The sequence below is a fragment of the Saimiri boliviensis genome, chromosome 7, assembly GCF_048565385.1.
Source record: "Saimiri boliviensis isolate mSaiBol1 chromosome 7, mSaiBol1.pri, whole genome shotgun sequence".
Classification (NCBI taxonomy): Eukaryota; Metazoa; Chordata; class Mammalia; order Primates; family Cebidae; genus Saimiri; species Saimiri boliviensis.
In genome coordinates this window covers 117,271,513-117,393,408 of record NC_133455.1, presented here as the reverse complement: position 1 = coordinate 117,393,408, position 121,896 = coordinate 117,271,513, and the positions used below count along the sequence as shown (strand labels likewise).

At 43.0% G+C, this 121,896-nt stretch overlaps 3 protein-coding genes across 9 annotated transcripts in view; all 3 read left to right on the top strand.

Annotated features, from left to right (window-relative positions):
• The first annotated feature begins 15,364 nt into the window (after positions 1-15,364).
• On the top strand, positions 15,365-20,451 carry CDKN1B (cyclin dependent kinase inhibitor 1B). The gene is made up of 3 exons (XM_003934529.3): positions 15,365-16,332; positions 16,847-16,976; positions 19,109-20,451. Exons 1-2 carry the CDS (start codon positions 15,858-15,860, stop codon positions 16,966-16,968), a joined length of 597 nt encoding a protein of 198 aa, XP_003934578.1. The 5' UTR covers positions 15,365-15,857; the 3' UTR covers positions 16,969-16,976; positions 19,109-20,451.
• Positions 20,452-22,578: 2,127 nt separating this feature from the next.
• On the top strand, positions 22,579-91,475 carry APOLD1 (apolipoprotein L domain containing 1). Of its 7 annotated transcripts, none has more exons than XM_074403269.1 (4): positions 22,579-22,773; positions 52,244-52,336; positions 63,146-63,256; positions 86,632-91,475. In XM_074403269.1, exons 3-4 carry the CDS (start codon positions 63,251-63,253, stop codon positions 87,373-87,375), a joined length of 750 nt encoding a protein of 249 aa, XP_074259370.1. In that variant the 5' UTR covers positions 22,579-22,773; positions 52,244-52,336; positions 63,146-63,250; the 3' UTR covers positions 87,376-91,475. The 7 variants fall into 7 exon arrangements, 5 of the variants coding, with proteins under 5 accessions (XP_074259370.1, XP_074259372.1, XP_074259371.1 ...); XM_074403270.1 differs by lacking the exon at positions 22,579-22,773 and adding an exon at positions 24,031-24,182; XM_074403271.1 differs by lacking the exon at positions 52,244-52,336.
• A 16,507-nt stretch (positions 91,476-107,982) lies between these two features.
• DDX47 (DEAD-box helicase 47) overlaps positions 107,983-121,896 on the top strand; it is a 16,990-nt gene continuing 3,076 nt past the window's right edge. Inside the window, exons 1-10 of the mRNA XM_010345104.2 lie at positions 107,983-108,104; positions 108,768-108,861; positions 116,122-116,310; positions 116,582-116,653; positions 116,861-116,979; positions 117,546-117,617; positions 118,106-118,222; positions 118,773-118,919; positions 119,448-119,585; positions 120,612-120,682. Coding sequence (XP_010343406.1) covers positions 108,018-108,104; positions 108,768-108,861; positions 116,122-116,310; positions 116,582-116,653; positions 116,861-116,979; positions 117,546-117,617; positions 118,106-118,222; positions 118,773-118,919; positions 119,448-119,585; positions 120,612-120,682 — 1,106 coding nt within the window. The 5' untranslated portion in view covers positions 107,983-108,017. The remainder of the gene's footprint in view (positions 108,105-108,767; positions 108,862-116,121; positions 116,311-116,581; positions 116,654-116,860; positions 116,980-117,545; positions 117,618-118,105; positions 118,223-118,772; positions 118,920-119,447; positions 119,586-120,611; positions 120,683-121,896) is intronic.

Sequence of the window (121,896 nt, the reverse complement as noted above, 5' to 3'; positions counted from 1 at the left end):
TGGAGTATTTTGGACAGTGTCCTTTCTATTCACCAAGTTAACATTTAGTTAATCGCCCCATTTGATTTACTCAATTACCTCTTTCTCCCAGCTAAAATTCATTGAGTTCTAAAGACCCATTTCAAAGACCAGGCCAGGTGGCTCATGCCTATAATTCTAGCGCTGTGGGAGGCCAAGGCAGGAGGACTGCTTGGCTCCAGGAGTTCGAGACCAGCCTGAGCAACATGGCGGAACCCTGTCTCTACAAAATACAAAAAATTTAGCTGGGTGTGGTGGTGAGTGCCTGTAGTCCTAGCTACTTAGGAGCTTGAGATAGCAGGATTGCTTGAGCCTGGAGAGGTCATGGCATAATCGTGCCGCTGCACTCTAGCCTGGTGACAGAGTGAAACCCTGTTTCAAAAAATAAGTAAATAAATAAATAAATAAATAAAGGCTACCTCTTATGTAAATCTTTTCCTGATCTCCCCTATAGAAACTTCATAGCATTTTGCTTGTATCATCTTTTTATAGAACACATATTTGGCCTTATGTTTATGTTATTGTCTGATTTTTGTATGTAGAATAATATTTTAAATTTGCATATGTAGAATAAAGCTCCCCTGACGGAAGACAGTGATTGTATTTTATTCCCTTTTCAAAATTCCTCTGATGACTAGCCTTACGGATTTTATAAATTAGGTATAGTGAAATATTTGTTGAATTTAATTGTGCTGTATCCTAAAATAATAGAATACTAATGGAATAATAGAATATTTCTAAAATATTAATAGAACAGTAGAATGATTCTATTAGCAATAGAATAATAGACTAGATATAATAGAATATTTCAAAAATTTAAAATATAAGTTGGTATTTGACTCACATCTCTAGCGCTTAAAAAAAGTGCAACAGGGCTGGGTGTGGTGGCTCACGCCTGTAATCCTAGCACTTTGGGAGGCCGAGGCAGGTGGATCACAAGGTCAGGAGTTCAAGACCAGACTGGCCAACATGGTGAAACCCCCGTCTCTACTAAAAAACAAAACAAAACAAAACAAAAATTATCTGGGTGTGGTGGCTGGTGCCTGTAATCCCAGCTACTTGGGAGGCTGAGGTAGGAGAATTGCTTGAACCAGGACCCGGGAGGCGGAGGTTGCAGTGAGCCGAGATCTTGCCACTGCACTCCAGCCTGGGTTACAGAGCGAGACTCCATCTCAAAAAAGAAAAAAAAAGTGCTACAGAACACTCTGTATAAAATAGTGTTATAAAGTCAGGCTAAACATGTTAGAGTACGTACTGGTGGGTTTTAAAAATATATATTTTAAGTAATTATGATTAATCCATAGTAAATATAGACCTGTGGTAAATCTAGATCCATAGAGTGGTGACTCATTTTAAAAGACCCTGGTTTTCTGGATCTCCCTTCTCCCTTTACTCAGTGCCTTTTTTTCTTCCTCTATTTTAAACTATGTTTTCCTTATTTCTCTGCCTTGATAATCACTCAAAACAAGAAATCAGTAAGGGATATCTAACTTTTAAATCAAAAACATCATAGTCACATTTTAAATCCTGAAAACCCAGCACTCCTCTTAAATAATGGTCATAATGAACTTAGTAATTATTAGCCTTGGCCCTCTAATTACACTATTCTACACCCCAGTGATAAAGGCATTAAAAAATAACAATTTAATTTTGTTCTGGTCTTTTCACTTGGATGTACAGTATACTGACATGAATCTCATCAGGACTGATAAACTGAACTTGGATAGAAGAGCTATTAGGATGATTTAGGTGCAAAAGATAATCTACCATTTAGGCAATCAGTATACAGTTTCCTTACATTTTCTATAATTTATTTCCTTTTTTTTGTATGATGTTCCTGTGCTTTTCCCACAGAGCTAGGAGCCCCACAAAAATAGAGACCATCTTATTTGCTTATTCGTCTCTACAACTCCAGCACTCAGCACAATGCCTGACACATTGTAGCTAATAAAGGATACATATTGAGTGAATGAAGTACACCTGGAATCAAGTAGCACATGTTCCAAATGAGCTTGGTTGGGGTCAGATTGCACTTATATTGGACATGGAAAGGCTCTATTACCTAATTTGAGCTTGCCTCTATGTCTGTGGCAGTGGTGGTTGGATAAGGTCTATTGGTTGTGAGACACAGTCTCACTTGTTACCACAAGTAATGTATGGAGTATGCGTGAGTGCGTGTTCATGTGTGTGACAGGAATCTTAGCCATAATGCCAAGTCCTAAGCACATGAAAAGCCAAACTATGGGACCCTGAAAGGTTTGCATGTAAATGGTAATCAAAGATTTCTAAGGTCTGGGAATTCTAGACATCTTTGCTATAGAAGCCTATGGCTCCTTGCTCCAGCACGTAGTGATTCTGCTGGCCCCTTACGCCTTCTCAATGCATCTGTCTGTTTTCTTCTTCCAGTACTTCCTAGTTCTTACTTTACTTCCTAGTTCTAATTCTTGGCTTAGCTTATAACCATTTTCTTTCTTTTGGGTAGAGCAGTCTATACCAGGCCTCATCATAAACCATAGTGCTGAGTCAGGAGCCCAAGCCAGTGCTTGGAGGTGGGGTACTTTCTCTTGGAAGGGGCTATAGGCTTTATAAGTTCCATGAATGCCATGTCTAAGATTCCTAATAACGCTCACTGGGAGCTATCTCTGAGATCTTCACTGGAACCAGGTGTACTTGCCAATCATATCTGCTGGGTGCTAATTACCTACTTTGCATTTATTTTGTTTAGAGCATTAGAATTAGCCTCATTGGAGGATACAAAAAAGATTAAAGACTATATAGATTCATGTCTGAATTCAATGTGATTAAATCATAGAGACAGTGTATGTGTTGGTGTGTATGTGGCGGGGGAAGCACTTTCTGAAAGAGCTATGTTTAGTGGGAAAGGATCAAATTTAGGTTGTTATCTTGACTTTGCAACCAATCGTGTGTGTGACTATAGAGAAGTCACCTTTTATCTTTTGTTCTACCTCACTTATTAAGGGTTGTAATACCTCTCTTGACTGTATAGAAAATTGTTAAAATACTATCATAAGGCTGGGTGTGGTGGCTCATACCTGTAATCCCAGCACTTTGGGAGGCTGAGGCAGGCGGATCACTTGTGGTCAGGAGTTTGAGGCCAGCCTGGCCAACACTGTGAAATCCTGTTTCTACTAAAAATACAAAACTAGCCAGGCGTGATAGTGCAGGCCTGTAATTCTTGCTACTCGGGAGGCTGAGGCAGGAGAATCACTTGAACCCAAGAGAAGGAGGTTACAGTGGGCCGAGATCGTGCCATTGCACTCTAGCCTGGGCAACAGTGAGACTCTGTCTCAGAAAACAAAAACAAAAACAGAAAAAATACTATCATAAAATAATTGTTAAATTCAGATTATTGTGTGGGTAATGTAGGAACATGATAAAAAATGTTTAATAAGTAGAATCTATGCAAATTTAGAGTTCAATTAAATTTGATGAGATTAAAACTCTTGTGTATGCATTTAGAAAAGTAGATTATAAATACGGTTGTGGTTCGGAATATTTGCAGGATTAGGGCTGACAGTTCAGGCCTTGTGCTGCCCTCCTGTGCTGTTTAAACAAAACAGCAGGTCAATTACATTCCTGCTTCATGAATGTTCCGAGATGTGGGAGGGTAGTCTGTCTCATTACTAACCCTCTTCTGTCCTCCTGTGGCCACAGGGCGCCTAACTTTTTTGGATGCTTCTGCTTCTTCAGTAAAGGAAGGGAAGGAAACTACTTGGAAACATTCTAGGTCAATCTAATCCTGAGTTAAGGAAAAAGGCAACTAATTGTAAACTGCATTTGACAATGGAGATATAATTGATTATATCAATTGTATATTATGGAGACTAATTGCCTATTCTTGTCAAGCCTATTCTTGACAAAAAGGCTTTTTGTCAAGAATAAATAGAAATTCATCTTATTGCCCTTTAAAAATGCTGGGAATGTATAAGAAAACCTTACATGGTTTATTTGAAAAATAAGATAGTATATTATGGTGGGAACAGAAGATGCTATTCTACAGTGATTTTCTAGGCAGAACATTAGCCAGTTGAAATGTGGGACTCACAAGAAAAGCTCATTCTTTGCTAAGTGTTTTAGCATACCCTGCAAAACTGGTTACTTTCAAAGATAAGGTCATTTGTCAGTATGGCAATTCTTTTTTTTTTTTTTTTTTTGAGACAGGATCTCATTCTGTTGCCCAGACTGGGGTGCAGTGGCATGTTTATGACTCACTGCCTTCAACTCGGGTTCAAGAGATCCTCCCACTTCAGTCTCCTCAGTAGCTGGGACTACAGGCACACACCACCACACACCCAGCTAATTTTTGTGTTTTTTGTAGACATGGGATTTCACCATGTTGCCCAGGCTGGTCTTGAACTCCTGGGCTCAAGTGATTCTTTCACCTCCACCTCCCAAAGTGCTGGGATTAGAAACATGAGCCACCAAACCTGACCAGTATGACAATTTTTTGATGATAGTTAAGAAAAGATATTGAAGGAAACAGTGTAAAAACCACGCAGTAAGAGTGGAGGAAGGCCGTCAATATGTGGCATGTTTTTAATATTCTTTCTTCCCCATCAGCCAGCCCTCACCCCTGGCCCCAACCTGACCTGTTGCCAGACTGGTTTCCTGATCAGAACCTGTCTACCCTTTGCTTAGAGTAGGAGTATGTGTGCATATTTTATTCATGTGGGTATAAGCATGCATACACATGACTTTCTCTTTTTAAACCACCCCAGTCAGGCTTTCACATCTTTACCGAAACTCCTCTTACAAGTCACAGCTCACTGCAGCCTCGACCTCCCTGGCCTCGTTAACCAAATGCAACAGTCAGTTTTCAGTGCTCATCTTACTTGACCTATCAGCAGCATTTGAATCATTTGACCATGCTCTCCTCCTTGGAACACTCTCTTTACTTGATCCCTGGGTCATCTGTCTCGGCTCTTCTCCACTCTACTAGGGCCTCCTTTCCTATCTCCTTTATTTAGATATTTCTCGTTGTGATTTCAAAAAGCTGTAGTACCCTAAGGCTTACTGCCTAAGTCTTTTCTATGTCTAAACCCACTCCCTTGGTGATCTTATCTACTCTCATGGCTTTAATATCATCTAAATGCCATGCATTTCAAAATGTGTGTCTCCGGAATAGACCCTTCTGCCGGATCCCTCATATATCCATCTGCTTACTTGACATCTCCATTTGGATGTCTGTGGACATCTCAAACTTAAGATGACCAAAGCAAAATTTGTTTATCTCTCAATCAACCCCATCTCAGCAACTGGTCACACCTTTTTTCAGTTGCTTGGAGTCATCATGAACTCTTTCTCACACACACAGACCATTCCCAAATCTTCAGCAAATCATATTGGCTGTATCTTCAAAAGACACATCTATCAACTCTCTACTTTTCCTTTCATGTACACTGCTACCACCCTGGTCTGAGGTCCACGACCCCTTATCTGGATTACTGCGTAGTCTGCTGTGATAAATGGTGTCCCTACTTCTCTCTTGCCTCTTTAAAATACTTCTTACTCAGCAGTCAAAGTGATAAAAGTTAGCCAAAGTCAGATAAAAAAACTCTCTGCTCAAGGATGATGTACCTCAATTGGCATAAAATCCAGCCTTTACCATGGCTTACAGAGTTTACATGATTGGGGTCTCTACTTCCTTCTTCTCTGACTTCATCTCCTACTCCCCAGCCCCCACTCACCATATTTCCAGCTTACTAGTTCCCTTATTGTTCCTCAACTATCCCAGGCACATTCCTACCTCAGAGCCTCTGGATTTGCTATTTCCTGTGCCTGCAACACAAAATTACATGGTCCCGTCCCTCATTCCATTCAGGATTCTACTCAAATATCACTTTATTGAAAAGTCCTTCCCTATTCATATAGCATGTGCCTTCATTACCCTCTGTACTCTTAACCAGTTGATTTGTCATGTTAGCACTTACAGCAACATGACCTATTATGCTTTTTTATTTGTGCATTGTCTGTCTTCCACACTTGAGTGTAAGCTCCGTTTCATGACAGCAGGGACTTTGGCTATCTTTGTTCTCTGCTGTGTCCTCAGAGAGTCTGGCATCTGGTGAGGGCTCATTAAAAATTTAATGAATGAAGAAATGAACAAATATTAATGTGGATAATTATTCAGAGAGTTGGTCAAGAACAGCAAGTGGGTAGTTTCCAGTTTTGTTTTACATGGAAGTTTGTATAAACTGAAGACTACGATCAGAATCAGGGGAAATGTTCTCCTTTATGTCTTCTCAATGTAAAACATAGAATGTACTTGAATATGGTGGATTGGTAGTAAATATGTTTATTGTTCCAAATTCCATATTTATGTATTTATTTTTTAGAGACAGGGTGTGCAGGGACACCATCATAGCTTACTGCAGGGTCAAACTCGTGGCCTCAAGTGATCCTCCCACCTTGGCCTCTTAAAGTGCTGGCATTATAGGCATGAGTCGCTGTGCCCAGCCCAAATTCCATATTTTAGTCATAGAAGTTGTCCACTTATGTTTCATCCATAGAAATTAAATTATATGTGTGATCATGAATCTAAGTTTTGCTATTTATTCTCTATTCTTTTTTTTTTTTTTTTTTTTTTTTTTGAGATGTGGCCTTGTTCTGTCACCCAGGCTGGAGTGCAGTACCGTGATCACAGATCACTGCAGCCTTGATCTCCCTGGCTCAAGCGATCCTCCCACCTCAGCCTCCTGAGTAGCTGAGACTGCAAGCATGTGCCACCGTGCCCAGCTAATTTTTAAATTTTTTGTAGAGATGGGGTCTTGCCATTTGCCCAGGCTGGTCTCAAATTTCTGGGCTCAAGCAATCCTCCCACCGCAGCCTATTTCCTGTTCTAATGATGCCGGCAATGCTGGTAAACTTTCATTTGTTCATTACATTTTACGTGGAAATGAAAATGTTCATCTCAGTAAAATGCCTGATGCATTTTTTTCCTTTAAATTCTGACCCCACTAGATTAGTTTTAAACCCTTCTTGAATCTAATTTTTTCAAAGATGCCATTTTTCCAGGCATTTGAGTCCCATTTTCCCCAGAGCCTGTGTTTAATGAATAGTGCATTCTAAGTAAATTAAACCAGTGAAGCCTTAGTGATAGAATCGCAAACTCACCAAGTCACTGAATCGTCTACAATGGATTCTGGACTCAGCTTAAGTAGAACTAATAAGTACACTAGTCCTAGTGCCTTCTCTGCTCTCTTTTGTGGCTTTGGAACGCTTAATTCTCTATTTCAGGGCTTCATCTGCAAGAGAGGATAATAGCATTTGCCTCACAGACCATTCCCAAACCACTCGGAAGGCTGAGGCAGGAGAATCACTTGAACCCGGGAGGCAGAGGTTGCAGTGAGCCGAGATCACGCCACTGCACTTCAGCCTGGGTGACAGACCGAGACTCCATCTCAAAAAATAAAATAAAATAAAATAAAATAAAGGCACTTTCAATCTCCAGTCTACATTACGTCATTAGTCTCTGCCTTACACCTCTTACACTTTGCTTATTGAAGTTTCTCAAACTTGATTCCAAATTTTCAGGAGAAAAAATTTGGCTAGCCAAGTTTAGGTCAAATAACCACCTTCTCTCCCCTTGACTGGTCAACTTTGGTAAGGGAATGGGAATAGGGTTTCATAATCTGCTGTCTTCCAGCAGAGGTTATTGGAACAGAGTCTGAGAAGAGAGTACAGGACAGTAGAGAAACAATGAGTGTTGGATACTTCAAGTGTGATGTATAAGAATTAAGAATATTGGGCCGGGCGCGGTGGCTCAAGCCTGTAATCCCAGCACTTTGGGAGGCCGAGGCGGGTGGATCACAAGGTCGAGAGATCGAGACCAACCTGGTCAACATGGTGAAACCCCGTCTCTACTAAAAATACAAAAAATTAGCTGGGCATGGTGGCGCGTGCCTGTAATCCCAGCTACTCAGGAGGCTGAGGCAGGAGAATTGCCTGAACCCAGGAGGCGGAGGTTGCGGTGAGCCGAGATCGCGCCATTGCACTCCAGCCTGGGTAACAAGAGCGAAACTCAGTCTCAAAAAAAAAAAAAAAAAAAAAAAAAAAAGAATTAAGAATATCACATGTGGCTGGGTGTGGTGGCTCATGCCTGTAATCCCAGCACTTTGGGAGGTCAAGGCTGGTGGATCACCTGAAGTCAGGAGTTCGAGACCAGCCTGGCTGCTATGGTGAAACCCTTTTTCTACTAAAAATACAAAAAATTAGCTGAGCATGGTGGTGTGCGCCTGTAATCCCAGCTACTTGGGAGGCTGAGGCAGGAGAATCACTTGAACCCATTCCATTACCTGAGTAATTGCTGATCTACTTAGGATCAGACCTGGCCATAATGATTAATAGCACATTTATAAATATGGATAGGTCTCAGAGACTCCCACCAATCATAACATCCCTTCATATTTTGTGTCAGATCCATGTCTCCAATATTGTCTCTTCTGCCCTCTTTTTATTTTCTTTAAAACAGTCTCCCTCTGTTGCCCAGGCTAGAGTGCAGTGGTGCAATCATAGCTCACTATAAAGTTGAACTCCTGGGCTGAAATGGTCCTTCTGTCTCAGCCTCCCAAGTAGCTGTGACTACAAGTGTGCAACACCGTGCCCAGCTGTATAAAAAATTTTTTTTTTGTAGAGACAGGGTCTTGCTATGTGGACCAGCCTGGTCTTGAATTCTTGGCCTCAACCAAACCTCTTGCCTCAACCTCTCAAAATATTGGGATTGCAGACATGAGCCACTGTTCCTGACCTTCTGTTGCCCTCTTAAGGGACATACCTTTCATTCTTTCTTTTCCCTGGGGATTAAGTTAATTTCAATGCTCATACTGACTGTAATAAACCAAATTATTCACCTTCCCTATTCCCTATCTCCCAAACTGTTCCCTGAGCATTAGTTAGGAGTGATTTGAATGCTATAAAAAATGGGCCAGGCTCGGTGGCTCATGCCTGTAATCCCAGCGCTTTGGAAGGTCGAGGTGGGTGGATCACAAGGTCAGGAGATTGAGACCATCCTGGTCAACACAGTGAAACCCCATCTCTACTAAAAATACAAAAATTAGCTGGGTGTGGTGGCGCACACCTATAATCCCAGCTACTTAGGAGGCTGAGGCAGGAGAATTACTTGAAACTGGGAGGTGGAGGTTGCAGCGAGCCGAGATCACGCCAACGCCAGCCTGGCAAGATAGCAAGACTTCATCTCCAAAAAAAAAAAAAAAAAAAAAGGACCCAAAATGTAGTAGTTCAACGAAATAAAAATTGATTTTTTCTCTCAAATCAGGTCAGGGACCCAAGTTGAAGGTAGCTCTGTCATCTTCAACATGTGGCTTCCAAGGCTGCTCTACTACTCTAGTATTCACCTTCCAGCCCATGAGAAGGAGGAATGAGAATGGCAGATTCTGAGGGAGTCACGCAGCAGGTTTTATGCACTAGGCCTGGAAGACACATATCACCTTTGCTTACACTTTATTGGCAAATACTTCATCGTAAGGACACACCTAATTGCAAAGGAGACTGGGAAATTTCATGTTGATAGTCAGTTGTATGCTCAGTTATAATTCTGACACTGGAAAAAAAGGCAACAATAGATTTTGATGGACTGGATCCATCAGTCCTTTGAGAGGCTGAGGCAGGAGGATAAACTTGAGCCCAGGAGTTCAAGGTTTATAGTCTCTCCTATATTCTCCTTCTCTGTTACCTCTCTTAGTTAATGGCATTATTCTCTCAAATACCCAAACTTGAGTCCTTAAATTCATCCTACCTTTCTCCATCTCTCCCAATCCTCTTATCTGTTCCAACTACATAAGTAACTCTGAATTTGTTCCTTGCTTTCCATTTCCTCTACAGCACGACTTAAATCCATTGTATCTGTTGCTTGAATAACTCATTAGCCTCCAAAATTAGCCCCCTGTGTCAGTCTCTCCAGGCTCATCATACCCATCCTTTATTCTGTCGTCAGATACTGCTTCTGAACACAAATATCTGGTTGTCCAAGACAGCTTGGGCCCCTGAACATGCACCTCCCCGCTCACAGTCAAGGCTGGAAGCACCGTATAGAAAGCATCTGCAGCTACGCCTTTGCGGCTCAGGAGATTATGGCAAACGACTGCCTCCTGCTTTCTGTGCAAAGCCCTGTCCTCTTGGGCTCAGGGTTCTCTGCCTCACACTTGAACACCACAGTGGGACGTCTGCCCAGCTTTTCATTTAGCCCCGTCCCCAGAAACTGCCTCTCATATCACCCTCAGCCCCGTCTTTAGCAGGTCACTCCATCTCTCAAATCCAAACTCCATAGCTCCAACCCAGGCCCAGGGCTCAGACTTGCTTTTGTTCAGGAGGAAAGTTTGGACACTGATCATCCTCTTTACCATAAGCTCCATCAGTTTGCAGCGCTTACTGAGCAACAGATTTTTTAGCATGCCATCCATGTTCAACCACTGTCTGATCCCATCCCCCCTTACCCCACTACCAATACAGCCTTATCATCATCATCTTGACATTTTCTTATTCTTCAAGATCTGACTCATATATCACCTTTTCCATGAGACCTTCCTCCTTCTCCTTGCTTTGTACTTCATAGCATCATGTTTTTCTATGTACTGCTTTCTATCTCTAGTTTATTTGAGCTGATGTCTTGCACTGTCACCCAGGCTGGACTGTGATGGCACGATCATAGCTCACTGCAGCCTCGACCTCTTGGGCTCAAGTGATCCTCGCACCTCAGCTTTCCAAGTTGCTAGGGCTACAGGTGCAGGCCACTAGGCCTGGTTCCTACCTCTAGTTTTTGTGCACATGGTATATACTCCCTAAAGGCAAGGACTGTGACTTAAACATTTATTTACTTCCCACGTTGTTGAGAATAATGCCTTGGACAATACCTTACATGTGATATTGATCACTGCTTAAAACCTCCTAATGCCCCAGAGGCTTACCATATCACCAGGTCAATGATAAAAGCCCTATCTACACCTACCTGGTCCGATGCTCTCTCATTTTTTTTTTTTTGAGACAGAGTCTCGTTCTGTCTCGCCCAAATCAGGTCAGGGACCCAGAGTCTCGCTCTGTGTTGCCCAGGCTGGAGTGCAGTGGCACCATCTGGGCTCACTGCAATCTCCACCTCCCAGGTTCAAGCAACTCTCCTGCCTCAGCCTCCCGAGTAGCTGGGATTACAGGCATCCACCACCATGTCCGGCTAATTTTTGTATTTTTAGTAGTGACATGGTTTTACCATGTTGCCCAGGCTGGTCTTGAACTCCTGACCTCAAGTGATCCACCTTCCTCGGACTTCCAAAGTGTTGGGATTACAGGCATGAGCAACAGCACCTGGCCCTGAAGTTCCTATTACCACTCCCCACTTGCTCGCCTTGTCCACGCCATGGGCCCCTCTGCTGTTTTGAACACATTAGGCAAGATCTCACTTCAGAGGCACTTGATTTGCTCTTCCCTTTACTGGGATGCTCTTTCCCCAGAGAGCTGCATGGCTGCTCTCTCATCTCTTCAGGGCTCTCTCGAAGGCCACTTTTTTTTCCCCCGAGACCGAGTCTCCCTCTGTCATCCAGGCTGGAGTGCAGTGGCAAGATCTTGGCTTACTGCAACCTCCACCTCCCAGGTTCAAGTGATTCTCCTGCCTCAGCCTCCTGAGTAGCTGGGATTACAGGCCTGAACTACCATGCCTGGGTAATTTTTGTATTTTTAGTAGAGGTGAGGTTTCACCATGTTGGCCAGGCTGGTCTTGAACTCCTGACATTAAGTGATCCACCCTCCTTTGCCTCCCAAAGTGCTGGGATTAGAGGTGTGAGCCACTGCACCTGGCCTCAAAGGCCACTTTCTCAATAAGGCCTTCCCTGACCACTTATTCACGTTGTGATCCTTGAAACATTCCCTTTCCCTCTCCCCAGTTTATTCTTTCTTCGTAGCATTTTTCACCTCCTTACACAGTATGTATTTCTTTTATGGGCTGTTCATTTTCTGTCTTCCCTCCCTCTTTTGGAACGTCAGCATCATTCTAGTTTAAATCTGTTTGTTTACCTCTGTATTCCCAGAGCCTAGGATAATGTCTGGCATCGAGGAGGCACTCAAATATTTTTTGAAAGAAAGAAGGAATAAGCAAATTAATAGAAGGTGCTCCGTAAATATTTGTGAAATTTAATTAAAAGTGTCAGAAAGAGACGACTGTGAAATTCCTAAACTCTAAAAATATGTGAGCGTAGAAGAATGGTGGAGTTGAGTGCTGCCTCATTATAAACATCCTCGAGGAAGGACTGAAACTGTGTGCTTGCAGTGGGAGGGGCCGCTGAGCAAGGAACCGTGAACCTTCTCAGAAACATTCGGGGCTGCACAACTCCCCGGTGAGAGCGCTGCATCTGGGAGCTGGAGATGCCGGAGGCTTGCCCATCCACCCACTCTTAACACTTGTCTGTGACACAGGTGTTTTTTCTTAAGTTGTTTTGGTCTTTGCCTCTCTCCTCAGATTGTGAAACATACAGAAATCTGGGATGGCTTATGGGACACTTCTCAGCTCTAAGTAGGAAAACAGCAGTGAAAATGGCAACCAAAACATCACGCAGGACTGGGGGTCTTGGGGAAACAGAGTGCACTTCAGAGCAGTGCAGCGTAGAGCTTTCTGTCTTCTACCAGGCTCCGCCTTTAACACTGTTTATCTGAAAATTTTCTCCCTGGCTTACTCACTTGCAGCTGCCCACTCCACAGGAGGATGGCGTTCTGATCTCCCCGCTCCCTCTTCCTTAGGGGACTCCATAGTATATTTTTTCACGCTTCGTGGCTACTACAGCAGACGCTTGCGTTCTCATTATTTGCTGTACAGATCTCCGGTGTCTTGACTGTAAACAAAACACTTTAGATCATTGCGAGGTCGTTGTAAGCAAAGCCTTTCTTTTGGCAGCCAGACCTCTTAAGGTGGCGTGACTGTGACTTGCTTACTTGTCGAGATTAACAAAAAAAGCGACAAAATGGTGCTCCTACATATTAGTTGAAAGATTCAGCATGTGAAGGGGATCGAAGTGTTAATTTTCTACTTTCATATAAGACATGAATTCCATGAGTAAAATAAAACTGCTGTGGCAAGGTGAAATACTCTAGAATGTGTCCATTTACATATATGTGGTAGTTTGGGTGTTTATGCATATGGATAGATGCACATATATAATACAGAGTTCCTGTACTGTCTAGCAATTGTTTTAAAATTTGGACAACTATCTAATTTCGGAGTAAGGTATAAATTATGGTAGTAAGGCCTACCCTAATCTTCTTGTCCCTTCTCTCCCGGTTTTCAGTCCAATAAATCGAGAGCATTGAAAGTAGAAAAAATAAAGAGAATGAGATCTCCTGCTTGATCCTAGGTGAATTCTTTTCTGTCGGTTAGGTAGAAGTCCTGACTTTAAAACTAGCTCTGGGCACAGCCTCCTTTACTGCTCTCTGGGTATCACCCCTGTTTTTCTAGAATCTGTATTTTAGTTGAACTAGTGGATGGTAATACCAAAGGCCTGTGACAGCTGCATTTAAATATCAGCGACCACAGGCCGCATCAAGGAAACATCTGCAGGCAACCCAGGGCCTGGGAGGGAGCCATTTTGAGTCACTTGTAAGACAGCAGGACCTGCAGACTGCAGCACAATCAAATCCAGACAAAACTCTGAACCAGTGAGGACCATCAGGAAGGAAAGGAACAGAAAATGAACCAACCGGAGTGGTAGGAGACCTGCAGCTAGTCCTGTATCCGTTACCAACCGAATGCATGTCCCTGGACAGGAAACCTCTCTGAGTCTCAATTTCCTCCGTGGTAAAAACGAGAGGGTTAAACCACAGGGTCTCGAAGGTCCCTTCCAGCTGTCACATTCTAGAGTGTATGAGATGAGGTAGGCACACAAAGTGGACAAACAAGATGTGGCTAGAAAACACGCTACACATGAAGTTCATCTGTAGCATAGGTGCATTAAGAAAATTATGCTGCTGTGTAATATTAGAACGGAAGGTTGGTTCCCAGTAAAATGCATTAACTTTGGCCCAAACCAAGATGATAGGTACTGGGCATGGGGGTAGGGAGAGCAGCTGAAGATCCACTGAGCTTTGTCTCAAGGCAGCCCTGCTCATCGTCCTACTTCACCTTCCACCACGGTGCTCAAGCCCACAATGAGAGAGATTTCCAGCTGCAAAAGGAAGCAGAGAAACGCTGGAATACCAGTATTGGACATTAGGACATGGTTTGGTGGTTTAAAAAATCATTTCATCATGTGGAGTTTGACCCCGAGGGGAGTATTTTCACCCTTCAGCCCTGTGAAAGTATTCACTAGCATCTGAATATTGTTCTGAGTTTGTTGGAGCAGTGAAATCTGGTGAAAGAAGGGTGGAGGAAGGAAGGAGCTGTTGTATTTGGCGGCTGGAATCAGGTAGAGGAAACTGCTACAATCCCGGGAAAGAACTGAAAAGTAGAAAGAGACAAGTTCCCACACGCAGCCAACGTCCATGGCCTTAACTGTGCTTGGGAAGCAAGAGCCTGGGCCAGGGGTGTAACCTCGTTTTTGAAAACCAAATGTGTCTGAGGCAGCTACAGATTAATGGACTTGAGAGACTACTCGAGTTTTTGTTTTTAATCTTGAGTTCCTTTCTTATTTTCATTGAAGGAGAGCTTGAGTTCATGATAAGTGCCTCGTCTACTCCTGGCTAATTTCTAAAAGAAAGACCTTTGCCTTGGCTTCTTCCCTAGGCCTCCTATCTCCCCAGGGATGGCAGAAACTTCTGGGTAAGGCTGAGCGAACCACTGCCCACCGCCTCCACCCACCCCCAGCTAAGGCAAACCGGCAAGGGCGGTGCCCAGCCCCCCCCCCCCCGCCCCAGCAAACGCTCCACGGCCTCCCCCACAAGCCGCGAGGTGGGGGTCACTGGGGAAGGCTGAGCTGGGGGCAGCTCGCAACTCCGGCTCTAAGCGAGCTGCTGGTGACCTTCGAGGTCCTCTGGTCTAGGCCCCCGGCTTCGCGGTCGAGGAGCGGGAGGTTGGGACTTAGGGGCCGCGGCGTGCCCGCCAGCGCAGCGCCGGGCCCCGAACCCCAGGCCCCGCCCTAGGTTCCCGGCCGTTTGGCTAGTTTGTTTGTCTTAATTTTAATTTCTCCGAGGCCAGCCAGAGCAGGTTTGTTGGCAGCAGTACACCTCCAGCAGTCACGCGACCAGCCAATCTCCCGGCGGCGCTCGGGGAGGCGGCGCGCTCGGGAACGCGGGGAGGAGGCGGAACCGCGCAGGGGCCACCTTAAGGCTGCGCTAGCCAGCCTCGGCGGGGCGGCTCCCGGCGCCGCAACCAATGGATCTCCTCCTCTGTTTAAATAGACTAGCCGTGTCAATCATTTTCTTCTTCGTCAGCCTCCCTTCCACCGCCATATTGGGCCACTAAAAAACGGGGCTCGTCTTTTCGGGGTGTTTTTCGCCCCCTCCCTTGTCCCCGCTTGCTCACGGCTCCGCGACTCCGACGCCCGCAAGGTTTGGAGAGCGGCTGGGTTCGCGGGACTCGCGGGCTTGCACCGCCCGGACTCGGACGGGCTTTGCCACCCCCTCCGCTTGCCTGGTCCCCTCCCCTCCCCGCCCTCCCACTCGCCAGTCCACTTGATCAGCGGAGACTCTCGGCGGCTGGGCAGGGGCTTCCCCGCAGCCCCTTCCCGCAGACCCTGCGCGCTCCTGTAGCTCGCCGTGGCTCGTCCGGGTCTGTGTCTTTTGGCTCCGAGGGCAGTCGCTGGGCTGCCGAGTGGGGTTCGGGCTGCGTAGGGGCGTTTTGTTTTGTTTTGAGAGTGCGAGAGAGGCGGCCGTACAGATCCGGGGGGAAGATGTCAAACGTGCGAATGTCTAACGGGAGTCCCAGCCTGGAGCGGATGGACTCCAGGCAGGCGGACCACCCCAAGCCCTCGGCCTGCAGAAACCTCTTCGGCCCGGTGGACCACGAAGAGTTAACCCGGGACTTGGAGAAGCACTGCAGAGACATGGAAGAGGCGAGCCAGCTCAAGTGGAATTTCGATTTTCAGAATCACAAGCCCCTGGAGGGCAAGTACGAGTGGCAAGAGGTGGAGAAGGGCAGCTTGCCTGAGTTCTACTACAGACCCCCGCGGCCCCCCAAAGGCGCCTGCAAGGTGCCGGCTCAGGAGAGCCAGGATGTCAGCGGGAGCCGCCCGGCGGCGCCTTTAATTGGGGCTCCGGCTAACTCTGAGGACACCCACTTGGTAGACCCAAAGACTGATCCGTCCGACAGCCAGACGGGGTTAGCGGAGCAGTGCGCAGGAATAAGGAAGCGACCTGCAGCTGACGGTAATGGCCCCTTCCCAACCGTAGATTGTCTGTTTCTGGGGCCCCGCTTTGCCTGCTGGAGGGTGTTAACCTCAGGTTGCTTTCCGGTGTATTCTGATTTAGCTTTGGAAGAGCGAACTTTATTGGTCTTAGGTTTCCAGTGCTTCCTGACCCACTGCATGTCTGTTTGTAACTTTTAAGTCAGAAACTGGAGATGGTAAGATCCGATAATTTCCCTAATTTAAGACATCGCGGTCCCTCCCACTAGCCAGCCTTAGGTATGTGACAAAGTTGGGATGTTTATCAATGGTCCGCCTCCTGGCTGGCGAGAGCGCTCTGGGGCGGAGAATACACTTTCTGTTTTTTGAAAACAACCTCATTTTATGCCCTTAAAGGCCGTTTGGGATGACGGATCCAGGATTGTGGGTGGAGGTAGTGGGTTTTTCATCCTCTAAATATCGGGCCAACTTCTGCCATCCATTGTTTTTTCTAATAAAGATTGTGTGTTCTTTTAAAAAATTTCCCCCACTCTTAGATTCTTCTACTCAAAACAAAAGAGCCAACAGAACAGAAGAAAATGTTTCAGACGGTTCCCCGAATGCCGGTTCTGTGGAGCAGACGCCCAAGAAGCCTGGCCTCAGAAGACATCAGACGTAAACAGCTCGGTGGGTTTGATCAGTAAAGGAGCACGCACTGGAAACCAGGGCCTTCAGAACTCACGATACCTGATCTTACTGTTTGCTGGCAGATTAAAAGCCTGTGGGGTTTTGTTTTGTTTATGCTTCGTGAGGTCAAAAAAGTAGCGATTGGAAAGGCTGGGAATCACTGTGGGCATACTGTAATTCTTCAAAGTTTCTTTGCCCGAAGATACTTTCTCTTGAAATAGCAGACCAGAGCAGCTACTGTAACCAAGACCCCATCGGGTAGGAAGGTCATTTTTCTGTGAGTCCCACTGAAACATATAACAATAGGTTCTTTCCCCATCTGAATAAGAATTGGGGTACTCCCTCAGTCCCACTTCATGAGAATTCATTTCCCGGAGGTTCAGCTTGAGTCAGTAACATTTTTGAGCCATACATGGAAAAATGGCAAATACAAATTAAGTTTAAATTTTGAGGGGAATATTTGGTAGAGATTGCTCACCTTTGGTGATGCAAGGGATTAGAGATGTGAATAGGGTGCTATGTTGTGTTCTACCTTTGACATTTTCATAGTCACTTTCTCTGTTCTAGAGAGTTTGTATAGAGAGTTTGTAGAGAGAAGGAATCAGTATTCACAAAAAGCAAAATGGAAAGATAAAAAAAATTACTAAAGTTTCTCAATTTCTGGGAACACTGAAGTTGCAAAGCAGAAGTTAAATTAACTCTGTCAGTAAGCAATCCATGAACACGTCAGCCAGTGTATGCTAATTGTGCTGTAACAGGGTGATTTCGATATTTGTAGGGGAAATGGGTAGTAAATATCAAGACTGGTGACCGTGGGTCAACCCAGCACAAAGGAAGTGGAGATTTTTCCGTACTCAAGAATCTGATCACCGTTTATAGCTAATTTGAATAATTCAGCCCCCAAATGTACATGGATTAGCTAGTCATAATTATCGAATTAACATACATATTAACAGTTTGCTAGTGTCTTATAGACCAAGACTGTGACCTCTTTCTTTTTTAAAGCACATACATAGCTTAGCATATGAGGTGATCTTAATAAATATTGATGTTAACTTATTAAATCCTCATTTATAAAAATTTTAACAGGGATTAAGGTGGGATTCAGGTTTGTTGTGTCTTTGAATCGTGTATTCGACTTCACTATACCTTATATTTTTCAGAGCTTATCCAAAACGGTACTATAGAACCTCTGTTTCATAGCACCAAATGAAGTGAAAAAATTAGGTGAAAATTTTCCCGAAGCAGCCTTAACACTCGCAGCTCCTGTTGGTTTGTGACTTGTAACCTAGCTCATCAGATGAGCCACGAGAATCAGACCTGGATTTTGATCTGGCCATGTTCTGACATGCAGAGAGGCATTTGTTAGTAATATTGCCAGTTCAAAGAATACTAGAAATATTAGTTAAGAACTTACTCAAAAGGATTCATGAGTAAATTCTGCGTAGGAATAAAAAAAATTTTGAAAATGATGTTAATAAAATTTTCTTCTGGAAGGCCTCTAATTTTTATTCCCAATCATTTTTTCAAATTTAGAAAATTTAATGTCACAGGAGTAGAGAAAAAAATTTTTAAAAAATTAATTTTTTAAATAAAAAATTTCTGAATAAGAAATTTGTCAATTTTTACCCTTAATTATTAGTTTCCTAATTTTCCTGTTTCTTTCCCACTTGTCTGTGACCTAGATTCTTTAGGGTTTCTCAACCTCTGCACTACTGACATTTTGGGCCGAGTAATTCTTTGTTGTAGGAGACTGCCTTGTGCGTTTTAGATTGTTTGGCAGTATCCCTGGCCTTTCCCACTAGATGCCAGCAGCATCTTCTCCCCCAGTGTGACAACCTAAAATGTCTCCAGACATTGCCAAATGTTCCCTGGGGCGCAAGGGCAACACTGCCCACTGTTAAGAACCACTGCTCTAGACAAAAGTACACAGCGTCGGAGAGGGAAAAAAACCCAGTTAAGAGAATATTAAGTGGAGATGAGTGTAGTCATCAGACTTGAGTACATACGTTTTTCCCCATCACTCAAGTTTATTTCCACACTAACATAGTGACAAAATAATTCCTGTAGTCTATTGGTAACATTACTCTAGTGGTTTTCCTCTAATTCTTCTGTCTTGTTTTCTTTTGCAGAATTAAGAATATGTTTCCTTGTTTATCAGATACATCACTGCTTGATGAAGCAAGGAAGATAGACATGAAAATTTTTAAAATACATATCGCTGACTTCATGGAATGGACATCCTGTAATAAGCACTGAGAAGCAACAACACAATAACACTAAAATTTTAGGCACTCTTAAATGATCTGCCTCTAAAAGCATTGGATGTAGCATTATGCAATTAGGTTTTTCCTTATTTGCTTCATTGTACTACCTGTGTATATAGTTTTTACCTTTTATGTAGCACATAAACTTTGGGGAAGGGAGGGTGGGGTGGGGCTGAGGAACTCACATGGAGGGGGGGTATGAAGAGCTTGCTTTGATTTACAGCAAGTAGATAAATATTTGACTTGTATGAAGAAAAGCAATTTTGGGGAAGGGTTTGCATTGTTTTCTTTAAAGATGTAATGTCCCTTTCAGACACGGCTGATAGTTCATATAAAAAATTGCCAAAATTTGAACACTGGCTAAAGATAATTGCTCTTTATTTTTATAGGAAGTTTATTCTCACTTGGTGATCTGGTGATCTCCTAAGTTATCTAAATTGTTAGATAGCTGTGTATGGCTTTTTAATAAAAGCAAAAAAAATCTACCCTGAGTGTCCTCCACAGCCTCTCTTAAAAGTTGGAATTTCACAGTTAATTATTTAGTGGACTGGTAATCACTCCAGGTGGTTTGGGGCAAAAATTCGAGGTGCTTGGGGGGAGTTCTGAATGTTCAGAATTGACCATCTGCGTTCATTCAATTTGTTGACAAAATTTCTTCATTTTCTTTTCATTTTGAGCTGTGTAAGCACAGTCAAAATAATTCTAAATCCCTTGATATTTTTAAAGATCTATAATTTCACATTAAAAAATGAAATAATTTTTAATTTAAAGCTTCCTACTCTGTCCATTTATCCAAAGGAAAGTGGTATTTTTAAAGAAAGGTTCCTGCAGAGAAAATCATACTTGTAGGATTAAGTGAAAAGGATACTACATCTTTAAACAGTATTTCTTTGCCTGTGTATGAAAAAACCATTTGAAGTGTACCTGTGTACATAACTCTGTAAAAACACTGAAAAATTATACTAACTTATTTATGTTAAAAGATTTTTTTTTTTTTTAATCTAGACAATATACAAGCCAAAGTGGCATGTTCTGTGCATTTGTAAATGCTGTACTGGGTAGACTAGGTTTTCTTCCTCTTTTGTTAAATAATATGGCTATGCTTAAAAGGTTGCATACTGAGCCAAGTATAATTTTTTGTAATGTGTGAAAAGGATGCCAATTATTGTTACACATTAAGCAATCAATAAAGAAAACTTCCATAGCTATTCATTGAGTCAAATTGTAATGTGCTTTAGCAAACGAGGTGTTTGACCTGGCATTCTAGTCATATTTACACAAATGTAAATGTGAAGTGGCAAATACCTAGGTAATTCAGGCCCACAACCCAGATGATGTTTTATGTAGTCCGAATGTAGTTAGCAGTGTTTTCCACTTAGCTCTGTGTGGGTGGAAAAAACTTTTGAAGGTGAAAATGGAAAAGCTACATTTTCATATGAATAAGATTGTCAAAGTCTGCGTTAGTGAAAATGTCTTCTAGGATATGAACATGTCAGAACCAAAAAATCCTTACATAAGTGTAGACTGATACACATTCGCAGGATTGAAAACGAAAGTAACATGGTGACTTCTCTATTTACACATGAGAAGTGTTATGAGGAATTAAAGCAATTGTTTGGACCATCTAATAGACAAATCTTGCTTAAAATATTCACACAGGGGCCCTTAAGAAATTGGTGTGTGCTCTACACTAGGTAGTTATTTATAAAATTTAACTGGTTGTCATAAAAATCATTTCAATTTCTAAATATCCTTGTTATAATCTACACAACTGAAAATTGGCTAATGTAAGTAATCAAATCTGAGGGTTTTGAATCTCCATATCCATACAGCAGATATATATTTTTTACGGAAGGAAAAAAGTAGAAAGCATTTTTAAAGTCAAATTACTAAGATGATTTCCTGTAATTCCACATTTAAAAAAATGCGTTTAAGGTGTAATAGCAAATTTTAGTTGTAGGACTTAGTAAGTGGGTAAATCGTAAAAAATCTGGATTTGGGTTAAATTGTTTGGCTCAGATATCTACATTTCCATTTATCGTACCCCCAAAGGAGCTCTCAAATAATAGTTTCAACAGTTTTTGACCCTAAGATTTTTTTTTTTTTTTTTTTTGAACAGGTTGGACTCCGGCCTCCTGGAAGGGAAATATAGGTCCTTTAGTGGCTGGTCCACATCCTTCAAGTAGCTATTATTTTAATGAAAGACCAAAGGTGTTTTGTGATTTTATTTAAAACTCGCATCCAAGAGTGTTTTTCAGAAACAGACTGAGGGAGCAAGAAAAACAATTCGAAATGGGGAGGAACAGTGGAGGGTCAGAAAATAATGAAAGTTCCTCTGAGTAAAAAAAAAAAGATAATTCAGAAAGTGCCTCTAACAGTGGAAAAAATATCGCCTGAATCGCTGCAGGCACCCCAGTCTCCTTTCGTAAAGAGGCATCTTTAAAGAGAATTTTGAGAGATTGCGTTTTAGGAATGCGGGCCAGGGAGAAGTGGATGCTCGCCGCGCCAGGCACGTTCACAGGAACGCAGCCTCGAGTCACCGTATCCTTCGTCCTTTACCCGCTTGTGTCAAGCTTCCAAAAGTGACCCACAGTTCAGCTCGTCCTTCCCCGCGACCAGGTCTGCTGGGGCCGCCGCGAGAGTCCCTTTGCGGGGATGCGGCCGCCGGCGCCCGCCACCCCTGGCCCGGCTACCCAGGCCACTGCGTCGTCGTCTCCCCAAACGGCCCCGCAGTCCCGCGCCTGCCCGCCGCGGCAATTGCAAGGTCGGGCTGGCTGGTGCCTCGGGACGAAAAGGCCATCAAGTCTTGCTCCCCATCTGTAACGTGCAGACCCCGCACTGCCCCAGTCGTCGCGCAGAGTTCCCGCGCCCGGGCGCCCGCAGGCCGCGCAGGGCGGCCGCGCCTCCGCCACACAGCTGGGCTGGGCGGTTTCTCAGAAACTTTCCTCCCTCATCCTCTCCTCTGCGCTGAGATAGCAGCGAAAGCCCCTACTCTCCGCAAACGGACGCTCCACCTGAGTAACCGGCCGCCTCCCGGGCCGTGGGGATATCAGAGCTAAGGGTAGCGCCGTCCCGAGTTCGCGGACCCTCGGGCGCGGCAGCCCGCTCCCACCCCTACCCCGGGCTCCAATGATCCGCAGCCCCGCGCATTTCGAAAGCCCGCCCGGCTCGACCGCGCCCGCGGAGGGCCACAGCGGCGCGCGGCCCGGACCCAGCGCCACTGACGCCCGCGGGGGTCCCCTGCGCCCTCACCCCCGCTCGGCAACGTCCCTCTATCGCATCCCCGGCTGCCCGGCGCGAGGTCCTGGGACGGGGGAAATGTGGACCTGGGGGCGTGCTTGGGGGACTTCGGGAACGTGGGCTTCACAGGCGGAGAGCGGGGCGAGCGGCCTCTCAGACTGGGATGCGCCCACCAACTCCGGCCTCACGGAGCGACTTTGGCGGAGGACGGGGGACGCTGCCTTCGCCATTTCATCTTCATTATCACAGCGCCCACACTTGCTCTTCTCAAGCTCTTCGCACTGAAAAAGGTGATTCTAAAGCTCGTCTAAGATCTCGGGTCTGGTGTTGAGAGTCTAAATTTCTTTTTAAAACTTGCGTGTCTTTCACCTGGGACACTCCCTACGCCCACCCACCCCCCTCTCCGCCAAAAGGGAGGTTTAAAAAAAAAAATCCTACGGGCGTAGCTGGGGGTGGGGAAGGGGCCCACAATCCCGCTGGAAAACTTCAACGGCCACCGGCTGGGCTGGGCTGGGGTCCGCCGCGGGCAGACCCCACGGAACCGAAAGTGCCGAGTTGACACGTAAGCCCCAGCCCCTCTGCCGCCGCCTGCGCGCCAGGCCTGTCACGCGTGGGGACACACGGCGGGCAGGCATCAGAGCGAGCAGTACAAAAAGAAATCAAGGAGTTGGGCGCGAAACCTCGACGCGCCTCCGAAGGAACGTTGAGAAAAGGAAGGGAGCAGGGCGCGCGGCCGGGGGATTGCATCATTGCGGCTCCCCTTACAGAAAACGGGCTCAGAGCCGCGGCGACCATCATGGCGCTAGGGCCGGGCCGCGTTCCCCGCGCTCCGGCCGCGGCCCTGGAGCCTAGGACTCGCATTTCGCAAACATTCTCGCCCTCTCCCGAGCGCCTGCCCCAGCCCCTCCTTTCCGCGTGTGTGTGTGTGCGTGTGTGTGTACGCGCGCGCGCGCGCGGGTGCGTGTGTGTGTGTGCGCGCGTATTTTGTGTAGGGGGACTTGCAGAGGATTTTTTTTCCTCTTTTTTCCCTCCCGTGCTGCTGGTTGTAAACTTGATTGGCATTGGCTGCGCCCACTGACCCCGAGCCGAGTCCGCTGAAGATTTAAGGTGGATCCGAGAGGCTGCAGTTTCAGGCGGAGTCTCGCGCTCCAGCTGGTTTGGGAGGAGGGGAAAAAAAAAAAAAAAAAAAAAAAAAAAAGCCCCGAACCGGGCGCCCGCCGCATTTTCCGAATCCCCCGCGGTCCCAGCCTCCGCGCCCGCCCGGCGCCCCCTCCCCGCCGCGCGCGCCGCGCGCCGCCTCCGCCCACCTCCTACTTCTTCCCCATTGGCCGGCGCGTGCAGTTTGAATTTTTTTTTTTTGGATGCTTGTTTTCTTGTAAAAAATACAGTCCCCCACAACGTGTGGCGAAACCTGCTTCGGCGGCCGGAGGTGGGGGTTTTGAACCGGTTTGTGGAGGCAGAAGGGAGGAGAATGGGCGGAGCTTCTGTTCCAAAATTTTCCCCTAAGTGCGGTTGACAGTGTGCAGGCAGGCGGGGGTGCGCGGGGTGGTCAGCGATCTGCAGCCTCGCAGGGGCAGAGATGTAACCGAACCGGTTCAAGGATATCCCGCGCGCCTTGTCACCGGGTGCGGGCCGGGGGTACTCAGAAGGCGTGCGGGCAGGAGCCTGGCGAGGATGCACCTTCCCCTGCCTTGGAAAGGTAGAATTGGGGAGTGCGGGAGGGTGAAGGTGGCCCGGAAAAGAAAGAACACCTCTTCGAAACCAAAAAAAAAAAAAAAAAAGAAAAAAAAAAAAAAAGAGAGAGAGAGAGAGGAAATAGAAATAGAGGAAAAATGTGTTATTTCAACCGCCACTCAGAACCCATCATAATTGAGCCAGTCGGTGTCATTTTTATTGAATTAAATTTTAAAAAAGCTTTCTGGTTTCCAGAGTGTTTTTGCGGAAGGAATATGTTAAAACGATCTCAAGATAGGAAATGAGACTTTTGAAGTGCCTTTGATTTCTGGGTCTGGAAATTCTTTGATGAAATATGTATACGTTAAGATTTAGGATAACTTTTTTTTTTTTTTTGGTAACACACGCCTAATAGAAATGACATTCTTTATGAGTTAGAACCCAATTATGTTTTACTTTGGGAAGATTTTTAAAGTTTGTAATAAGTCAAATGATTCTCCCAATCACTATGTCCACATTAGTGAAATTCTTTCTCCTTATTAGCAAAATTTGCATGGATATATAACCTTTTTCTTTCTGTCTGTTAGTCTTGCTGCAGTCTATTGGACGATTTTAACCAGATACTCAGCTCTATAGCCTTCTAACAGTTCCTAACTCAGTGGTGACATTTTTTAGTTCTTAACTTGCCCAGTCCTTCTTAGCCTAACAAACCTCTTAATTATTCAACCTAACTAAGGTCCATGAAAGGCCATAAACCAACCTGATTATGCCTTTAGCAAGGCTGTGTTTACTTTATCTCTAATCCCACATCATAAAGGTCTACTAGTCACTCCTGACTTCCAGGTACCCATCTATCCAGGGTGGACACTATAAGAAAACATGTGTGCCTTAATGGAAATAATTTTTTTGAGTTGAAGACAGGCTAGCCTCAGGAAGCAGTGAGCTCGCTATCTCTGGAGTGTGAGTCAACCACTAGTCTTGGATGACTCCTTGATAGAAACGTTGTAGACAAGATTCAAATATCAAATAGTATTTGGACTAGTGATTTCAAAGTCTATTTCAGACCCTTGAGAAACTGTATTTCTAACCTTGGCCTTTCTGGATTTCCACTAAAGTAAGCCATTTTCCTTGCTCATTAGCATCTTGTAGAGCTGTGTGGCTATTTGAGTGCTTGAACGTGGCTAGTCCAAATTGAAATGGGCTATGTGACATAAACACTACATTGCCAAGATTTAGTATGAAAAGAAAATGTTAAATATTTCATTAATTTTAATATGGGTTACATATTGAAATAATATTTTTGTTATACTGGGCTAAATGAAATATTAAAATACATTTCATCTGTTTCATTTTACTTTTTTAGTGTAGTTACTGGACAATTTACAGATGTAGCTCAAATTATATTTCTATTGGACATTACTGTTCAAGCTAACACTTGTGGTAATTTAAGGCTCCATCTTTAAGAGTGGCGACTATTAATACTGAGGAGTAGGTAGTAACTTCCAGCTGCCATCCTAACTTTTCAAATTCAATTGAGACACAAACTCAGCCTCTGAAAGCTTTATTATTTATTTATTTATTTCTTCTTCTTCTTCTTCTTCTTCTTCTTTTGAAACAGAGTTTCACTTTTGTTGCCTAGGATGGAGTGCAGTTACATGATTTCGGCTCAACACCGCCTCCACCTCTTAGGTTCAAGTGATTCTTCTGCCTCAGCCTCCCCAGTAGCTGGGGTTACAGGCATGCACCACCACGCCCAGCTAATTTTTTGTATTTTTAGTAGAGATGGGGTTTCTCCATGTTGGTCAGGCTGATCTCGAAATCCCTTCCTAAGGTGATCTGCCCACCTCGGCCTCCCAAAGTGCTGGGATTACAGGCATGAACCACCACGCCTGGCCTTTTTTTCTTTTTTTTTTTTTTCAAGACGGAGTCTCCCTCTCTTATCCAGGCTGGAGTGCAGTGGTGTGGTCATGACTCACTGCAAACTCCAACTCCTGGGCTCATGCAGTCCTCCCACCTCAGCCTCCAGAGTCACTGCAATTATGTGTGTGCTCTGAAACCATTTTTTTTTCTTTGTAGAGAGTCTTGCTATGTTGCCTAGGCTGGTCTTGAACTCCTGGCCTCAAATGATTCTTCTGCCTCAGCCTTCCAAAGTGCTGAGGTGACAGGCATGGGCCACTACACCTAGCATCTCTGAAACCTTTAAACAGAATTCTGCCAACATCTAACACCTATTGTTTAATCTTTAATTAATTAATTTATCTATTTTTCTTTCTTTCTTTCTTTTTTTTGAGACAGAGTCTCGCTCTGTTGCCCAGGCTGGAGTGCAGTGGTGCAATCTTGGCTTACTGCAACCTCTGCCTCTCAGGTTCCAGGTTCAAGCTCCTGCTCTAGCCTCCCAAGTAGCTGGGACTACAGGTGCCTGCCAGCACTCCCAGCTAGTTTTTGTATTTTTAGTTTCACCATATTGGCCAGGCTGGTGTCCAACTCCTAACCTTGTGATCTACCCGCGTTGGCCTCCCAAAGGGCTGTGATGACAGGCATGAGCCACTGCTGCCGCCCCCACCAGCCTATTTTTCTTTTAAAGACGGGTCTCACTCTGTCACCCAGTCTAGAGTGCAGTGGGCATGAGCATGGCTCACTGCAGCCTCAAGCTCCTGGGCTCAGGAGATCCTCTATTTCAGCCTCTGGAGTAGCTGGGACTACAGTTCTGTGCCACCATACCCAGCAGTTTTTTTTACTTTTGTAGAGATGGGGATCTTGCTGTGTTGACCAGGCTGGTATTGAACTCCTTACTTCCAGTGATCCTCACACCTCTTCCCAAAGTGATGGGATTGCAGGTGAGAGCCATGCAGCCCAGTCTGTTTAATCTTTAACACTTAATGTAGGGTTCAAGCCCAGACTATGGGAATATAGTATAGATATGTCTGATGAACTCATACTTAGTGATCACAGCTTTTCACATTATGGCAATAGGAAGACTGGAGGCTGGGCACAGTGGCTCACACCTGTAATCTGCATACTTTGGGAGGACAAGGCAGGTGGATAGCTTGAACTCAGGAGTTCCAGACCAGCCTGAGCAACATGGGGAAACCCTGTTTCTTAAAAACAAAAAACAAAAAAAAAAAATGTAGCCGGGTGTGGTGGTGCTGCCTGTGGTCCCAGCTACTAAGGAGGCTGAGGTGGGAGGATTGCTTGAGCCTGGAAGGCTGAGTTTGCAGTGAGCTGAGATCATGCTGCTGCATGCCAGGCAACAGTGAGGCCTTGTCTAAAAGAAAAAGATTGGAAAGTCCAATATGTTAGGAATGACTCTGGAAAAAAAAAATATTTAGGCCCCAAACAAAACCTGCACAGGCAGAGCCTCACTGCTACTCTTCAGTGGATGGGAAGATGGTGAGGAGACACAGCAGTGTGCTTATTCTAAGACTGAGTCTCTAGCAGAGGCCTGCACAAGTGAAAAGGTGTACCATGTTCTTGGATGGGAACACTCAGCATGACAAAGATGGCAATCCTCCCGAATTCATCTGCACCTCTTTAGACTGAATTCTGATAATAGGTTCTGATCATCCTATTTCATTCCTTTGTTCTAGCAGTCTGTTCACTCAGGATCATATTATAAGGACTGTAAATTTATAATATGTTTTAATTGCTGGTGGGACTGGTTCTCCACATCTCAATGGGTCACTTTACTTTTTTATTTTTTTTCTCCAGAATTTTCCTGTCTTCTTTTGCTTGTTATTTTTCCCATGTGGATTTACAATGAACTTGTCTAGTTTTAAATATAATTGTGTCAGGATTATAAAAAAATAAAATGGGATTCTTATTGCACGCATCAGGATAATTCCTGAAGAATCAAAGAGAATGAAGTAGAAAGAAATGAAACCATAGCCATGCAAGGAGAAACCTCAAAGGATTTTAAAAAATATAATCTCAGAGTTGGGGAAAGTATTTCTAAGTACAACAATAAACATAGAATTCAAAAGATGTAATTTTTTTTCTTTTTGGTAGAGACAGGCTCTCCCTATGTTGCCCAGGCTGGTCTTGAACTCCTGGCCTCAAGTGATCTTCCTGCCTTGGTCTCCAGAAATGTTGGGATTATCGATGTGAGCTACTGTGCTCAGCTGGAAGGATCTCTTGAGGCCAGGAATTTAAGACCAGCTTGGGCAACATAGTGAGATCTGTTTCTTTTCTTTTCTTTTCTTTTTTTTTTTGAGACAGAGTTTCGCTCTTGTTACCCAGGCTGGAGTGCAATGGCGCGATCTCGGCTCACCGCAACACCCGCCTCCTGGGTTCAGGCAATTCTCCTGCCTCAGCCTCCTGAGTAGCTGGGATTACAGGCACGTGCCACCATGCCCAGCTAATTTTTTGTATTTATAGTAGAGACGGGGTTTCACCATGTTGACCAGGATGGTCTCGATCTCTCGACCTTGTGATCCACCCGCCTCGGCCTCCCAAAGTGCTGGGATTACAAGCTTGAGCCACCGCGCCCGGCCTCTTTTTTTTTTTTTTTTTTTTTTTTTTTTTTTTAAGACGCCTTGCTCCATCACCCAGGCTGGAGTACAGTGGTGAGATCTTGGCAGTGAGACCTGTTTCTAAAAAATAAAAATAAATAGTTAAGCTATTCTGGTGGCTGAGGCAAGGGGATTGCTCTAGCCCAGGAGTTCGGGGCCGCAGCTGAAGCTACGATGAGCTATGATTTCACTACTGCACTACAGCCTAGCAGTTCTAAAAAAATAAAAAAAATAAAGCAATGGTTTAAACGGCAAGTTTTATCTTACTCGTATTTAACCACAATAAAAAAAATATACAATTACTAGAACATTTTTTTGTTTTATTTTGAGACCAGGTTTCACTCTGCCACCCAGGCTGGAGTGCAATGACTCACTGCAACCTGGACTTCCTGGGCTCACCTGATCCTCCTGCTTTAGCCTCCCAAGTAGCTAGGACAGCTGGTGCACACCACCATGCCCGGCTAACGTTCTGTGTGTGTGTGTGTGTGTGTGTGTGTGTGTGTGTGTGTGAGAGAGAGAGAGAGAGAGAGAGAGAGAGAGAGAGGGAGAGAGAGAGAGGGAGGGAGAAAGAGAGAGAGAGAGAGGTTCTTGCTATGTTGTCCAGGCTGGTATTGAACTCCTAGCCTCAAGTGATCTTCCTGCCTCAGCCTCCCAAAGTGCTGAAATTACAGACATGAGCCATCATTTCTGGCCCACCGGAAATTTTTTTTTTTTTTTTTTTTGAGGCAGAGTTTCTCTCTTGTTACCCAGGCTGGAGTGCAATGTCGCGATCTCGGCTCACCGCAAGCTCCGCCTCCTGGGTTCAAGCAATTCTCCTGCCTCAGCCCTCCCGAGTAGCTGGGACTACAGGCGTGCGCCACCATGCCCAGCTAATTTTTGTATTTTTAGTAGAGACGGGGTTTCACCATGTTGACCAGGATGGTCTCGATCTCTTCACCTCGTGATCCACCCGCCTCGGCCTCCCAAAGTGCTGGGATTACAGGCATGAGCCACCGCACCTGGCCTCCACTGGAAAATTTTAAAAGTTCATTCATGTTATGTCTAAAAGAGTCTCACACAGTGTACTGGGTTGCATTATTTGTGAGACGCTATAGCGGTTGAATTTCAGGCTCTGGAATCCGACTGCCTGATTTTGAGTCTAATTACTGAATAGCCATTTGCAAGTTACTTCAACCTTTTAAAGTTTTTATTTCTTTGTCTATATAATAAGGATGCTTGTAACTTTCATAGGGTTATTAAAAGCATTCAGTGAAATAATATATGTTCAGTATTTAGCCCAATACACGGTATATATTAATGACTATTACATATTTGTAAATAATCAAATTAACCCAGTCTTCTCCCAGTAACCACAGCCAATATGGTTAACCTCGTCAATATGTCTTATTATTTTAATTACTGCTGTTCTAACCATTAAGAAAAACAAATATTTTAAATTGGCATTTAATAAACAATTAGATATGTAAAAATGGTTTAAATGGTAAATTTTATGTATTTTTATCACAATAAAAATTTTGTAAGGAACCTTTTGAACTTAGTGTCACTTCTAATGATTTCTGAAAGGACTTGGTATAGGTTTATTTGCAGTAATAAATCAATAGCACATATATCCACATACATATGCAATGAAAAAGTTGGGAAAAATGTTTGCAAGCCATATATCAAAGGGTTAGTTTCTCCCATAAATAGAGTTTCTACAAATCAATGAAGAAAATACAAACCAGTAGAAAAATAATCAAAGGTTATGAACACAGTTACCAGAAAAGGAAATATGAAAAGCTCTTAAGAAATGAAAACATGCTAAATTGTAAACTATTAGGATATAAACCAAGTACAGAATATATAAATTTAGGTAAATTAAGACACTCAGATACAAAGACGGCCATTATTCTTTCTTGATGGTTTAACCTTTGCTTCCCTCCTTTCTATACAAGGGTGAGTGATATTTTTCCAGCTTCATTGGTGACCAAAGAAGCAAGGAGTGCATGTATGGAAGCCATGACCAACTTTCAGGTTCAGTGTAAAATCCCTCTCATCCAAATAATCTCATCTTTAGCTTAGTGGCATCTCCTTACTTTGTACAAAGAAATCCCTTGTATTGGCTGGGTAGGGTGGCTCACGCCTGTAATCCCAGCACTTTGTGGGGCCGAGGTGGGAGGATCATGAGGTCAAGAGATCGAGACCATTCTGGCCAACATGGCAAAACTCCATTTTTATTAAAATACAAAACTTAGCTGGCTGTGGTGGCACGTGCCTGTAGTTCCAGCTACTGGAGAGACTGAGGCAGGAAGATTGCTTGAACCTGGGAGGCGGAGGTTGCAGTGAGCTGAGATGGCACCACTGCACTCCAGCCTGGTGACAGAGTGAGAATCTATTTCAAAAAAAAAAAGAGAGAAAGAAGAAATCTCCTGAATCAGCCTTTTACAGCCTGCGCAACTGTAAGTGTGTGTGTGTAAGAGGCTGATTCTCTCAACACATCCCCACCGATTCCTGCTTTTGATTTTAATGGCTGTATGTTACTGGTAATACCAGTCTCTCCAAAAGCATCATCTTATTCTGGCTTTTCCTTAAAGCTCTCTATTCTCTTTTAAAAGCCTCACGAAGAGTTGATTACATGATAAACATAAATTGTCTAATTAGTAGAGATAAAGTATGTTATGCAATAAATGGTGTTAGGTTATAGCTAACCGTTTGGAGAAAAATGTCAAATCCCCCTTACAAACACACACTTTTTAAAATTTTATATACTGTGCGTTTCAAGTGAATGTATTTTTCTGCTGGTGCAGTGGCTCACACCTGTAATCCCAGCACTTTGGGAGGCTGAGGTGGGAGGATCACTTGAGGTCAGGCGTTCAAGACCACCCTGGCCAACATGGCAAAACGTTGTCTCTACTAAAAATACAAAAATTAACCAGGTGTGGTGGTGTATGCTTGTGATCCCAGCTACTCAGGAGGCTGAGACAGAAGAATCGCTTGAACCTGGGAGGCGGAGGTTACAGTAAGCAGAGATTGCACCACTGCACTTCACCCTGGGTAAAAGAGTGAGACTCTGTATTAAAAAAAAAAAAAAAAAAAGTACGCATTTTACTACAGATTTAATTTTGAGAAATAGTCAGATGTGTGACTAAAGATATATTTACCAGAGTAATCACTGTAATGTTACATATTAGATTTTAAAAAGAACAAAAAAGTGAACAACCAAATAAAAACCTTTAGATGTAGGATTACAGAATTGATTATGTGATTGAACAACTGTAATATATGCAAGCAGGGCACAAATTATAACCATTAAAACACCCTGCGTAGCTTTATATGTATTAATGGTTATATGTCTTGGCTGGCCATGGTAGCTCACGCCTGTAATCCCAGCACTTTGGGAGACCACGAGAGGCAGATCGATTAAGCCCAGGAGTTTGAGACCAGCCTGGGCAATATGGTGAAGCCCCATCTCTACAAAAAACACCCCAGCCCCAAAAGAAAATTAGCTGTGTTTGGTGGCGCAGGGCTGTAGTCCCCGATACTCAAAAGGTTGAAGTAGGAGGATCACCTAAGCCAGGAGGTGGGGGCTGCAGTGAGCCATGATCTCGCCACTGTACTCCAGCCAGGGTGGCAGAACAAGACCGTGTCTCAATAAAAAAAAAAAAAAAAAAAGTTATATGGCTTAATATTAAAGTTTCCATAACACATTATGGCCAAAAGCAGGCACAGAACAGTATAAAAGTATTTTTGTGAAAAAATTTAAAATTCACTTGCACATAGGCATACAATTGTCCTGGAAGGTTACCCATCAGATTAACATCTGTAGTTCCTACTTCTGAGGGCAGGATTATGAAGAGACTTTCCCTTAAACGTTTATGTACTGTTTGCATTTTTAACAGTAGATTTTAACAAGGAAAAAACTATAAAGGTATTTCAAAATTTTGTTTTTTTGAGACAGAGTCTTGTTCTGTCGCTCAGGCTGGAGTGCAGTGGCACGATCTTGGCTCACTGCAACCTCCGCCTCCGAGGTTCAAGCGATTCTCCTGCCTCAGCCTCCCGAGTAGCTGGACTTACAGATGCTTGCCACCATACCTAACTCATTTTTTGTATTTTTAGTAGAGATGGGTTTTCACCATGTTGGCCATACTGGTCTCAAACTCCTGACTTCAAGTGATCTGCCCGCCTCCAGACCTCCCAAAGTGTTAGGATTACAGGCGTGAGCCACCATGCCCAGCCTGTATTTCAAATTTGAAAAAGAATTATCATTACAATTTCTTGAGCGTAGAATCAGTTTCTGTTTACATCTCACATACGGTCATGCTCTTCTCAGACATTAGCAAAACACAAGGCATTTTTATAACAATTTCTCCTCCATTTTTATCTGTAACTTCAGATGCCATTAAATCTGTACATGAGTTATGAGAAGTGTGTGTATGCGTGTTTGTGTACAGTTTGGCTTCTGGAGCACATACATGAGGTATAAATATCATCTTCATTAACTCAAGGATGTCTTAACAAACCATGGAAAATTGAGATTATTCCATCTTTTTGCCATATGGGATTTTACTAGTAACATGATCCCAAATCTCACATTCCTTGATCTTTGGCACTTGGCACACTCAGGGAATCCGCCTGGGAATTCAACAGATCAACTCCCTGCCTTAGATTAGTTACTTAGGACATAGTGCTGGGAGCATTGTTTTATATTTTAAGTTAGCTGACTAATCTTTGGCTGTCCCTCTCCATGTGACTGACCTGGGTCAAATCTTAGGATCTCAGAATATTGGCTGTGGAAGATCACTGTATCCACTCTCTCTGTTTTACAGATGAGAATATTCTAATTCTTGATTTCCTGTAAAGTGGGGAAGTTAAACGAGATGATTTATAGGTTCCTCTGGCTTACAGCTCTGTGCTTCCTGTTTCCTAGTCAAGATCACACATTCCATCCCTGTGGATCAGGTTACTTTTCAGGGAAGCTAGAGTTTTGATTTTTGGCCACAAACCACATATTCAGAGGAGTCAAAAGAAGACGATTGTACGATAGCGTTGGCTGAGCAATGTACGTTTTATAATCTCACTAGAAAAGAGCACGTGAATGTGTAACCTGATGGTTGCTTAGCAGTGCCAGACATGGCTGCACCGTCGCGTCCACACTCAGGGAGTCTCTACCAAGGCCAGTCTCTGTGGGCTACAAGGTCACAAACAGGAGCACTGGCCTCCTGGAACTCCAGGCTGTTGGAGGAGACCACAAGGCGTCACAGCTGTAATTATTTCACGGAATTTAGGTGAATGTTGTGGAGGATGAGTGCCATGAAGGGACCTCAGAGCTTCTGCTTCATGCACAAGCAGTTTGGGTCTCAGACAAAGGTGACCAGCTGAGGAAGCAAGCAGGGGCTAAAATTGAAACTCCTTTCCCAAGCCAGCCTGTGTTTACTGAAAAGAAAAGGGCCTTCAAAATCCACTCCACACTCCCTTTAGCTGGGCAGCCACTTAGAGTCCCAGCTTTTTGGGAGGTTGAGGTGGAAAGATCCCTAGAGCCCAGTCTACCTCGGCAACGGACAAGATCCATCTCTAAAAAAAAATTTTTTTTTTAATGCGACACCATCCCCCTCACCAGCAGTGCCTTCCCCTGTGTTCCAGTGGCTGCCCTGTAGGATTCTGTAAGAGTCTGAAATAGGGGCCCTGACCTAGCTAGGGGCTAGGGAATCTCTCCTAAAGAAATGACTTTCAAGCTCAGACCTAGAAGCTGAGCGTGAGTTAACCAGTTGAAAGGAGGAAGGGAAGGAGAGTGATCCAAGCAGAACACAGTCCAAGGCTGCAAGTCAGAGAAGGGCTTTGAAAGAAGGTGCTTGTGGCTTGGGGGGCAGTGAGCCAAGGGCAGTAGGAACGAGTGCTGTGGCTGGAGTGATGGGCTTTTTAAGCCGCATTAGGAATTTCAGACTTTAAGAGCAATGGGAAGTCACTGGATAATTTAAAAGTGACTTGGCAGGTGCAGTGGCTGATGCCTGCAATCTCAGTGCTTTGGGAGGCCCAGGTGGATTGCTTGGGAAGCCAAAGAGGATCATTTGAGGTTAGGCATTCAAGACCTGCCTGGGCAATGTGAGACCTCATTTCTACAATAAATAAATAAATTAACTGGGCATGGTGGCAAGCACCTGTAGTCGTAGCTACTTGGGAAGCTGAGGCACGAGGATCGCTTGAGCCTAGGAATTCATGGTTTTAGTGAGCTGTAATTCACCACCGCCACTCAGGCCTGGGTGACAGAGTGAGATCCTGTCTCTAAAATAAAATAGGCTCATGCTTGTAATCTGAGCACTTTGGGAAGCTGAGGCAGGTGGATCCCTTGAACCCAGCCTGGGTGCCATGGCAAAATGCTATCTTTACTAAAAATACAGAAAACTAGCTGTGCATGATGGTGTGCACCTGTAGTGCAAACTGTTCGGGAGGCTGAGGTGGGAGGATCACCTGAGCCCAGGAGGTCGAGGCTATAATGAGCCATGATCACACCATTGCACTCCAGCCTGGGTGACAGACCAAGACGCTGTCTCAATAAAATAAAATAAAATAATCAAATAAAATGAGAGTGACTTGAGCAGCTTCAATTAAAAATAATTGTTTCCGGCCGGGCACGGTGGCTCAAGCCTGTAATCCCAGCACTTTGGGAGGCCAAGGCGGGTGGATCACGAGGTCAAGAGATCAAGACCATCCTGGTCAACATGGTGAAACCCCGTCTCTACTAAAAATACAAAAAAATTAGCTGGGCATGGTGGCGCGTGCCTGTAATCCCAGCTACTCAGGAGCCTGAGGCAGGAGAATTGCCTGAACCCAGGAGGTGGAGGTTGCGGTGAGCTGAGATCACGCCATTGCACTCCAGCCTGGGTAACAAGAGCGAAACTCCGTCTCAAAAAAAAAAAAAAAAAAAAAATTGTTTCCTCGTTTTATCAAATATTAGTTGAAATCCTTAGTCTTCCATTGGGGTCATTCCATAGGACATGGGAGGGAAAGTTCAAGGTTTTGCTTTCATAGTTCTCCATGATGCTGCTTAACATACACAATCTAATTTTCGAAAACCAAAATTCTGGTTTTATTTTGTTTTGTATTTTTAGTAGAGACAGTATTTCACCATGTTGGCCAGGCTGGTCTCAAACTCCTGACCTTGTTATCCACCTGGCTCAGCCTCCCAAGTGCTGGGATTATAGGCTTGAGCCACTGAACCCAGGCAAAACTCTGGTTTTATTAAGTAAGGAGGATGTAATGTGAAGTGCTTGGACCATTAGAGGGGATGTGGTCACAAGTGGTATATTTCAGGCTTTTGAGGGAGCACATTCAAGGAAGAGCCATGCCTCGTGTCAGCTTTAAAACTAGAGATCCAAAGAAGTAGACCTCGCCAGCCTCCTGCTCCACCCAGCTACCAGGCTTAGCTGGAGTTCCCTTTTCATTGTCATAATGAGTCAGTTGCCCATGCTGTTTTAGGGTCTGGCCCATGTTTTGCTCTTTGGCTGTGCAATTGATGTGAATCTTCTAAGGAAATGAATAGCTTAGAGGAATACTGAATCTTTTGCTTCAAGTAGGTCAGCATTTTTGTCTTTCATTTTTGCTAAGTGACTAGATTTAATATTCAAAGATGCTTTGGCCAAATGATTCATTATTTATTTGGCTTTAGAAAGAGACTTCAAAAGGATAATGGAAATAAACAACCCAGAGGAGTTTTTTTGGTCGTTTCTTCGTTTTCTGTTTTTTTAAATTGGAGATTAATAAAAGAGAGACCTCTGCTGGCTACAGTGGTATAACAACCTAGAATAGGCCAGTGACTCCACCGGAAGCTACAGTGGCTGTGACCGCCCCATTCGCTTTTACAGTTGTCAGCAAATTGATCACTACTTGTTCATTTCTTCAGCCATCAACACAGGTTCTTTTGGAGCTAAGCTAAGTGAGGTATACTTCCCAGTCCAATCACAGTTGTTTCTGTTTCAATCTTTAGTAAAAGTTTGAGTCATTTATATTTCTCGAACATAACAGCTCTGCCTATGAGCCCTAGCCAAAACTGAGACCCGAAATAACTCTTGCATCTTATCTTCTTTGTTTCCTTTCCCCTGTTTTGCCTTCACCTCTCCTCCTTCCCTTCTCCAGTAAAACAAAATAAAACAAATCTACACTTGAGAGAGTACTGCTGATAGAAAGCGAGAAGGAGGGAGCTGGGTGCTTATCTCTGGCATATCCTCAGCTGAGGATCCAGGCTGAGGGGCTCAGGGTTGGTGTTATCTACCTGAGCAGAGCTGTAGTTGCTATTGATGTCTTCTGACGGATTTGTTCAACCGTGGGAATGTGGCTGCACGATAGTGGAGTGAGATTCAGTGAATGCCTGAGAATGTGGAGGGTCGTTATCTAGGAAGAGGAAGGGTACTGAATGTCTCTTGAGATGTTTTGTTGGCAACAACAATAATGAGTGCCTACTATGTGCCAGGTTCTGGACTAAGTAAGCACCTTACATACCTTAATTCTGTTTCCTGTCTTTCTTCTCTCTTCACAGTCTTAAGAATATATTTCTATGAGAAAAACATTGATTATATGTAAAGAACTTACAACAAGGCCTGCATAAAGTTGTAGCTATGTGTGTGTTCACTATTTTATTATTATGTTTTTACTCTGGAATACGCCACCACTCCTACACATGAGGACAGATTCTCCTGTACTCACCAGAGCAAGCATTAATTTATTTATTTTTAAGACACATGGGGGCTCTCTCTATTGCCCAGGCTGGAGTGCAGTGGCATAATCATGGCTCACTGCAGCCTCAACCTCCTGGGCTCAGGTAATCCTCCTGCCTCAGCCTCCTGAGTAGCTGGGACTGCAGGTGCATGCCACCACGCCTGGCTAATTAAAAAAATTTTTTTTGAGAGCTGGGGTCTCACTATGTTGCCTTGGTTGGTCTTGAACTCCTTTGCTCAAGCAGTCTCCCACCTAAGCCTCCCAAATCCTTGGGATGACAAGCATGAACCACTGTACCTGATTAATTATGTAGATATTTACATATCTTAAAAGACTGTCCTTTTAAACTTTTATTATTATTATTATCATTTTTTTTTAATAGAGATGGGATTTCACCATGGCCAGGATGGTCTCAATTTTCTGACCTCATGATCCGCCTTCCTTGGCCTCCCAAAGTGCTGGGATTACAGGCGCGAGCCTCTGCGCCCGGCCAAAAGACTGTCCTTTTAATAATTTCAAATGATACTTTGTAGTTCCTAGTATGGTGTCCTGGGTATACTGTTGATATTTACTATAAAGTTTTCTGCATGATAAATTGCCCTGCTTCAGTAGTGCCACAGAATCAATTGATTCTTGTATCTGAAATTATTATTATTATTATTATTATTTTTTTTGAGAAGGAATTTCACTCTTGTTACCCAGGCTGGAGTGCAATGGCATGATCGCAGCTCACCGCAACCTCCGCCTCCCGGGTTCAGGCAATTCTCCTGCCTCAGCCTCCTGAGTAGCTGGGATTACAGGCACACACCACCATGCCCAGCTAATTTTTTATATTTTTAGTAGAGACGGGGTTTCACCATGTTGACCAGGATGGTCTCGATCTCTTGACCTCGTGATCCACCCGCCTCGGCCTCCCAAAGTGCTGGGATTACAGGCTTGAGCCACCGCGCCCGGCCTGTATCTGAAATTATTTAATGAATGCTGATGAAGTATGCTGGACTACGTTGGGTCCTGACAGCATTTGAAAAGAAGTTTGACATCTGCCTGTCTGTCCCCTCTTGGCTGCCTACAAGGTGTGTAAGATGGCTGCCATTTGAGGAGGCATCCTTTGTTCCTGAGGATAGAAGGTGCATTGTGGAGCAGAAAGATACAGGAACTATAGGCGATGCCACACCAACTCTGTGTCACTTATCTCCAGAATTCTTCTACAGAAAAGAAAAATACACTTTTATCTCATTTAAGCCACTAGGATTTCTGGGCTCTGTTACTAGCTGCCAAATGCAAATCTTAACTGATACAGCAGTCCTTGGGGATTTTTGAGCAAGGAACTGGCTGTAAAATTGGTGGCTCTGGAAGGGACAGATCTGGGGACAGGGGTGTTCTGGAGAGTACTAAGAGATAAAGTTGACTTGGCAGGTGGAGACAGATAGTAGGGGGAGACTGAATGGGGAGAATACACATCTTGCACAGGTCACTGATTTCTTTTTTCCCCCAGGACAACTCTGCTAAACTCCTGTTTTTACTTTGGTTATTTGAATAGGTGGTTATTGAGGAATTTGCATTCTGCTATCGTTACGTGGCCTGAAAGCCAGGGAAATTGAGAAGATGAGTGTTCTTTGTACCTTAAAAAGAAGCAGGCAAAAGCTGGACCGGGAACAGAGTATCAGTGTTACAGTAAAATGAAGTTACTATGTTTTCTGAACTCCTTGCAAGCATTTTCAAGGAAAGAAACTTTTGTTACAGGTGATTGTCTAATCAAGATGTATTTGAAATGTATCCTTTACTGGATAGCAACTGAAAATAATATTTAAAAAATAAATCTCAGAGTGAATTGTAAAGATAATTTCATAAGCTAAGAGTTTCTAAAAGGAGAAAAGCCTTTTAAATTAACTTTAACGTTCATGTAATCACATTGAGGAATGGCTTTTTTTTCTTAGTGAACTTTTTGTTTAAGGTTGGGTAAGTAATTTTATACTTTTAATTACATGGGTTTAAAAAATATGGTCCTATAGCTATAACTGAATATTAGAAGCTTGGGTACTTATGTTTCATCTTTCATTAAGGAGTATATTTCTCAGATCCTGCCAGATCTAACTTTTTGTTTGTTTGTTTTTTTGAGACAGTCTCACTCTGTCACCCATGCTGGAGTGCAGTGATGTGATCTCGGCTTACTGCAACCTTCGCCTCCCGGGTTCAAGTGATTCTCCAGCCTCAGCCTCCCAACTAGCTGGGACTACAGCCATGTCACGTGCCACCGCATCCGGCTAATTTTTGTATTTTTAGTAGAGATGGGGTTTCACCATGTTGGCCAGGCTGGTCTTGAACTCCTGACCTCAGATGATCTGCCTGCCTCGGCCTCCCAAGCTGCTGGGATTATAGGTGTGAGCCACTGCACCTGATTGTCAGATCCTTCTGTCAATGGACACCCTACTTTACTTCAGCCATGAGGTCCCAGTTGCCCCATTCAACATTTTTACCTCCCTTTTCTGCATTGTCCCAACCTTTAGAAAACCTGAACCCCAGTAGTTAACTGTCCTCTGAACTAGGTGAACTTAATATCGCAATCTCTCCGTTTCCCTAACAATGGGTTGGCAATTCTAAAGTTCCTTCCAAAACTGGTTGGACAGATAATTATAAGCCTTAATGCAATAATGAATTTCACGGACCCTCTAGGCAGTGACCTTCAACCTTCCCTCTACACAGGGAAGGGAATGTGCCCAGTATTACCTGAAAATTCTTACTAGGTTTTGCCTCAAAATCCAATATTTAGAATCATTTTTTATATTTTTCTCACTACAAACTGGAAACAATCTGCATGTTACTATTAAAACTGAGTTGGGGCTGGGCATGGTAACTCACACCTGTAATCCCAGCGCTTTGGGAGGCTGAGGCAGAAGGCTGTTGAGTATCACCTGAAAATTAAGGACACTTGACAATAGCAGAATGCAATTACTCAATAATCACATATTTCAACAGCCATGGTGAAGCAGGAATTTAGCAGAGGTGACCTGGAAAAAAAACCAAACCCATTAATTATGTCTCTCAAAGTCCTTGTACCTTTTTTGTACTTTGTACCAAAAAAAAAAAAAAAAAAAAAGAAAGAAAGAAAGAAAGAAAATTATATCCCCTACCTTTACCTCCCCATTTGGAAAAAATACCTTAGAATGCAAGAGACCGAACATTAGGTTGTAACCTGGACTATCAGTTGCAAACTTTCATACTTTTTCTACCAACTCAACTTATAAAAAGAAAAATTTTGGAGACAGAGTCTTGTTCTGTCACCCTGGCTGGAACTCAGTGGTACCATCACAGCTCACTACCATCTCAAACTCCTGGGTTCAAGTGATCCTCCCATTTCAGCCTCCCAAGTAGCTGAGCCTACAGGCATGTGCCACACCCAGCTAATTTAGAACATTTTTCTTTTTTTGTAGAGAGAAGTTCTTGTTATGTTGTCCAGGCTGGTCTTGAACTCCTGACCTCAAGCAGTACTTCTGCCTCAGCCTCCCAAAGTGCTGGAATTACAGGCATGAGCAACAATGCCCAGCCCCACCTCAATTTTTATTGTAACATATGGATTATCTCCAGTTTATAATGGGACAAACTATAAAAAATGATACCTAATTTTAGGTTTTGAGTTCTAGATCCCTGAAGTTCCTGGGTTGCATTTTGGCGTAGTCTGCACACAACAACAACAACAACAACAACAGCAGCAGCAAAATACAAATCAAACAAAACAAAATAAAGCACACAGTCTGTTAAGCAGAGAGATACTCTCTCTGTACAGTTAAATAAATAATAACAATAGCTAACATCTGTGGAGCCTCAGTGTGTGCCAAGCCACTCATCTACCTTATTTCCTTTAATCCTGATGCAAATTCTGAGAAGTAGCTGGAACAATGAGGAAACTCAGCCTTGGAGCTGTAGCTCAGTGTCACACGAGGCAGCTGAGTCTGGGCGCAAATTCAGGTCTTTGGGCTGTCCTGTCATTCTTATAAATAATCTCAACAGGAAGAAGTCCAACTGGCTCAGTGTGACACTCAATCCTGAATTATTCCCTTTCACTTTCTGCTCGATTAAAAGACCATATGGTAATTAAATATTTCTGGCCAGCAATGTCTTGCCATTTATTGAAAAATAATACCACAATATCTCTAGTAATTGTTTCATTAAAAACGAGAACAAAGCCCCAGCTATGTCTGGAATGGCTCTAAGAACACCATTTTGCTTCTCTGCACCTTAGCCTCTCCTGAGGGAAGACAGAAAGAATAAAATCATTTCGCGAGGTTGCTTTGGCAAAAAAAGAAAGAAAGAAAGAAAGAAAGAAAAAGAAACAATGGATACTACTTTATTAGGACTAGCAGCCACTTTTTATGGCAGGTTACGACTATCACAGGACATTTTAGGGTCAGGAAGCCTGTTTGCAAAGGACAAAGGGTGTTCACAGTTAGGAAAGCACGGAAGGTCCAAGGGAGAAGTTTTAAAATGAGCCTCTAAACCTCCTCTTATGCTCACCTCCAGACAGGTGTTTCTCAAAGGCCACCTTCTTCCAAGGTAGATAAGAAGGCCCTGGGCAAAGCTTTCTCTTTTTTTTGAGACAGGGTCTCATTCTGTCACCCAGGCTGGAGTTCAGTGGCACAATCTCAGCCCTCTGCAGCCTTGATATCCAGGGCTTAAGTGATCCTCTCACCTCAGCCTCCTGAGTAGCTAGGACTACAGGCATGTGACACCACACCCTAAGTTTTTGTGTTTTTTTGCAGAGATGGGATTTGCCATGTTGCCCTGGTCTCAAACTCTTGGGCTCAAGTGATCCTCCTGCCTCAGCCTCCCAAAGTGCTGGGATTCCAGGCATGAGTCACCGTGTCCCACCATGGACAAAGCTTTCTATTTGCCAATCTTAGTTGAGCTGATTTCCCACCTCCTATATAATTTGCCTGAAAGGGGAGACCCAGCTTACTTTGGAGGTAGGTGTAGGTATATAAGAGCCAAGTGTTGTTTGCCAATTCTGTTGAGTGAGGGATCTCATTAAAAGGTCATTTTCTTTGTGCAATCAAAGAACTCCTATGGAGCCCAGTAGGGTGTCACACACCTGTATTCCTAACTGCTAAGGAGGCTAATATGGAGAATCTCCTGAGCCCAGTCAATCACTGGTGCCAACCTGGGCAACATAGTGAGACCCCTCTCTTAAAAAAAAAAAAAAACAAACCTAGGGAAGTTTTCTCATTTATCTGCTTTTCAGTTCCTATTTTCAAATAAATTCTGTAAAGAACAATTAAACCCTCAGTCTTCTTTTCAGCTTTTCAGCCCCACTGTAGAGGCACAGAAGGGGCCATTTACTTTTCTGACGAAAATATACTCCTGGATGGAGGTGCACGTGAGTGTGGATCTGATTGACTGAAATCTAAGGCAGTCTTCCTCAGTGGGACGTCTCCATCAGCTAGGCCAGGACCAGCTTGTAGGTTGAGCCATTATTTTTGTGCCTAACCTCTCTAAGCTTATAAAGAAAACAACCTCACAAAGGTGTTGTCATGATTGACTGAAATAATATATCTGGAAGTGCTTTACAAATTTATTATGCTAATGTGTGAAAATGATGATTAATGGAAGTGCTACAAAATGCTAACTCTTATTAACAGCAGTACAAGTCAATGTTATGTCTAATTGGAGGAAGCTGGTTTATGTACTCAGGTGGTGTCTTTTCAATGTCTATCTTTTCCCTGCCCCCATCTCTTTTATGTTTTTGTTTGTTTGTTGTGTTGTTGTTGTTGCTGTTTTGAGATAACATCTCTCTTTGTTGCCAAGGCTGGAGTGCTGTGGTATAGACATGGTTCACTGTGGCCTTGATCTCCTGGGCTCAAGTGATCCTCCCACTTTAGCCTCCTGTGTAGCTGAAACCACAGATGGGCACCACCGAACCTGGCTAATTTTGTTTATTTTTTGTAAAGATGGAATCTCACTATGTTGCCCAGGCTGGTCTTGAACTCCTTGAGCTCAAGTGATTTTCTTCCCTTGGCCTCCCAAAGTGCTGGGATTACAGGCATGAGCAACCCTACTAGCTTGAATATCCTCTTTTTATAGTGGAGAAGACTGAGGTGAAGAGAGGTTATATAACTTGCTCAAGATGACACATGTTGACTGATGGAGCTTTTTGGATGAATGAAATAGAGTTATCTACTCATCAAAGCTACAGTAATCAAGAGAGTAGTATTTATTGAAAGGATAGACACATACATCAGTGGAACAGAATACAAAGTTCAGAAACAGACCTAACCATGTATTGTAAACTGATTTTTTAAAAAAACCACAAAACCAATTCAATATAGGAAGGATAGTTTTTTCAATAAATGGTGTTGGAGCAAATGGCAACCATATGCAAAAAATTTTAAAAAGAACCTCAACAGGTACCTTGCACATTTTACAAAAATCACCTCAAAATGAATCATAGACCTATTTGTGGCCTTGGATGAGGGAAAAAGTTCTTGGATAGAGTGTCAAAAGCATTATCCATAAGGAAAAAATAACTTATAAATTAGATTTTGTAAAAATTAAAAATTTTTGCTTGGTGAAAGACACTGTGTTTTTGAGATAGGGTCTTGCTCTGTCACCCAGGCTGGAGTGCAGTGGTGTGATCACAGCTTACTGTAGTCTTGACCTCCCAGGCACATGCAATCCTGTCACCTCAGCCTCCTGAGTAGGTGAGACTGTAGGTACATACCATCATACCCAGTTATTTTTTGCGTTTTTTGTAGGACAGGGTTTTGCCATGTTGCCCAGGCTGGTCTGGAACTTCTGAGCTCAAGTGATCAGCCCGCCTCGGCTTCCCAAAGTACTGGGATCACAGGCATGAGCCACTGCACCTGATTGTGAAAGATACTGTTAAGCTGGATGTGGTGGTGCACACCTGTAGTCCCAGAAACACAAGAGGCTGAGGCAAGAGAATTGCTCAAATCCAGGAGTTTGAGTCCAGCCTGGGCAACACAGAGAGACCATGACTCTAAAATAAAATAAAATGAATTTCAAAATGTTTAGGCTCATCCAAAGGTAGTAAGTTATCAATAGATTGTTCACAGTTATTGAACTCCCAGCCAGACGCTCATACCTGTAATCCCAGCACTTTGGGAGGCTCAAGTGGACAGACTGCCTGAGCTGAGGAGTTTGAGACCAACCTGGGCAATGTAGTGAAACCCTATCGCTACAAAAAATAGAAAAAAATTAGCTGTGCACGATGGTGCATGCCTGTAGTCCTAGCTGCTTGGGGTGTTGAGGTGGGAGGATCACTTGAACCCAGGAGGCTGAGGCTGCAGTGAGCCAAGATGGGACCACTCCACTCCAGCCTGGGTGACAGAGCGAGACCCTGTCTCCAAAACAAACAAATAAACAAAAGCCCACAGTTATTTATTTATTTTTTTGAGACAGAGTTTCACTCTTGTTACCCAGGCTGGAGTGCCATGACGCGATCTCGGCTCACCGCAACTTCCGCCTCCTGGGTTCAAGCAATTCTCCTGCCTCAGCCTCCTGAGTAGCTGGGACTACAGGCACACGCCACCATGCCCAGCTGATTTTTAGTATTTTTAGTAGAGACGGGGTTTCACCATGTTGACCAGGATGGTCTCGATCTGTTGACCTTGTGGTCCACCCGCCTCGGCCTCCCACAGTGCTGGGATTACAGGCTTGAGCCACCGAGCCCGGCCAAGCCACAGTTACTAAACTCCTTGTTCTACTGTTTCCCTTTTGCTCACTACTGCACTTGACTAGTCTTTCAAAAGTTTTTAAAAAAGAATGGAAAGACAAACCACAAACTAGGAGGAAATATTTGCAAATCACCTGATAAATAACTTGCATATATAATATGTAAGAACTTTCAAAACTCAACAGTAAGAAAACAAACAACCCAGGATCAGGTGTGGTGGCACATGCCTGTAATTACATCACTTTGGGAGGCCGAAGCAGGTAGATCACTTGAGGTCAGGAGTTCGAGACCAGCCTGGCCAACATGGTGAAACCCTATTTCTACTAAAAGTACAAAAATTAGCTGGGTGTGGTGACAGATGCCTGTAATGTCAGCTACTTAGGAGCCTAAGGCATGAGAATCGCTTAAACTTGAGAGGCAGAGGTTACAGCGAGCCGAGATCATGCCATTGCACTCCATCCAGCCTGGATGTCAGAGCCAGACTCTGTCTCAAAAGAAAAGAAAGACAAGACAAGAAAAGAAAACAACCGAAATTAAATTGGACAAATGATTTTGAACACTCTATGAGAGAATATACATGATGGCAAATAAGCACATGAAAATATGCTCAATGTCCTTAGTAAGTAGGGAATTGCAAACTAAAACCACAATGAGGTAATACCATGTATCTGTCAGAATGGCTAAAAACCCAAACCAAACCAAAGCAAAAAACTGACAACACCAAATGCCAGCAAGGATGTAGAACAACTGGAATTTTCATAACATTGATGATTAGAATGTAAAATGATACTGCCATTTAGGAAAACAGTTTGACAGCTTTTTATAAAAATAAACATCCATTTGCCATACGATCTGGTAATCTTAGGTATTTACCCAAGGCAAATGAAAACTTAAGTTTACACAACCTGCACATGAATGTTTATTGCAGCTTTATTCCTAATCACCAAACACTGGAAATCAGGGCTGGGTGCAGTGGCTCATGCCTGCATCCCAGCGCTTTGGGAGGTGGAGGCAGGCCAGTTATTTGAGTGTAGGAGTTTGAGACCAGCCTGGGAAACATGATGAACCCCTGTCTCTACAAAAAATACAAAAACTAGTTGGGTGTGGTGGCAGGCATCTGTAGTCCCAGTTACTTGGGGGGCTGAGGCAGGAGGATAACTTGAGCCTAGGAATTCAAAGCTGTAGTGAGCCATGATTGTGCAACTGCACTCCAGCCTGGGTAACAGTGCAAGACGCTGTCTAGAAAAAAAAGCCCGAACACAAACCCAAACCAAAATGAAAAAATTCTGGAAACTCAACTGTCCTTCAATAATTGAATGGATAAATAAACTGTGGTACATCCATACCATGGACTACTACTTAGCAAAGAAAAATGAAGAACTATTGATATATGCAACAATGTGGATGAATCTCAAAGGCATTTTTCTGCACAAAAGAGGCCAGATCCAAAAGTCTGCATGCTGTATAATTCCATTGATATGGCTTTCTGAGAAAGGCAAAAGTAAAGGCATGGAAACTAGATCAGTAGGGGCCAGGGGCCTGGAGTTAGGAGAGGGTTTTGATTACAAAGAGGCTGCACAGGGAATGACTTGGGCTGGTGTAACTCTTGTATCTTGATGGTGGTGATGGCAGCGTATTGCTGCTTCACATCCAAGTCAAGAGAAAAAATGCACACATTTTTCATGTCTAGGAAGCTAATAGTGAGAAATCTTATGCTTTCTGACTGAATTGAAATAATCATATCCATCAGCTGAACTTTTGAACCACAGGCTTTTAACAGAGCACCAGTTGGAAATTTCAGAGTCAGCAACAAGCCTAGATGCCTGGAAAATTCCATCACATACAAGGCATGGCAGGCAGAATAGCGGTGCCCTTCAAGATGTCCACATGCTGATCCCTGAAACCTGTGACTATGTTACCTTAAATAGCATAAGGGTCTTTGCAGGTGTGATGAATGTTATGCACCTTGAGATGAGGAGAGTAGCTTGGATTATCCAGGTGAGCCCAGTTTAACAAAATAAATCCTTAAAAGCAAAAGCAAAGAGCCTTTCCAGCTGTGGTCAGAGGGACAGGTGACTAGAGAAGATCGGTTTTCCCTTGTCCCTGCTTTGTTTTCTCCACAGCACTTCTCACTCTGTGGGAGGCACAAGAATGCCTCCTCCAAAGAGGTGCACATCCTAATCTCCGGAGCCTATGAATATGGTACGTCATATGGCAAAGGGGGATTAAGAGTGCAAATGGAATTGTTTGCTAATTTGCTGACTGTAAGATTGGGAGAGTGTCTTGGATTATCCAGGTGGACCCAATGTAATCACAAAGGTCCTGAATCTTGGAAGAGGAAAGCAGAAGAGGGGTTCAGAGTGATGTGAGGTCAGTCTTAGCCTGCTGTTGCTAGCTTTGAGGATGGAGGAACGGGGCTAGGAGCCCAGGAATGCAGCAGCCTCCAGAAGCTGGAAAAAGTAAGGAAAAGGATTCTCCTCCAGAGCCTCCAGAAACAAATGCAGCCTTGCTGACACCTTGCTTTTAGCCCAGTGAGACTCATGTTAGACTTCTGGTACTGCAAGATAGTAAACTGATGATGGTTGGGCGCAGTAGCTCATGCCTGTAATTCCAGCACTTTGGGAGGCTGAGGCTGGTGGATCATTTGAGGTCAAATTCCTGACCTCAAGTGATCCACCAGCCTCAGCCTCCCAAAGTGTTGGGACAGCCTGGGGAACATAGCAAGACCTCGTTTCTACTAATAAAAAATTAGCAAGGGGTGGTGTGCACCTGTGGTCCCAGCTACTCAGGAGGCTCAAGCAGGAGGATCTCTTGAGCCTAGTAGATTAAGGCTGCAGTGAGCTATGATGGCACCACTGTACTCCAACCTGAGCAACAGAGGGAGATCCTGTCTCAAAAAAAAAAAAAAAAAAAAAAAATTAAAAATAAATTGTATGGTGTTTCTAGCCACTAAGTTGGTAGTAATTTATTGCAGCAGCAGTAGGAAACTAACATATATAGAGACTGGATTCTGAAGTGTGAAAGGAAAATATTAAGAGTAGGGAAGTGGCTGGACATGGTGCTCATGCCTGTAATCCCAGCACTTTGGGAGGCCGAGTTGGGTGGATTGCCTGAGCTCACAAGTTCGAGACCAGCCTGGGCAACATGGCAAAACCCCATCTCTACAAAAAATATAAAAATTAGCTGGGTGGTCCCAGCTACTCGTGAGGCTGAAGTGAGAGGATTGCTTGAGCCTGGGAGGCAGAGGTTGTAGTGAACTGAGGTTGTGCCACTGCACTTCAGCCTGGGCAGCAGAGCCAGACCCTGTTTAAAAAAAAAATGGCTGGGTGTGGTGGCTCAGGCCTGTAATCCCAGCACTATGGGAGGCTGTCTCTACTAAAAATACAAAAACTAGCCGGGTGCGGTGGCTCAAGCCTGTAATCCCAGCACTTTGGGAGGCCGAGGCGGGTGGATCATGAGGTCGAGAGATCGAGACCATCCTGGTCAAAATGGTGAAACCCCGTCTCTACTAAAAATACAAAAAATTAGCTGGGCATGGTGGCACGTGCCTGTAATGCCAGCTACTCAGGAGGCTGAGGCAGGAGAATTGCTTGAACCCAGGAGGTGGAGGTTGTGGTGAGCCGAGATTGTGCCATTGCACTCCAGCCTGGGTAACAAGATCGAAACTCCGTCTCAAAAAAACAAAAAAAAAACAAAAAACAAAAAAAAAACAAAAATTAGCCAGGAGTGTGGTGGCATGCACCTGTAGTCCCACCTACTTGGGAGGCTGAGGCAGGAGAATCAGTCAAATGTGGGAGGCAGAGGTTGCAGTGAGCTGACATTGCACCACTACACTCCAGCCTGGGAGTCAGAATGAAACTCCATCTCAAAAAAATGAACAAACAAAAAAAGAACTGCTTGGTTCCTCACTTCTCAGCTCTTGACTCTAGGCAGGTGGTGTATTTGTCCACTTAAGAGATGGGAATTGGTCACTGCCACTGGGATCAGTTCTGATCTTGGCAGTACATTTCTGGGGTGCTCTGCCTCAGAACTTGGTTCATTGCCAATAAAGCTGCTTTCCTGTTGCCTGTGCTCCATGTTTGTCTAGCTCCTGGCCTCCTCCTGCCAGGCGATTTGGCCTCATTCTGAACCTGTTTTATGTAGAGCGTCTGTCTGCCTGACTCCATGGGGGCAGACCATGGAATAAGATCCATGTGCTGTGATCTGCTTTCCCTTCACCAGATGTCACCATGGACTTGTGTCTGCCTGGACCCCATACTTGCTTCACTCTGACAAAGCTTTTTCTTCCCTCTACTTCTTACCTGCTTGGAATTCATTGTTTTATGCCTGTGTGACAGAGGGAAAAATATATTAAAATGACGTACTGGCAATACCTCCCTTCTTGTCTAAAAAGTGAATAGTTTGGGTACTCGTCTCCTTACAGGGCCTTTGTTGAATTGAGCAGGTGATTGACTATGAGAATTAAAAGGCAGAGAGAAGACCATGTTGCTCTACCCAACACAAAATGAAGAGATATTTGAAACAGAATTTTACAAGGAGAAGATTGAAGAGAGCCGGATGCGGTAGCTCACGCCTGTAATCCCAGCACTTTGGGAGGTCGAGGCGGGTGGATCACCTGAAGTCAGGAGTTAGCAACCAGCCTGGCCAACATGGCATAACCCTGTCTCTACTGAAAATACAAAAATTATCCAGGTATGGTGGCAGGTACCTGTAATCCCAGCTGCTCAGGAAGCTAAGGCAGGAGAATCGCTTGAATCTGGGAGGTGGAAGTTGTGGAGAGCTGAGATTGTGCCACTGCACTCCAGCCTGGGCAACAGAGTGAGACTCTGTCTCAAACAACAACAACAACAACAACAACAACAACAACAACCAATTGAAGAGAAGACGAAGCAGAAATAAGTGAACTGTCAATTTTTGAGGAAAGAAAGAAACACAAAGAATATTTTAATGGAAAGTTTCCTATATTGCATGTAGTACAACATTCTCTTTGCCTAAGCATCCAGTACACATTAAATTTGTGGTAGATTGGGTGTACTAAGTGCTAAGATTGGCCTCAAGGCAAAAGCAGGATGACTCAAAATAGCACAGATAGTTTCAGGTGGGAAGGGAGAGGAAGAAGGGAAGCAAAAGGCAAGCAAGATGCAAGCTGATCTTGCCCACAGCAGGCCTCTCAGCCAGCATGCTTGCTCCATACTCAGGATTCTCTAGAAAGGCGGCAAGAAGAAGCTGCTCTCCAGAGTAGTCTGAGATAAGGCATCAAGAAGAGCGCATTTCCCATCGATGATAGACTGGACAGGGAAAATGTGGGAAAAGCCACTGTGGCATAGGAAAAAAATATGTTTATTTGGTATTGTGGGACCCTGTTACTAGGCGGAAGTTCACTTTCATTGCAGCACTGCAGTGCAGGCAGCTAAGGTTTAACGGGAACATGGAAATGTAAAGGTTTTGAATATCTGGGTGAGAAAGAACAGCTCCTCTCAAATACTCTGAGACAGACGAACAGTACTCAGAGGGAGATCTTCTCAGATACCTTAAGTGTGAGGTCCCACAGTGCTGAAATTAACCTGTGTCCAGGAGATTTCTACAAACTGGGTTTAAATTCACAAGCTGCAGATTTGTATTCTTGGCATCGATCAGCTGGCATTTTTTGGTGAGGCTGCAGTCTGCAACAGTCTTTGGCCACCCAAAGCACTGATTCTGGGTATACACGTCTGCTTGAGCTACTTGCTAGGAATTGACTCGTTTTATGAATATGGTTGGTATAGAGTCAGCGCTATGATCATTTTTACATGCTCTGTTAAATCTATAGACTCTTTAGAAAAAAGTACACCCCAGACTAGGCTGATACTGAGGCAGGACAATGGGGTCGGGAAACAGGAAAATGCTTTAGGCCATTTCACGCCAACTTCCTAGAACTAAATTGAAAGGAAAACCCAAACTTTCGACGCCTAAATAACAAAAGGACCGGAGGCAAACTCCCACCTTTTCTGCCCAGCAGATGGGCAATTGGCTGTCAGCAACCAATCAGACCGATTGCAGACAAGGTCTTCGTTTTTCATGGAGTGCAACTTTGTAACTTCACCTTAGCCTTTGACTGGTTGCTTTTTGCAGCCAATTAGATGTTTGCACAGGAGTGTGACCTTTGTAACTTCACTTCAGCCTCTGATTGGTGGGTTTCTGCAACCAATCAGACCAACTGCAGGACCCCACTTCATTTACATGAGGTGACCTCCAAGTAGCCTGTGGAAAACCTGTAGGGGTATTTGGACCCAAGAAAATTCTGTATCCGGGTTTTTGAGCCATTGTTCAGGCTGCTCCCACACTGTGCTGTGCACTTTCATTTTCAATAAATCCCTGCTTTCGTTCTTTCGTTGCTTCATTCTTTCTTTGCTTTGCTGGGCATTTTGTCTAATTATTTGTTCAAAACACCAAGAACTTGGACAACTTGCAGTCAAGACCCTCTACTGGTAACAATATTATCATTATTTTTTGACTTGGGGGCAGTGAAGGAAATGCCCCCATTCCAATGAAATACAGCATAAGCTGCACTTGGCAAAAGGTCCCTAACTCTACCCCCAGATTAAAATCCCCTCCAGTAGAGACAAACCATAATAAGAAATTGGGGAAGATACATTTTGGACTTCTTTGAATTTTAACCCACACACACAAGATAATTTTATTTTAAACTTCACTTTCTTTTACCTTTAATGTCTCATGATTTTGACTTACAAGGAGATGGAGTTCATTTCTTGGACAATAATTTCTCCCTAGAAACTTGATAAAGGGAGGAGATTTATGTTAAATGTGCTTTTTTCTCAGTATTACTGGCATTTTTTATAGAAGTTTTTTTTGTGCGTGTTATTGGAGTAGTATGCTTTTGTCATTTAATCTCATTGTTGATCCTCTGGTATGTGGATAATATGAGTACACAGAATAAAAATTAGTAATAGAAAAATGAATGGAGTTCAGCCTTGGATACAGAATAGCACTGAAGTTTTTTTGTTGTTGTTGTTTGTTTTTTTTTTTTTTTTGAGACAGGGTCTTACTCTGTCACCCAGGCTGGAGTGCAATGGCCTGATCATGGCTCACTGCAGCCTTGACCTCCCAGGCTCAGGTTATCCTCCCACCTCAGCCTTGCAAGTAGCTGGGACTACAGGCATGGGCCACCACACCTGGCTAATTTTTTTTTTCTTTTTTTGGTAGAGATGGGATTTTACCATGTTACCCTGGCTGTTCTCGAACTCCTGGGCTCAAGCAATCCACCTGCCTTAGCCTCCCAAATTGTTGGGATTACAGGTATGTGCCACCACATCTGGCCCCTGAACTATTAATGCATTATAGTGAACTATTTTGGAACTGCATGTGAGCAAAATAGCCACTGCCTACCAGGGTTCCAGGAAAGGTACAAAGTTGGGTGGTATGAGAGGGAAGGGTAACGTCACGAAGTAGGGGCATCCTCACAGGCTGCCAAGAAACTGTCCAGAGGATGTCAGCCACACCTCTGGCTGGCATAGCCTAAATGGTTAAACCAATGTCTTAAGAGAGCAAACATCAAGGGACTATTAGTGGGAAATGATTCTTTTTTGTTTGGAGACAGGTTCTTGCTCTGTTGCCCAGGCTAGATAGAGTGCAGTAGTGTAAATGTGGCTGACTACAACTTCTACCACCCGAGCTCAAGGGATCCTCTTGCCTTAGCCTCCCAAGTAGCTGGGACTACAGGAGTGCTCAACCATGCACCACTGATTTTTAAATTTTCAGTAGAGACAAGGCCTTGCTATGTCACCTAGGCTGGTCTCAAATCCCTGGCCTCAAATGATCCACCCATCTTGGCCTACCAAAGTGCTGGCATTATAGGGGTGAGCCAGTGAGCCCACATAGGAGTGATTCTTTACCAACCTTGATATTACTTTCTGTGATAGGCTGAATAATGGCCCCCCAAGTGTGTTCATATCCTCATTCTCAGAATCTGTGAGTATGTTATATGGAAAAAGGAACTTTGCAGATGTGATTAAGTTGAGGATCTTGAGATGGGGAAGTTAACTTGAATGTCCAATATAATCCCAATAGTCTTCATTAGAAAGACAGAGGAAGAGTTAGTAAAATAAGGCAATGTGATGGCAGAAACAGGTCGGAGTGATGAGCTTTGGAGATGGAGGAAGAAGCCACAAGTCACGAAATACGGGTGGCCGCTAGAAATTCAAAAAGTCAAGAAAATATTCTTGCCTCACAGACTTCAGAAGGAACCAGTCCCTCTGACACCTTGACTTTACCCCTAATGAAATGGATTTTGGACTTCTGACCCCAAGAACTATTGAGGATAAATGTGTTTTCTAAGCATCTGTGCTTGTGGTAATTTGTTACAGTGGCAAGAGGAGAACTTGATTTTGTTTATCTCCTGTGTTTTTGGAGAGCATAATTTAATCTGACTGGTACATTCTAGAACAACACACGGAGCCTGACTGGCTTAGTTTCCTTCTCTTTGTTCTGTGGGAGCCAGTCACCCCAAGAAAGCATGAGTTCTGCTTCTTGCAGGGCAGGATGCTACCCACATGATGAGAGGTGCCCCACTCAGTGCTGCTGGGCCTGGATGGCTAATTCAGTTCATGTAACTTTGTGGTTCAGTATTAGCATTTGGCTTTCATGTTAAGCTATCATCTCCAGTACTTTTAATCAGAATACAGTGATATTCTGGCCCCACAGACTGCTTCTTTGACTTATCTCTTTGTTCAATCCATTATCCTCAAATTCACCCTTTTGCCATGCCTGAGTGATAAGTCAAAGAAGAGTCTGCCTCCTAGGCTCACACAAATCTCCTGCCTCAGCCTCCAAGTAACTGGGACTACAGGTATATGCCACCACTCGTGGCTAATTTTTGTATTTTTAGTAGAGACGGGGTTTTGCCATGTTGGCTAGGCTGGTCTCTAATTCCTGACCTCCAGTAATCCACCCACGTGGGCACCCCAAAGTGCTGGGGTTACAGGCGTGAGTCACCATGCCTGGCCGAAATCTACCTTTAATATGAAGTTATTGGCTGAACGTGGTGGCTCAAGTCTGTAATCCCAGGACTTTGGAAGGCTGAGGTGGGGACATCACTTGAAGTCAGCACTTTAAGACCAGATGGGGCAACATAGGAAACCCTTGTCTCTCAAAAATAAAAAAAATAAAATAATAATAAAATAAAATCCAAGTATGGTGGCACACACCTGTGGTCCCAGCTACTTGGGAGGCTGAGTGTGGGAGGATCGCTTGAGCCTTGGAATTCAAGGCTACAGTTAGCCATGATCGGTCACTGCACTCCAGCCTGGGCAACAGAATGAGAGACCAGCTTGACCAACATAATGAAAACTCGTCTCTACTAAAAATACGAAAATTAGCCGGACGTCGTCGTATGTGCCTGTAATCCCAGCTACTCAGGAGGCTGAGGCAGGAGAATCACTTGAACCTGGGAGACAGAGGTTGCAGTGAGCTGAGATGGCACCACTGTACTCTAGCCTGGGCAACAGAGTGAGACCCTGTCTCAAAAAAAAAAAAAAACAACAAAAAATGAAGTTATTGTTATTAAAACAGTGTGATATGAGTGCAAGGATAGATAATTAAACCTTTGGAACAGAAAAGGGAGCTCAGAAATAGACCCACCTGTATATGAGAACTTGATTTATATAAAATCAACATTCCATATATGTAGGAAAAAATGCATTAGTCTATTAGTAGTGCTGAGAGGATTTGTTATATATAATGAGATCCCTAGCTCACTTCAAATACCAAAAACAAATTTCATAGAAGGATTCAAAATGAAAAGCAATTTTTAGAAAAAACTGGATAATATTTTTATGATCTTGTGTAGGGCAAAAGGAAGCCATATACCCTTTTTCAAGGATGTACACAGGAAAAAAAAAAAAAGAAAGAAAGAAAGAAAAGAAGTAAGCCCTATACCCAAGCCATAAAGGAAAACATTGATAATTACAGTTATATTAAGATGAGAAAATGTCTGCTTATTAAAAGGCATGTAATCCCAGCGTTTTAGGAGGCCAAGGCGGGCGGATCACGAGGTTAGGAGATGGAGACAATGCTGGCTAACACAGTGAAACCCCGTCTCTACTAAAAATACAAAAAAATAGCCAGGCATGGTAGTGGGTGCCTGTAGTCCCAGCTACTCAGAAGGCTGAGGCAGGAGAATTGCTTGAACCAGGGAAGCAGAGGTTGCAGTGAGCCAAGATCACGCCACTGCACTCCAGCCTAGGGGACAGAGCGAGACTCTGCCAAAAAAGGCATCATAAAAAGTGTGAAGTTACAATCTGAAAGAAGTTATTGGGGCCAGGCTCAGTGGCTCATGCCTGTAATCCCAGAGCTTTAGGAGGCCAAGGTGGGCAGATCATCTGAAGTCAGGAGTTCAAGACCAACCTGACCAACATGGATAAACCCTGTCTCTACTTAAAATACAAAATTAGCCGGGCTTGGTGGTACATGCTTGTAATCCCAGCTACTTGGGAGGCTGAGGCAGGAGAATTGCTTGAATCCGGGAGGCAGAGGTTGCGGTGAGCCAAGATTGCACCATTGCATTCCAGCCTGAGCAACAAGAGCAAAACTCCATTTCAAAAGAAAAAGGACAACAGAAAAAGATATTGGTAACAAATATAACCCACAAGAATTCGTATCCAGATTATATGAAGAACTCAAAACTGCAACATCAGCTGGGCTGGATGGCTCATACCTGTAATCCCAGGACTTTGGGAGGTTGAGGCACGTGGATCGCTTAAGCTGAGGAGTTCAAGATTAGCCTGGACATCATGGAGAAACTTCATCTCTACCAAAAATACAAAAAATTAGCTGGACGTGGTGGCACACGGCTGTGTCCCAGCTACTCTGGAGGCTGAGGTGGGAGGAGACAAAGAGGTGGAGGTTGCAGTGAGCTGAGATCACACCACTGCACTCCAGCCAGGGCAACAGAGTGAGACTCTGTCTCAAAACAAACAAACAAACAAACAAACAAACAAAAAACTCGACACCCAGAAAACTGCAACATCAATCCTTCTGGCCTGCTAGCCTGCTCTAGAAATTTCAGACTTGGCTGCCAGCACAATCATGTCGGCCAATTCCTTAAATTAAACCTTTCTCTCTATACATACATCTATATCCTATTGGTTCTGTTCCTCTGGAGAATCCTAACATAAGTCAGGAGAATGAAGCCTGGGAGCAACTGGGAAACTCTGAGTGGAGAGGGGTGAAAAGATTCATTGTCCGATGGAGGTGGACCCTTGGGTGAAGAATCATATTGAAGAATCCTCTGCCAGATGAAAAAGCCCAAGTGACTGCATGGATTTTGGTTTATGTTGTTGTGTTTTTAACCTTCTGTTAATGCCAGCGATCGATTTTTCCAGATTTCTCTTCTTTCAGTTCTTTTTCTAGAATAGCTGCTTTTTTACCGTAGAATACAGAATTAGACCCATTCGGGTTTTCAGCAGCACCCTCAGATCTGCTGCTCCCATGCCTCTTTATGAAGGCTGGCACCTTTAAGGATAATTCTAGGCCATCTTAATCTCTTTTAATTTGGTTAATCTTTTCAAGAATGTTTGCATTTTCCTTCAATTAGTTTGTTAAATGGTATAGTGAGTGCCTTTTCCTTTCTCTATGGATTTTTTTTTTGTATTTTAAAAAATTGTGGCAAACATAACAGATTTATTATTTTATTATTTAATCACTTTAAAGCAATTTCTCATTGTTGTGCAACCATTACCACTATCCATTTCCAGAATTAAAAAAGAAATATCATCCCAAACAAAGCTTGTACCCATTAAACACTAAATTCCTATTCTCTTCTCCTCTATCCCCTGGTAACCTCTATTCTACTTTCTGTCTCTATAAAGTTTTCTAGTCAAGGTACCTCATATAAGTGGAACCATACAATGTTTTTCCTTTCTACAGCTGCTCTTTTTTTTTTTTTTTTTTGAGATGGAGTCTCAATCTGTTGCCCAGGCTGGAGTGCAGTGCTGTGATCTTGGCTCACTGCTACCTCTGCCTCCCAGACTCAAGAGATTCTTCTGCCTCAGCCTCCTGAGTAGTAGCTGGGATTACAGGTGCCTGCAACAGTGCACAGCTAATTTCTGTATTTTTAGTAGAGACAGGGTTTCGCCATGTTGGCCAGGCTGGTCTTGAACTCCTGACCTCAGATGATCCACCCTCCTTGGCTTCCCAAAATGCTAGGATTACAGGCATGAGCCACTGCTCGGCCTACAGCTGCTTTTTAATCGAACAAAAACTTCTTCAAAATAAGAATTATAAAATACAATGGCATGGCCTGTAGTCCCAGCTACTTGGGAGGCTGAGGCAGGAGAATTGCTTGAACCCATGAGGTGGAGGTTGCAGTGAGCTGGGATCATGCCACTGGGGCAACAGAGTGAGACTCCATCTAAAAAAAGAATATATATATGTGCATATATATTATATTATATATGTATGTGCATATATATATACACACACATAGATACACATATAAACACACACACACACACACATTCAATAACTCTTGCCCATACCATCATCTCCAAAGATCAAAGATATTTGAAGATACTGGACTCAGGTTCATGTTTTCAGGCAACACAGCCATAATCTTGCAATTATCTCCAGGAACAGCTTGAAACTCAGTTCTGAGGGAGTCACAATCCTTTTGGTGAGCCCAAGTTCACCACAGACCTGCCTCTGGGGGTATATTGGCCCATTGAACCACAACAGCTCGCCCATATCATTCCACAATGTTCAGCCAACCCCACATGACACCAGGGACAGCAAGCTCAGGGCTCAGAGAAGCACATTGAAGAATCAGCCCTGTGCAGCTCCTTCTCACCCATGCTTTAAAAGTAATAATTTGGCCAGGCGTGGTGGCTCATGCCTGTAATTCTAGCACTTTGGGAGGCCAAAGCAGGCGGATCATGAGGTCAAGAGTTCGAGACCAGCCTGACCAATATGGTAAAAATCTGTCTCTACTAAAAATGCCAAAATTAGCCGGGCATGGTGGCACATGCCTGTAGTCCCAGCTACTTGGGAGGCTGAGGCAGAAGAATCACTTGAACCCAGGAGGTGGAGGTTGCAGTGAGCCGAGATGGCACCACTGCACTCCAGCCTGGGTGACAGAGCAAGACTCAGTCTCAAAAAAAAAAAAAAAGTAATATCTTATTTTGCTTAATTTTTAAACGGAAAAATAAAACACAGATTCATAAAACTATGAAACAAATTATTGTAAAGAGAACGTCTTTGTAACTACCAATCAGGTCAAGAAATGGAACCTTGTCAGTCACGCCCAAAACTCCTCTGTGTGTCCCATTCAGTCTCAACTCTATCTCCCCAAAGTAACAATTTTCTTGCTTTTTAAAAAAACTATTTTATCGAGAGGTAATTCACATAACATAGAATTCACTTATTTAAGGGGTACAATTCAATGGTTTTTGGCTTATTCACAGAGTTGTGCAACACTCTCCTGACTTTTATAGCATTTCCTTGTATCCACTGGTATCTGTAGTTTCAGGCATCCGCTGAAGGTCTTGAAACATATGGGGGAACTGCTGTAACTGGTCACATTTGAAGGATGGAAAACAACTAATTCAATATCTTAAAAACTGGTAAAGGGCCAGGCACAGTGGCTCATGCCTATAATCCCAGGTCTTTGGAAGGCCAAGACGGGTGGATCATGAGGTCAGGAGTTCGAGACCAGCCTGGCCAATATGGTGAAACCTTGTGTCTACTAAAAATACAAAAATTAGCTGGGCCTGGTGGTTGTGTGCCTGTAATCCCAGCTACTAGGGAGGCTGAGTCAGAATTGCTTGAACCCGGGAGGCAGAGGTTGCAGTGAGCTGAGATCACACCATTACACTCCAGCTTGGGCAACAGAGCAAGCCTCTGTCTCAGGAAAAACAAAACAAAACAAAAAAACCCAACCAACCAAACAAAAAACCCCACCGCCACCACCAACAAAAAAACCTGGTAAACAAAGGAACAGAGCCAGCATTTTCCCTGCCTTTCCTATTGAATGAACAGAAATGTTCGTGTATCCACCCATAAATGTGATGCCTTTTCTACCTCAACTAAGCACTTACGTATTTTGGCCTTAACTTTTGCAGTTTGAGATGCAACAGCAAAACTAGCACAATTTCTTTTTTCCTTCTTCACAGTTTCACAGATAGAGTCGTTCTTAGCCGCAGGTCTCAGCAATCTCAGCATATGATTTCTTTTCTGTCCGTATTAAGTTGAGAACCTTTACCTTTTCACTTAACGGGAACACTTTACAGCTTCTCTTTGGCATATATGAATTGCTGGCATCACTATTCTAGCACTTTCTGGCCATTAGGAATTAAAATAGGGTGACTTGAACACAAGCACTGCGATATCATCACAGCCAATCTGATAACCAAGAAGGTTACTAAGTGACTAATGGACAGGGAGCGCCTACAGTGTGGTTCAGCTGGACAAAGGGAGGATTCACATCCTGTGTGGGAGGGAGCAGGATGGCACGAGATTTCATCACGCTACTCAGAATGGCATGCAATTTAAAACTTTTGAATTGTTTATTTCTGGAATCATCCATTTAATATTTTCAGACTGTGGTTGACCGAATGTAACTGAAACCACGAAAAGTGAAACCATAGAGAAGGGGGAGCTGCTATAGCTGTTGGTTTTTAAACCATTATGAACACATGGGTTCAAATGCCTTTGAAGGGTTTCATTCCATTGTAATTATTATCCTTAATGAACTCAAGTTGTCCATCTTGGCCAAAATTGCCTCTTGTGTCCTTTTGGCAGAACTGTAGTTGTCTTTGTTAGCTTCCTTGCGATCTTGTATGACAAGATGCCATAAAGCATATCACTGACTTCTGGTAATTTAAATGATGTGATATTGATTTAGAAATAGACAAATGTGTTAATGGAAATAAGGAATGGGATAATTCATGAGGTTATGCAGTAGATATCTGTTGTTGTTGTTGTTGTTGCTGCCGGCATTTATTGCACTTTCTTCAAGGACAGTTTCACAAAATTTATTTTGAATATTACTCTTCATTCATTTAGCCTTATTAAAGTGTGTTGAAGGGACTGACCCCATCTGCAGCTCCAGTGGCTGCCTTGACCTGAGTATATCCAGTTACCCTGTTTGGAGTGACTAGTTTACAAATGGGCATGGCCAGAGTCAATGAAAGAAGAGACATTCAGTGAGACTTCTGGGAAAGACATTAGGATAATTGGCCTTCCATTTGGAGGAAGATGCTACACTTCTACTTCTTACCATTTGCAAATATTAATAGAAGTAGAATTAAAAACCTAGAAGAGTCTATGATTATTAGAAGATGCAGAAAAGCAAAAAGCCATATTGATAGATTGATAATTTGATTACATGCTGTTGGAACTATACACCACCATTAAAAAAAATCAAGACAAGCAACTCAATAGAAGTAAACATGTTATATACATAACAAAACATTTGGACCGGGTGCAGTGGCTCATACCTGTAATCCCAGCACTTTGGGAGGCCGAGGCAGGCGTCTCTACTAAAAATACAAAAAGTAGCCAGGTGTGGCGGCGGGTGCCTGTAATTCCAGCTACTCGGGAGGCTGAGGCAGGAGAAATCGCTTGAAACCAGAAGACAGAGGTTGCAGTGAGCTGAGATCGTGCCACTGCACTGCAGCCTGGGCAACAAGAGCAAAACTCTGTCTCAAAAAATAAAAATAAAAAAATAATAAAAATAAAAAATTGTGCTCAGGCCAGGTGCTGTGATTCATGCCTATAATTCCAGCACTTTCAGAGACCGAGGCAGGCGGATCACTTGAGCCTAGGAGTTTGAGACCAGCCTGGGCAATATGATGAAACCCCATCTTTATAAATGATACAAAAATTAACCACCATGCCCACAGTCTCAGTTACTTAGGAGGCTGAGATGGGAGGTTCACTTGAGCCTGGGAGGCAGAGCTGCAGTGAGCCATGATTGTGTCACTGCTCTCCAGCCTGGGTGACACAGTGAGACCATGTTTCAAAACAAACAAAAAACAACTTTTGTGTCCATACCACAATAAACCTTCTATATGTGGATAAGAAAAAAAGACAAATAAATAGAAATATGTGCAAAGGATATGGGTAGACAATTTACATATGAGGATATGAAAGAGCAACCCTCTCCCCAACATATGAAAGGTACTCAACCTCTCTAATAATCAGTAAAACGCATTTTAAAACTTGGTACATTGTAGGATATACCAAAGTTTAACCATTCCCCTACTGATGGAAACTTAGTTTATTTAAGAGTTATTATTGCTGGGCGCAGTGGCTCACACCTGTAATCACAGCACTTTGGGAGGCCCAGGTGGGCAGATCACCTGAGGTTGGGAGTTCAAGACCAGCCTGACCAACATGGAGAAACCCTGTCTCTACTAAAAATACAAAATTAGCCAGATATGGTGGCGAATGTCTGTAATCCCAGCTACTTGGGGGGCTGAGGCAGGAGAATCGCTTGAACCTGGGAGGCAGAGGCTGTGTGAGCGGAGATCATGCCATTGCACTCCAACCTGGGCAACAAGAGTGAAACTCCAGCTCAAAACAACAACAGCAACAATTTATTATTACATACGATGCTCACCGAAGATGTGTCTTGCCTCTTTGGAATGTATTCGTGCTTTTGAGATATTAAACCTTATAACCTAAACCTAGAATGTGATAGCAAACATCTTAGTGTCTGCATCCCAAATATAAGTTATATATTATGTGAACATACACTAAAATTTAACATCAGAATGTTCTTTGAATTGTATTTTCAATCATGTGCTTAATCTAATACACTTGGGAACTACTGGAACTTTTTCTGGTCAGATTAGTTCAAACAGTTGGAAATTGTTCTCTTTCCTTGAAATAAAGCTGATTGAAGGATTATGTTGTCTGAATAGCTGTAGGATTCAGAAACTCTTTATAAAGACATGCTTAATTTTAGGTTTAAAAATATCCATGATTTCTTATGGATTAATGGTCTAAACATGCATATTTGACTAAAGCCTTACTTTTTTATTTATCACGGCTATAGCTTGTTTGTTGTTCATTAGTTGTAAGTATGTTCCAGTGAGAGGAAATTGTTTAATCTCTACCCAGTAGGGAAAGAAAATATGTATCAAATTCAAAATATGTATGCCTTTTGTTCAAGCAATTTCAATTTGGGGAATCTTCCCTACAGAAATACTCATAAGCATATGCACATACCCATGTTCACACACAAGGATGTTCACTGCACCATTGTTTGTGACACATAATTCAGTCGAAAATATGATAAATATGATAAATGTCTGTCAACAAAGGAATAAATTAGTGAATCAGACCTGTCCCTAAAATGAGTGACAGCCACATGTATCACTTTGGTAAAATGTCTATATGAGAGAGTGCTGGCGGGGAACAGAATTCACCCCCAAATGGTCTGAATGAACATATATATATATATATATATATATATATATATGCTCTCTCTCTCTATATATATATATATACACACACACACACACATATACATATAAATATATATAGAGAGAGACAGAAAAATAGAGCGAGAGAGAGAGAGAGAGAGAGAGAGAGAGAGAGACAGGGTCTTACTCTGTCACCCAGGCCTAAGTGCAGTGGTGTGATCATAGCTCACTGCAACCTCCCAACTCCGGAGCTTAAGCAATCCTATTGCCCCAGCCTCCCAAGTAGCTGGGACTACAGGCGTGCACTACCATGCCTGGCTAATTTTTTGAATTTCTTTTTGTAGAGATGGGATCTTGCTATGTTGCCCAGGCTGCAAATGAAGATATTTTAAAGGAAGATTTACTTATAGGGGTTGGGTGGTGACAAGCAAGCAAGGGATGGTGAAGTGCCTAGATGGTGAAGTGGCAATGGTGGAAAGTGATTCCCCTTCTAGGGCCTCAGGTCAAAGGAGAGGGCATAGTATAATAGGAGCACATGAAATTTGGAATGGGGGAGGCAGGGCCACCCAGTGGAGCTATAGCCAAAGATGGATACAGCTACTGCAAAAGACAGAGCTGATGCAAGTAGAAAACAAGGAAGGAATATCCTGATTTTTTCCTTTTATTCTCTGATCTTTTACTGCAGAGACCTCTGCAGTGACCTCTGACTGGCTGAACCCAGTGGGCAGCATTTGGAGGGGAGCCTGAGTGACATGGTCCACCTGCCAGAGAGAAAGAACGAAAATGACCCATGAAGGTAAGGAATGACTAGCACGATGTTTGGGGGATATTTTGGTTTTGAAATAAATTAGGCTGGGCACCATAGCTCACATCTGTAATCCCAGCACTTTGGGAGGCTGAGGTGAGAGGATCTCTTGATCTCAGGAGTTCATGACCACCCTGGGCAATATAGTAAGACCCTGTCTCTAAAACAAAAATTTAAAAAGCCAGGTGTGGTGGTACATGTCTGTAGTCCCAGCTACTCTGGAGGCTGAGATGGGAGGATTGCTTGAGCCTAGGAGACAGAGGCTGCAATGAGTCATGACTGCACTCTAGCCTGGGTGACAGAGCAAGACCCTGTCTCAAGAAATGAAATATTATTTTTAATTGACAATAAAAGTTGCATATACTTATTGTGCACAGCATGGTGTTTAGATATATGTGTGCATTGTGAGATGGCCAAATCAAGCTAATTAACATATTCATTATCTCACGTATTTTTTTTTGTATGCAGTGAGAATTTAAATAAACTACCCTTTTAGCAATTCTTAAGTACAATTATCCTTCCATATCCAAGAAAAATTGGTTCAGGGGCCCCCTGTGAATTCCAGAATTTGGGGCATGTTCAAGTACCTTATAAAAAAAAGCACAGTATTTGCATATAACCTATGCACATATTCTAATATATAGTAGACATTTTGTATCAGTGGGTTCTGCATCTGTGGATTCATCCAACCAGAAATTGAAAATACTGGGGGAGAGGGGAGAGCAATACAACAATAAAAATAATACAAATAAAAAAACAATAAGGTATAATTATATAGGATTTGCATTGTATCAGGTATTATAAGTAATCTGGAGGTGATTTGCAGGATAGGGAGGATGGGCATAGGTTATATGCAAATGCTATACCATTTTATATAGGGACTTCAGCATCCTCAGGTTTCTGTATCTACAGGGGGTCCTGGAACCAATCCCCCACTTATATGAGGGGGATGTCTATACTTTAAATCATCTCTAGATTACTTACAATACCTGATATAAGTGTTAGAGAAATCGTTATTATACTGTCTTTTAAAAAATTATTTATTTCTTTATTATATTTATTAATTTTTTTTATAGAGACAGGGTTTCACCATGTTGGTCAGGCTGGTCTCAAACTCCTGACCTCAGGTGATTCACCTGTCTTGGCCTCCGAAATTGCTGGGATTACAAGCATGAGCCACCATGCCCAGCCTATACTGTCTTTTAAAGTTTGTATTGTTTTTAAGTATTTTTTCCCAAATATTTTTGATCTGAGATTGGCAGAATCATGGATGGAAGACCTGAGGATCCAGAGGACTGACTATATACAGTACGTTTAATTAATTAATTAACTAATTTATTTATTTATTTATTTATTTATTGAGACTGAGTTTCACTCTGTCACCCAGGCTGGAGTGCAGTAATGGGATCTTGGCTCACTGTAACCTCCACCTCCCAAGTTCAAGCAATTCTCATGTTTCAGCCTGCCGAGTGGCTGGGATTACAGGTGCCTGCCATCATGCCTGGCTAATTTTTGTATTTTTAGTAGAGACGGGGTTTCGCCATGTTGACCAGGGTGGTCTTGAACTCCTGGCTTCAGACTATCCTCCAGCCTCAGCCTCCCGAAGTGCTGGGATTACAGGTGTGAGCCACTGCACCTGGCTACAGTACATTGTTATTATGTATAGTCACCATGTTGTACAACAGATCTGTTCAATTTATTCCCCCAACTGGAATTGTATATGCTCTGACCAGTATCTTCCCAATTCTCCCCAACAATGTTTATGTTATGGTTTTTAAGTGGAAAAAAAGTTGCATAGCAATATATAATATGCTATTTTTGTAAAAGAAAACCGTAACCACACATTTGAAATGTACATGGTTGCATAATCATCAGCATTATGTATGAACACATAGCAAACTATAAGCTTCGGTATTACTCTAGAGGGTGAAAACATGAAGAAGTATTTTATTTCTAACTTTCTATATTTTAATTTTTATTATATATTTTTTATTTCTACTAAGTGTGGGCTTTATTGATTTCTCGGTGAGTACATTTCCAAGTGTGAAGGTACCCTTCCTGTAGTGTCTTACATACAGTACAGTGGGAATCTTCCTTATTTGGCAGTCACTCATACACCTTTATGTGTGTCTCACATAGTGTTCTTCTCCAGGTAGATGTGATTCTCCATGCCAGTGAAGAGTAAGGAAGACCACAGTATGGTATGGGGATAGAATAAACTCTGCTGGGCTAACAAATAAACCCAGAACTCTCAATGACTTAATGCAAGAAAGATTTGTTTCTTATTCATGCTGATGTTCCTGGTCTGAAAGTTCACCAGAGCAACTTTTTTCTAAGAGGCAGATTCAGGGATCAGGGCTTCTCCCTTCCTATGCATCTGCCATCTTGGAACCTTCATTTTCACCAGTGCAGAGGAAGAGAGAACAAGCCTGAGAAAGTGGGAGAGGTGGTTTATGCAAGGGAGTGCTGGGAAATATAGTCTTTCTGGTTCTGCAGGCTATATGAGAGGCATAGACCAGAATCTGCTTCTGATGAAGGCCTCAGAAGCCTCCAATCATGATGGAAGGTGAATGGGAACCAGAAAGGAAGGAATGAAAGATTTTCATTTTGAAAATTAGAAATGAGGTCTTGCTATGTTGCCCAGGCTAGACTCGAACTCTTGGAGTCAAGTGATCCTCCCATCCCAGCCTCCTGAGTAGCTGGAACTACTGCCTCATGTCACCACACTCAGCTCAATATATTTTTATATTATAGAAATTTGTTATAAGAATTGGCATTTTTTTGTGATTAAATGAATAAACTATATTTTGCTAAAAGAAAGCACTGTTACACTTAAGGCGAAGACAAAGGTAAGAAAAACTCCTAAATGGTTAATAAACATTTAATTCACTTAAGGGCACTGCAAAGAGGAAATATTTAGAAATCTACGTTAATTCCTTTAACATTAAAGCCAAAATGTAGGCTGGATATAATCCCAGCACTTTGGGAGGGTGAGCTGGGAGGATTGCTTGAGCCCAGGAATTCAAGACCAGCCTGGGCAACATGGTGAAACCACATGTCTACAAAAAATAAAAAATTAGCTAGGGGTGGTGGCACACACCTATAGTCCCAAATTCTCAGGAGGCTGAGGTATTAGGATCTCTTGAGCCTGGGAGGTAGAGGCTGCAGTGAGCCATGATTGTACCACTGTCTTCTAGTCTGAGCAACAGAGTGAAATGCTGTCTCAAAAACACCCAAGAAACAACAACAAAAAAATGTCAAAGTCAAAGAGTAGATCTTCTGTGCTCTATTGTTGGTAGGGTCTTCTGTTGCAAAGATCAGAAATCAAGTCACCCAAGGAATAAAAGGGAAGTTAAAGAAAAAAAGGAATTTACAAATGGCTCATAAAATGGAAGGATGGCAAGAAATAAAAGTTAGGACTCTGTGTTTGCCTCTCAGGCCCTTATCTCTTAATTTTCTCCAGGAAACAAACTTTCTCTGCTCTTGGGGAAACATGATGGGAAAATATGGCTGCCCCACAGATCCTGAGTTCCACATTTCAGTTCCAATCATTGAGAAGACTGCCTCAACTCTCTTTAAGTCCAAATTCTAAAATCTTGAAAGAATTTGATTAGCTGAATTTGGCTCAGATGTCCACCTTTAGTCCAGTTGGCTATAGTCAGTGTGCAGGATCATGTAATGTAGTAACAACATACTGGAATATTTTAAATGGCGATAAAGAGATGTTGTGAGGTTCAGGGTGGGGGCCATAAGTTCCCAAGCTGCCTATTACAGTTGCACAAAGGACAAAGGATATTATAGACTGATGAGTTAAAAATTACTTTTGCATTGCCCCCATAGCTAAAAAATTTTAAAAGATATTTCTGAGAAAGCCATAAAAAGGCAAGAGTAAAACACTGATATAAAATCAGCTGGGGCCAGGCTTTGTGACTCATGCCTGTAATCCCAGCACTTTGAGAGGCTGAAATGATCTGCCCGGATCACCTAAGGTCAGGAATTTGAGACCAGCCTGGCCAACATCGCAAAACCCCGTCTCTACTAAAAATACAAAAATTAGCTGGTTTTGGTGGCATGTGCCTGTAATCCCAGTTACTCAGAAGGTTAAGCTAGGAGAATCGCTTGAACCTAGGAGGCAGAGGTTGCAGTGAGCCAAGATTGCACTCCAGCCTGGGTGACAGAGTGAAACTGTCTCAAAAAATAAAACAAAACAAAAACAGAAAAAAAAAAAAAAAAAAAAAAAAAAACAGCTGTAAATCAGCTGGCATATACTATCAGAATACTAAATAAGAGTTGGCCTTCTGGGCCGGGTGCAGTGGCTCACGCCTGTAATCCCAGCAGTTTGGGAAGCCAAGGCAGGTGGATCACCTGAGGTCAGGAGTTCAAGACCAGCCTGACCAATATGGTAAACCCTGTCTCTACTAAAAATACAAAAATTAGCTGAGCGTGGAGGTGCATGCCTATAGTCCCAGCTACTTGGGAGGCTGAGGCAGGATAATTGCTTGAATCCAAGAGCTGGAGGTTGCAGTGTGCTGAGATTGAGATTGCACCACTATACTCCAGCCTGGGCGACAGAGTGAGACCCAGTCTCAAAATACATACATACATACATACGAGTTGGCCCTCTGTATTTGTGAGTTCTGCATTTGTGAATTGAACCAATCACTGATTGGAGTTATTTGGAAAAATTAAAAACAACAGTACAGTACTAAAAAATAATACACATAAAAAAACTGGCTGAGTGCAGTGGCTCACACCTGTAATCCCAGCACTTTGGGAGGCCATGGTGGGAAGATCCCTTGAGGTCAAGAGTTTGAAACTAGCCTGGCCAACAGGGCGGAAACCTGTCTCCACTAAAATTAGAAAAATTGGCCAGGTGTGGTGGCCCACGCTGGTAATTTCAGCTACTCTGGAGGCTGAAGCATATGAATTGCTTGAACACGGGAGGCGGAGGTTGCAGTGAGATCATGCCACTGCACTCCAGCCTGGGCTACAGAGGGAGACTATGTCTTAAAACAAAACAAAAACAAAAACAAAACAAAACAAAACTAGTATAACAACTATTTACATAGCACTTACATTGTGTTAGGTATTATATGGAATTTATAGATGATTTAAAGTATATGAAAGGAGGAGAGTAGGTTATGTGCAAATACTGTGCCATTTTATATAAGGAACTTGAACATCTGTGATTTTGGTGTCTGTGGGGAGTCCTCGAACCAATTTCCCATGGATGCTGAGGGACAACTGTACAAATGCTAAATGATTTAAAAGGCCACAGATAACTAGAAGTAAAAAATAGTTACTGGCTTGTAAAAAGGTAAGAATACCTTGTAATTGTACCACATTTTGTAGGTCTCACAGTGTTTTTACATTCCTTTTCTAATATAATAAAGAAAACCTTATAAAATCAATTGAGGCTGAATGCAGTGGCTCATGCCTGTAATCCCAGCACTTTGGGAGGCTGAGGCAGGAGGATCATTTGAGTCCAGGAGTTCGAGAAACCTAGGGAGGAAATGTAGGGAGTCCCCGTCTCTACAGAAAATAAAAATAATTAAAAAAAAAAAAATCAACCAAGTGTCATGCACCCGTAGTCCCAGCTACTCAGGAGGTTGAGTCAGGAAGATTGCTTGAGACCAGGAATTCGAGGTGGCAGTCAATGAATCACGCCACTGCAATCCAGTCTGGGCAACACAATGAGCCCTCATCTCTTAAATAAATAATAAATAAAGCAATTGAGTCTCAATAGGTCAAGTCACTTGCTCAAAGTCACACATGAACCACAGACTTGGGACTCAAGCTCCTTGTTTTCACTTTTCGTGCAGAGGTCTAACTTACAGAATCTGCCTCCCCGCTTTTTGAAAGGTAGGTTAAACTTTTTACAATTTTTATTCTTTATTTTATTTATTTAAAAATTTTTTTAGCATTGAAAGTAAGGCAGAAATGACTTTTAAAGTGTTACATTTTCAGGGAAAAAAAATGGATTAAGAATGTTAGTTTCCATTCTGGTATAGCTTAGAAGTCACCACTCCTGGCTGAGCACCATAGCTCATGCCTGTAATCCCAGCACTTTGGGAGGTTGAGGCAAAAGGATTACTTGAGCCCAGGAGTTCAAGACCACCTGGAGCAACACAGCAAAACTCCATCTTTACCAAATATACAAAAATTACCCAGTCGTGGTGTCACATGCCTGTAGTCCTAGCTACTTGGGAGACTGAAGTGGGAGGATCACTTGAGCCCAGGCAGTTAAGGCTGCAGTGAACCATGATGATACCACTGCACTCCAGCCTGGGCAACAGAGCAAGACCCTCATCTCAAAAAAAAAAAAAAAAAAAAAAAAGAAAAGAAAAGAAAGAAAGAAAAAGAAAAAAAGAAAATGTTAGAGATCAAAAACACTGCAATAGAAATGAAAATTGTCTCTGACATACTTAGTATACTAACCATGGCTGAGGAAAAATCTCTGTGTTTGAGAATATCTCAAGAAAAACCTCCCAAACTGAAAAACAAAGAGAAAAAAAGACTGAAAAAAAAAAAAAACCACAACAAACCAAACCAAAGCAACAACAACAACAACAGAAAAGAGTATCCAGGAACTGTAGGACAACTACAAAAAGTGTAAGTGTGTAATGAGAACACCAGAAGTAGAAGAAAGAGAATACAGAAGAAATATTTGAAACAATAATGACTGAGAGTTTCCCCAAACTAGTGTCAGACACCAAATCACAGATCCAGGAAGCTCAGAGTACATCAATAAGAATACATGTTTAAAAAAACAAAACTCTACACCTAGATATATCATACTTAAACTACAGAAAATTAAAGAAAAAATCCCTATAGAAACCAGAGGTGAAAAAAAATCTTATAGAAAAGAAAAGAATTACATCCAACTTCTTCTCAGACAGGAGGCAAGCAAGAAGAGAGTGGAGTAAAATACTTAATGTGTTAAGAGAAAAATATACCACCAACCTAGAATTCTGTATGCTGTGAAATCATCCTTTAAAAGTGGAAGAGAAATAAAGGTCTTCTCAGATAAACAAAAATTGGGGGAATTTATTGCCAGCAGACCTGCCTTGCAAGAAATAGTAAAAGAATTTATTTAGAAAAAAGAAGGAGTATATAGGTCAGAAACTCAGATATAAAGAAAAAAAGACCATCCAAGTAAGGGAAGGTAAAATTAAAAAAAAAACAAACTTTTATTTTTCTTATTTTTAATTGCTCTAACAGATAACATTTTTTTTCCAGAGCTTTGGGGGAATTTATCAGACAGATTTTGTGTACCAAAAAGGTGCTGGGCTTTTATCTACCATTAGCAGGTGTTATGCCTGGTGGCCCCTTTACAGCCATCAGATGGTTGGCCAGACTGCAATGGCTACAATAGCCATGAACAGCAACAAAACCACCATTATTATCCAACAAGAGGTTGACTTTCTGTCCACAATGTGCAAATGCCTGGTTTCAGTGCAAAGTTTTTCATCTGTGTTCTCCAGCAAATTGGCGAAGTTGTTAATTATCTCATTTTGTCCGTCCAATTCATTCTCAATTTCCTGCCCCATTTGTTTTTGGCAACTTATGATGGAGGAAATGGCATCAAGGCCTGTGTCCTGTTCTTGGATAATTTTCTGCTTGCTCTTGTCAGAGTTCATTAAAACCCAAGCCTCTTGTCTCCTCTGGCTCCTCAAAGAGCCAGGGGTTGGGCATTTCCTAACAGATAACAGTTTGTTCAAAATAATGATAGCAATAATGTTCTTGAGTACATATTGCATATATGTGTATATATATTTGTGTATGTTTATGTATAAGTGAAACAAGTGACAGCAATGATACAAGACATGTGAGAGAGAAATTAGGATTATTTTGTTATTATAAGGTACTCAGTAGTTGTGAAGTGGTAACCAGAAGTAAAAAAAAAAAAGCACTTATTCAAAAGTGACTCAGATTAGTTGTAAATGTATATTGCAAACTCTAGGGCAATCATTTAAAAAGGTTAGAAAAAAAGAAGTATAATTGATATGCTAAGAAATGAAAAAAAATCAAATTTATATAAAATGCTCAACTGTAAAGAGAAAAGGCAAAATAAAAAAAGAGTAGAAGATAAAAATAAGAACAAAGAACAAGGACAGCAAATAGAAAACAGTAAAAAAATAATAGATATTAATCCAATCATATTAATAATCGCTTTGAATGTCAATGGTCTGAATTCACCAGCTAAAAGAAACAGATTGTCAGAGTGGCTCAAAAAACAAGACCCAACTATGTGTTATACTCAAGGAACCCACTTTAAATATAAAGACACATATAAATGGATAGAGAAAGACAGACCTTGCTAACACTAATAAAAAGAAAGCAGAAGGAGCTATGCTTATGTCAGACAGAACAGACTTCAGAGCAAGGACAGTGATTGGGAAGAGGGACATTACATAATGATAAAGGAGTCAATTCTCCAAGAAGACATAACAATCACTAACCAAATGTATGCACCGAACAGTAGAGTGTCAAAATGTGTGAAGTAAAAACTGACAGAACTGGAAGGATAAATAAATGAATCCACCATTATAACTGGAGACTTCGACACCCCTCTCTCAGGAATGGACAGATCCAGTGGGCAGAAAAGCAGTAGGGCATAGTTGAACTCAACACCGCCATCCATCAGTAGGGCATCTATGGATGTAATTGACATCTATATGACTTTATTAAACAATAACGGGTTACATATTCTTCTCAAAGTCACATAAAACATTTATCCAGATAGAGCACATTCTGGGCCATAAAATATATCTTAACAAAATTTAAAAGAATGAAAATAATGTAATGTCTGCTCTCAAACCACAGTGAAATTAAACTAGATATCTATAATGGAAAGGTAGTTGGAAAATCCTAGTATACTTGGAGATTGAATAATACACTTTTATTTATTTATTCCTTTCAAGAGAAAATTAAAATATTTTAAACCAAATGAAAATAAAAGCCAGGCATAGTGGTGTACTCCTGTAGTCCTAGCTACTGGGGAGGCTGAGGTGGGAGGATCACTTGAGCCCAGGAGTTCAAGGTCACAGTAAGCTATGATTGCACCACTGAATTCCAGCCTGGGCATCAGAGTGACAGCCCATCTCTAAAAAAGAAAAAAAAAAATTGGCTGGGTGCAGTGGCTCACACCTGTAATCCCAGCACTTTGGGAGGCTGAGGTGAGTGGATCACCTGAGGTTGGGAGTTTGAGACCAGTTGACCAATATGGAGAAACCTTGACTCTACTAAAAATACAAAAAATTAGCTGGGTGTGGTGGTACATGCCTGTAATCCCAGCTACTCCAGAGGATGAGGCAGGAGAATCACTTGAACCCGGGAGGCAGAGGTTGCAGTGAGCCGAGATCATGCCATTTGCACTCCAGCCTGGGCAAAAAGGGGGAAACTGTCTCAAAAAAATTATATGAAAAACACAACTTACCAAATTTGTGGGATGCAGTAAAAGCAGTGCTTAGAGGGAAATTTATAGCACTGAATCCATATATATGAAAAGAAGAAAGATCTAAAAATCAATAAGCTTCTACCTTAGGAAACTAGAAAAACAAGAACAAATTAAATCTAAACTAAGTAGAAGTAGCTGATCACAGTGTCTCACACCTGTAATCCCAGCACTTTGGGAGGCTGAAGTGGGAAGATTGCTTGAGGATAGGAGTTCAAGACCAGGGTGGGCAATATAGTGAGACTTCGTCTCTACAGATAAAGAAGCAGAAGAATCACTTGAACCCAAGAGTTTGAGGTTACAGTGAGCTATGATTGCATCACTGTACTCCAGCCTAGTGACAAACCCTGTCTATTAAATAAATAAATGAAAAATAGAAGAAAATAGATTATAAAAATTAGAGGAGACATCAATGAAATTAAAAACAGGAAATCAAAATCTGTTTTTTGGAAAAGATTAATAAATCAATGAACCTCTTCCCAACTTAATACCTCCTCTAAAGTATCACAGTAATCAAGTGTGACACCACACTATCACAGTAATCAAGACAGTGTGGTATTGGTGAAAGACTAGAAAAGTAGACCAACAGAATGAATAGAGAGCCCAAAAGTGGACCCATATAAATATAGTCAACTGACCTTTGACAAAGGAGCAAAAGCAAGGCAATGGTGCAAAGATAGTCTTTCAACAAATGGTGCTGGAAACCTGACATCCACATGCAGAAAAAAATGAATCTAGACACAGATCTTACACTCTTCACAAAAATTAACCTAAAATGGGCCACAGACCTAAGAGTAAAACAAAACTATAAAACTCCTAGAAGATAATGGGAAAAAATCTAGATGACCCTGGATTTGGTGATTACTTTTCAGATACAACATCAAAGGCACAATTCATGAAAGAAAGAATTGATAAACTGGACTTTATTAAAATTAAAAAATGTTACTGTGCAAAGGACACTGTGAATAGAATGAAAAGGCAAGCCACAGACTGGGAGAAAATATTTGCAAAAACCATATCTGATAAAGGATTGTTACCCAAAATATACAAAGAACTCTTAAAACTCAATAAAAAAAAAATAATAATAAAAAGAACATGGCTGGGTGTGGTGACTCACACCTGTAATTCAAGCCCTTTGAGAGGCTGAGGTAGGTGAATCACTTTAGGTCAGGAGTTCGAGACCAGCCTGGCTAACATGGTGAAACCCCATCTCTACCAAAAAATACAAAAATTAGTCAGGTGTGTTGGTGTGCCCCTGTAATCCCAGCCACTCGGGAGGTTGAGGCAGGAGAATGCCTTAAACCCAGGAGGCGGAGGTTGCAGTGAGCTAAGATCGCACCACTGCACTCTATCCTGGGTATAAGAGGGAAACTCTCCAAGAAAAAAGAGAAAACAAAGAACCTGACCAAAAAAAACTGGGCCAATGGCCTTAACAGGCACCTGACCAAAGAAGATATTGACTGTAAATAAGTATAGGTAAAGATGTTCCACATCATTAAGTCATCAGGGAAATGCAAATCACACAGCAATGAAGTACCACTATGTATTGATTAGAATGGCCCACATCTAGAACTGACAACACTAAATTCCCTCATGAAGATCTGGAGCAGCAGGAACTCTCTCCTTCATTTCTGGTGGGAGGGAATGCAAAATGGTACAATGAGTTTGGAAGACAGTTTGGCAGTTTCTTATAAAACTAAACATACTCTTGTCATAAGATCCAGCAGACATGCTCTTTGGCATTTACCCAAAGGGACTGAAAACTTAAATCCACACAAAAATCTGCACATAGATGTTTACCACAGCTTTATTTGTAGTTGCCAAAAATCAGAAGCAAAGCAACCAAGTTGTTCTTCGGCAGCTGAGTGAATAAATGGTGGCACATCTAAACAATGGGACATTATTCAGGGCTAAAGAGAGATGAGCCATCAGGCTGGGGGCGGTGGCTCATGTCGGTAATCCCAGTACTTTGGGAGGCCGAGGCAGGTGGATCAGAAGATCAGGAGATTGAAACCATCTTGGCCAACATGGTGAAACCCAGTCTCTACAAAAATACAAAAATTAGCTGAGTGTGGTGGCATGTGCCTGTAATCCCAACTACTTGGGAGGCTGAGGCACAAGAATCACTTGAACCCAGGAGGTGGAAGTTGCAATGAGCTGAGATTGCGCCACTATACTCCAGCCTGGCAACAGAGCAAGACTCCATCTCAAAGAGAGAGAGAGAGAGAGAGAGAGAGAGAGAGAGAGATAGACAGAGAGAGAGAGAGAGAGAGAGAGAGAGAGAGAGAGAGAGAGGCACTATCAAGCCATGAAAAGACATGGAGGAAATTTAAGTGCATGTCAGTAAGTGAAAGAAGCCAATCTGAAAAGGCTACATACTGTGATTCCAACTACATGACACTCTGAAAAAGGTGAAACTATGAAGATAGTGATCAAAGATGAGTGATTGCCAGGGGTTAGGAGGGAGGGAGGGATGAACAAGTGAAGTGCAGAGGATTTCTAGGGCAAGTAAACTACTCTGTATGAGACGATAATGGTAGATACGTGTCATTAAATATTTTTCAAACCCACAGAATGTACAACACCAAAAGGAACCCTAATATAAACTGCAGATTTTGGGTCAATGTAGGTTCAAGAATTGTAACACAGGCACCGCTCTGTGGGCATTGGCAATAATGCATGAAGTTACGCACGTGTCAGGGCAGGGAGCATGGGGTGTCTCTGTATGTCACACTCAATTTTGCTGCAAATCTAAAGTGGCTCTAAACAATAGTCTAACAAAGCAAGATTGGAGAGGAAAATAGATTACATAAAATTATTTTCTTATCTAATTAAAAAGCAAATAGATTTGAAAACTCACCATAGAAGCTACACATTTTTAGAAAAACAGTTGGGTACAATGGCTCATACCTGTAATCCCAGCACTTTGGGAGGCCAAGACAAGAGGATAGCTTGAAGCCAGGAGTTCATGACCAGCGTAGGCAACATAGTAAGACCTCATATCTACAATTTTTTTTCTTTAATTAGCTGAGTGTGGTGGTGTGTGCCTGCAGTCCCAGCTACTCAGGAGGCCGAGGGAAGAGGATTGCTTGAGCCCAGGAGTTCAAAGTTACAGTGAGCTATGATCGTGCCACTGCACTCCAGCTTGGGTGACAGAGTGAGACCCTGTCTCTAAAAACAGAAAAAAACTAAATTAATAAGAGCAAATAACTAGAACAATAATGACCAACTTTCAGGGTGTTAAAAGATACAACCCTTGCTTCGTCATATTGTTTAATGTGCCCGCCGAATTCTACTAAAAACAGACTTTCAACAAAGTTAGAAAAGAAAACCAATATCCAACATTCTCTTGCCTATAAGAGGCACATTACAAATTAAACCACTCAAATAGTCTAAAAGCTGAGGGAAAGCTTAAGACTTATTATGCATAGATACAGAACAAGCAGGTGTTAAAATCCAGGCTGCAATACTGTTGTAGATGTCTGAGAACTCGCAAGATAATGACTAAGCCTGGGAAAGGGACAGACAAAGGTAATTGTTTCCCGGCATCCTGAAAGATAAGAGAATCTTTATGGCCACTGGAGGGATGTAGACTCAGCTGCAGTCTTTCTGGCACCAGAGGAAAAGGCATGTGGTAAACTAGATATTCTGTAATAGGGCCCATGGGGCAAATGCTTCTGTATTATTGATAAAGTGTAGGTTTCACCCACAGGATCCCAGGTGTTCTGTGCAGGTGTGCACACCTGTGGTGGAGGAAGCAGAACAAACTTTAAACTGCCTTCTGTGGATCACATTAGGAAGCCTGGGACAATGAAAGAGCTCCCAGCATCAGATATGCCCAAAAGAATAAGCAAGTAGGATTACCAAAGATACATGGTTTTTTTTTTTTTCCTCAGCAAAAAGCAGTGAAGGTAGTCTCCCTTTAAAAATAAAAATCTGATTATGAAGTAATATTCAAAGTCATATTATATTGAACTAAAAACAGGTAAACTATTTAGTGGAATAGATTTCCTGGAAGTACATGTTAACAATGGTAACAAATCAATATAAGACTAACCAGCAATAATAGATCTATAAAAAAACATATTTTTTTAAATAAAAAATGATCAAAATTACATTCATCTGAAGAAGAATTAGCACCCACTAGGCACTATATATAATAAACTCCAGGTGGGTAAAATTAGGTTAAAATGTTTATTGTGGCTATTTTCTTTCGACTTACCTCAGCATCAGTTTCCCTTTCCCCAACATAGCAATCCCACTGTAATTTCCTAGTGTGAAACTTTTTCTCCCCGAATATATATATATAATGTTAGTGGAAAGGCCAAGTTCTTTCACCGTCTCCCACTTGGAAGCTGAAGGCAAGTCACCCCTCTTCTCCCTGCCCAGTGCAGACAGCTAAGCTCAGCCAACCCAGTGGTCACTCCTGGAACTTTGATTCTTTGTCTCAAAAAAAAAAAAAAAAAAGAGGCCGGGCGCGGTGGCTCAAGCCTGTAATCCCAGCACTTTGGGAGGCTGAGGCAGGTGGATCACGAGGTCAAGAGATCGAGACCATCCTGGTCAACATGGTGAAACCCCGTCTCTACTCAAAATACAAAAAAATTAGCTGGGCGTGGTGGCGCGTGCCTGTAATCCCAGCTACTCAGGAGGCTGAGGCAGGAGAATTGCTTGAACCCAGGAGGCGGAGGTTGCGGTGAGCCGAGATCGCGCCATTGCACTCACTCCAGCCTGGGTAACAAGAGCGAAACTCTGTCTCAAAAAAAAAAAAAAAAAAAGAATCTTGCTCTGTCACCCAGGAGTGCAGTGGCAGGATCTTGGCTCACTGCAACCTCTGCCTTCCGGGTTCAAGCGATTCTCCTGCCTCAGCCTCCCAAGTAACTGGTACTACAGGTGTATACTCCATGCCCGGTTAATTTTTTTTTTGTATTTTTAGTAGAGACGGGTTTTCACTGTGTTAGTTAGCATGATCTCGATCTCCTGACCTCGTGATTCGCCTGCCTCTGCCTCTGCCTCCCAAAGTGCTGGGATTACAGGCATGAGCCACCACGCTTGGCCAGAAAGTATCCTGACAATGATCTGCTTGGTTCTTCTGCTTACTTCTCCCTGTGAGACACATATACCTCTGTATCCCTTTGTTTATTTTATTTTATTTTATTTTATGTTTTTGAGACAGGATCTCACTGTTGCCCAGGCTGGAGTGCAGTGGTGCAACTGTGGCTCACTGTAGCCTCGCCCTCCCAGGCTCAGGCAGTCCTCCAACCTCAGCCTCCCAAGTAGCTGAAACGAGAGGTGCACACCTTCTTTTGTGGCTATTTTTTTTTTTTTTTTTGTAGAGATGGGTTTTCACTATGTTGCCCAGGCCAGTCTCAAACTCCTGGGCTCAAGCAATCCTCCTGCCTTGGCCTCCCAAAGTGCTGGGATTACAGGAGTGAGCCACCGTGCCTATCACCTATCCCTTTAATGTTGGGTTGGCCACAACTTGATTGGCCAATAGAATGTGAGTGGATGTGGTGGCTACCCTTTCAGAGCAGCCTTAGGTAGGATTAGCCAATTTTGCTTCCAAAACGTATTCCGTACTTTATCTACTCCATTCCGTCCTAGCAACACTGGCCAAATCTGAGATAATCTCTGTCAACTACTTCAATAACCTTCCAACTGTCTCCTGTCTTTGGTTGTGTACCTCTGAAAACCATCCTTCACACAGCCGTCAGTGATGTCAAACTGAGCCTTGTAAGGCCACAGATGGATGCCTTCAGTGGCTCCCTCTTTCCCACATGACACTGGAAAGCTGCCATGATTTGGCTTCTACTTACCCCTTCAGCGTCATCCTTGGGCCTTCCCTGCTTCCCACTTTATGTTCAGCAACACTTAACTACCTGAAACACCATGGACACTCCTCCATGCCTTTGTCCATTCTGGTCCAGCCTGCCCTCCTCTCTCTCTTAATTTTTGTCCAAATAACTTGTTTAACTCTCAAGATTCAGCTCCATGTCAGTGCTTCCAGAGTCTTTCCTAGTACTTCCATGGCATGCACTTTCCCTGTGTTTTCTTGGTCCCAGCACACACCCCTGGCATTTCCCACATTAAGTTTAAATGTTATGTTCTGTCTTTTTCTCTTCCAGTAGATTTGCCATCTCCTGGAAAGCAGGGACTATATGTTATTCAGCTTTTTGTCCCCAGACTCTAGCATGATGTCTGACATACAGTAGGTGTTCAATGCACATTAGTGGAGCTGAACTGGACCAAATTAAACATTAACATAAGAAAATTCTGAAAGCCTTCTGTCCCTATTCCTACAAAAGTTGGTGGCATTATAAATAGATTCTTCTGGAAAGCAATATAGCAATATATAACAAAAACTGAAAATGTTCGTTCTCCTTGACATGGTATTTTCCCGTTTGTGAATACCCTCAATGAAATAATCCAAAGGAAAAAAAAAAAAAAAAAAACGTACACAGATGTCCTGGCAACTCTAGTTATAACAGTGAAAACCCTGGAAGCAATCCAAGTGTTTAACAGGGAAATGACTAAGCAAACAATGGGATTATTACGTAGCTATTAAAAAATGACAGAGGTGAGGATTATGTCAACATAGCCAAGTGTGTATCTATCTGCAGGAACGTTAAGTAGTAAAAAGAACACAGGCTAGTGTTTAAACACTAGTGATTAAGGATGCGTTGTACACTAACAAAGATTGGAGGGCAATCTGGAGAAATGAAAATGGCTGGAGGGCAATGCTTGTTGGGTCTTTATTTTCCTGTGCAGTTTCATGAATTTTTGACAATAATAATAATATACTGGCAATATAGACATCCTAGAAATCTTCTGCAGAATAAGTACTCTAAGTTATCCCAGATTGTAGATTCTAAGAGAAAATTTTATGTTAAATTCTTATAAAATTGTTATAATGATATTTCTTTAAGTGAACAAAACATTTTTCTTTAGTTAAATTCAACAAGCAACTATGAGAGCTTGACTATGTTCTAGAGCATTTACATTCTGGTGAAATTCACAAAAATCATGGGCAAAAATCCTCAGGGGAATATGTGTTATTATTTTAATTTACTTTTTTTTTTTTTTTGAGACAAAGTCTGGCTCTATCGCCCAGGCTGGAGGGCAGTGGTGCAATCTTGGCTCACTGCATTCTCACCTCCCAGGCCCAAACCACCCTCCTACCCCTCCATAGCCTCCCAAGTATCTGGGACTACAGGCCTACGCCACCGAGGTAACTGCCTCAGCCTCCCAAAGTGCTGGGATTACAGACATGAGCCATTGTGCCTGGTCGAATTTATTTTTACTTTGGTGAATGTACATATTAGAAGAGATGACAAAGGAAAGTCTGCAAGACCTTTGGACTAAACCTCACATTCATGAATTGTTTCAATTTTATTTTTATTTTATTTATTTATTTATTTTGAGACAGAGTATGGCTCTGCTGCCCAGACTGGAGTGCAGTGGGGCAGTCTTGGCCTACTGCAACCTCTGTCTCCTGGGCTCTAGTGATCCTCCCACCTCAGCCTTCCCAGTATCTGGGACTGCAGGTGCAGGCCACCATGCCCGGCTAATTTTTGTATTTTTTGTAGAGATGGGGTTTTGCCATGTTGTCCAGGCTGGTATCGGACTCCTGGGCTCTGTCACCCAGGCTGGAGTGCAGTGGTGTGATCTTGGCTCACTGCAGCCTCACCTTCCAGGCTCAAATCATCCTCCCACCCGACCTTAGCTCAAGTGATTCTTCCACCTTGGCCTCCCAAAGTCCTAGGATTGCAGGGTGAGCCACCACGCCCACCCTCAATTTTATGTTTCGACGTCTCCAAAAGAGGTCCTATATTTAGTCACTGAGATATACTGTTAAGGATTAAAAGGAAAAAGTCATCATCATATGACTTTAAACTTATGCTACTTTTCCACTTAGTGCACTATGAATTAATATTTTATAAATCCGTGATTATATTGTGAGTAGCAAAATATTAATATTATAAGATATATCACATTGCAATTAAGAGAAATAAGCCACAAATTTTTATATTCCATTATAGAATTTCTTCGTTTTTAAAATTAACTGAGAGGCTGGGCGTGGTGGCTCTTGCCTGTAATCCCAGCACTTTGGAAGGCTGAGGCAGGTGGATCATCTGAGGTCAGGAGTTCAAGACCATTCTGGCCAACATGATGAAACCCTGTCTCTGCTAAAAATACAAAAAATTAGCCGGGTGTGGTGGTGGGCACCTGTAATCCTAGCTACTTGGGAGGCTGAGGCAGGAGAATCGCTTGAACCTGGGAGATAGAGGTTGCAGTGAGCTGAGACTGTGCCATTGCACTCCAGCCTGGGCAACAAGAGCAAAACTCCATTTCAAAAATAAATAAATAAATAAAAAACAAAACAAAACTGACAGCCTCAAAAAATGGAAGTGGTCCAGGCCTCTGGGAGGCCTTGAACATAATTATCACTTTATCTTTAAAATGCGATAGTTTTAAGTAGGGACCTAAAGCAAATGGGTTGTTAATAACTGTATAAACACCTAGCTAACATAGTCCCGTCACTAGACTTACTGTTTCTGCAGCCACGTGACTGGCAGTCAGAAAACTACCAGTTCCTAGAGCAGTGGTTCACAAACCCGGCTGCAGGTAGGAATCACCTGCATTTTCCCAGATTCCACTCCAGATCTCCAGGGCTGGGGCCTGGAGATCCCTATCCTTAAAAAGCTCTCTCTGGGCGCGGTGGCTCAAGCCTGTAATCCCAGCACTTTGGGAGGCCGAGGCAGGTGAATCACGAGGTCAAGAGACCAAGACCATCCTGGTCAACATGGTGAAACCCTGTCTCTACTAAAAATACAAAACATTAGCTGGGCATGATGGCGCGTGCCTGTCTGTAATCCCAGCTACTCAGGAGGCTGATAATTGCCTGAACCCAGGAGGTGGAGGTTGCGGTGAGCTGAGATTGTGCCATTGCACTCCAGCGTGGGTAACAAGCACGAAACTCCGTCTCAAGGAAAAAAAAAAAACAAAAACAACAACAACAACAAAAAGCTGTCTCTTTTCTTCCTACACTGAATTTCCTTATGGAATTCAAACTACTATAGCTAATACTGCGGTTCAGCTGCATCAAGAGTGAGAACTTGTCTCTCCAAAAAGCCAAAAAATGAGGCGGGAGGATCACTTAAGCTTAAGAGGCTGAGGCTGCAGTGAGGCCTGATCGTGCCATTGACTTTCACCTGAGTGACAGAGCGAGACCATCTCAAAAAAAAAAAGAGCGTTGAACAGATCTGAAGCCCAGTTTGAGGGCCAACCACTGTTTTTAATGTAGTCTCTCCAGGGTGATGTGTTGGAAGTGCCCAACAAATAATTTATAAAAAAGAAGTTTGAGAATGTGGTCCACAGATTTTTTTGGGGAAATTGACCACACAGAACTTTTGATCAAAATGCCTTCATTTGTTCCTCAAATTTCTTTCTTCTTCTTTTTTTTTTTTTGTGAAAGAGGTGGCTTTTCATTCGGCCGGGAGTCTTGGCAGACTCGCGTCTCAAGAACCGAGCTCTTGTTCCTCAAATTTCTTATTGTGTCTTTACTACATGAAGTAAACAAATGCTGGCTGGGCATGGTGGCTCACACCTGTAATCCCAACACTTCGAAAGGCCGAGGCAGGCAGATCACTTGAGGTCAGGTGTTTGAGACTAGCCTGGTCAACATGGCAAAATACTGTCTTTACAAAAATACAAAAATTAGCCAGGTGTGGTGGTGTGTGCTTGTATTCCCAGCTTCTCAGGAGGCTGAGGCAGGAGAATCCTTTGAACCCGGGAGGTGGAGTTTGCAGTGAACTGAGATCATGCCACTGCACTATAGCCTGGGCAACAGACTGAGACTCTGTCTTAAAAAAAACAAACTAAACAAATGCTGAATTGAAATTGTTAAGTTCAAGTGTAAGTGTCAGTTCTTATAAACAAGGTAAAGTCCCAGTTTTTCGTTTTGTTTTGTTTTGTTTTGTTTTGGAAACAGAGTCTTACTCTGTTGCCCAGGCTGGAGTGCAGTGGCTTGATCTTGGCTCACTGTAACCTCTGCCTCCCAGGTTCAAGTGATCCTCCTGCCTCAGCCTCCCGAGTAGCTGGGACTACAGGCGCACGCCACCACACCCAGCTTTTTTTTTTTTTTTTTTTGAGGTGGAGTTTCGCTCTTGTTACCCAGGCTGGAGTGCAATGGCGTGATCTCGGCTCACCACAACCTCCGCCTCCTGGGTTCAAGCAATTCTCCTGCCTCAGCCTCCCGAGCTGGGATTACAGGCAGGCGCCACCATGCCCAGCTAACTTTTGTATTTTTACTAGAGATGGGGTTTCATCATGTTGACCAGGATGGTCTTGATCTCTTGACCTCATGATCCGCCCGCCTCGGCCTCCCAAAGTGCTGGGATTACAGGTGTGAGCCACCGTGCCCCGCCATTTTTTTTTTTTGTATTTTTAATAGAGACTGGGTTTCACCATGTTAGTCAGACTGGTCTCTAATTCTTGACCTCAGGTGATCCACCAGCCTCGGCCTCCCAAAGTGCTGGGATTATAGGCATGAGCCACGGCGCCCGGCCTAGTTGTGGTTTTTTACTTTTTTTTTTTTTTTTGAGATGAGATCTCACTTTATCACCCAGGCCGCATTGCAGTGGTACCATTATAGCTCACTGCAGCCTTGACCTCCTGGGCGCAAGTAATCCTCCTGCCTCAGCCTCCTGAATAACTGGGACTACAGGTATAAGTCACTATGCCTTGCCAATTTTAAAATTTTTTGTAAAGATGGGGTCTTAACTATGTTGACCAGGCTGGTCTCAAACCCTTGACTTCAAGCGATCCTCCTTCCTCTGCCTCCCAAAGTGCTTGGATTACAGGCATGGGCCACCATGACCAGCCAAAGTACCAGGTTTCTGTGGGCAGTAAAACTTCAGCCCAAACTGTCAAATAACTCAATTGTTTTTGCCTCCATAAAGAATCAAATACAAGGAAAATGGTTTTTCAACACAGAGAAAAACAAATTCCAAGATACGGGCTGAGGTCCGTATACATGCTGCCTATTCTCCTTTACCTTCTGGTTCTTCATCCTACCTCTGAACTATGGTATCGATGCTCTGAAGAAGACCCTGCATCCCAGCAGTATTCCTCATCTATAAAATATTGAATTGTGTTCCTTTAAACCCCAAACATACAAGATGATGTCCAGGGAAGTTAGAGGAACATGTGTCAGTTGAAGAATCAGGGGTATGGTCCCTCCTGTCTATCTCCCCAGTTTACCCTGGCCCACGTCCCATTTGAAGTGACCATGTATATGGAGACAGAGGAGGATATTCTTCCACTTTTAACCTCAAAAGGAGACAGTGGAGGCATCTAGATCAAGGTAACAGTTATCCTTTGAGGAGCTGTGACAAGAATATTTGGAAGTGGACCAAATCCAGAATAATCAAGCTTGAAAGGACTATAATTGTAAGCAGTAGCAAATGCTGTTGTGTTGATAAATACAAAGTACAGTCATAAAGGTGGGGGATTTAATCATGTTCCAGAATGATATGGCTGTTAAGGCTTTCCAGGTAAGCCAGAGAGTTGAGACAATCCTCATTCAAGTAAGAAACGAATTTGCCCCTCCTTATCTGCAGGTGAGTGTTAGAAGGACGACGGATGGATTTGAGGCCTTGTAGTAGGACTGAATTCCCAGGATGAGCTCCAACCACCTCTGAACACCCCAGAGATATCTATGTTCCATGTGGTCTAGTCTGCACCAAGGCCATAGAAGCTACCCTCACTTTTCCTTGCTGAATTATCAAAATAATTGCCCTCAGCCCATGCCTCACGACCCTGTAGACAGAATCCACTCATTTCCCTATCACATGGGCTACAATTGCTACTTCAAATGAAAACCTGGGAAGCCAATTCTCTGCTGCGGCTGAAAGTGTATAATTAGCTTCTCTTGCAGTCTGTCCCCACTGATTTTTCTGACGCATGTTGCCTGGAGTGTGCCCTTTCTGGGACCTCCAATGTCTTCTCCACAGCTGGAGATGCCCAAAACTGCACGCAGCACTTCCTGTGGGTGTGGCCTTGCATTCTTAGGACTGAAGCGTACCCGTTACATGCCAAATGGATCACAGGCTCCAGCCACTCACAGATTCACAATACTTTTAAAAATATAGCAGTGGAGCATGAGTGGCTATATCAGATATGAGGGGTTTCCACCCCCTCCCTTGTCTTTTAAAATATGATTTTGTAATGCTGGCCTGAAGAAACACTATAATTGGTCAGCCTGGGGTGCGTTTGAAGGCCTTCGCTATTGCGTCATTCGCCATTCTCAGGAGAGGAAAGGCAGGGTATCCCCCCGGGAGAATGACAACACACTTGTTTCAAGTTAGGGAAGAGCCTGCGGTTCTCTTCCTGAGTTTGGGGAAAAGCGAACACACAATGTTCATTTCCTAAATACGGGATGTGCTGTGCTGGCAGGTCATTTTCCACCATGTCACATCCTTCTGGATGAAGGCAGCAGGGGTCAGGACAGGAAATGGCAAATTCTCAGAATGAGACAAGGCTTTCCCAGGGCAGCCATTGGTTCTCTGGAACTATAAAGCACACTCATCCAGAAACGGCCTCAGATTTTACTTTGGTTCTCTGGAACTATAAAGCACACTCATCCAGAAACGGCAGCCAGAAGTGAATGGTAAGTGGGGAACCCAGAGGCATATATTTGGGATGACTTTTTCTCATTTTCTCTTTTTACCTGGAAAATTATCCCTGGTGGACTGGATTATGGAAACATGGAAGTAAAATTAAGTCCTATGAGTCAGGAGATGAGGATTCTAGCCTGGGCTCTGTAAAGGATCAGCTGCTTCTAGAACATGTCTGATGCAGGTGATTCTTCCAGACAAGAATAATGGTTTCTGCCCTGATAGCTCACAGCTTTGAAATGCTCTATTTCTATGGGTCATTTGCCACTTTTAAGAAGTTCCTGATAATGAAGAGTACAGTGGACACGAAGATGGGAATCTTGGCAACTAGGATGAATGTACTTTTCCACCAAGATGTACAATTTGTTAATATCTTCGTCAGTCATCTTCAGTTGGTTTCAACTTAGTACAAGTTGTTGAACAAAAATTTTGGCCACTTTATTCAACCATTACTCATTTTTTTTAAAGGAAACTTTCTTAATAAAGAGACATAATGGTATTAATTTAATGTAACTTAGTTTAAATTAAGCACCCAGCAAAGACTGATATTTCTGAAGGTCCAAGGAGCCCTATTTAGAATAAACAGCCCTAGTTAGAATAAAGAGCGCAAACCTCATTTTAGGTTTGACTCTAAGAAAAAGAGGCTGGAAGAATCACGAGCAGAAGAGCTGCTTCAGGCAAGCATCTAACTTAGATTAGTTTCTTCTGCTTGGTAGAAAATATGATTTTTAAGGTTTTGGTGACGTGTTTTCCATTTATTAGAGAAAGAGAGAAAAGTATGTTGCAAAACTCCTAGGATCCAATTTTCATATAATGAAAGGGTTTTGCAAACTGTACAACCTACCACTTACAAAGTGTTATCTTAAATAGAGCAAAGGCCTCAGTATTGGAGAAGCCTTCTAATACCACGCCCCTCCCAGTTTAAATCTTATTTAACACATAGCTGACGAAACCCGTCGTAAGCGTTCCTTGGGAGAGAAGCAGAAGATAGCACCATTCCTGTTTCCATATGCAGAGATAAGGCCCTGAGAACTTGCAGGGCTCCGGATTCCGGAACAGGTCTTCTTTGAGAACCTGACCCACCACGATCCACTGCCAGCAGACCCGTTCCCCTAGCGTTGCAGGGGATGCTCCGCTGAACTCGTGCCAACTTCCCGCGGGGGCCCGGGAAGCGGGGGCGGGAGCGGCGGCTGGCTCGGAGACTCCAGGCTGATCGCTCGTCTGTGTTCCCACAGGGCATGGAGAGGCCGGCGGCCCGGGAGCCGCAGGGGCCCGACGCGCTGCGGCGCTTCCAGGGCTTGCTGCTGGACCGCCGCGACCTGCTGCACGGCCAGGTGCTGCGCCTGCGCGAGGTGGTGCGCCGCCTGGAGCGCCTGCGCAGACGCTCCCTGGCGGCCAACGTGGCTGGCAGCTCGCTGAGCGCCGCGGGCGCCCTGACCGCCATCGTGGGACTCTCGCTCAGCCCTGTCACGCTGGGAGCTTCGCTGGTGGCGTCGGCCGTGGGGCTGGGGGTGGCCACAGCCGGAGGGGCTGTCACCATCACGTCCGACCTCTCGCTGATTTTCTGCAACTCCCGGGAGCTGCGGAGGGTGCAGGAGATCGCGGCCAGCTGCCAGGACCAGATGCGCGAGATCCTGAGCTGCCTTGAGTTCTTCTGCCGCTGGCAGGGCTGCGGGGACCGCCAGCTGCTGCAGTGCGGGAGGAACGCCTCCATCGCCCTATACAATTCTGTCTACTTCATCGTCTTCTTTGGCTCACGTGGCTTCCTTATCCCCAGGCGGGCGGAAGGGAACACCAAGATTAGCCAGGCCGTGCTGAAGGCCAAGATTCAAAAACTGGCCGAGAGCCTGGAGTCCTGCACTGGGGCTCTGGACGAACTCAGCGAGCAGCTGGAGTCCCGCGTCCAGCTCTCCACCAAGTTCAGCTGTGGCCACGACCTCAAGATCTCTGCTGACCAACGTGCAGAGCTGTTGTTCTGAGAACATCCTTTCCTCCTAATGATCGAGGCCAGCAAATCATCCCCATGGGATGCTCCAGATTTTGTAGCTCCCTTAGGAAAACACCAACTTGGCTTAGGAGCCGAAGGCAAAAGATGAGAAAAACTGTTTTCGAAGTGGGTGGGTCCCCACAGCGCTTCTTTTCCCATCACCGTGACAGCTGCCTGGGCTTGAGTGCTACGGACTTTTCAGTTGTGTGATTCTAGTGGAAGAATGTGACCCCAAAACTGTTTTTCTTTTATCAGAACCTTTCTGTCTAAACACAGCTGGACAGGCACTTCTGTTTTAAAGTTATTCCAGGGTCCCTGACCCTGCCCTGTTGGCTTGAGCTGAGACTGGAGAGGGTGCCACCCACTGGGTCCTTGCCAAGTCCTACTAGTCTTTGAAGTCCTCAAAATGCCCGTGAGAGGAGGCACTTGCTTTTTAAAGGCAGACACTTGCCTCTCTAGCTAGAGTTTCTGATACAAAGAACTCCAGAATTCAGAGCAAATCAGCCCTTCTCTGAACGTCATAGGGCGGTTCGGGACCCAGAGAGGACCCTGTTCCTCTTTGCTTTCCTTTCAGCTCACCCACTGCCAGATGCAGCCTGAATATGGAGTGGGCCTTTCCTGAGTGGCTCCCAGTCCAGTCCTCCAAGTACTCAGAGGGGAAGTCTGCCAAACCATCTTCTAAGTCCCGCTCCGTCACGTGAAGCAGCTGAGGCCCAGATAGATGGAGCGACTGATAACTTCATTTCCCAACACCATTGTGTTCAGAAGAGAGTGATGGGTTTTGAGTTAGACCTTCCTGGGTTTGAGACAGGGATTGTCACTGCTGTTTGAGCATAGCCACCTGATCTCTCTGAGACTGTGTAAAACAAAGATGATAAAACCTCACCCTGCTGCGAGACATTAAATGAGCCAAAGTGCCTAGCATAGCGCTGTAGTGTAGTCCCTGGAATGGCAAATTAACACCACCCAGGAACTTGTTAGAAAGCAAATTCTTGGACACAATCCCCCAATTTATGGAATCAGAAACTCTGGATGTGGGGCCCAGCAACCTGAGTTTCAACGATTTCTATAGGTGGTTCTGTGGCACACTAAGGTTTGAAAACCACTGCAACAAATGCTAACTTCTAATCCTCTCAATGAGCTTTCACGAAGTCTGACAAAAGACAAACTGTGTCCCAGGAGCCAGAGAGAGAATGATTGTGTGTGTGTGCACGCGCATGTGCATCCTGGGGCAGTGTCTCACCATATGAACTAAGGGACGTAACACTATAAACCCATTAGAGGGCAGTGTTTCCCACTTATTGTAGAAACTGGTACAGAAAGGAATGTGAAGTTCCTGAAACTGAGCTTTCTCTATTACTACCTTCTCCGAAAAGCGCCAGTCCATGTATTTTTTAATTTATTTTAAGTTTGTAATTTAATTATTGTTTATTATTTGCATTTAATTTTATTAAATCATCACATTTAGAAAATAATAAGAGCAAGTTTCTAAATGGAAGACTGCTGAGGCTCTTTGCAAGAGATGAGATTAAGTTTGAGTTTCTAAGGCAAAGCATGAGCTGGAAACAGCATTGCTTTCCTTGAATGTCTCTCTCCTTCAGGGGGATTTTTTTCCTCTAGTGTTTTAAATGATCCATTTAAGTAAGCATGGAGAATGTTGAATAGCAAGGCCAGAAGCTGAGTTTAAGCTTGTAATGGAGGCTTGCATTGTGGGATATATAACTGAGGAAGCATATTTATCCTGAACGTATTTTGCCAGAAGATAACACTTGACCTGGGAAAAAAACCTATTTAGTTCAGGAAAAATAAAAATTTAGAGATACGTGAAGGAAGCACTTAGACCTTGCAAGCCTGATGTCCTATGAAGTTATGTCTCATAGGTGACAGACAGAATAGCATGACTTATGGTGGTGATGTGTTGCATTTTCACTTTGGGGTCCGTAAGAAGCTGTCAGTGAAAATATGTACAATTCCTTCATTTTCCATTCTTAACAGCTGTAATGTTGAAAAATAAGTTGAAAAGTCTTTGGGACCATACATGTGAAAACTGTGCCTCTATTATTTAATTATTTAATATGCTATAAATGTACCTAATCAACCCCCATCCTTCCCAATGATGGCAGTATGTCTGAGGAAGTATAATTTCAGTACTGGGGTTGGGGAGAGGAGGTGATATTTCTATATTTTTATTTTTTCTATAAATTGCAATTGTCTGTATCCTGGTTTATTTTGAAAGGTATATTGGTTTATTTTCAAGCTGATGTAATCTCCTAGACTGCCTCACCCAGATGCTGGCATTTTTTTTTTTTTTTTTTTTTTTTTTGAGACAGAGTCTCATTCTGTCACCCAGGCTGGAGTGCAGTGGTTTGATCTCGGCTCACTGCAACCTCTGACTCCTGGGTTCAAGCCATTCTCCTGCTTCAGCCTCCTGAGTAGCTGGGTTTACAGATGTGCAGCAGCACACCCAGCTATTGTTTTGTATTTTTACTAGAGATGGGTTTTCACCATATTGGCCAAGCTGGTCTTGAACTCCTGGCCTTATGTGATCTTCCCACCTTGGCCTCCCAAAGTGCTGGGATTACAGGTGTGAGCCACCTCACCTGGCCAGATGCTAGCATTTTAGATCGCCGGGATGTACTTCATGTTGTTAGTTGTGTTGTGGGATAAAGGTACAACCATTCCCTAACTCTATCTTTTATTAATGCTTAAGTTTAAATTATATTCTTCCAATGCCTAAGCTATTCCTTAGAAATAAACTGGGCACTTCTGGAAGCAGCATCAACAGCAGCAGCAAACTTTTCTTGTCATTAAGATATTTTGGATGTATCAAAAGTTCTATACTTTTGAAGTTATGATTTCAGTGGCCCACTTTATATCTAAGGAAGAGTGTCTACTTTGGAACAATACTTTGCACATAGTAGGAACTTAAGAAATGCATTTGAATAATTTAATTGACTGTTTAGCTATCTTAATGAGAATGTGTTGATAACAAAACATCATCCATCCCTTTATGTGTAAGATTGGAGCCTCTACCAAGATTTAGTCAATTTCAGTTAGAATGATTCTAGAAACAAATATTTATTTATTTCTTTTATGGGGATTTGAGTAAGGCTTTTCCTTAAGGTCTTCATTCTATAAATGAAAAGGTTGAAATGTATGTTGTAAAAGGGAAGAAGGAAGAGGGATATTTAGATGTTAAGTGTACTTCACAAAAATGTCAGAATTTGAGAAATAAATATGTTTGTACTAAATGTTTAAGTGCTTCTCGGGTTTGCAATCATTTGGGTGGTTTTGTTTCACAATAACGGAGATTCACTGGGTTCCACATTTTAAGGATTCAGTAAAACTACATTTTGTTCCATTAAAAAAATAATCCTTAGCAAACATTCGGATCCTAACTGCTTTGATGCACTTCCCTCGGGCACCTGTCATTTCCAATATGGCAAGTGTCAAAATCAAAAGTATTTACTGGGAGAAAAAGGAGAGGAGTGGTTGTGGAAATCTCCCTAAATCAGATATGTCAAGCCATTAGCCAACGTGGTATATTTCTCAATCAATACTTTAGAGTGAATTGAGATACTGAGATACAGACATTGTGCAGAGATAAATGGGGATACAGTCAAATGTAGCAACTCTTGAGTTCATTTTTTTCCCACTGTAGCAAAATTAACGCTTTCCCTTTATTGAAATAAATTGCTCATTCCTCAAACTTTTTGATCTTTCTGTAATTAATTTCCTAGTTTTACGTTTCCTTGGATATGAAGTAATAACTTTGAAATAGGGCAGATGTTTAATCATTTTCACTTAGAATATTCAGATCAAACTATATGAATCAATTTTTTAAAAGTATTCAATGCATACACAGGAATTCCCTTATTGCCTTGAAATCAGACTTCCAGCAGTCTCAAAACCTTTGAACATAATTATAACTTGGGAAGGAATTGAAAGGAAACCTAGAATCAGCCAAATTAGCCTTCACACAATCCAAACACTGAAGAGAGGTGGACAAGGAGAGTGAAGGGCCGCATGTATATCAGGAAAGCAAAACTTTCCTGAAAATCTCTGGGGGACTTAACCTTGCAAGTCACCGATCTTGACCATGCAAGGCAGGCTGGGAAATGTATTTTTAGCTAAGAACAACGTAGCCCCTAGTAGTATTAAGATTCTGTTGGTAAGAAAGGAAAGGAGGGTGACCATTGAGTAGGGGGTCCAGCAATCCAAACAAAAAGCCTATTGTGGTTGCTGCAGCCAGTTGGGAGCAACTGCTGTGGAGATGACCTCACTATCTGAGTGCCAGCTGCACCTTGGAAACATTCCTGGGTCTGGAGGCTGCACTGTTAATGACTGTACAACCAAAAAAGGCTGTGTTGGCAGGCCCCTGACTGTTTGCAGAGGCCAGCCGCAAGCTGGGATCCTATCTTTGCTGAAGCATATGGTATTCCTGTAGTAACAAGTGTCCTTTTAGTTAATTGCAATAAATCTCTTGTTGAGTTGACAGGAGGTTGGGATGTTACTTTTTGCTCCTGGCAGACTCATAAGAGGAAAAGTAAACCCTGCTGTGGTCTGGAATAGGACAAAGAGTGAGCCCTTAGATCTGAAAACAATCTCTTAGCAACCAGAGAGTTGTTAGGAGAGGGGAAATCGTGCTGATAAAGCAAGATCCATCCAGGGGCCAGGAATGCACATTAGGGGGTCCTCGGCACCTCACACCTGACTAGCATTAGCACTGGGTTGCGGAGAGAAGGCTCTGAGATACGGTCTTTGCTTGCACACGTAGAGACTGTGTGTACGAAGCTCTATCTGCAGAAAATAATGCTTAATCTAATTTTGTATTTACACTATAACCCCAGAGGTGGGAGGACAGGCAGGCCTGTGACCTGATTTGCCCTGAGCTTTAGCCATGGGTCACTGCCAAGGCCTCTGCCTCCCTTACATACAGGAGCAGCCAGATCCTGGCTTCCTTCAGCATTTGTGTGAATACGGTTGCCAAATTCACCAAAATAATTGTAACTGGGAGAAGCTTTTTGTGTAGATGCAGTTTGGGGTAGGGGTGATGTCTAAAAATCTTTCTGTTAGGTGAAACTTATTTTTCTAGGGCTCCCTGGTTGATAAGCAGACATTTGTTTCTGCCCTTACTTTGTATTAAAACTGCACTCTCAAAATATTATTTAAAAACAGTATTTTTCTCACTGCTTAAATAAAATGACATTTCAATAACATTGAACATACACATGGGATATTTAACAATAATAATAGCTAAGAGTTATTGGGAACTCACTAGATACTGTTCTGATTATAATTTGACCTGTATCATTTCATTGACCTTGCAAAAATCTTATGGTTTGCACACTACAATTACCCTATATTATCAGACAACGTAAGGAATTTGAGAGGTTGCATTGCCAGCATGAGGTGCCCCAGAATTTGAATTCTGGCAGCCTGATTCCAAAGTTATAGTTATGCTCCTTTCTCTCTCTCTCTCTTTCTTTCTTTTCTTTCTTTCTTCTTTCTTTCTTTCTTTCTCTCTTTCTTTCTTTCTTCCTTTCTTTCTTTTGAGATGGAGTTTCACTCTTGTCGGCCAGTCTGGAGTGCAGTGGCGCGATCTCGGCTCACTGCAACCTCTACCTCCCGGGTTCAAGCAATTATCCTGTCTCAGACTCCCAAGTAGCTGGGATTACAGGTGCCTGCCGCCATGCCTGGCTAACATTTGTATTTTTAGTGGAGACGGGGTTTTGCTATGTTGGCCAGTGTGGTCTCGAACTCCTGGCTTCAGGTGATCTGTCCACCTTAGCATCCCAAAGTGCTGGGATTATAGGTGTGAGCCAACATGTCTGGCAAATCTCAGCACCTTGGGAGGCCGAAGCAGGTGGGTTGCTTGAGTCCGGGAGTTAGAGACCACCGTGAGCAACATGATGAGACATCATCTGTACAAAAAAATTTTAAACGAACTGAGCGTGGTGTTGCACACTTGTAGTCCCATCTACTTGGGAGGCTGAGGTGGGAGGATTGCTTAAGCCCAGAAGGTCGAGGTTGTAGTGAACTGTGATTGCGCCACTGCACTCCAACCAGCCTGGACAACAGAGCCAGAACCTGTCTGGAAAAAAAAAAAAAATCTCCTGGCAGTAACAGTCTAGCCAATTGGAAAGAGTAATCTTGTGTCAGTAGGTTAGTCAATCAGAAATTAAAATATAGTTTTGCAAGTTAGTATTTACAATAAACTGATGTAGGTGTGATTTGAAAGTTATAGAACTTTGCTCTAATCATACCTGTGTACAGGCTGGCACGGTGGCTCACGCCTGTAATCCTAGCATTTTGGGAGGCTGAAGTGGGTGGACCAACTGAGGTCAGGAGTTCGAGACCAGCCTGGCAAACATGGTGAAACCCTGTCTCTAATAAAAATACAGAAATTAGCTGGGTATGGTGGCCACACGCCTGTAATTGCAGCTCCTCTGGAGACTGAGGCAGGAGAATCACTTGAACTCAGGAGACAGAGGATTCAGTGAGCTGAGATTGTGCCACTGCACTCCAGCCTGGCTGACAGAGTAAAACTCTGTCTCAAACAAAACAAAACAGAAACCTATGTACAGAACAATACTTTGCGATTGTCCCCCCAAATCTCCCAAACATGGCAAGATTCTTGTAAACAAAACACCTGAAGTGGAAGGACATGATTTATAAGGACCTTTTGCTAATTGCAGAAGCACTGGAACTGAAGACATCAGTAGAGACCACACAGACATGAAGGAAGAAATTACTGGTCTAACAGGCCTACCCAGATCTAGTTTTAAAACCTCAAAAAATGAAACTTCTTGGGGTCATTCCATCGAAACTACCACTGACTCTGCTTGTCAAATTTCTTCCTGTTGGGGTGTGTACTCAATTGCAGTCTAGTAGTTATGGGCTAAAAGTGCTGGAGGCATGTGGGTGAGTAGATAGGTATGAGTAGGAATAACATGTTAGGTATCATAAATGTCTTCAAGATCATAATGCTTTGTCTGAGGTTGATTTGATTTTAACATTGTCCTCTGAGGTTTTGCAGAGTAAACACTATTAGCTGTTTAATTTTCATTCTTTCTAACCTCTCTGTAACTTTTGACTTTGCTGAATACCCGATTCTTAAAGCACCCTTTCTCTTGAATTCTGTGATACCAGCCTTTCCTATTTAGTTTCCTTGACAACTTCTTTTCTCCTCCAGTCTTAAAGTTCAAGTTTCCCAGAGCCTCAGACCCAGGCTGCCATTCCCCTGACCTCATCACACAGTCCTTCACTGAGCATGTACGTTTCCAGGGTCTCAGCAGTCGTGGGTTGGACGTTGGTATGGATGAAACCGGCTCTAAAGGATTCTTTGGGGTCAAGTTGAATTTGGTGGGTATCATATAAAATGAAAACAAATGAAATCATTGACTGAATGAAAAAGGTTGCAGGAAGAGTGCACAAAAGCAAAAGCCCTAGTTGCATTCCTACTCTCCCATTCCTCTCACTGACGTGCTGTACTTGACTCCAGCCAGATGCAGACATTCTAATCTGAATGTCTAAGAGCAATCTGTGTGTCTCTTATGTAAATTTAGCACTTGATACCTTTTATTAAATATGTATGTGCCTACCCCAAGGCTCTTAAGGACAGAAACCATATCACAGACATTGTTAAATCTCCCGCGGTGTCTCTGCGGCTCCTGCCACAGGAGATGCCCAATAGCATTTGTGGACTGAACAGGCCACGTTGATCCTCATGGATATGCTGGCACTGCTTCTTAGAACCTCTGAAGCTAAATTTCTCTGTAAAACTGGCCCAGTTTCACAACTCTTCAATCAAAGGCAACATCAGTCTCCCAGTTGTCTACCTGGAAATATCATCATCATCTCTAAATTGTCCTTTTTCTTACTTGTCTGATATACTTTTCTTTTTTCTTTTCCTTTTTTGAGACAGGCTCTCTCTCTGTCACGTGGGCTGGAGTGCACTGGTGCGACCACTGCTCACAGTACTCTCAACCTCCCACCGTGATCCTCCCACCTCAGCCTCCTGAGGAGCTGGGATCACAAGTGCTCACCACCATGCCCAGCTAATTTTTGTATTTTTAGTAGAGATGGGGTTTCGCCATGTTGCCCAAGCTGGTCTCGAACTCCTGGGCTCAAGTGATCCTCCTGTGTTGGCCTCCAAAGTGCTGGGATGATAGGCATGAACTACCATGCCTGGCCACTCTAATATACTTTTGCCAAAGTATTTCCTTTCCATGAAATGTCTCTCCCCTCCGTTTTGATCCATTCCACTGCTCCCACACCCATCTAGGCTTTTATCTCCTAACATCTACAAGGAACTTCAAGCTGTTTCCTGATTCCAACTTCTTTCTGCTCAAATTCACCCTATACTTCAATCCTTGATTCATTTACATAACTTCCAGATTTCTTTATAATCCAATCAAATAGAACATAATCTTATTTAAACTTTGACTCTGAATTTGAGTACACACCACAGAGAAGTGCTGAATTCCTGTGGTGTTTGTTGTGATGGATGATACTATGAAGGGCTAAAAGGAACTCAGTTCTGTGGTTATTTATTTATTGATTTTTTGAGGTGGAGTCTCGTTCTATTGCCCAGGCTGGAGTGCAGTGGCATGATCTTAGCTCACTGCAACTTCTGCCTCCCTGGTTCAAGCAATTCTCCTGCCTCAGCCTCCTGAGTAGCTGGGATTACAGGCACGCACCACCATGCCCAGCTAATTTTTGTATTTTTAGTAGAGGTGGGGTTTCATCACGTTGGCCAGGATGGGCTCGAACTCCTGACCACATGATCTGCCAGCCTGGGCCTCCCAAAGTGCTGGGATTACAGGTGTGAGCCACTGCGCCCAGCTTGTTTGTTTATTTATTTATTTTTGAGATAGAGTGTCACTCTGTCACCCAGGCTGGAGTGCAGTGGTGTGATCTTGGCTCACTGCAAGCTCCACCTCCCGGGTTCAAGCGATTCTCCTTTCTGGGCCTCCCGAGTAGCTGGAATTACAGGTGCATGCCACATGACAGGCTAATTCTTTGTATTTTTAGGAGAGACGGAGTTTTGCCATGTTGGCCAGGCTGGACTTGAATTCCTGGCCTCAAGTGATGCGCCCACCTTGGCCTCCCAAAGTGCTAGGATTATAGGTGTGAGCCACCATGTCCAGCTGACTTACGTTTTCAAAGGACCCCTTTGCTACTATGTTGAGAATTAACTGTTAAGAGGTAAGAATGGAGGCAAGAAGACTAGTTAAGAGGGCTCCTGCCATAACCTAGGTCAGAAATGTTGGTAGCTGGGAGTGGAGAGAAGTAGCCAGATTCCAGATACATGATGAAAGTGGACCTGCAGGATTTGTTGACAGATTGGGTGTGGGAGGTGTAGGAGAGGAGTTCTGGCTTGAGTAATTTACAAAGATGACATGGCTGTTTCCTGATGTGGGGAAGACTGTGGGAGAAACATGTCGGGGAGGAGTGGAGTCAGGAGTTGAGTTTTAGAGATTCCTGACATATCCCAGTAGGCAGCTGAATATATGAGTCTGGGATCCAAGGAAGGACTTAGAAGGGAGATATCCATTTGGGGATCCTGAGCAAGTTGGTGGTACTAAAACTCATGAGACTGGATGTGGCCACTAAGAGATGAGTGGAAATAGGGAATACAGAGACTAGGTCCAAGGATTCAGCCCTGGGTACTCTGATATTTAGGGTGGGAAGTGGGTGGGAATGAGGAAGAACTGGCTGGGAAGACAGCGAGCCAGGAGAAAAACCAGAGTCTCTGGTATATTGAGACCCAAGTGAAAAGGATTTTTCAAGGAAGAGACAGTTGGATGCTGCTAAGGAATCAAGTAAGATGAAGGATGCGAATTGACCATTGGATTTAGCAGCATGAGGGTCCTAAAGGAAAGTTTCCGTGGAAATATTTTGGGCAAAAGGCTTACTCAAGTGGATTCAAGAAACAGGAATTGGAGGCAGCTTACACAGACAATGTGTACGAAGAGTTTGCTGTCAAGGAAACAGAGAAGTGGGCAGTGCCACTAGAGGGATGTGGGGTCATCAGAAATATGTTTTAAGATGGGAAGAAATAAGAGCATGTATAGATATTGTGAGAATCATCCAGTGGAGAGAGAAACATTCATGGAGGAGGAGAGAGCACGGGGACTTCAGAGGAATGTCCTTGAGAAAATAAGAAGGGGTGAGATGGAGCCCAGGTGCTCACACAGAGGGTTGGCTGCATTTGGCAGGGGCATTGACAGCACACCTTCCAGAACAAGATGGAAGGCAGATAGGTGATAAGACGGGCGGTGGAAACATGCGGAAGTTTTTTTTCATTTTTTCACTGAAATAGGAAGCAAGTCATAGGCTGAGAGTGACAATGGGAGAGGGTGCACGGGAAGGCTGAGCTGAGTTGGTTTAGGGAAGGGGTAGAAAGATGCAGTAAGGAAATGCACAGGCTCACCAGACTGCACGAAGGACCACCACAGAGGGACAGTTCGGTGAGCAGGTTTTCATAATATATGATCGGGAGGCTGAGGTGGGAAGATCACTTAAGCCCAGGAGTTTGAGATCAGCCTGAGCAACAGAGTGAGATCTCATCTAAAAAAAAAAAAAAATCAGGCCAGGGACAGTGGCTCACGCCTGTAGTCCTAGCACTTTGGGAGGCTGAGGCGGATGGATCACTTGAGGTCAGGAGTCTGAGACCAGTCTGGCCAACATGGTGAAACCCCGTCTCTACGAAAAACACAAAAATTAAGCGGGGTGGGGGTGGGGGTGGGGGTGGTGGACACCTGTAATCCCAGCTACATAGGAAGCTGAGAAACGAGAGTCGCTTGAACCCAGGAGGCAGAGGTTGTAGTGAGCTGAGATTGAGCCACTGCACTCCAGCCTGGGCGACAGAACGATTCTCCATCTCAAACAAACAAACAAAAAACCCAACAGATCAGAGAAGTTTTTTTTCCTTTAGCAGCTGTTAGGGTTCTTAGATACAGACACCAGAACCTCTTCTAGTTAAGCAGAGAAGGAATTTATTAAAGCATATTAGGAAGCTCACAAAATCTCCAAGAAAGTAAAAGGCTCAAGGGCAATGCAACCAGGAACAACACCCACACCATGCTGTGAGATCACCTCTCCAGCAGAAACCCCGCTGCTGCTGTTGCAGGCTCGGGCACCTGGCACAGGCCAGGACGTCACAGCCTTTGCTGCTGCTGCCCCTTAAGCAGGACACCTCTGTCCATGGCTGTGTCCTCTTCCTTGTATGACACACGTCTGAACTAAGCTCTGGTGTGACTGTGTCTGTTTGGCAGAGACCAAGTCATGTGTCTGGGACCCAGGTGCAAGGGAAGGTGGAGAGTGAGTTTCTGGTTTCTACTTCAAGGAGATGAACTTAAAATGGGAGAAATTTGCCAATCATTGGAAAAGATGATTACAAGTTGTTGGGCTATCATCAAGCATGAGAAATGTCCAGGATAGCAGTGAATGTTTTATTTATTTTAAACATTTAGACATCAAACTTCCTCTACGAAATTCACATGCTTCTAGTTTCAGTGTAGCTGAAAGCCGCTGTGTATGACACTCATTATTTCACTGTGGTCTTGGTATCGGGATTGCCAAGGAACTTTATAAACACCTCCATTTCTAGCAATCTTTTAAAAAATTGTGTATACATTTAACGCTGGGTGCGATGGCTCATGCCTGTGATCCCAGCACTTTGGGAGGGTGAGGCAGGTGAATCACTTGAGGCCAGGAGTTTGAGACCAGCCTGGCCAACATGGAGAAACTCTGTCTTTACTAAAAATACAAAAGAATTAGCACATGCCTGTAATTCCAGCTACTCAGGAGACTGAGGCAGGAGAATCTCTTCAGCCTGGGAGGCAGAGGTTGCAGTGACCTGAGATTGTGCCACTGCACTGCAGCCTGAGTGAGGAAGTAAGACTCTGTCTAAAAAAAAAATTGTGTATACATTTTAAAAAAACACTTGTATGAAGGGAATACAAGGAAACCAGAAAACCAGGAAATGACTCAAAGCTGCCTTTTCCTTTATTACCTGGCCCATAGTGTGAACTGACCTTGAAACCCTAGCCCCCGTGGCTTTCTACATAAGCATTGTAACATAACACTCGAATTTCCTGCTTATGTTGACTCCAGGTTAAACCCATTTGTTATACATTTTATTTGCATTATAGAACATCATTTATCCTCTTCAGTTTAGTTCTGTCTGAGACACCAGATTTTTTGGGAGCACTAGACAGAAAAACCTGTTATATCTAATGGACCTAGGAACTCAGGGGGCCAAATGGTGGGTTTGGTAGGAACGTTGGCTTTTCTGCCACACTCCCACCCCAGCCCTGCTGAGCGGCTCCTAGCCACCGCCTATGGGTTGGTGTCCATCATGGGAGTGGCCACAGCCTTGTTAAAGTATGACACTCCTAGGTCGGTTTCTCTCTCTCTCTCTCTCTCTCTCTTTCCTTTTTTTTTTTTTTTTTTCAGATTCAGAAACTCCCTGCGACCCATCTGATTAGTAAATAAATAGGCTCTGGGGATTTATTCATGCTAAGCACACTCACAGGAGACTGATCTACCAACCACGCATTCATCCATTGGGCAAGTGTTTCTGAATTCCTGTTCTACGCTAGGCAGTGGGAATTGCATTAGTGCACAGCAGAGATGTGCTCTAGACACTGCTCTGGTAACGCCTGCATTCTGGTGGGAAATCAAACAACAATAAAATTCATTTTGAACTCTGATGGTAGCGGCACAAAAGGAGGAGAAGTAGTGGGAGTCCAGATGAATTTTGGCGACAGTCTATAAGACTTACTGATGTGGAGCCTGCAGGAAAGAAAGAGGTGAGAGGAAGAAGAGGGAGAGAAGAGCAAGTACTGGGGAGAAATCCACATTGTAAAGTTTTCATGTTCACTTGGAGCTATGGCTAAGTTGAGGCTCAAAACGAATTACCCACAGAAGAGACATGCTTTGAAGTGCGTAGACTCTGCAGGAGACTAAATAAATCGGCTTAAGCGAATTGAAAATGTTATGAGCATATTACTGATATTTCTGTTCATCATACTGGGGATAGCAGAGTGCCAATGTAGTATCAACACACTTGGGGGAAGCCTCCCAAAGTGCTGATAGTACATTGGCCCTTTGGGAGGCTGAGGTGGGAGAATCACTTGAGGGGTTTGAGAGCAGCCTGGGCAACATAAGGAGGCCTCATCTTGATAAAAACAAAAACAAAATCAAAACAGAATCCCCCAAAACCCACATAGGGATGACACGGGAGGGTGGTAAGAGTGAGCTCTGGACCAGAATTCTGCTTTAGGTCCTGATTCCCACCGTAGCCACTGCCTCCTGAACATGGCGTCTTCCCTTCCACAGAGCTGCCGCTCCTCCCGTGTTTTCTAGCTGTGTTAATGGTTCTGCCACTTTGCTGCCTGTCAAGCCAGAAATCTGGGAATCCCTGACACAGGCCTGGCTTTCATCCTCCATGTTACATCAGTCATGAGGATTTCTCTAACCTGTATACAGCCTTTAAGTATCCATTGTTCTCCAACCCCACCATCTCCTCTCTGCTCCAAAATGCCATCATCTTTTGCTCAAACAGCCGCTAGCCGATCTTCCTGCATCCCGTTCCACTATCCAAACTATTCTCCACTGCAGCTGAGTGAGGAATCTTTTCAAATGCTTCCATGCTGAAATTTCTTCCACGGCTATTCATTGTCCTTAGAATAAAGTCCCACATCCCAGATCCTTAACCTGCTCCATAAGGTCCTAGTAAGGTCCCTAACTGTATGTCCAGCTTTATCATAAATTGCTGCCTTATAATTTCTATAGCCATCATTTGATTTTTTCAACTGCAGGGACTTAACTTGGAAGATTCTTTCTCTCTGTAGACCTCTCACCACACCCTACACAGCTAGTAAGTGCTGCTCAACTTTCAAGACTTAGTTTAAAAGTCACAGGAAAGGCAGGGCATGATGGCTCACACCTGTAATCCTGGCACTTTGGGAGGCTGAGGCAGGCAGATCACCTGAGGTCAGGAGTTTGAGACCAACCCGGCCAACATAGTGAAACCCTGTCTCCACTAAAAATACAAAACTTACCCAGGCGTGGTGGCAAATGCCTATAATCTCAGCTACTTGGGAGGCTGAGGCAGGAGAATCGCTTAAACTCAGAAGCCTGAGGTTGCAGTGAGCCAAGACAGCGCAACTACACTCCAGCTTGGGCAACGAGAGCGAAACTCCTTCTTGAAAACAAACAAACAAACAAACAAACAAACAAACATTTAAAAAAAAGTTTCGCCGGGCTCGGTGGCTGATGCCTGTAATCCCAGCACTTTGGGAGGCCGAGGCGGGTGGATCACGAGGTCAAGAGATCGAGACCATCCTGGTCAACATGGTGAAACCCCATCTCTACTAAAAATACAAAACATTAGCTGGGCATGGTGGCACGTGCCTGTAACCCCAGCTACTCGGGAGGCTGAGGCAGGAGAATTGCCTGAACCCAGGAGGCGGAGGTTGCGGTGAGCCGAGATCGCGCCATTGCACTCCAGCCTGGGCAACAAGAGCGAAACTCCGTCTCGAAAAAAAAAAAAAAAAAGTTTCAAATTAAAAACAAAAAGAAAAAGAAATCAACAAATAGTAAGTACTAGTTTTTTCCCTCTAGACAAGAATTGGTTAGATAACTAAGTCATTTGTACTTGAACTGTCTCTTTTCTAGGTTTCTGTAGACTGCAGTCTCGTCTCTCTGCCTGCATCATTACATCATCTATGTATGTCCTTTCTTCATCTGAACATACATATTCATAACAAGTTACCACTCACAAGTCTAAAGATAATTTCCTGACTGATTACGTTTTGTATGGGCTCCTTCTTGAATAAAGGGCACTTTGTCATAAGTGAGCTTCCTCCAAAATAGACTTCCGTGTATGCAGCTTCTCAACCATTTCGTGCAGAAACTGATAACTGCTTTTTCTTTGAGTCCTTCACAGAAAGCCTCCTCTTTTCCCTAAGTTGGGGGCTCACTTTACTTTCGCTCCAGAACCACCAACACACTAACCTGCTCACCCCCACAGCGGTCCTGGGTTCCTGGGCTGTGGCAGGCTTCCCCCACGTTCCTCACCCTTCCCTTGACCCAGTACCTAGAGCCATGGTGTTTTCACAGATCTCCAAAAACAGCTTTTAATTTCTTTTAAAATCTAAAGAAGGCCAGGGCAGGGTGCAGTGGCTCACGACTGTAATCCAAGCACTTTGGGAGGCTGAGGTGGGCGGATCACTTGAGATCAGGAGCTCAAGACCAGCCTGGCCAATGTGGTGACACCCCTTCTCTCCTAAAAGTTCAAAAATTAGCTGGGCATGGTGGCACGTGCCTGTAGTCCCAGCTACTCAGGAGGCAGAGGTTGCAATGAGCCGAGATCATGCCACTGCCCTCCAGCTTGGGCAACAGAGTGATAACCCATCTCAAAAAAGAAAAAAAAATACACAAAAACAAAGAGGGCCAGCTGTGGTGGCTTACTCCTGTGATCCCAGAGCTTTGGGATGCTAGGTGGGAGGATCACTTGAGTCCAAGAGTTCAAGTTTGCAGTGGCACAATCAGAACTCACTGTACTCTAGCCTGGGCAGAAGAGAGAGCCTGCTTCTAAAAAGTAAAAATAATACAATAAAAAAGTTTTTTTTTTTTAAGTCAAAGAACAAGTTTTAACGTGTAACGTTAATATATTTGTCTATATACTAATGCAGTTGTAAAATATAATTTTTAATACTTTTTTGTGAAAGAAGAGGAGAATGAAGGCAAAGGAGCCTGGGGCTCATGAAAACCTTTGAGTAAGTTGGGGTCAGACCCTTCAACCTTTCCTTCTGGAGTTCGTAGATTGTTTCAGGCTTGCTTTTCCTCCCTCATCATCTAGAGTGTTTATTTAGATTTCCTCTTTAACCTTTCTCATTGTTCTGAAAGTACAGGATATGACATGGCTCAGTTAACTAGAATGGACCTCTATTATTTCCATTTCCAGAATATAAATATCTGAACTGCTTCTAACCTGATAGGAATAGTCAAAAACTGACAACCGTCTCAGCCCAGCCGGCTGTCCTCTTCAGAACCCACCTGTGGTCATCCTGTGGATCTGACATCAATCTTGTCACTGGGGTGGGTGCTGTTCCCAGGCCCAAACCTTGCTGGCAGGAATGGACCAAGGAACTGAGCAGCACTGACACTGCTGTCACTGCATGCCACACCCTTTTCACTGCCCTTGAAACCTTGGGGACACTGGCACCAGAGGAAGTTTTAAAAACAGCCTGTGTCTAATTATCCAAGAACAAACAGAAAGGACTCTTGCTTGGCTAAAATCAACAGGGTTTTATGTTATAACTGAGTTGAAAGGTTTAGATCAGGTCCCTTAAAGCAGCAACCACCCCCAGACATCTTATGGATGATTCCCTCTTTTCTGTAACACGTTTGAACAAAATTCGGGTGATGTTGGACGTTGTATGATATACACATTTATAGACCTTCCAGTTGTTTCCATCTGAGTTCCCTTTTCAGGCTTTTTAATCTCTGCTTACCCTCGCTCTCCAGTCAGGACCCTCTCCCTCTCTCAGCAATTCCTTTCCAATTCCACTGTCCTAAATGCAATCAGGGAATGAGTCAAGAGGAAGCAAAATAAATACTGCAGCTGCTTTCTGTCTTTGTTTTTACAGAAAAGTCTGTGTGGCTGCTTTTGATTATGTAAGATTATGTTCTTTTTGGTAAAAGCTTTGGTCTGGTCTCAAGAGGCTTGGCTTTTTTTTTTTTTTGAGACAGAGTCTCACTCTGTTGCCCAGGCTAGAGTGCAGTGGTGTGATCTCGGCTCGCTGCAACCTCTACCTCCCAGGTTCAAGCATTCTTCCTACTTTGGCCTCCCAAGTAGCTGGGATTACAGGCACACACCACCACACTCGGCTAATTTTTGCAGTTTTAGTAGAGACGGGGTTTGCCATGATGGCCAGGCTGGTCTCGAACTCCTGACCTCAGGTGATCTGCCCTCCTTGGCCTCCCAAAGTGCTGGGATTAGTAGTACAGGCATGAACTACCGTGTCTGGTCTAAGAGGCTTGGCTTCTAGTCTTGTTTTTTTGTGATCTTTACTATTTCTTTACTCTTGTGTCTCTTTACTCTCTGGGACTAGAGTTCTCATCTGTCAGATGAGGGGTACAAATGCCCCAGCAGGTCTACGAAACAGAGAAGAGGAAGAGGAAGAGCCCAAGTTAGCTGGATAGACTTTCTTTGGGAGAAGATGACTTCCCCTTATCCCAAAGCATATGTATCCACTTTGGAGACCATCTAGGGTGGCCCAATTCCAAGTCGTAGGAGAATGAGAGGGTAGCCACGAGGAAAGTGAAATAGAGAGATGGAATGCCTCAGACGGGGTAGCATAATTGTATGCCTGTGACTGCCCAATAGAACCAATTTCAGGGTGGCCTGGTGTCTTATCCAGTGTGTGTCTTCCCTCCTTTCTTTTAACTTGGAGTGAATGAATATAAAAAGACCAAAGGCCCCAGCCTATTCTGCAGGAGTGTAATCTTTTTAAAATTTTTTTTTTATATCTATATCTATATCTATATCTATATTTGGAGAGCGAGTCTCACTGTGTGGCCCAGGCTGGAGTGCAGAGGCATGACCTCAGCTTGCTGCAACCTCCACCTTCCAGGTTCAAGTGATTCTCCTGCCTCAGCCTCCCGAGTAGCTGGGATAACAGGTGCCCGCCATCACGCCAAGCTAATTTTTGCATTTTTAGTAGAGATGGGGTTTCACCCCGTTGGTCAGGCTGGTCTTTAACTCCTGACCTCTAAGTGATCTACCCACCTTGGCCTCCCAAAGTGCTGGGATTACAAGCCTGAGCCAATGTGCCCAGCCAAGAGTGTAATCTTAAAGATGGAAAAACCTCTTTCCCTAAAAAACAAATAGTGAAGCTCTCCCTGGTCTGCTGAGGTTTCTGATCCCAATGCTTTGCTGAGTTTTACTTCAGCCAGGCAGCATTTACAGAGCATCCACTTTTTGCCAGGCCCTGTGCTTAGAGTCAGAGGTATAAAGATCATCCCTTTTCTCTCAGATCAGGGTCCCCAGCCTCCGGGCCGTGGACTGGTATCAGTCCGTGGCCTGTTAGGAACTGAGCTGCACAGCAGGAGGTGAGGAGCAAGCATTACTACCTGAGCTCCGCATCCTGTCAAATCAGCTGCGGCATTAGATTCTCTTAGGAGCACAAACCCTATTGCAAGGGACCTAGGTTGCATGTTCCTTATGAGAATCTATTGCCTGGTGATCTGTCACTGTCTCCATCACTCCCAGATGGGACGATCTAGTTACAGGAAAACAAACTCAGGGCTCCCATTCATTCCACATTATGCAAGTTGTATAATTATTTCATTATATATTACAATGTTACAATCATGGAAATAAAGTGCACTATAAATGTAATGGACTTGAATCATCCTGAAACCATTCCTGCCCCAACTCAGTGGAAAATTTGTCTTCCACGAAACCAGTCCCTGGTGCCAAAAAGGTTGGGGACCACTGCTTTAGATGGTCTCCTTTTCCCACTTTTTCTACAACCTATCTCCATAGAGAGTTACAGGAATATTTTCAACATGTAGACCATGTCTTTTCCCTGCTCTAACCCCCCAGTGGCTTCCCTCTGCACCAGTCCAAGGCCCAGAGGCTGGGGACCCCTAATCTAAGAGAGAAAAAGGTCTGGGATTTGTATTTTAACACCCAAATCCCAGATCTTTTACAACGGGGTCCTGCAGGGTCTGACCTGAGCCCACTTTTCTCGCCGAACCCTACGCTTTTTGTTGTCACAGACACTACTGTGATGTCTAAATCAGGGATTATTATTATTATTATTTTTGGTGTGGTGGTGGGACGGACAGCAGGCACGTTGAGTTGAGTTCACCACAATTCTCAGACCAAGCACGCTGGCATCACAAGTCCTTTCTCTTGCTTTGTGTATTTATTATTTTTATTATTTTGAGATGGAGTCTTGCTCTGTCATGCAGGCTGGAGTGCAATGGCCTGGTCTTGGCTCACTGCAACCTCTGCCTCCTGGGTTCAAGCCATTCTCTTGCCTCAGCCCCTGAGCGGCTGGGATTATAGGTGCACGCCACCACGCCCAGCTAATTTTTAGTGGAGATGGGGTTTCACTATGTTGACTAGGCTGGTCTCAAACTCCTGACCTCAAGTGACCCACCGACTTTGGCCTCCCAAAGTGCTGGGATGGCAGTTGTGAGCCACCTTCCCAGGCCTATTTTCTTTTATACTTAGTTTTTTTATTCCCAATTCCCAAATTTATTCTAATTCTTCTCCCTCCACAGGCAACCATTCTAAAATATTTCAAGTGAATCTTCTGTTGGAAGTGTTTTAGCAGAATGTGATATCTGTGGGCCTATATTTTAATATACTTGATATATTTTATGCTTTTCTCACTCAGCACTAGGTTTTTCAGACCTAATCATATTGTTAAGGGCATGTTGTAGACACCATGTTCACATTTTAACATGCATTTTCCCAGTGACGGGCACCAGATTGCCTCCAACTTCCCATCAGGAATAAGGCTGCAATGAGCACCCTGTACAGTGTGAGGCCTGAGTGACAGGCCATGGGAGGGCACTTGCTGGCCATGGGGCAGGCAACACACAGCTCTGAATTTGCTGCTTTCCTGAATAGCCTCAGTAGCTTCATGATCTTGGTACTTGTAATTCTCTCACTCTGGAATAATTATCTCCTGGGCTCTTACAACATTTCCTCCTGCTCATCAGCGAGGTCTTAGCTCAAAATCATTGTCTCAGAGAGGACTTCCCAATCTCACAGTTAACCCCACAACCCACCCTCCCCAGGTTACTCTGTCATTTTTGCTTACACGGGGTTTCACCCCGTCACCCAGACTGGAGTGCAGTGGCACGATCTTGGCTCACTGCACCCTCAACCTCTGGGTTCAAGTGACCCCACAACCTCAGGCTACCAAGTAGCATGGGCACATGCCACCATGCATGCCAGGCTGATTTTTGTATTTTTTGTAGAAATGAGGTTTTGCCATATTGCCCAGGCTGGTCTCGAACTCCAGGCCTCAAGTGATCCAACTGTCTCAGCCTCCCAAATTGCTGGGATTACAGGCGTGAGTGCACCCAGCCACTTTTCACAATTTGAAATGATTTGTGATAGCTTATTTGTGATCTGTCTTCTTTTTCTCCACGAGGGCAGAGGTCACTGTCCTGTTCATTAGGTATCTAGCATAACCTTACCATGTGGTAGGTTCTCAACATTATTGAATAAATTAATGAAATAATAAAAAAAGTAGTATTGTGATACCAATCCGTTCCAAATTCTATGGTGAGAAAACTGAGGAACATAACTGGAGACACACGTAGGGAATGCTCTTTAAGAGGGACCTAAAGGTCAGCTGGATTCCCTCGTGATCAGCCCCTTCTGCACTCGGATCCATCCCCAAGCCTACGCGCTCATATCCACCGCTAATTTTGAGTTGCATTTCCGCCGGGCCCCACCCGCCTAGCGGACGGGTGCAAATCCCTGCAAGCCCGCAGAGGGCGCCCAGAGCAAGCCGACCGGGGAGAACTAAAACTACATTTCCCAGCATCCCGCGCGCCGCAGACCCACTTCCGGAGACCTCGGGCAAGATGGCGGCGTCCGAGGAGCACGATTGTCCGACCGAAACGTCCCAGCCGGTGGTAGAAGAGGAGGAAACTAAAACATTTAAAGACCTGGTGAGAATGGGTGATGCTAGCTTCTTTTATATACCTTGGTGTCAGGCTCAGGCATAACCCAGTTACCTTAGACCCCGGTCTGATAGTGTACAAAAGCCTCTCGGGGCCTAGCTTGGGTTTTCCCCCAGAATTTCAGAGGGCCGAGTTCCGGACTTACTCCGAGTTTGGGTGGTGAGAGGGCTGCTGGGCCTTGAGGGCCCCCATTTGCCCTGTTCTCCAGTTTAGTGTGGCAACGTTTGTATGTGTCCAGGAGGTTGTACATATGGGGAATTGGTCTCTATAGGTGGAGCTTTGGAGTCAGATGAACCAATCAGATTTGAATTTTGACCCAGTCTCTTACTATAGACAAATTGTTACCTCTGTGCTTTTCTTTCCACATCTGTAAATTGGGGATAGTAAAAGTACTTACCTCTCAGAATTGTTGTGACAATTAAGTGAGATGATACATGTAAAGCACTTGGCCTTGGCCTTGGTGAGTACAAAGTGTTCATTAAGTCTTGAGCTACTGTCTCATGTTATAAAGAGTAGGCTCTGAAATGCACAGTAAATACCTTTTAAATCAAGTATAAGGGTTGTACATGATGGTTCTGTCAAAGTCAGTTAAGTAGGAGGGAGGTAGGTGTGTGCTGTTCTTGGCTAAGGTATATTTTTCTGAATTCTAAGGGTGTGACAGATGTATTGTGTGAAGCTTGTGACCAATTGGGTTGGACAAAACCCACAAAGATCCAGATTGAAGCTATTCCTTTGGCCTTGCAAGGTAGGTTGTATGACCACATACAGATTTAATATAAAGTTATCTCAATTAGATACTTACCCCTTTCGAAAGCTGTTGCTTGCATACTGGATACTTAAAGTGAAATGAGGATATGGTCACTAAATGTACAAAGTTTGGGTAGTGGTATTTGAAAATGGCATTCTACAGTTTTACTGAGCTTACTTTCTGTCTTAATAGCTGAAAGGGTTTGTTCTCTGCCACAGATGCTGACTTTAAGGAGGCCCTGGATTAAAGTATATTAACGACAATCTGGGTAGACTTTATGCATCAATGGGTGCACACTTAGGGAAGGATGCCTGGAACACTTAGGTATGTCTTGAGTTGAGAGTTCTTGCTGTGAGGCATGCTTATCAGATTTGTAAAAGAATGGTTAAAGTGCTGATTGTTGGCTAGTGGAACTGAAACCAACAGGATGAACTTTTTTATTTTTGAGACTTTTTTTTTTTTTTTGAGATGGAGTTTCGCTCTTCTTACCCAGGCTGTAGTGCAATGGCTCGATCTCGGCTCACCGCAACCTCTGCCTTCTGGGTTCAGGCAATTCTCCTGCCCCAGCCTCCTGAGCAGTTGGGATTGCAGGCACGTGCCACCATGCCCAGCTAATTTTTTTGTATTTTTAGTAGAGACGGGGTTTCACCATGTTGGCCAGGATGGTCTTGACCTCTTGACCTCGTGATCCACCCGCCTCGGCCTCCCAAAGTGCTGGGATTACAGGCTTGAGCCACCGCGCCCGGCCGAGACTTTTTTTTAAGATGGAGTTTTTCTGAGACGGAGTTTTACTCTGTAGCACAGGCTGGAGTGCAGTGGTGCAATCTTGGCTTACTGCAACCTCTGCTTCCTGGGTTCAAGCAACTCTCCCATCTCAGTCTCCCAAGTATGCCCGGCTGATTTTGTATTTTTCTTAGAGATGGGGTTCAGCATGTTGGCCAGGCTGGTCTGGAACTCCTGACTTCAAGTGATCCGCCTGCTTTGGCCTCCCAAAGTGCCGGGATTACAGGCGTGAGCCACCACACCTGGCCGTAATTGGATGGACTTTAACAGGAGTAAAAGCAAAGTCCTGCTCTTAGATTCCTCAAGTACCAACTTTACAGGATTAGAGTAGGTGATAAAAGAGACCCAGAGGTGTTAGTTAACTGAAATCTTTTAAGATCTTCAGAGAAAGTGAATGTAATCTTAGCTATTATTCTAAGAGGAGTAATGTGGCTAATTATTGTTAGTATTAATATAGCTATTATTGTATTAATTACTATATTAGTGATTAAGCTATAATTATGATTATTATTGGTAATTAATGTATCGATTGTTATTTATAATAATGGAAAAATTTAATGATTTGAAGAACTGTCATGTGGAAAAGGGGTTAGGCTTACTCTGCAAAACTTCATTTGCTCCTTCCATTCATAGTAACTATTTGGTGTAAATGTAATGCACTGGAGATTAACTGCCTTCTCCAAGAGTCTACATTCTGTTAAAGAGATAATTATAAATTTATTACAAGTTGAATGGGGACCTAAGAAAGTTACATTCAGAGTGCACTGAGGGAGAGGAGATTACTTCTAATTGGGATGGATTAGAGAAGATTTATTTCATTTTATTTTTGGCCAGGGAGGTTGGGAGGACATTTGAGCTGAACCTTGAAGACTGAATTTAGAAGGAGTTAGACATTCAGATATGAGGGGAGGGGAGGACTTTCTAGGCATAGGGAACAGCATGAAAAAAAGCCAGTCTGGAAAACATGGGCATGTATGGAGATTTGCAAGTACTTAACAGAGTAGTGAAAAAGTTCGGTAAGGTGATTGGGGCCAGATTATGAAAGATTTGAGTGCTGGGTCAAGGAATTTGGTCTTTGTTTCATAGGCAGTGGAGCATTTTTGGAGATTAAGGATTTAGAGTTGTACTCTTGGAAGATTAATCTCATAGCTGTGAAAGATCATTAGAGACAAGAGATTGGAGTCTGGGAAACCAATGTCATTGTAATGATTTTAGCAATAAATAATGGGTAGGGTGGTGGTAGAATGAAAAAGAGAAAATGTTAGAAAAAGAATCATTATTATATAACCAGTAAAGTAGATGGCAAGGCAGGGGTGGAGAAAATGTAAGATTATTGCCCAGTTTCTAGGCTATATGTTTAGGGCATATTATTGGTGTATCACTGATACCAGAAGGGAACAGGGGGAGCAATTCAGGAAAGCTGAATTCAGTTGGAAGTCACTGATTTTGGATATCAATGAGCTAGAGTTGATAATTGTGGGAAGGGAATGGGGAAATGTTGCTTAGGGTACAGTTTCAGTGAGACAGGATGGATAATTTCTGAAGATCTATTGACTAGCATGGTGACTACAGTTAATAATAATGTTTTGTGTATTTGAAAATTGTTAGGAGAGTAGATCTTAAATGTTCTCACCACAAAGGTGACAAGGATGTGAGCTGACAGATAGGTTAATGAGCTTGATTTAATCGCTTTACAGAGTATAAATATATCAAAACTTTGCACTGTATGCCATAAGTATATTATAACTTTTTGTCAATAAAACTGGAGGACAATAAAATAGGAAAAAAATAGACAGTTGGAACTTTGGGATTGGAACTTGATCAAAAGGCCAGAACTGGCTCTAGACACTGTATCCAAAGAGCGATTATAACTGAGACTAGAAATGGGTTAGATTGGCAAATGAGGCCAGAAGATGACAGAGGAAAATTGGAAGCGTCAATAGAGGGTTGAAAATCATGAGAGTATAGGTTCACACAGATTAGGGAAGGGAAAGTGTCTCAAGGAGGGGCTAGTAAACACTTCCAGCTTGTGTAGAGGTTTGGAGGACAAGGACCATATAAAGGCTGGTGGCTCAGTGCTACTTTAAAATAGCAGGGTTCATGGATTTTAAATTTTCCAGTTTGCCCTACAGCATAGGTAAGAAGAAAGAGTCAAAATAGCTGGTAATAATCCTAAAATCATTCTAATTTTTTCAGCCATAAGTTTAAATTTGTTGCAGAAAAGAATAGGGAGGGGTCAGTTGAAGATTCCTAGGAACTGACAGAAATGATCACCATGGAAAATGTCTTTATTCTTATTCTTGAGTTTGTCTCATTCTAATGAGTAGTTTATAAATGCTTCATTTGAATCTATAGATTCTGCCTCTAAGCAAACGATTCAAATAATCTAGTGTTTGTTTTTGTTGCTGTAGTTATGTGATTAAACTAACTTGTAAATTTTAATTTGGGACTAATGACATTTTCAGTTTCTGCAAAGTTACTGAGCCCGGGTTGTCTGCTGTTCTTAAACCTTGTGACAATCCAGAACAGTAGGTGGGGATGATTGTTTTGTTAGTGTGGAAATTGAGACTCAGGGGGTTAAGTCCCTTGGCTAGAGTCACATAACTAATTATTGCCAGAGCTGGAATTTGAACCTAGAATCTTATAGCTCGAAAAAGCGTGTTTCTGTCAAGAGATCAAAAATGGTTTGACGGGCATGGTGGTTCATGCTTATAACTCCAGCGCTTTGGGAGGCTGAGGTGGGAGGATTGCTTGAGGCCAGGAGTTTGAGACCTGCCTGGGCAACACAGTGAGATACCATCTATATATGTTGGTTTTAGAGATCTCTTAGAGTTGTCCTCAAAGAATTTCAGTTTATTAATGGCTGCCGTATAGCGAGCACTTAATTCACGGCTAGCAATGTGGCAGGTCTATATGACAAAATGTATTCTGCTCTTAAGAATTTTGTGTATTCTGGTCTATTCTCTACAAGTATAAACAATGAAAAGGCTTAGAGATTTCTTCAGAGGGAAACAAAGGAAATGACATAGAAAAATATAGCAGTTTTGCAAACTGAGGGTTGCTCTGAGGGACTCATTAAAAAGCTGAAAGCAGTGCAGGCCTCAGCTGTGGGCAGCAAGTGGTGCTTACTGCTTCATGAATGAAGCAGCTTCAGCTCTTTTACTTCCCTAAATCTTTCTTATGTATCCTTTCTTCTGAAATGTTAAGATTTCCCTTGAAAAAAAGGACAAATCCTAGCTCCCCTGCTCGCTGTTCCTGAAGGTGTGTTGTGTTATACAGGCAGGGATGGCTCTATCCCCTAGGAGTTGAGGAATAAAAGGGTTTGGGAATCATTTGCTTACACTGACCTTTATTTCTCAGATAGGTGGATGCTGTTGCAATTCATTGTTACCTGCCCTGCCACGGGAGAACATTAAAATAAGTAGATGAGTGAGATATTTTATTCCTGAATTGTCATTTGTTTCTATAATCTTTAAAAAAATCAGTCCATTGTCTGGTTTGACTTGGATTTCACATCTCTGCATATGCTTTTGAATGGAAAACACTGATGTTAATGAAAAGAAGGCTAAAGAATATAATTTATTAGGATACACTGTGTATTAGTCCGTTTTCATGCTGCTGGTAAAGACATACCTGAGACTGGGAAGAAAAAGAGGTTTAATTGAACTTACAGTTCCATTTGTGGCGGGAGGCCTCAGAATCATGGCAGGAGACAAAGGTACTTCTTACATGGTGGCAGCAAGAGAAAATGAGAGAGATGCAAAAGCAGAAACCACTGATAAAACCCATCAGATCTCGTAAGACCTTTTCACTACCACTAGAACAGTGTAGGGGAAACTGCCTCCGTGATTCAAATTATCTCCCACTGGGTCCCTCCCACAACATGTGGAAATTACGGGAGTACAATTCAAGATGAGATTTGGGTGGGGACACAGAGCCACGCCGTATCACACTGTTGTCTAATCTGGCATGGCAGATCCTGGTTCAACTGATTAATGTTTAAGAGATGGATTTTACAAGTCTGTTCTACTTGGTCAGTGTCATTGAACACTACTGATCACTCTTCTTGCTTGAAGCTGTCTTCCTCCTTAATTTCAAGACAGCATTTTCCTCTTCTGTCTTTCTAGCTATTGTTTCTCAGTCTCTTCTGATTCCTTTCCCTTTGCCTTACAATATTGATTCTGTCTTTTTTCTTACTCTGAAACATTATGTAACATTTCTCATTCAGCCCTCAGCCTTAAAGCCTGTCTTAAAGTGAGTCTGTATTCATCAGAATCATCTGTGGAGCTTTTGTTGTTGTTGTTAAATAGAGATTTCTAGGCCCCAGCCAAGACCTACTGAATCAGAATTTCCAGGAGTGGGACTAGGTACACACACACACACACACACACAAACACGCACACGCGTAAGCCTCATAGATGACTCTGAAACATCTGCCCCCGAGGGAGTACCAGTGGTAGGATACTCATGGCTCCCATGTCTGTTCTAACCCCCACTTTTTTCCTGAGCTCCAAACAAGTCCATCCAGCTGGTTTTTAGACATATCTTTTTGAGTTTATTGCAGGAACCTTAAGTTTCGAGTTCCCTATGTGGAAACCAAAGTCCTTATTTTCCTCACCAGGACTAATTTTTCTGTTGCCTATATCTCGGTTTTTGGCTTTTGAGTGTCGCGCACTAAAAATGTGTGTGTCACTCACATTACCTTTTGTTAGTTTCTGAATCTCACTGGTGCCTGTGCTCATGCCTGGCCTCAGTTCAGGCCACCATCATATCTCTCCTGAATTACATCCAGTGTCTCAGTTGAACCTTGGTTTTCCTTGTTCTGGTCATTGAAGTCATTTCAAATTGGAAGTCATGTGTAGGTTATGTCGGGGAAAAGGGATTTATTTATTGTAGGATTATTTTCTAGGTAAAGAAGACTTCTCCGCAGTAACACAGTCATAGGACAGGAGCAGCAACTGTGGGGGCCGTGATTTAATAGGGAGCATTCTCACTGGATGCTGTTGTAGCGCATAGCTACCTCACGGTAGGCCCATATGCTAGGGCCCCTGTGAAAATAACTAGTTTTGAGAAGTTTTTCTACATATGATATGTGTGTGTGGTTCTGTTTAGGTGGGGAAAAGATGAAAAAGCAAGGACAACAGGAGGAAACAAAGGCAAAGAATATAGTTTCCTGTCCTAGGCTTGAGACAACTCTATTTTTCATGTACTCATTGCTCATTAAATATTAGAGAGTGATGTGCTGAGAGAGTAGCTGAGAGTTCAAAAACGTCCTTGCAGAATGATTCAAAAGACAAAAGCCAGGTTCAACTGACAGAACGTTTTGGAGGCTGGAAGTAATGATACATTTCACTTCAGAAGCACTTGTAGGTCTTTACTAGTGCTGAATATCATGGTGAGTTATCATTAAAATGTGCCGTCTTGGATAAAGGCCTTTTTCCTCCTCTCTTCCGCCATTTCGATGCCTCAGTATTCACACCCATGCAGATGACCAAGCCCCAGTTCTGTCGTTGGAAGTTGTTATTCTTTTGTTGTTCCCTTATGTAATTTTTAGTCTACGAATGTTAAGTTTTTTTGAGCTAATGATAGATAGAAATGCCCACTCAAAGAAACATAGAGACAAATGTTAAAATTGCCAGACTGTTTTCCCCTTGTTGTTTCACTGTTAAATAAAAAGAAATCCTTGATTAATTAAAAAAAAAAACAAAACAACAAAAAAACGAAAAATGAAAAACTATCTGCAGCCAGCCTGGAGATAGTGCTTTTGACTCAGGAGTTAATTTCCAAGTCGTAAATTGTGGCTTGAGTGGTGATAACACACAGTGGTGACCTGTTCTTAAAGAATTCCTTAGAGCATTCTTCCCTCAGAAGCAGCAGTAAATGGCATGCACTGTTAAGTTCCTTGGCTCCTCCTTATGCCATCAGGTCTGGAGTTTATCATCCTAAAGAGTAATATTGATCATGATTTTCCCTGTTTAAAATCCTTCAATTCTCTCTTATAGGAAAGCATCAAAACTCTAGCCTCATTCTTCTTTCTCCCTTAACACTTCTGTTTTCCAGCCACATTGCACTTCTCAGCCTAACTATGCATGCTATGTTCTGTAAAGCCTTAATTCTCTTCCCTCTTACAGGAATATCCTTTCTTCCTTTCTTTGCTTACTTCCAGGTTTAACTCACTCATCACCTCCGTTAGCCTTTTCTAACTCTTTTCCTTGTGTTCTTACTGTAGTTTGTAGGGGCTTATATTAAAACTCTTATCACATTACAATGCGTTTGTATGTTTGTCTCACCACTGGGTTTTGAGCTTATCCAAGACAGAGACCATGTCTTTTCTGTTTTCAGCCTTTCTCTCTCCTCAGTTCATCAGATGTTTATTCAGAGTTTATTTCGTGCCCAGCATCATGTCACTGTAGAAAACACGGAAATAGTGCAGAGAGAATTTCTTGGCTGTTGAATGTTTTCTTTTTTTTCTAGGTCGTGATATTATTGGGCTGGCAGAAACTGGCTCTGGAAAAACAGGCGCCTTTGCTTTGCCCATTCTAAATGCACTGCTGGAGACCCCACAGCGTTTGTTTGCCCTGGTTCTCACCCCGACTCGGGAGCTGGCCTTTCAGATCTCAGAGCAGTTTGAAGCCCTGGGGTCCTCCATTGGAGTGCAGAGTGGTAAGTGTCTGAGAGGGAAGGGATCCTGGGTTGTAGTTTGTAGGGGCTTATATTACAAGTGAATAATGAGTGTGAAAGGAAAATGGAATAAAGTGTTACTAGCATCATTTATTGACCTAAAGAGCTAATGTTGTATTGTTGCTTTGGGAAGAGTATTAATTGTAAGGGAAGAGCAAATTTAAGTAGAAATCTGGCATTGGCTTTAAAAGATACTCAGTGGACTGTGGAAAAAATTAAGGATCTCATCTCTATGTTCTTTTTCTCTCTGTAGCTGTAATTGTAGGTGGAATTGATTCAATGTCTCAATCTTTGGCCCTTGCAAAAAAACCACATATAATAATAGGTGAGTAACTGAGAGAGGTAAAAGACATTGGCAGTGATGAACTGGAGAAAATCTATCAGTGTTGGATAGGAAGATTTTGTAACCCTGTTAAACTTTTTAATTTCTTAAGTTAAATTTGGTGGAGAGCTGTGGGGTGGGGCAGATACCTTTATTTATTTTTTGACCTGTTCTAAAACATCACTGTTTCTCCTCAACCTATCTTGGTAGCAACTCCTGGTCGACTGATTGACCACTTGGAAAACACAAAAGGTTTCAACTTGAGAGCTCTCAAATACTTGGTCATGGATGAAGCCGACCGAATACTGAATATGGATTTTGAGACAGAGGTGAGCTCTCAGTTTCTTTCCTCCTCTTAGAGCATCTCAGGGTTCCTGTTTCAAAATTGGTTCAATGCCCACTTGTTTTATATTGAACATTGCATCAGTATCAGTTTTATTCTTGATAATCTTCAAGTTGCATTTACTGAGCACCCTCTTATCTTTAGAATATACTCTGGCTCTGACTCCAGAAATGGTATATATCAAAACCAGATTTTCTCTTCCATTTCATTTAATTTAGACCTTGACATACATCCTGAAATATCTTCATTTTTTTTGATGACCCTCTACTCCCAGCTTACTTAGTTGATTAATATTGACTTTTCCATTAGATTAGCTCCAGTCTACTAATTTATACTATTCTTTTCTCAGAAAGATATTTTTTGTAGTGTCTGGTGGGGTATCAGATAGTAAATATTCAGTAAACCTTAGCTGAATTGAATTGAATTTTCGAGTCTCAAATCCTCACAGCGATACATTTGGTTTGTTAGTGTCTACCTCCTTCATTACCCAGAGGATTTTCTGGTCTTCCAGCCTGAATGTTACATTGGCATCTTTTCTCCTTTGTGCCTTAGGTTGACAAGATCCTCAAAGTGATTCCTCGAGATCGGAAAACATTCCTCTTCTCTGCCACCATGACCAAGAAGGTTTTGCTAGGACTTTTGTTTCTTCTTTATGAGAATTGATACATAAAGTAAACAGTAACAAAAATAATAACAATAAGTAAAAATAAATTGCTTTTGTCCGTTTTCACACTGCTATAAAGAACTATCTGACACTAGGTAATTTAAACAGAAAAGAGATATAATTGACTCACAGTTCCACGTGGCTGGGGAGACCTCAGGAAACTTACATTTATGGCAGAAGGCAAAGGGGAAGCAAGGCACGTCTTACATGGTGGCAGGAGGTGGGGGCAGTGCCACACTTTAAAACCATCAGAAATTGTGAGAACTCACTATCATGAGAACAGCATGGGGAAAATCCGCCTCCACGATCCAATCACCTTCCACCAGGTCCCTCCCGTGACACGTGGGGATTGCAGTTTGACATGAGATTTGGGTGGGGACACAGAGCCAAACCATTTCATAAATAGTGTTTAGGCATCAGCGTGCTATTCTGGATTTTCTTCCTTCAGGTGCAAAAACTTCAGCGAGCAGCTCTGAAGAATCCTGTGAAATGTGCCGTTTCCTCTAAATACCAGACAGTTGAAAAATTACAGCAATATTATATTTTTATTCCTTCTAAATTCAAGGTAAAGTGTTTACTTTGATCATTCCTGCCTCTCCCTCTTCTTTTCACCAAAGCATCTGAAAACATGTCAACTCTTGATTAGCTAAGAGTTGCAATGCAGATTGGCGTCCTGTCTGTTTGCTTTAGAGTGCACCTCATGCTTATATTATCGCTGATAAGCCAGACATTCCAGGAATTCACAACACATTAAACCACAACATTGAAGTCGTGATGTAATCATATAATTCCTTCCCATCCCCATCCTTGAGGTAATTTTTTCTCTGTCTGCTTATTACGTAGCTTTTATTTAGGATGAAGCCCCTGGTTTTGTGCTTTGATATAATGACTTCTCCTGTTCGCTCAGTATAGATCTCCTGCTTGCTTTTAGGCTGTGTGGGGAATACATGGTTCACAGAGATGGTAATGCTGGTTAAGGATTGCAAAGCTGGCAGCTGGGGGTCTGGATAATTGAGAAACAACTATAGGCTTAGTCTTTTACCTATGTGTATGCCAGGTCTCTAATCCTTTCTCCCAGGTTCAATTACATTTATTGTTTTGGGTTTGTAACTTAGGATACCTACCTGGTTTATATTCTAAATGAATTGGCTGGAAACTCCTTTATGATATTCTGCAGCACCTGTAACAATACCCAGAGAACAGCTTTGCTACTGCGAAATCTTGGATTCACTGCCATCCCCCTCCATGGACAGATGAGTCAGGTAAGGATTCTTCGTCATCATCAGCCATGCACTGGTGGCGTGAGTGAGATAAACCTCCTAACAGTAGATTTGTACAATAAGGACATAGGGCATCAATGCCTGTTTCCGTAATTGTTGTAATTATGGGCTTCGAAGTGTTGCCCTAGATCCTTGCTTTCTTCTTTCAGGGTAGCAGGAGGCTTCTATTAGAATATTTCATATGTACCTGTCTGGTTTACAAGCTGTTGAGTTGATTTATTCAGCCCTAGTGATAATAATGACTCTGGTCTCTAAAAACATTAATAAATTATTTCCGAGTTACCTTTCTTACATTTCAAACTACCCTTTTTTTGTATCTTATTTTTTGTTGAGTCTTACTTATTTTTGTTGCTTCCGTATTTCTTTTTGTCCCTTGAAGCCCCATTCAAAACTTAGGGGGAAAAAAACTTTTAAAAAATGTATGTCCCTTTGTTCTTGTGTTCATCTGTTTTGTGTTTCATATTCCAAAACATACGTTAAGTTGTCCAACATTTCTTTTCATTGCCTCAGAGTAAGCGCCTAGGATCCCTTAATAAGTTTAAGGCCAAGGCCCGTTCCATTCTTCTAGCAACTGACGTTGCCAGCCGAGGTTTGGACATACCTCATGTAGATGTAGTTGTCAACTTTGACATTCCTACCCATTCCAAGGTGAGTCCTGTTGCTAACTTGCCTTTCTAGTCCTAAAGTGTATTTCTTAATGGAATGTCTTCTGTCTTTCCTTAGTTACAGCAGTTTTTTGTTCCTGATTAAGTATCAAAAAACAAGAAAGCCCTTGATTTGTTCATTCTCATCACCTTGCACAGGCCTGTGCATGTAACATTGGTACATATGAAGGAGGTAGCCAAGGAGAGTTACTAGATCCTCATAGTCAAAAGAGACAGGTGCACCACATACTAATCTAGGTCACTGTTGTTTCTTGAGAATGACAGCCTGTAGTTCTTAGTGAATCACAAAGTCTCTCAGCCTTGGCACCGTGAACATTTTAAACTATCGGATTCTTTGTTGCGGGAGTTGTTCTTTGAGTTGAAGGAGTCCAAGCAGTATTCCTGGCCTCTACCCACTAAATGGCGGCGTCACACACACTTCCACTTGTTTTAATCAGAAATATTTCCAGGACACTACAGTGTCCCTTGAGGATGACACAATCATCCCTGGATGAGAACTGGTGTGTCTCTTGTCTTTGTATTTTACTGCTGTAGACAAGGTGCCATCTCATTTGATTTTCATAACAGCTCTAATTTGGGCATGTATTTTTATTCCTGTCCAATGGATGGAAACAGGTTCAGAGAGGTTATGTGATTTGCAGGTAATTGTGTAACTGGCAGGTGGTAGACCAGAGCTGTAACCCGGGTCTGCCTTGCCATCCAGTGCTGTCTCTTAAAATTACCATGTAGCCTGTGACCATGTAGATACGCTTTGTAGATTTATCTTTCTGTAAAAGAAGGGAAAGCATTGGATCAATTTTGTGCTGCAAAGAGAATAAAAAAGATGAAGTAGATTTGTCTCAACAAATTGCCCAGGCCATTTATTTTCTCCATGTTACAACATGAATCTATTTTCTTTCAAAGGTTTTGCAGCAAGACTTTCCATAAGTAGGTTTTTTTTTTTGTTTTTTTTTTTTGTTTTTTTTTTGACTTATAATCCATGTAACTTTATTTACCCTTTTTGTTTTAGGATTACATCCATCGAGTGGGTCGTACAGCTAGAGCTGGGCGCTCCGGAAAGGCTATTACTTTTGTCACACAGTAAGTAAATCAGCTTTAGGGGGCAGAGCAATATAGAGAAAAGAGCAGAACTTTTGAGCCACTGGCTGGGAACCTAACGCTATCATTTACTACACTAATCACTTTCATACTGAAAACCAGGAAGAAGGAGTTGAAAGATGGGAATAATAATATCTATCTATCAGACTTTTGGTGAAAACTGGAGATAATATATGTAAAAGATCTAGTATAGTATTTGGCATGTAGAATGGTACCTGGAGCTGGAGAGCAGTTGCCTTTCTGTCAACTCAGAAAGCATTAGAATAACTATTTCTGATTTTTTTTTTTAAGGAACAAATTTTTTTGTTGTTTTTCTTTTTGTTTTTTAAGGAACAAATTTTTATGTACCCAAGGCTGTTCTGTGATTAAATACCTTGGGTGATTTTCTTTCTTTCTCTCTCCTTCCTCTCCCCTCCTCCACTCCCCTCCCCGACTCCCCTCCCCTTCACTTCCCTTCTCCCCTCCACTCCCCCCTCCCCTCTTCTCCTCTCTTCTCTTTCTCTTGCTTGCTTTTTTTAAAAATAGGGTCTTGTTCTGCTGCCTAGGCTGGAGTGCCGTGGTGCAATCTTGGCTAAGTGCACCCCTCGCCCCCTGGGCTCAAGTAGTCCTCCTGCCTCCCAAGTAGCTGGGACCACAAATACATGCCAGCACACCTGGCCCTTTTTTTGTATTTTTAGTAGAGACAAGGTTTTGTCATGTTGGCCAGGCTGGTCTCAAAACTCTTGAACTCAAGTGATCTGCCCACCTCAGCCTCCCATAGTGCTGAGATTACAGGGTGAGTCACCTGCCCGGCCGATTTTCATGTCTTTTTTTTTTTTTTTTACGTGGCAAGGTTTCACTCTGTTGCCCAGGCTGGACTGCAGTGGCTCAATCATAGCTCACTGCAGCTTCAAACTCCTAACTCACGTGGTCCTTGTACCTCAGCCTCCTCAGTGGCTGGGACTACAGGCACATGCCACCATGATTGGCTGATTTCTAATTTTTTATAGAGATAGTATCTCACTACGTTGTCCAGGCTGGTCTGGAACTCCTGGACTCAAGTGATCCTCCTGCTTGGACCTCCCAAAGCATTGGGATTACAGGTGCAAGCCACCATGCCTAGCCTCCCTTGAGTGATTTTCAAATTGGCTACGCACAGAGATTGCACTTAACCAATATTTAGAAAAGAAACAACATGTTCGATATTGTTTCAACCC

Coding starts and splice junctions, on each gene's coding strand:
- CDKN1B (XM_003934529.3), top strand. CDS start 15,858: ATGTCAAACGTGCGAATGTCTAACGGGAGTCCCAGCCTGGAGCGGATG. Junction 16,333..16,846: donor GAAGCGACCTGCAGCTGACG/GTAATGGCCCCT, acceptor CCCCACTCTTAG/ATTCTTCTACTCAAAACAAA.